The 144,179-nt window shown below is 47.3% G+C and overlaps 1 protein-coding gene and 1 non-coding gene across 2 annotated transcripts; one reads left to right on the top strand and one right to left on the bottom strand.

Moving 5' to 3' along the window:
* Positions 1–23,238: 23,238 nt before the first annotated feature.
* Positions 23,239–140,513, bottom strand: pcp4b (Purkinje cell protein 4b). Its single transcript, XM_078232058.1, has 3 exons — positions 140,245–140,513; positions 33,212–33,263; positions 23,239–23,583 (listed from the first exon to the last, which is right to left on the bottom strand). The coding sequence occupies exons 1-3, from the start codon at positions 140,251–140,253 to the stop codon at positions 23,450–23,452; spliced, it is 195 nt and encodes a 64-aa protein (XP_078088184.1). The 5' UTR covers positions 140,254–140,513; the 3' UTR covers positions 23,239–23,449.
* Positions 121,450–121,522, top strand: trnak-cuu (transfer RNA lysine (anticodon CUU)). The gene has a single exon. It is a non-coding gene; the product is annotated as a tRNA-Lys (tRNA).
* Positions 140,514–144,179: the final 3,666 nt, after the last annotated feature.

The following is a 144,179-nucleotide window of genomic DNA, read 5'->3' as shown; positions in this document are numbered from 1 at the left end:
TGGTCCTGAGGTTAAATCATCACCTATCAGCTCTCTCTCAAAGGAGAGAACAGCCTATAGTCATCTGGGACAATGGTGACTTTCATTTCATTTTGCTTTTGTAAAAATATGTTAATAAATAGAAAGCAGATGCATCATTTTGTGTTGGCAGGTTATAACTAGTCAGTTGCTGCAAGAATCCATGCTTGGGCCTTAGCTATTTACAACCTATATCAATGACGGAGGTGATTCTGACAATAGAACCATGGATGATAGGAGCAGGAGGAGGCCATTTGGCCCTTCGAGCCTGCTCCGCAATTCATTAAGATCACGGCTGATCATCCAACTCAATAGCCTAATCCTGCTTTTTCCCATAACCTTTGATCCCATTCGCCCCAAGTGCTATATCCAGCCGTCTCTTGAATGCATTCAATGTTTTGGCCTCAACTACTTCCTCTAGTAATGAATTCCACAGGCTCACCACTCTTTGGATGAAGAAATGTCTTCTCATCTCCGTCCTAAATGGTCTCCCCTGAATCCTCAGATTGTGACCCCTGGTTCTGGGCTCCCCCAACATTAGGAACATCCTCTCTGCATCTATCCTGTCCAGACCTGTTAGAATTTTATAAGTCTCTATGAGATCTCCCCTCATTCATCTGAACTCCAGCAAAAACAATCCTAACCTAGTCAATCTCTCCTCATACATCAGTCCCGCCAGCCCTGGAATCAGCCTGGTAAACCTTCGCTGCGTTCCCTCGAGAGCAAGAACATCCTTCCTCAGAAAAGGAGACCAAAATTGCACACAATACTCTAGGGGTGGCCTCACCAAAGCCCTGTATAATTGCAACAACACATCCCTGCTCCTGTACTCAAAACCTCTCACAATGAAGGCCAATATGCCATTTGCCTTCTTTACCACCTGCTGCACCTGCATGCTTACCTTCAGTGACAGGTGCACAAGGACACCCAGGTCCCGCTGCACACTCCCCTTTCAAAGTTAGGTGGAGTACAAAGTTAGGTAGAAAGGTAAACTGTGAGGAGGACACAAAGAAACTGCAAAGGTACAGGTTAAGTGAGTGGGAATGAGAGGCTTAGAAAGGGTGGAGAGTCAGAAACTTTTTCCCAAAATGCATGTGTCAATTACAAGGGGACACAGGATCAAGATAAGAGGGAGAAAGTTTAAGGGAGATGTGTCGGGGAAGTTTTTCCCACAGAGAGTGGTGAGTGCCTGGAACGCGCTGCCAGAGGAGGTGGTGGAGCCAGGCACATTAGCAACATTTAAGAGGCATCTGGATGGGTACATGAATAGGGAGGGAATAGAGGGATACAGACCGAGTAAGGGCAGAAGGTTTTTTTTTAGTTTAGTTAGAGCATCACGATCGGCACATGTTTGGAGGGCCGAACAGTCTGTTCCTGTGCGGTACCTTTCTTTGTTATTTGTTCAAATGGAGGAGAACGTTGGGAATTGCGAAATTATCTACTTAGGTAGGAAGAGTAGTAAAGCAGAAAATGATGTGAGACTGGTAAAAGCGAAGTGATTTGAGTGCCCTTGTGCGTGACTCATAGAAACTTAACATGCACTTAAGCCAACGATTAGGAAGTCAAGTGGTAGGCTCAACTTTACTGAGAGGGAATCAGAGTATAACAAAGTCTTTCTGGAATAAAGGAGGGCTTTGATGAGACCGCACCTGGATTATTGTGTACCTTTTGATCTAATTCCCTGAAGAAGGATGTACTAAGGGGGATAATAAAATTTCACTACAAGGGTTGATGACAGAATGTCCTAGGAAGAGAGATTGAATAGAATGGACTTAAATTCTTTGTAGTTTGGAAGAACGAACAGCTAGCTCATTTAAACTTTTGAAATTCTTAAATGGATTGAAGAATAGATATTGAGTTGAGTGACTGTTTCTCCTAAACCAGGGCTCTTAGTCTCAAATTAAAGGTCAACCTCTTGGGCAGATGAAAACAAAATGCTTCAGTCACCTTTGGATCTTTGAGGTTCTGTGCTCAGGCATTGAGAACATTCAAACAAGAGATCAATAGATAGTTAGAAGTCTCACAACACCAGGTTGAAATCCAACAGGTTTATTTGGTATCACTAGCTTTCGGAGCGCTGCTCCTTCATCGAGTGAGTGGAGAATTGGGTTCACAAACAGGGCACATGTAGACAGAGACTCAATTACAAGATAATGGTTGGAATGCGAGTCTTTACAGGCGATCAAGTCTTTACAGATACAGACAATGTGAGTGGAGAGAGGGATAATCACAGGTTAAAGAGGTGTGAATTGTCTCAAGCCAGGACAGTAAGTAGGCATGGTACATTGACGAGACCATGCAGATGCTATGACAACGGATGAATGGACACCGTGCGACAATCACCAGGCAAGAGTGTTCCCTCCCAGTTGGGGAACAATTCAGCAGTCAAGGGCATTCAGCCTCCGATCTTTGAGTGAGCGTTCTCCAAGGCAGCCTTCAAGACACACGATAACTCAGAATAGCTCAGCAAAAACTGATTGCCAAGTTCCGCACGCATGAGGACGGCCTCAACCGGGATTTTGGGTTCATGTCGCACTACATGTAACCCCCATCATTTGGCCTGGGCTTGCAAAGTCCTACTGAGTGCCCTGGCTTGACACGATTCACAACTCTTTAACTTGTGATTATCCCTCACTCCACTCGCATTGTCTGTACCTGTAAAGACTTGATTATCTGTAAAGGCTCACATTGGGGCGGCACGGTAGCACAGTGGTTAGCACTGCTGCTTCACAGCTCCAGGGTCCCGGGTTCGATTCCCGGCTCGGGTCACTGTCTGTGTGGAGTTTGCACATTCTCCTCGTGTCCGCGTGGGTTTCCTCCGGGTGCTCCGGTTTCCTCCCACAGTCCAAAGATGTGCGGGTTAGGTTGATTGGCCAGATTAAAAATTGCCCCTTAGAGTCCTGAGATGCGTAGGTTAGAGGGATTAGTGGGTAAATGTGTGGGGGTAGGGCCTGGGTGGGATTGTGGTCGGTGCAGACTCGATGGGCCGAATGGCCTCCTTCTGCACTGTAGGGTTTCTATGATTTCTATGATTCCAACCATTATCTTGCAATTGAGTGTCTATATATGCCATGTTTGTGAACCCAACACCTCATTCACCTGATGAAGGAGCAGCACTCTGAAAGCTCATGATACCAAATAAACCTGTTGGACTTTAACCTGGTGTTGTGAGACTTCCTACTGTGCCCACCCCAATCCAACACCAGCATCTCCACATCATGGATAGATATTTTGATTTGATTTGATTTGATTTATTATTGTCACATGTATTAACATACAGTGAAAAGTATTGTTTCTTGTGCACTATATAGACAAAGCATACCGTTCATAGAGAAGGAAACGAGAGAGTGCAGAATGTAATGTTACAGTCATAGCTAGGGTGTAGAGAAAGATCAACTTACTGCGAGGCAGGTCCATTCAAAAGTCTGACAGCAGCAGGGAAGAAGCTGTCCTTGAGTCGGTTGGTACGTGACCTCAGACTTTTGTATCTTTTTCCCGACGAAAGAAGGTGGAAGAGAGAATGTCCAGGATGCGTGGGATCCTTAATTATGCTGGCTGCTTTGCTGAGGCAGTGGGAAGTGTAAACAGAGTCAATGGATTGGAGGCTGGTTTGCGTGATGGTTAGGCAGGAAGAGAATTAAGGAATATAGGGATAAGTAAGGAAAGTGGAGTTGATAGAGAAAATCAGCTATGATTTTATTGAATGGCAGGGCAGGTTCAAGGAGCCATACAGCCTATTCCAGCTGCTCTTATTTCTAACACTCTCAAGTTAATTTTGTGGAAAAGCACAATGAAATAATAATCACGAATGTCATCAGATTATTGTAAAAATGCATCCAGGTCGATGATGTCCTTCAGGGAAGGAAATCTATTCCTCCTACCAGCTCTGGTCTATGTGAACCCCTGGCCCAAACTATGTCGTTGACTCCTAGAGCCCTCCAGTCTGTGCCTACATTTCATTTTTAAATATCACTGTTGCAGTTCAAGTGAATCCACAGTGCAAATATCTGGTTGCTCCAGGAAATCAATATACCTCATAGGATGGGTTAAAAAAGGCTCTTTGATGTAGAATTGTATTCCGGTACAGACTGAGGATATTTGAACTGGACTGCATCTCAAATTTTAGTAGGCTGGTAAAAGGTAGAAATTACATATTACATATTACATAGAACAGTACAGCACAGAACAGGCCCTTCGGCCCTCGACGTTGTGCCGAGCTTTGTCCGAAACCAAGATCAAGCTATCCCACTCCCTATCATTCTGGTGTGCTCCATGTGCCTATCCAATAACCGCTTGAAAGTTCCTAAAGTGTCCGACTCCACTATCACAGCAGGCAGTCCATTCCACACCCCAACCACTCTCTGAGTAAAGAATCTACCTCGGACATCCCTCCTATATCTCCCATCATGAACCTTATAGTCATGCCCTCTAGTAACAGCTACATCCACCCGAGGAAATAGTCTCTGAACGTCCACTCTATCCCCCTCATCATCTTATAAACCTCTATTAAGTCGCCTCTCATCCTCCTCTGCTCTAAAGAGAAAAGCCCTAGCTCCCTCAACCTTTCCTCATAAGACCTACCCTCCAAACCAGGCATGTATATTCCACATAGTAAAGGGATTGGGTTTTCGTGAAGACTCACCCACTCGTCCAATGCAACTTGACAAGAACTCAAGACAAAATGATGCTGACAATATAACACCAATGATCTTATCTGTCCTTTCTATCCAGAATTTGGAGGATATTAAAATCCAAGCTTGGCGATAGCTAATGATTACTTCCTGATTGATCTCAGGGTCATAGTTTAAGCCCTGTCCCAGAGCACAAAGAATGAGTCTGGTACCCCACTGCGGTGTTGAAGGAATGTTGCGCCATTGGATGCGGTGTATTTTCGATGACATATTAAGCCCTGTCTGTTCTCTCAGGTGGTTGGAAAAGATCTTGTGGCATAACGTTGAAGAAGATCTGGGGGTGAGGGGGAAGGTCTGGGATGGGGGCAATGGGTGTGGTAGGTGCTGAAGCCAATGTTTACCTCTCAATCTATATCACAAAAATCTCTGGTCATTATCAATTTTTTGTTTAATTAATTTGTGGGACATTGGCATCACTGGCTGGTCATCACTGATTGCCCATCCCTAGCTACCCAAGGGCAATGCCACATTGCTGTCGCTTTGGAGTCATATGTAGGCCAGACCAGCAGATTTCCTTCCCTAAAGGATACTAGTGAACCAGATGGATTTTTCTGACACTGGTTTCACGGTCATCAGTAGATCCTTAATTCCAGATTTTTCTTTATTGAATTCCAATTCCACCATCTGCCGTGGCGGGATTCGAACCCGGGTCCCCAGAACATGAGTTTCTGGATTAATAGTCTGGTGGTAATACTGCTGTTTGTGTGATCTTGTTTGTGTGCAAATTAGCTGCTGTAGTTCTTATATCACAATGATGATTATGTTTCAGCTATGAAGAGAGGCTGTTTAGACTGTGGTTGTTTTCCTTAGAGCAGAGAGGCTGAGGGGGAACCTGGTTAAGGGGCATGGATGGGGGAGATAAGAAGGACCTTTTCCCCTTGGTTAGAGGGGGCATAGATTTAAGGTAAGGGGCAAGAGATTTAGAAGAGATTTGAAGAAAATCTTTTTCACCCAGTGGATGGTGGGAATCTGGAACTCACTACCTGAAAGGGTGGGAGAGGCAGCAACCCTCACAACATTTAAGAAGCATTTAGGTGAGCACTTGAAACACCACAGCATGCAAGGCTACAGAGAAAGTGCTGGAAAATGAGATTGGAATAGGTGGATGTTTGACGGTCAGCGCAGACACGATGGGCCAAAGGGCGGCATGGTGGCACAGTGATTAGCACTGCTGCCTCACAACGCCAGGGACCCGGGTTCGAAATCCAGCTTGCGTCCCTGGCTATGTGGAGTCTACACATTCTCCCCATGGGTTTCCTCCGGGTGCTCTGGTTTCCTCCCACACTCCAAAGATGTTCGGGTTAGGTTGATTGGCCATGCTAAATTGACCCTTAGTGTCAGGGAGGTTAGTAGGGTAAATAAGTGGGGTTATGGGGATGGGGCCTGGGTGGGATTGTGGTCGCAGGGTAGGGATTCTATAGATTCTATGATTTTCTGTGCTGTAATGACACTGGGCAGAATTTTCCTGTCCCGCTCGCCACAGGAATTGCAGCGACCGGGACACAGACCATACAAAGGTCCGTTGACCTCGGGCGGGTTCTTCCCTCCTTGGAGCGAGCGTGGCCGGAAAATCCTGCCCTCTGTCTCTATAATCCTAAACTTCTTGGTTGCTGCGAGCTTTGCGACGTGCTCTGCTTGTGAAAGATGCTACAGAAATGCAAGTTCTTTCATGCCTTTCTTATTTTACTCTGTTTTCTGATCAGCCTTGAAGTCATCCTATTAGCACTGGGACTTGATCATAGTTTCTCAGTTAAAATGCAGTCTTTGTCTTTACATTCTAATGCGTGTTCTGATATTTCAGTGCATACTGCATTGCACATCTTTATACGGAGCGTGTGACAATCTATTCATTCATCTGGGCTGCCTGCAGTATCAGATGACCTTCCCTATCACTTTGTGTACTTTCTCTCAGAACGAGGTGATTGCTTTTTGCTGCTATCTGCTGACTGGCAGGAATTGTAATTGGGTTGCTGTTAATAACTGATAGAAGTGGTAGCGACTGCAAGGGAGTCCCTGCTGTGGCCTACAACCAACGCTCGCAATTTTTCTTGGGCCAACTCAAGCGTGGCAGCTGCGGAGATTTGTTGTGGCTCTTACTTTAACACTGTGGTTCGACCCAAGTGGTTTTACTTGTGCTAAGGAGTGTGACGAACAATTTCCGCCATTTGAACACATGGCAGTGCTCCAACAAAAACGTGTTGATGACTGAACGGGGACTGAAGTGTAATTCTGAGGAGTGTGAACCAAGTCAGACAAGGGATGGCACGGTGGCATACTGGATAGCACTGCTGCCTCACAGCACCAGGGACCCGGGTCCAATTCCATGTCTGCATGGGTTTCCACCGGGTGCTCCGGTTTCCTCCCACACTCCAAAGATGTGCAGGTTAGGTGGATTGGCCATGCTAAATTACCCCTTAGTGTCCCAAGATACATAGAAACTAGGAGCAGGAGGAGGCCATTCGGCCCTTCGAGCCTGCTCCACCATTCATCATGATCATGGGTGATCATCAAATTCAATATCCTGATCTCCCCATAGAAATGTAGACATGTAGGTTAGGGGGATTAGCGGGGTAAATATGTGGGGTTACAGGAAAGGGCCTGGGTGGGATCCTCTGTCGGAGAATTGGCCCAATTGATGGGCCGAATGGCCTCCCTCTGCACTGTATGTATTCTATGACTCTAATTTGCAGTAAGCAACTGCACAGATGAAGGAGGCCAGAGAAATCGCACGCTGAATTGAAAATCCGATGGGATAAATTAGGATCTTCGCACACCCATTTTCTGAATGGAAACCGAGGATGAAGAAGTCCAATTTAGAGGGCCTACCACCTTTGGCCAGACAGCTGGAAATATGCCCAATGCTCTATTGGTTCAGGCACTGGAGTGATGTATAAAGCAGTCACTATACACTTTGAACGTGCTAATACAGAGCCTTCCACCCGTGGTTTCCTCTATACTGGAGAGACCAATCGCAGACTAACTGCTTTGCAGAACACATCTGTTCAGTGCATAAGCATGACCCTAAACTTTCTTCTGCTGACCTTTTCAATCTTCCATCTTGCTCCCAGTCTGACATTTCTGTCCTCAGTCTGCAACGGTGTTCCAATAAAGCTCAGTGGAAGATCTGCAACTTACCTTTCAACTGGGCACTCTATAGCCTTCTGGTACCTGACGTGACTTCCAACAAGCTTAGATCCTAACTTCTATCTTCATCTTGTTTTGTGCATTTTCCTTTTGGATTGTTAGTTTCTGCCTTTTTTTTGCATATGGGCCATTGCTATTCAACCGTTAACACCTCATCAGCACTCATGCTTTCGTCATTACCACACCCTTTGACAGTTTGAGATCCTAGTCAACCTGAGGGCTAAGTGGCGGAAAAAGGGTATACTCAGGCTGAAGCGTAAAAGGCAAAAGATGAGGCAGAGGTCCAGGTGAATGACTGCTAAAGTACTGATCAGGCTTTGTTGAAGGCAATGGCCTAATGGTATTATCACAAGGCTTTTAACTCAGAGACTCAGCTAATGTTCTAGGAACCCAGGTTCGAATCCCGCCACAGCAAATGGTGCAATTTGAATTTAATATAAAAAATATCTGGAATTAAGAATCTGCTGATGACATGAAACCATTGTCAACTGTCGGAAAAACCCATCTGGTTCACTAATGTCCTTTAGGGAAGGAAATCTGCCGTCCTTACCCAGTCTGGTCTACATGTGACTCTAGAGCCACAGCAATGTTCATAAGATATAGGAGCAGAATTAGGCCATTTGGCCCATCGAGTCTGCTCCGCCATTCGATCATGGCTGATATGCTCCTCATCTTCATTTTCCCGCCTTCTCCCCATAACCCTTCAACCCATTATCAATTAAAAATCTGTCGAACTCCTCCTTAAATTTACTCACTGTCCCAGCGTCCACCGCACTTGGGGGTAGCGAATTCCACAGATTCACAACCCTTTGGGAGAAGTAGTTTCTCCTCAACTCTGTTTTAAATTTGCTACCCCTTCTCCTAAGACTATGACCTCCCGTCCTAGAATGCCCCACAACTCTCAACTGCCCTAGTGCAACTAGGGATGGGCAATAAATGCTGGCCAGCCAGTGACGCCCATGTCCCATAAATGAATTTTTAAAAATGAATAGAAAACATGGCAGATAGATTCCGACGCTCCTGTTCTTCTAAGACGAACAATTTGGAGGCACCTCAGATGCTGATCATGAGATAAACCTTTAGGTTGCTCTTTTGTGGTTCTGTGCCTTCACGTACAAGAGTTGCCAAATGAAATGAAACATTTTGTTGATTAATTGCCCCGACAGCAGTGGATTTACTATGAAGCACATCTTGCCCGAGGACGGGTTCCCCAGATTACAGGGAGGCCCCCAAAATGCAGGAGAGTCTATACACTTGAAATTAAGTTTAATAAACCAAACACAAAGCCGAAGGCAATGCTAATTTCCTGACACAATATGTGGATAGGCCGACAAGAGGTGGGGCCACATTGGACTTGGTACTGGGTAATGAACCAGGCCAAGTATTAGATTTGGTTGTGGGAGAGCACTTTGGAGATAGTGACCACAATTTGATGTCTTTCATTATTGCAATGGAGGTGGATAGGGCCATACGGCAGGGCAAGGTTTATAATTGGGGGAGGAGTAATTATGATGCGATTAGGCAAGAATTAGGGAACATAAGATGAGAACAGAAACTGTCAGGGAAAGGCACAAGTGAAAAGTGGAGCTTGTTCAAGGAACAAATACTGCATGTCCTTGATAGGTATGTCCCCGTCAGGCAGGGAGGAAATGGCCGAGTGAGGGAAGCATGGTTCACAAAAGAGGTTGAATGTCTTGTCAAGAGGAAAAAGGAAGCGTATGTAAGGATGAGAAAACAAGGTTCAGTTGGGTCGCTTGAGGGTTACAAGGTAGCAAGGAATGAGCTAAAAAAAAGGGCTTAGGAGAGCTAGGAGGGGGCATGAGGAGTCCTTGGCGGGTCAGATCAAGGAAAACCCCAAGGCTTTTTACTCTTATGTGAGGAATAAAAGAATGACAAGGGTGAGGTTGGGGCTGGTCAAGGATAGTAGTGGGAACTTGTGCATGGAGTCAGAAGAAATAGGAGAGGCGATGAATGAATACTTTTCTTCAGTGTTCACCAAGGAGACGGGCCATGTTTTTGAGGATGAGAGTGTGATACAGGCTGATAGGCTGGAGGAGGTGGATGTTCTGAGGGAAGATGTATTAGCAATTTTGAAAAACCTGAGGGTCGATAAGTCCCCTGGGCCAGATGGGATATATCCTAGGATTCTTTGGGAGGCAAGGGATGTGATTGCAGAGCCTTTGGCTTTGATCTTTGGGTCCTCACTGTCTGCAGGGATAGTGTCAGAGGACTGGAGAGTGGCGAATGTTGTTCCTCTGTTCAAGAAAGGAAATAGGAATGACCTGGTAATTATAGGCCAGTTAGTCTTACTTCGGTGGTCAGTAAGTTAACGGAAAAGGTCCTGAGGGATAGGATTTATGACCATTTGGAAAGATGCAGCTTAATCCGGGATAGTCAACACGGATTCGTGAAGGGTAAGTCTTGCCTAACAAATTTGATTGAATTTTTTGAGGAGGTAACTAAGTGCGTAGATGAAGGTAGAGCAGTTGATGTCGTATACATGGATTTTAGTAAGGCGTTTGATAAGGTTCCCCATGGTCGGCTCATGAAGAAAGTAAGGAGGTGTGGGATAGAGGGAAATTTGGCCGATTGGATAAGTAACTGGCTATCTCATAGAAGACAGAGGGTGGTGGTGGATGGAAAATTTTCAGACTGGAGACCAGTTACCAGCGGTGTACCACAGGGATCAGTGTTGGGTCCTCTGCTATTTGTGATTTTTATCAATGATTTGGCGGAGGGGGCTGAAGGGTGGGTCAGTAAATTTGCTGATGACACCAAGATTGGTGGAGTAGTGGATGAGGTGGAGGGCTGTTGTAGGCTGCAAAGAGACATTGATAGGATGCAGAGCTGGGCTGAAAAATGGCAGATGGAGTTTAACCCTGATAAGTGCGAGGTGATTCATTTTGGTAGGACAAATTTGAAAGCGGATTACAGGGTCAACGGCAGGGTTCTGAGGAATGTGGAGGAACAGAGAGATCTTGGGGTTCATATCCACAGATCTCTGAAGGTTGCCACTCAAGTGAAGAAGGCCTATTGTGTGTTAGCGTTTATTAACAGGGGGTTTGAGTTTAAGAGCCGTGGGGTTATGCTGCAACTGTACAGGACCTTGGTGAGACCACATTTGGAATATTGTGTGCAGTTCTGGTCACCTCACTATAAAAAGGATGTGGAAGCATTGGAGTGAGTGCCGAGGAGATTTACCAGGATGCTGCCTGGTTTGGAGGGTAGGTCTTATAAGGAAAGGTTGAGGGAGCTAGGGCTTTTCTCTTTAGAGTGGAGGAGGATGAGAGGCGACTTAATAGAGGTTTATAACATGATGAGGGGGATAGATAGAGTGGACGTTCAGAGACTATTTCCTCATGTGGATGTAGCTGTTATGAGGGGGCATAACTATAAGGTTCATGGTGGGAGATATAGGAGGGATGTCCGAGGTAGGTTCTTTATTCAGAGAGTGGTTGGGGTGTGGAATGGGCTGCCTGCTGTGATAGTGGAGTCAGACACTTTCGGAACTTTCAAGCGGTTATTGGATAGGCACATGGAGCACACCAGAATGATAGGGAGTGGGATAGCTTGATCTTGGTTTCGGACAAAGCTCGGCACAACATCGAGAGCTGAAGGGCCTGTACTGTGCTGTACTGTTCTATGCAAAAGCAGAAAGGGGTGAAACTTAAACACTGAATAAATTTAAATTAAAATACAAGCGCTGGGCTGCTCCATGGTGCTGGGATGAACCAGCCCCCCACCCCACAGTTCCTAACCCCCCCCCCCTCCCCCCACCCCCTCCCCCCCGGCAAGAGCCACAGGGTCAAAAGGTCCCACAAACTGTAAATCCACCACTGTACTCCTGCCCTCTACCCTCACAAACCATAAAAAAGTTACAGCACAGAGGAGGCTATTTGGACCATCTTGTCCATGCCAGCCCAAGGACACCCTGGTGCCCTTTCTAATCCCACCTTCCTGCACCCAGCCCATAGCCCTGTAGCTTACAGCACCTAAGGTGCGGATCCAGGTACTTTTAAAAAAAGTTTAGGGTCTCTGCCTCCACCACCAACTCAGGCAGTGAATTCCAGACACCCGCCGCCCTCTGCGTAAAAGAAGTTCCTCCTCATGAACCCTCTACACCTACTGCCACTTATCTTGAAACACTGGATGGGATCTTACGACCTCACTTGTCACGAAACCGTAAAATCCTGCCCGAGGTCAACAGGCTTTCCCATTGTCCGCCCTTCGCCTGCTCTGGTTCCCATGACGGGCGGGGCTGTAAAATTCTGATGACTGTCTTCAGTCTGGAGTACAAACATCTTCCAGCTAGCCTACAGCCAAACGGAAAGCGAACCCTTGGATTTCTCTGTGGAGGAACCACCTGACCTTGACCTGTCAATCAGCCTTCCCTTGACAATTCAAAAAGGTTGTAAAGCTCCAGGACATCGCAATAAGCCCAAGTGAAAACTAAACAAGATGCCCATTCTGATTCCTTCAACAGGCATCACAGCAATGATACAAAAAAAGACCCGGCCTGCTTCAAAAAAAACTTCAGAGGAACAGGATTAAAATACCTTTCTTAAAGGGACAGGAGCGTCACAGGAGCAGGTACACTTCACTTGCTCTATATGCGGCAATCCTCAAAGGAACTGCAGGAGTCCGTCACTATAAAGGTAAATATTTCACTTACCTTAATAAGTAGCAAGGGAAAGCAAGGGATATTTTTATATGCAAACATACAAATTAGGAACAGTTGTAGACTATTCGGCCCCCCAGAGCCTACACCACCATTCAACAAGACCATGGCGGATCTAATTTTAACATCAACTCCACATTCCAGCCTATTCCCTCCCTCCCCCCCCCCCCCCCCCCCCCCCCCGCCCCTGCCCCACCCCCCGGCTCCCCTCATAACCTTTCACCCACTTGCTTATCAAAAATCCATCTTACTTTGCCTTTAAGATACTCAAACACTCTGGGTGGGATTTTCCCGCCCTTCTCGCCAGCGGGATTGTCTGGTCTGGCTGAAGGCGTCCCTCCCGCGGCAGGTTCTCTGGCGGTGGGGCAGACAATTCATGCAAAACAGCATAGACCTCGGAGCGCGACCGGAAGATTCCAGTGACATCCAACGGCCAGCCACTTTTGCCACCGGAACGCATACAGCAATGGTGGGGGTGGGGGGGGAGGGGTGTGTGAGGCGGGGGAGCTGGAAAATTCCCGCTACCTTTTCCGACCCTGATTACCTCAACATCTCCCTGGTGCCTGAACCTGGATTTTAACTTTACTGGCCTAAGTGGGAACAGGACAGACTCACATCAGGTGCTAGTTTTTCACTCTCCTCGATTTTACCCTCAGAATCAGAATCACAGGATTGTCGAGTCTGCACTGGCTCTCGAAACGAGCATCATCACTTAGTGCTATTCCCCTGCCTTCCTCCCCCCCCCCACCCCCCCACCCCCCCACCTGCCCCCCACCGCCCTCCCCCCCAACTCCCTCCCCATACCCCTGCACATTGTTTCTATTCAAATAATCATCTAGTATCCAATTGAATGCCTCGATTGAAGCTGCCTCCATCACACTGCCAGGCAGTGCGGTCCAGACCCCAACCGAAAGATGTGCTGGTTAGGTGCATTGGCCATGCTAAATTTTCCCTCAGTGTATCCGAACAGGCGCCAGAGTGTGGCAACTAGGGAATTTTCACAGTAACTTCATTGCGGTGTTAATGTAAGCCTGCCTGTGACACAAATAAACTTAAACTTAACCACTCTTTGTGTGAAAAAGTTACAAAAGCCCATTTCAAACTGACTGACGTTAGGGCAGGAACACACTGCCGGCAGTCTGAACAAACAAAGTGTGGGACTTCAGCCCCTTCAGTATCCCAAGAGTGCTGCCGACCAACCTGTTTGGCTGGCAGCTCGAGCAATGCAACAGGGGCGGCACGGTGACACAGTGGTTAGCACTGCTGCCTCACAGCGCCAGGGACCCGGGTTTGATTCCCGGCTTGGGTCACTGTCTGTGCGGAGTCTGCCCGTTCTCCCCGCATCTGCATGGGTTTCCTCCGGGTGCTCCGGTTTCCTCCTCCCTCAGTCCAAAGATGTGCGGGTTAGGTGGATTGGCCATGCTAAATTGAGCCTAGTGTCAGGAGGATGAGCAGGGTAACTATGTGGGGGTTACGGGAATAGAGCCTGGGTGGGATTGTGGTCGGTGCAAGCTCGATGGGCTGAATGGCCTCATTCTGCACTGTGGGCACTCTATGCTGAAGTTAAAACTAGTTTTATTCCTTTCAGAGGGTATAATTGGCAGAATTATCTGAAGTTAGCGATTTAACTCACTTTGTGGGATGGTTGACTGTGCAGTGTAATTGTCCAGGGGAACTTATCATTTCTGGACAACTTCCATGTAAACCCTTAGGTGGAAATTTCCAACCAGAATTCCCCCGTGCACTGTTGGGGAGCCAGGCGCTAGGCTTCCCAATGGTAGTGTGAATCTGACACCGAGTCATGAGGATTTCCAGGTGCACAGCGACAATGATATCAGCAAGCAGCTTAAGCAGCCAAACACATTCTCACAGACAGCAAACTCAGCTTGGAAGGGACTGCGAACTTTGTTTCACTGACAGAACCATGAGCTTGCAATAAGTTTATCTTTCATTGAAACGTTGTTTTCAATTCCCCTTTTGTTTATTTTGACAAAATTAGGAGGTTTTGAGGGGATTAAAGACCTCTCTGAAGTGGCTTCAACTCTTCCTGTGATTGATTGACAGTTTTATGAGAATGTAAAAGGGTGGTTTTTTTCCAAAGGAATTGTTGAATAGATGCTTTTGTTTTACTTCATGAACATTTTAAAGACTGGCCAGTGTTTTTATTTGGCTCATTGGTTCTGTACCTCGTACATGCTGGAAGAGTGCCTCAAAGGCTCAGCAGGTGTGAAGACATTCGTCAGAATTCTACCACCCCACCCGCCACAGGAATCTACCACAGGAATCGGAGCGGGTGAGGGGCGGACAATGGGAAGATCCATTGACGTCAAATGGGGTTTTCCGGTCTTGGGTCGAGCGAGGCCGTAAACTCCCGCCCATTAAATCAGTGTGAAAATCAAACCACAGTCTCCCCTACATACATTTGTATCTGCTTCTCCATGCCCCAGAATGAAGAAGAGGACTTTATTCACTGGAGAAAGGACCATAAAGCAACTGAACTCTTACACAATGCTGATCGATTTAATGCATTCTTACCTTTAAAGGAAGGATCCTTATGCTCAATTACTGCATTAAAAGCATGCTTAAATCACCAAATGCATTATAGTAGTTGAAACTGACAAGGGCCGGGATTTCTAACCTTGTCCACAGCTGGGATTCTCCAGTTCTGCTGCTGTGAATGGAGATTCGGCCGAACCCAGCAATGACGGCAGGACGTACAGCAGCGGTGAATTCCGACCAAGACCTTTTGAACTTACCTGCCAGAGGGTCTTCCACTCTGCAGCAGGTTTCATCCAAGATCCATGAACAGACTTACCTGCCATGGTACCCTTCAGGAACCCACCTGCCTGGACAAAAATAACAATGGCAGGTAAAAGTGAATTTGCCGCAGACATTTAAATGGTGAACTTGACGTCACTTTAAGTGAGCGTCGGGTTGCGACCTGCCATGTTTTGCGACCCAGTGAAAATGGTGGGGGCAGGTAGAAATCGGAAGGCAAGTATTAGTCTGTGGCCTCGCCTTCCTCCCGTTTCGTTCTCCCGACATGGGTTTGCTTAACATCAGGAGATGTAAATTCTGCCCGGAACCTTCAGCTGAAAAGTTACCTGACAGTTAACTAATTACTTATTATGCAGCAGCTTTTCACCACCTGCTATACAAAACTGAAGGCGGGGGAGGGGGGCATGAATTAATAGGCAGGAGAGAAATAAGCTGTTTGATTGCAGGATTATAAATATAAAAATACATTAGTCCACTCACATCCCATCTAAATCACCTTCAGTCTGTTTTGATTTAAAGAAAAGGGAGCATCATCTGATTGATTTTCAACTCCGAGGGCACCTCCAATTCAAACTCACAATTACTTGCTGTGGGAAGAGACTTAGCTACCTGGCTGTTCATTTTATTGACTCTTCCTTTACCCCCCTGTGCTGAACAAACAGCAAAGTCATTCAGCGCAACGCTCCCTAAGCCGGCATCCATGTTCCACTCAAGCCCCCTCCCACCCTTCCCCAACAAAACCAATCAGGCTCACCCTCGATTCCCTTCTGCCTCATGTCCTTATCCAGATTTCCATTCAATTTATGGGAGTTTATGGAAATTGACCTGGGCCCAGGATTCTCCAGTCTTGTATGACCCCGCTGCCGGCAAGAACAGAGAATTTGGCGCTCAGCCAAATCTCCATTCACTGCAGCGGGACTGGAGAATCCCAGCCGCGGGTGGAGGTCGGCGAATTCCGGCCCTGGTATCTTTGTTGTCATAGAAGTTATCATCATCATAGAATCTCTGCAGTGCCAAAGGAAACCATTTGGCCCATCGAGTCTACACCGACTCTCCGACAGAGCACCTTTACCCAGGCCCTATCCCTGTAATCCCATGTATTTACCCCATTAATCCCCCTAACCTACACATCTCGGGATACTAAGGGACAATTTAGCATCGCCAATCCACCTAACCCATACATAAGACCATAAGACATAGGAGCAGAATTAGGCCACTCGGCCCATTGAGTCTGCTCCGCCATTCAATCATGGCTGATATTTTTCTCATCCCCATTCTCCTGCCTTTTCCCCATAACCCCTGATCCCCTCATTAATCAAGGACCTATCTATCTCTGTCTTAAAGACACTCAATGACCTGAACTCCACAGCCTTCTGCGGCAAAGAGTTCCACAGATTCCCCACTCTCTGGCTGAAGAAATTCCTCCTCATCTCTGTTTTAAAGCATCCGCCCTTTAGCCTGAGGTTGTGCCCTCTGGTTCTAGTTTTTCTTACTAGTGGAAACATTTTTGGACTGTGGGAGGAAACTGGAGCACCCAGAGGAAACCCACGCAGACACGGGGAGAATGTGCAAACTCCACACAGACAGTGACCCAACCCGGGAATCGAACCTTGGTCCCTGGTGCTGTGAAGCAGTAGTGCTAACCACTGCGCCACTGTGCCACCCCCGTGCATCTCCATAATCCTCTCTGTAACTTCTTGGATGGTTTGTGTGATTGACTTAGCGCTTACGGATTTTGAATGCATATTTTCAGCAGCTTTACCAAGCTCAAAGACACTCTTGGCCCATTTTGAATGTCCAACACACTTAGTTGGAGTTAAACCATTTGAAGATTTCAGTACAGACTGGAGTGAGAGAGAGAGAGCGAGGACATCTAATTGAAGTGCTCCAGATTATCACAGGGAAACCAAATAGCTTACAACCTCACAACGCTGAGCCCAAAAGCAGCCTGTAGCATAAGCTGAAGACACATGAGAACAAGCACAGTTACAGCATAAATTCAGCGGGTCATGGGCTTATTGTAAGATCTACACTCTGCGTTGCATCACACACAGGAGTGTGGGAGAAATGAAGCACAACATATATATACAAAACCCCTTTAATGTAGGAAAACGTTGTAGCAATGATAGATTTAAAGAGGAGTGTGCGGTGCATTTTCTGAAGGGGGTGGAGGGTTCTGGTGCCCCAGAGATTATCTATTTTTTGCCACTCTATCTGGTGCGTTTCCAGGCTTTTGAAGTCTGCTGTCGTTCTGCCTTTCAAGTTAACATATTTTATCCTGGAAAGGTGCATGTTATTTTAAATGAAATATCTTCAAAGCAACTCTGCAGGATCCATTTCCTTTCATTGCAAATTAAGTCAAAGCACATAGTGTTGACTCTGAATTCAAAGATTTCTTTTAACAATGGGTACCGAACAATAGACGCCGGGCTTTGTGTGCTCAATAAACCAGGCGAGGCAGCAGGAGACTGCCCAAGGCACGCTGTTCCTCTACATGTATCTGCAGGGGTGAGGAACTCAACTCACAATCACCCAATTCACCAGCCCAAAAGTATTCGGAATTACGTGCTATGATTTGAAGTGGCGTAGTGGTATTGTCACTGGACTTGTAATCCTCTGACCCAGGGTAATGCTCTGGGGACCCGGGTTCAAATCCCAGCATGGCAGGTGGTGAAATTTGAATTCAATAAAACTCTGGATTTAAATGTCTGATGATGGCCATGAAATCATTATCAATTGTCGGAAAAGCCCTTCTGATTCACTAGTGTCCTTTAGGGAAGGAAATCTGCCGTCCTTACCTGGTCTGGCCTACATGTGACACCAGCGTCACAGCAATGTGGTTGACTCTCAACTGTCCTCTGAAATAGCCTAACAAGCCACTCAGTTCAAGGCCAACCAGGGTGGGCACTAAATGTGGCCCAGCCCACGATATCCACAAGCCATGAAAGAATTACAAACAAGTCCCCTCTGTGCCTGAATTGTGCTATTCTTCAGATTAGTGGTGGCACCTTGGAGTTATCTAAGGCACCAAATTAAATGCCAAACTCCTTAAATGTGCAAATCAGGACTTTAACTTGGATCTCTACAGTGCAGAAGGAGACCATGGCCCAGCAAATCTGCATCTCCGACAGAGCATCCCACCCAGGCCCTTTCCAACCCCACATAATTACTTCGCTGATCCTCCTAACCCACAAATCTTGGGTCCAGAAGACTGGACACTAAGGGGCAATTAGGCATGGCCAATCCACCTAACCTGTACATCTTTGGAGTGTGGGAGGAAGCCGGAGCACCGGAGGAAACCCATGCAGGCACGGGGAGACTGTGCAGACTCCACACAGACAGTCACCCAAGCCGGGAATCAAACCCAGGTCCCTGGTGCTGTGAGGTAGCAGTGCTAACCACTTTGCCACCATGTTGCTGGTTTGTTGACAGTAGGCCCCTGAATGTGAGCTTCAGATAAGTGGCAGAGTTTACGCCGCACATATTCCATCTAGCTAAAGCACGCACTCTGCAGCCTAAAGAGCGATCCTTAAAGGATCCACCAGAGGCCACTCAAAACATGTCCCTCATAGGGGTCGATTGCCCTATGGTTGGCTGACCATAGGAGTTGGCAGCTCTCCCAGCTGCTTTGTGGCAGCAGCATGTTGGTAACATTTAAACAAGATGCCCAGTTTGGTTTCAGCCTCAGGGGGCACGGATTAGCAAGTGGAACTATCGATCTGCCGACTTGAGTTCCTTGGTTTGTGCAAACGATATTAAAGTGACCACGGCAAGAGATGTTGCAGTGATTTTATTTTATAGAAACGCAGTAGGAGATGTGTACATTCATGTAGCCGCACAGACTTAAATTGATGTCCGGGGGCCAAGTGTGTTCTGGAAGACAACCCGTACGACCCATTGGGGGGAGGTCTATCATCGTTGCAAAGTTTGTGTCCTCCAACACTATTTCCCTCAGGAGAATTGATATTGAGTCTGCGTAGCACTGCTTGAATTTTTCTTACATTGTGGGTGGGATTTTCCAGCCCTTCCCGCCAGCAGAACCTTCCGGAAGGCACGCCACAGAGGTGGGGTGGGGTGGGGGGAGGGGCTGTGGTTGTATGGTCAGAAAACCTGACCTATGTTTGCAGATTATTTAGTCGGAAGGCAATTTGTTTGGGACTTTGTGTCTCAGTTGGTGGCCTGTGCGTCAGAAGGCTGTGAGTTCGAGTCCCCCTCCAGGAGTTAAGCTCAACAATCACGGCTGACACTCAGAGACCTGCTGGGATTTTAAACCCGAGTCCTATCTACCCTCTCAGGATGATGCAAAATATTCTATGGCGGTTTAGAGAATAAGAACAGAGACAAATAACCTGGGCCTTATTACATTAGTAATTGAGGGAGTTTGCTGTGCGCAAATTGGTTGCCATGGGTGCCAAATTGCACACAAGAAAGTACCTCATTGGCTGTAAAGCGCTTGGCGACAACCCATGGTCGTGGTTGATGTTATATAAACACAAGGGTGGCACGGTGGCACAATGGCTAGCACTGCTGCCTCACAGCGCCAGGCTCCCGGGTTCAATTCCGGCCTCAGGTGACTGTGTGGAGTTTGCACATTCTCCCCATGTCTGCGTGGGTTTCCTCCGGGTGCTCCGGTTTCCTTCCACAGTCCAAAGATGCGCGGGTTAGATGGATTGGCCATGCTAAATTGCCCCCTAGTGTCAGGGGGATTAGCAGGGTAAATATGGGGGGGTTACGGGAATAAGGCTTGAATGGGATTGTGGTTGGTGCAGACTTGATGGGCCGAATGGCTTCATCCTGCATTGTAGGGATTCTATGGATTCTATACACAAGTACTGGTTTTCTTGTTTCTTTCTTGGAAAAACGGAGAGCATATAAAGTTGTCAACTCTGATTGGAAATTTGAAAGCAGAATATTGCGAGTGTTGGAAATGAGAGAAAAAGCGTTAACGTTTCAAGTCCTGAAGAAGAGTCTTATTGGACTGGAAACATTGGCTCTATTCTCTCTCCACAGATGCTGCCAGACCTGCTGGTTTTTCCAGAATTTTGTGCTTTTGTATCTGATTGGAGATTTTCCTGGAGGTTTTGTCACGTGACCTCCCCCCAATCCCCAACCCAGCTCTCCAATCAAATCTTTAGTTCCTGAAGACTGGAGGGCAGTCCTGGAGGGATGGCAACACCAAATTTATTTAAAGTTTATTTATTAGTGCCACAAGCAGGTTTACATTAACACTGCAATGAAGTTGCTGTGAAAATCCCCTCGTCGCCACACTCCGGCGCCTGTTCGGGTACACTGAGGGAGAAGTTAGCACGGCCAATGCACCCAACCAGCACGTCTTTTAGACTGTGGGAGGAAACCCCCCCCCGGAGCTCCCAGAGGAAACCCACGCAGACACGGGGAGAACATGCAGACTCCGCACAGACAGTGACCCAAGCCGGGAATGGAACCCGGGTCCCTGGAGCCATGAGGCAGCAGCGCTAACCACTGCGAGTGAAAGTATCGGTATAAATCTCAGAAAGCCGTGTTTTTGAAGTGCTATTTTGACATATTCAGTCACTATAAATCAGTGTCCTTGCTAATTAACAGTGCCATTCATGCTGGTCTCGCCCAGTAATTTTCTGCTAAGTTAGGCGGTACGGAGGTTATCCAGTCAGTTCGAGGTGAACCACGAGCACTCCCGTCACAGTTCATTGTGCTGATTAGAACCTTAAAATTTAAACTCCTACTAATGTCTCACGGTCACTTTGGGCTGGTTATTTCCACACTCACTCTGATGACACCCCCTATTTCCCCATCCCGACCATTGTGAACATAAGCAGTATTTAAAAAATATATAATTGCCTCCTTTCAGCGTCAACTTGACATGGAATGAAATTAGCTGGTAATTAACCTCAATAAGCATATTACGAAAGAAAAACAGTTTAAACGTGGAAAAGGACAAGTACTTAATGGAAGAGGCATGAAAGTATGTTATTGGGGAAATTTCGACCGCCATTGTGTGGAAGCAGGAATCCGTTTATAGGTGAACTTTGACTCTTTAAGCACGAATAGATTTCTGTGAAATTAAATTATGCAAAATCTGAAAGAGCTTTTTGTTTTAGAATAATCTAGAAGGGTGTACGTGGTCAGAGGGCAGATGTAGGCACCATTTTTAAAGTTTATTTATCAGTTAGAAGTAAGGCTTACATTAACACTGCAATGAAGTTACTGCGAAATTCCCCGAGTCGCCACAGTCCAGCGCCTGTTCATGTCAATGCACCTAACCAGCGGGTCTTTCAGACTGTGGGAGGAAACCGCAGCACCCGGAGGAAACCCACGCAGACATGGGGAGAATGTGCAGACTCTGCACAAGCAGTGACCCAAGAGAACCCGGGTCTCTGGCGCTGTGAGACAGCAGTGCTTACCACTGTACTACCGTGCCACCTCGTGCCACCCCATGTGGCAATGCCAGCAGGTCGCAGAGCCAGGGAGTTATAGTCAAAAGAGAAAATGCTGGAAAATCTCAGCAGGTCTGGCAGCATCTGTAAGGAGAGGAAAGAGCTGACGTTTCGAGTCCAGGTGACCCTTTGTCAAAGCCGGGTAGTCGGAGTTATTGAGAGGTGAAAGAGGTCAGAATTTAACAGGTTACCCCTTCGGTCTCTCCTTTCCAGAGAGAAGAATGTTGATGCTTTGTTAGTTATGTTGCTGGGATACACAGGTTAAGGGAATTGTTTAATTCAGTACAGGGAGCACCGTGGTTGGGCACCTGGTGTGGAGAAGGAAGACCACCTTGTTGGAACTGCCCCTGGGCCTGGCCAAGCTGTCAATCAATAGGTCCAATCGGCGGGCTGTCGGGGGGTGGGGTTGGGGGGGGGAGTCGTCCGACCTAACTGCCTGTGTCTCTTCCTCAGCTATGTTCACAGCCGGGTATCCTTAGAGAGGGAGCACGCAGTATCCACCGGCACAGCTGAGGCCTCCATGACCAGCGGGCATCACAGGGAGTTCAATGCATCATTGGTTCCCAAAGCAACAGTTTGACCTTATTTTGATGAGTTTTCTTTTTGTTACAGTATCACTTTAATTTGTGAATTTGATTGGACTGAAATGAGTATAAATAGGGGGCAGCTGGGACGTGAAGTGGGTGGGCAGTATGAGGGGAGACTGAATAATGTCAGTAAACTCTCTCAGTAAAGAACACTTCCACGTCTTCACCAACTGGCTTGTATCTCCTAATAATTATATCCCTTTAGCTCTGCTTCCATGGATGAGCACTTGGCGCGTCATAACATTCAAGGCTATGGGCCAAGTGCTGATAAATGGGATTAGGTGGGAGGTCAGGAGTGTCTCGCATGTTGGTACAGACATGATGGGCCGAAGGGCCTCTTCTCCACTCTATGATTCATCCCTTTCTGCACTATCCGTGGGAGCTATATATCCCTTTTTGTGATAGGGAGATCGGAACTATGCACAGTACTCCAAGCGTGGTCTAATCAAGGTTGGGTACAAATTTCCATACCATCTCCGCTTTTTAATACTACGTTTCTAGAAATGAATTTTCATGTTAGCCAGAGCTGTCATTACTACTTCCTGAGCTCTCTCTGCAACGAGCCCTGGACCACGCAGATGGTGATGCAGCCGGTTCCGAAGCTGTTTTCGATTAATCATTGGCAGCTGGAAGAGGAAGGCAGGAAGCCTGAAGCCAATGATTCTCTCCCCATAGCCACCCGTTGAGTGTTTCCAGAATGTTCTGTTTTTCCTTTCAGATTCCCAGCATCTCACAGTGACTGACGCATGAGGCTTGCACCCCTGCTCTGAGGCAGCAGGCCCACGTGGGAGCCCCACTCCCGGCACTAGTTGGCACCTCCAGGAGAGGGACAAGATTGGCAATCGCATTTGCCGTGCCACCTGCTGCTTCTACTCGTAGCTCTGAGAAGGAAGATCACTGCAAATGTGTCAGGTACAACGCTGACTTTATTAATGTATGGATAATAATAGGAGTAGGTTACAAGTGAATGACTAAGGGTAGTATTACAGAAGAGTTTTCAGGAGTTTATTCAATACACACACACCGACAGTGTTTTTTATTTACTGCATGCACCAACAGAAGTGAGCTATGAGGGAGTCGCCTGGTTACGTGCTGTCTGCTCAGCACCCGAAGGAAAGCCTAAGAAGGATCCTGTTTCTTCTTCTGGAATTTTCTGAACTGACTCTGTATGGCGACAGCAGCCTTCTCTGTCTCCGGGGCATCCAGATCGATGTCAAATTCCTCGGCATCCTCCTTCGAAGCTCTGGCTGTGTCTACAAGACAAGGAAAATGCCGCATCAGTCTTGGCTGCAGGTGGGTTTATCACTCCCGCTATGGCCCCATACCAATCTAGTCCTCCTCCAGATACCAAGCCACAATGGAGACCCCTCCAGAGTTAGCCGACCTTTTGACTGGGAGATGGAAGGCAGATGAGGGGTAGCATATAATCCTACAGTGCAGAAGGAGGCCATTCAGCCCATCAAGTCTGCACTGACCACAACCCCACCCAGTCCCTATTCCTGCAACCCCACATATTTACCCTGCTAATCCCTCTGGCACTAGGGTCAATGGCCAATCAACCTAACCTGCACATCTTTGGAGTGTGGAAGGAAACTGGAGCACCCGGAGGAAACCCACGCAGACACGGGGAGAACGTGCAAACTCCACACAGACAGTGACCCGAGGTTGGAATTGAACCAGTGTCCCTGGCATTGCAAGGCAGCAGGGCTAACCACTGTGCCACTGTGTCGCCCCAGGGAGGCGGGGGTGGAGGGGAGGTGAAGCTTGTCCTGTGTTTACTGGGCATGATGCACATCCCCCTCCCCAGTTTACTGGGACTATAAAGAACTAGTTTCCTCTTTTGGCCTGAGACCAGTGCTGTGGTTCCCTCACTACATGGGGCTGGTGAGCTGAAATCACCTGCTGGGTAGCTGTCTGGCCAAGAGGATTTTCAAACTGGGCCACTGCAACATCAATGGAGTCCCTCGGCAAGGTCCAGGAAGAAGTGTGGGGCTAAACGATCGAGAGGAAGGGTGATGGTGATCGAGAGAGAACAACTGGGGCGGGATTCTCCCAGAACATTTCTACATGTTGTCCCCAGCGGGAAAACTGGTGAGATTCCCACTGGTTAGTTTGGGCCCATTCAGTTCGCAATTCAACAACCCTTGGGCATTTTCTCGGAATCTGGGGAGATTCTCACTGAATTCTCCCACAATTGGAATTTTTATCTGCAGCGGGAACCTAAAGACTGCAGCAAGACTGGCTCCTTGGAGATCGGAGCGTCCTTTTTAAAGGACATCGTGATCCCCGCAGTCATAGGGAACACCCCAACGCTTGACCCCAGAGGGGCAGCCTCTCCTCCCTCACCAAATGTCCCAGTCACATCCCCATCCCCATCCCCCCCATACACGCACAGGCAGGAGAGCAACATTCAAGCCCCCTCCCCCATCCATCTTCGCCAGCATTAGGGCATCGGGGTATTGGGCTCCAACCCCCGAGTGAGCAAGACCCCGCTACCGGGTTGCCTAAGGCCCCATCCCCTTCAGGTACCCCCTTCAGGCCCAGCCCCTTGCCAGTTCCATCCTGGGAGTGCCAGCCTTGCAGTTCCAAGGTTGGCACTGCCAGAGTGCTAGGGGGCAATGCCAGGGCACTGCTCAGCCGTGTGTCCCTCCCCCACCCCATGTGGCCATCAGGACTTGTAATTCGCCTGGGTTCCTATCGCACCCTAGGGTTGGTGAATTGCAGGAACGCTTTCTGTGGCACATCCGGGGGCGTGAGGATCCGAAAGGGGGTTCTCCCCTGGCACTAAGTGTGATGTGGCCCCTCCCGGCGATTCTCCGGTCCCGGCGCAATCTGCACATGAGTGCGCGGGGCTGGGGAATCATGGCCCTGGAGTGGGAGATAAGCAATTGGGAAGTAGGGCTGCGAACAAGAGGGAGGAAGATGGAGAGTGGGCAGTCATGAGGAGGGGGGTGGGCAGTGATGGGGAGGGAGGTGGGCAGTGATGGGGAGGAAGAGAGGGTGGGGGCTGGGCAGTCATGGGGAGGAAGGGTGGGTGGGCAGTGATGGGGAGGAGGGGAGGGTGGGGGGTGGGCAGTCATGGGGAGGAGGGTGGGCAGTGATGGGGAGGGGGGTGTGAGGGGTGATGGGGAGGGGGGTGGGGGTGGTGGGGAGGGGGAGTGGGGGTTGGGCAGTGATGGGGAGGGCGATGAGGGGTGATGGGGAGGGGGGTAGGTGGTGATGGGGGGGATGGGGGGTGATGGGGAGATGGGTGGGGAGTGATGGGGAAGGGGTTTGGGGGGTGATGGGAAGAGGAGGTGGATGGTGATGGGTAGGGGGGATGGCAAGGGAGTGGGGGGTGATGGGGAGGGGGGATGGGGGTGATGGGGAGGGGGATGGGGGTGATGGGGAGGGGGTGAGGGTGATGGGGGTGGAAGGTAATGGGGAGGGGTTGATGGGAAGAGGGGGTGAGTGGTGATGGGGAGGGGGTTTGGGGGTGATGGGGGGTTGGGGCGGATGGGGAGGGGGGAGGGGGGTGATGGGGAACGGGCTTGGGGGTGATGGGAAGAGGGGGTGGATGGTGATGGGGAGGGGGTTGGGGGTGATGGGGAGGGGGGAGGTGATGGGGAGTCGGGTGGGGGGATGATGGGGAGGGGGGTTGGGGTGTGATGGGGAACGGGTTTGGGGGGTGATGTGAAGAGGGGGTGGATGGTGATGGGGAGGGGGATGGGGATGATGGGTAGGGGGATGAGGAGGGAGTGGGGGGTGATGGGGAGGGGGTGGGGGTTATGGGTAGGGGGGATGGGGGTGATGGGGAGGGGGTGATGGGAAGAGGGGGTGGGTGGTGATGGGGAGGGGGTTTGGGGGTGATGGGGAGGAGGGGCTGGGGGGATGGGGAGGGGGGTGGGGAGTGATGGGGCGGGGCGTAGGGGATGATGGGGAGGAGGGGTTGGGGGGTGATTTGGGGGGTGATGGGGAGGGGGATGGGGGTGTTGGGGAGGGGGGGAGGTGATGGGGAGGGGAGTGGGGAGTGATGGGGCGGGGGGTGGGGGGTGATGGGGAGGAGGGGTTGGGGGTGATGGGGAGGGGGTGGAGGTGATGGGAAGGGGGGGAGGTGATGGGGAGGGGTGGTTGGGGGTAATGGGGAGGGAGTGGGGGGTAATGGGGAGAGGGGGTGGGGGGTGATGGGGAAGGGTGTGAGGGGTAATGGGGAGAGGGGGTGGGGGGTGATGGGGAGGGAGACCATGAAGGGGGTCAGCAATGGGGAGAGGGAGAGGGACTGTAATTGGGAAAGGGAACGGGAGTGATTGAGAAAAGGTCACGGCGATAGTCACAGCTTTCACAGCTGACGGCTAGGTCTCGTGCAGATGACATTTTCATGAACCTCCCTGTCCCTGTGACAGCTATATTCACGGCAATCCAACTTTACAAAGGAGCCTGAAAGTGGCGTTATGTTCCCTGTTTGCATATTGCTAACCCAGGAGCAGCTTCTGACCAGCATTTTTATTTCCATCATCAATATGTAAGAAGTCTCACAACACCAGGTTAAAATCCAATAAGTTTATTTGGAATCACGAGCTTTCGGAGCGCTGCTCCTTCATCAGGTGAGTCCTGACTTTAACCTGGTGTTATGAGATTTCTTGCTGTGCCCACCCCAGTCCAACGCCAGCAACTCCACACCATGATCATCAATATGGCAAGGAGGCTACATCTGCCAGCTTGGAGCCCCATCGTTTTCCATGCTTCGGACTAGTTTTGCACTTCAACATTTTCGGGTGATGGAGGTCAGAAAAATCATTCCCCGAATTGTTTCTAAGCAAGATGCAAATACGTAACCAATCTCCAGTGTCTGATTATTGAACAGTGGCAGGCACAGCCTGTATACTCATCAACTGGCTTTGCTGAAAGTGCTGATTCAGTGAATGAATTTCCATGAGTTGAATATTGATCTACTTGCACTGAGAAATATTGTATTACTGCTCTGGAATGAAGGGCATGTGGCATTCCTGTGACACAGAATATTACAGCTCCCACTAAAATCATTCTACTCATGCTGGCAATGAATTTTCAGTCATGGGAATCATAGTTTCCTTTACCTTTTCCCCTTCCTAACTCTCAACAGAATCCAGAAAGTCAGCTAGTGCTCTGGAGACCTGGGTCCGAATCCCACCACGGCAGATGGTGGAATTTGAATTCAATAAAAAAAATCTGGAATTAAGAATCTACTGATGACCATGAAACAATTGCCGACTGTCGGAAAAATCCATCTGGTTCATTAATGTCCTTTAAGGAAGGAAATCTGCCGTCCTTACCTGGTTTGGTCTACATGTGACTCCAGAGCCACAGCAATGTGGTTGACTCTCAGCTGCCCTTGACCAGCTGGGGATGGGCAATAAATGCTGGCCAGCCAGCGACGCCCATGTCCCACAAATGAATTTTAGAAAAGTTCCAATGATTGTAACCATTAAACCTCATGTCTAAAGGTTACCGCAATAGCTCTCTCCTCCTCATCTTCCAGTCACTGGAGAACATTCCTCCATGGGGCACATGTTTCTATTAATAGGATGGAGGGTTATGGGTAGGTCTAGAAGGTAGGGATGTGTTCGGCACAACTTGTAGGCCGAAGGGCCTGTTTGTGCTGTAGTTTTTCTATGTTTCTAAATAGTCCCACCTACCTCACCTGTATCCCATTCTGCACCCTCATATACTCTCCTCTATAGTAAACCATTCTTACCCAGAATCTCAAACCTGTCCATCTCGCAAAATTTCTCACTCCCCACAAGCTATGGTCACCTCACAAGACATTATTACATTCCCATAATTCATACCATTGGATAATTTAGATCTTTTTGTGAAAACACTGACTTATCAGAGTGACTGCACCAGCTACTGGATGAGGTGGACATGGGGTGGCGATCCATGGGGTTAGAACAAAGAAGAATAAAGAACAAAGAACAGTACAGCACAGGAAACAGGCCCTTCGGCCCTCCAAGCCTGTGCCGCTCCTTGGTCCAACTAGACCAAAGGGTTGGGTGGGAAGGTCATAGAGTCATAGATTCATGGAGGTTTACAGCATGGAAACAGGCTCTACGACCCAACTTGTCAATGCTGCCCCTTTTTAAACCACTAAATTAGTCCCAATTGCCTGCGTTTGGCCCATATCCCTTAATAGCCATCTTACCCATGTAACTGCCTTAATGGTTTTTAAAGGACAAAATTGTACCCGCCTCTACTACTGCCTCTGGCAGCTTGCTCCAGGCACTCACCACCCTCTGTATGAAAAAATTGCCCCTCTGGACCCTTTTGTATCTCTCCCCTCTCACCATAAACCTATGCCCTTCAGTTTTAGACTCCCCTACCTTTGGAAAAAGATGTTGACTAGATCTATGCCCCTCATTATTTTATAGACTTCTATAAGATCACCCCTTCGCTCCAGGGAAAGAAGTCCCAGTCTATCCAACCTCTTCTTATATCTCAAATCATCAAGTTCCCGTAGCATCCTAGTAAATCTTCTCTGCACTCTTTCTAGTTGAATAATATCCTTGGTGACAAAGGACAAGATGTTGAATTTTATCCTTGAATTGTGTTCCATTCACTTCTTCTCGAACATCAAGTCCAAACGAGCACTGCGCAGTGAGAGCAGTGTTCAGGAACTGTGGTCTCACTGAGGGACAGTCAATGAACCAAAGGAAACTAGGAACCCTACTGCTTGATCCCTGCTGGAAGTGCATGTGTACAGATGTTGGGGTTGCGGGGGAGGGGAGGGTGCGGGGGTGGGAGTGACGAGGGCACTCCATGACACTTTCCCATTGACATCCTACTGTTGGATTGAGTGCCTGGGATTGATTCTCCGTTCAGTAATGGATGACTCCAAGGGCCAGAATGCCAAACCCTAGCAAGACGTCAACATCCTTTAGGGAGAAGATGAGAGGCACAAAACTGACAGAAAAACAAAAGAAAATCCACTGCTCCAAGTTTCCCTTTAGGGTGAGTGGTTGATTATATGCTAAGCAGAGTTTGCTTCTTTTTAATGAAGGTAATAACCAGTTAAATAATGGGTTTTAATGTTGATAAATATAAGGTTCTTCACAATGGAGCAGGAAGATGAAGGTGGGGAAGGAAAGGCGGGAGTGGGAGAGTCAAGATGAAGCTGTTATCAACAAGTCTGCTCCTGCACTGGAGAGCGTATGGGACAACACTCTGAAGTCGTAACGTGATCTTCTGACCTCGAGCTCATTGCCCAATCCACAAGTGGAACACAGGGGAGATTTTCAAGCTCACTGGAGGAGGAACTTCACAAATATCCCATCCTCAATGATGGAGGAGCCCAGCACAGCAGTGCCAAAGATAAGGCTGAAAAATTCACAGCAATCTTCAGCCAGAAGTGCCAAGTGGATGATCTATCTCAGCTTCCTCCTGAGGTCCTCAGCATCCAGTCAATTCGATTCCCTCCACGTGATAGCAATGGGTACTGAAGGCACTGGGTACTGAAGAGGCTATGGGTCCTGACCATGTTCCAACAACAGTACTGAAGACTTGTGCCCCAGAACGTGCCAGGCCCCCTAGCCAAGCTGTTCCAGTACAGCTACAACACCTCTGGCACTGAATGCCAGAGGTGAGAGTGACTGCCCTTGACATCAAGGCAGCATTTACCGAGTATTGCAGCAAGAGATCAAGGGGGTTCAGGAAGCAAACCCTCTGCTGGTTGGAGTCATACTTGGCACAAAGGAAGATGGTTGTGGTGGTTTGAGGTCAATCACCTCAGTTCCAGGATCTCATTGCCAGGGTTCCTCAGGGTTAGTGTCCGAGGCCCAACCTTCTTCAGCTGCTTCATCAATGACCTTCCTTCCATCATAAGGTCAGAAGTGGGGATGTTCACTGATGACTGCACAGTGTTTAGCACCATTCATGATTCCTCCGATGCTGAAGCATTTCATTCAATATCTCTTCCCAAAAGTAATGGAGTCTAAAACTAGAGGGCCCAGGTTTAAGGCGAGAGGGGAGAGATACAAAAGGGTCCAGAGGGGCAATTGTTTTCAGACAGAGGGTGCTGAGTGTCCGGAACTACCAGAGGCAGTAGTAGAGGCAGGTACAATTTTGTCTTTTAAAAAGCATTTAGACAGTTACATGGATAAGATGGGTATAGAGGGATATGGGCCAAATGCGGGCAACTGGGACTAGCTTAGTGGTTAACAAAAAGGGCGGCATGGACAAGTTGGACCAAAGGGCCTGTTTCCATGCTGTAGACCTCTATGACTCTATGACTCTATGTCCAAATACAGCAAAACCTGGTCAATATCCAGGCTTGTGCTGAGAAGTGGAAAGTAACATTTATGTCACACAGTGCCAGGCAATGACCATCCCCAACAAGGGAACCCTTGACATGTTAGTGACTTGTATATTAGTTGCTTTTAAGGGGCACCTTGTCAGATACATGAATAGGATGGGAATAGAGGGATATGATCCCCGGAAGGATAGGGGGTTTTAGTTCAGATGGGCAGCATGGTCGGTGCAGGCTTGGAGGGCTGAAGGGCCTGTTCCTGTGCTGGAATTTTCTTTGTTCTTTGCTCTTTAAGGGAGAATCGAACTATCACCCCTTGACATTCAAGTCAGCGTTAAATCCTCCACTATTAACAGCTTGGGGACTACCATTGATCAGAAACTGAACCGGACTAACCTTACCTGGTCTGATCTACATGTGATTCCACAGCCACCAGCAATGTGTTTTACTCTCAACTGCCCTTGGGCAACTAGGCATGGGCAATAAAATGCTGCCAGCCTGCGCCGCCCATGTCCTACAAATGAACAAAAAAAATCCCCAGTTGCCCTTGAGAAGGTGATGGTGAGCTGCCTTCTCGAACTGCTGTCTGCAACCACTATGCTGTTAGGCAGACTCAAGCCTGGCATCTCTGATGGCGTGGATCTCAGGAAGATGCCCAGATGGATAATTCATCTGACATTCCAGGGTGAAGATGGTTGTGGAAACTTCAGCCTTGTCTTTTTTCCATGCTGGGATCTGTACTCACTGGAGGTGGGGATGTTAATGGAGCTTCCTCCTCTGGTGGGATCATTGGGTTTAGTGCAGGGAAGTGGAGTTAGGGTAGCAGATCAGCCAGGAACTTACTGAATGACAGAGCAGACTTGAGGGGCCGAATGGCTTCTCCTTTTTATGTTCTCCTGCTAGTGGTTGAATTGTCCACCACCATTCATGACTTGACGTGGCAGGATGACAGAGTTTTGATCTGATCCATTGGTTGGGGGATCTGGCCAGTTGGGATTGGGTGGGTTTGGTGACGGGAGCGGAAAATATCATGAGGAGGCCAAAATAGTGTTTCATAATGATGTGAAAGCATGACACCTCTCCATCCCCCTCCTCCCATCAATGACAGACTATGTTTCCAGGTGTTCAACATCAGGCACCTCACTATAATAAATTATCAAATCGTTATCAGCCCATTCACCGGAATCATCCTCCCACATCCACCCACGGTGGCAGGACAGTGTGAAACGCAACTGGTCTCAGAAGGTGTGCACCTGGCGAGCAGTAATCCCAGGGGAGCTCGGAGGTGAGTGCAGCACTCAGGAGGGAAAAGTTTGTGCCCAGGGTAGTGCCCATGTAGAGGTGGGCAGATTGATGCCGGGGTAGTGACAGGGGGTACCGGGGAGGGGGGGGGGGTGAGGGGGGGGGGTACAAGGGTGGTGAAAGGGTAAGTGTGAGGGGTGGCGGGGGGTAGGTTGGGGTGGTGCACCTGGAGGAACTGGTTCGCTTGCTGTGCGCTCGGCCAATCTTTGAAAATGGCGCACTGGATCACTGAGTGTCAGAGCTGTTGGCGGGACGGACCAGGCAAATCAAAGGCCTTCCCACCAGCGTTATGTCGTGGAACCCGTGACTTCAAGTTTTCTTTTTAAATCCCGCACTACATGGCACAAGCCGATATCGGAGAAAATCCCGACCTTTGTCTAAAGCACGCTGCTTTCACTGTTTAGCATATCTGAAGCTCTGTGTTATAGCTTCACTAGGCTGGCACCTCGTTTTTAGGTACGTTTAGTGCTGACCTCTGCACACCTTACTGAACCTGGGCTTGATGGTCATGGTAGTGTGGGGGATATGCCAGGTGATAAGGCTAAAGATTATTTTAAATATAAATCTGCTGTTGATGGCTCACAGTGCCCTAGGGATGCCCAGTTTTGAGTTAAATCTGTTCTGAATTCATCCCATTTAGAACAGTGATTGTGTCACATGATGGACAATATCAGAATTTTGCCTCTACAAGGACTATACTGTGGTCACTCCTCCCAATACCATCTTGGACAGATGCATCTGTGACCAATAGATTGGTGACCAATAGATTGGTGAGGGTGAGGTCTAGTAGGTTTCTCCTTCACCACCTGCCTAGGCACAGTATGGCAGGTAGGTCCTTTTGAACTCGGTCAGTGGTGCTACATTGAAGTCCTCCACCCAGACTACTACATTCTGTGCCATTGCTACCCTATTGGTCCAGTTATACAACTAATATGCTACCGTACTGTACCCCACTTAGGTACCACTCCAATAACATAACCACTGTGCTACCTCTATGTACGCCACAAGTACTTTCTTTGCCAAGATCTCAAGGTATATGTATCTCGTCTTGAGTCTTCAATCGATTCTTCACAAACTGATTGGGCGCAATCTTACCTCCCGCTACAGCGAGGTCGGAGAATTTGGCAGCCAGCCCAAATCTCCGTTCACTGCGGCAGGATGGGAAAATCCTGCCGGAATGAACAGTGATTACATTCCAGCCATTGTTTCCCAGGAATTGCACCAGGAAAATCTCAATTGATGAAGAGCTTTGAGTTTCATTCATTACTATTCTCTATTATCTGAGTGTGGATGGGAAAATAACACTGGAAAATATTTACCTTTGCCGTCAGATGTCTTCTCTTTCCCATATTTTGCTCCAGTGTTTTTTCTCTGGAAAAGAAAGGGAAAGGTTAATTGAGTTTTGTGTGCAGTCTCCTTGCACTGGTCAGATCCCATTTTATCCATTGGAAAACCCTGCTAATTGCTCATGTCTTCCGACATCCATTGTAACACCTTTAGTGAGGATAGTTGGACACACCAGCCTTGGCACATCTCTGCGGATGTTGTCAATTCCATTATTTAGTTGTCCCATTACCAACTGCCCCAAGGGAAATTCAAAGAGATTTGCACCGACTGAGACCAGAGGGATGATTATTTCTCCCAAGTCAGGAATGAAAGTGGGTTCAGTTAGGGAAGCAAGTGATCAGGATGCAAAGTCATACATTCTGTGCTTATTATTACTCTGTTCTGAAGTCCATATTTACAATAGAAGTTGTCAAGGTAAACCTGCCACACTACAGCACGCCTCCCCTTCAGTGGTGGCAGTGGAGCATGTAATTAGAGTGTGACAGGTTTACACAAACATTCTCCTTTCTGTTCGTGATCACTGTGCTCTGAAGCCTGCTGAGGCGTGTTTGCAACTGGAAGTCAGATATCGAGAAAGTTGCCCTTGCCACACGGTCAAATAGCTTGCCGACATTACACTGCAAGTTCCAATTCTATCAGTGTGCATGAATCAGATTCTGAATCGCCACAGCAATGACTACCTGCCTTTATTTCCTGATTCTTCCATTGATGGTGGCACAGTGGTTAGCACTGCTGCCTCACAGCGCCAGGGACCCAGGTTCAATTCAGGCCTCGGGTGTCTGCCTGTGCGGAGCCTGCACGTTCTCCCTGTATTGGCTGGGTTTCCTTCGGGTGCTCCGGTTTCCTCCCACACTCCAAAGAAGTCCGGGTTAGGTTGATTGGCCATGCTAAATTGCCTCTTAGTGTCAGGGGGATTAGCAGGATAAAGAGTGTGGTTGCAGGGTTAGGGCCTGGGTGGGATTGTTGTCGATGCAGGCTCGATCGGCCGAATGGCCTCCTTCTGCACTGTAGGGATTCTATGATTCACTACAGGTTGAGTATCCTTAACAGTAAACATATCCATAAACCACAATTCTTTTTAACCTCACCGACCTGTAGAGTGGGAAGTCTAATTGTTTGTCTTCACTGTTTATGGTGAACATGTCAAAAAGAAACTGATTTCAGGCATCCTGTAGTTATTATTCAGTGATACAATTTACTTTGCTTGCCATTTTCTTTAGGAACATGGGGCAGGAGGAGTAGGCCATTCGGCCCCTCCAGCCTGCTTCTCCATTTGATAAAATCATGATTGATCTGATAGTTATCCCAAATCTGCATCCCGCCTACCCCCATTAACCTGTCACCCCGTTGGTTACCAAGAATCTATCCACCTCTGCCTTAAAGATATCCAAGGACTCTACCGCCATTTAGAAAGAGAGTTCCGAAGACTCAGAACCCTCTGAGAGAAACAAGTTTCACCTCATCTCCGTTTTAAATGGGCGACTGCTTATTTTTAAGCGGTGACCCCTAGTTCTAGATTCTCCCACAGGAGGAAGCATCTTGCCCACATTCACCCTGTCCATACCCTCAGGATCTTCGATGTTTCAATTAAGTCGCCTCTTACCCTTCTGAATTCCAGCAGATACAAACTTAGCCTGTCAAACCTTTCTTCATAAAACCTTCTCTGCACTGCTCCACATTCTTCCTTAAGTAAGGTACCAATGCTCCAAATGCGGTTTGACTAGTGCCCTGTGTAACTGAAGCATAATCTCCCTACCTATTCAAGTCCCCTCACAATAAATGATAACAGTCTATGAAATTTCCTAATTACTTGCTGCATCTTCATACTAAGAACAAAGAACAGTACAGCACAGGAAACAGGCCCTTTGGCCCTCCAAGCCTGTGCCGCTCCTTGGTCCAACTAGACCAATCGTTTGTATCCCTCCATTCCCAGGCTGCTCATTGTGATTGTGATTCATGTACTAAGACACCCAGATCCCTCTGCACCTCAAAGCTCTGCAATCTTTCACCATTTAGATAATATGCTTCTTTTTTATTCTTCCTGCTCCAGGAAGGTCCAATAAATCCTAATCGATTTAGTCTCTCCTCATATGACAGACCTGCTGTCCCAGGGATTAGTACCTTTCTCTGAATCCTGTAAATTCCCTGAGTTTCTCCCTCCCTTCCACTTCCTGGTTTATAGCTGCTTCTGGGATGTTACTTGTGTCCTCCACACTGAGCATTGATACAAAATACCGGGCAGCACGGTGGCACAGTGGTTAGCACTGCTGCTTCACAGCACCAGGGGCCCAGGTTCGATTCCCGGCTTGGGTCACTGTCTGTGTGGAGTTTGTTCATTCTCCCCGTGTCTGCGTGGGTTTCCTCCGGGTGCTCCAGTTTCCTCCCACATTCTGAAAGACGTGCTGGTTAGGTTCATTGACCCGAACAGGCGCTGAACTGTGGCGACTAGGGGAATTTCACAGTAACTTTATTGCTGTGTTAATGTCAGCCTTGCTTGTGACTAATAAATAACATAAACTAAAATATCTGTTCAGTTCATCTACCATCTCCACGTTTTCCATTATCAATTCTCCAGACTCACTTTCTACAGGACCAATGCTTACTTTGTTATTTCTTTTTAAAAAATATCTATAGAATCTTACAATCTGTTTTTTGTATTTCTGGCTAGATGTCTCTCCTGCTCTGATTTTTCCCTCCTTATCCTTTTAGTATCCTGTTAGTTATCCTTTGCTGCTCCTTATATTCTATCCACTCTACTGACCTTCCACCTGTCTTTGCATAATTATATGCTTTTTCTTTACATTTGATACTACCTTGAACCTTTCTACTTAACCATGGATGATGTGTCTGTCAATGGAACCACAGAATCCCTACAGTGCAGAAAGAGGCCACCTGGCCCATCGGGTCTGCGCCAACTCTCTGAAAGAGCATCCCACCCAGGCACTCCCCTCCACCCTATCTCTGTAACCCTCCACATTTACCATGGCCACTCCAGCATGGCCAATCCACCTAACCTGCACATCATTGGATTGTGGGAGGAAACTGGAACATCTGGAGGAAATCCAGGCAGACACAGGGAGAACGTGCAAACTCCACACAGTGACCCAAGGCTATAATTGAAGCCGGGTCCTGATGCTGTGAGACAGCAGTGCTAACCACTGTGCCACCCTCGAGCTTTTTCTTACTTTAGACTGCAGCTAGACTAAGCTTAGTCTCTTGTAATGTAGTTTAGATACGGCATCTGAAAACTGAAGTGATCTGAAATCCAAAATCCAATCCGCCCTGAGTGTTTTGGATAATGGATACTTGACCTGCAATGCATTATGAGGTACCCTGGAGTATAATTACTAATGGCTTAAGGGCGCTATCTGGTGATCAGTTGCACGTGCCGTAGTACGTCATAGGGTCTTATAGTCTCATGGTCTCAAAGGGGACAAATTAGATAAGGCCTGAGAATGGGTGTGGGGATCATGATGGGCAATGTGTGATTAACTCACATCCATTCCTTCCTACGTCAGCTGCACACAGACTTTGTGTTATCGAGCTGCTAAGTTGCTTGATACTAGCGTGCAGCCCAACACTAATCATGCTGCTGAATAGTTCAGTAAGGGGCCCAGGCTAGCACCATTGGAGCTAGACAGTACTGCTTAAAGCCACGTCTTAACACCAGCAGGTCCATCCTCTGGGCAAGAGTTGTCCAAGCATGAAGAACTCAGAATAATGTCTCAACAGGGCAGACAGCATGTGTCTCAGATGACTCGCACTGAAGACTTTGGTGTAGGAGGTGGATAGATGGAGACCAGGAGACCATTCAGATAGACATTAAGAAGGCACTAGGACAAATCATTGATACTGTCATTGGGTGAGATTCTCCGGCCTCCCAGCCACGAGATTCCCGCGGGAGGGAGATGCTGTGTTGTGTGCTAGCGGTGGGATTCTCTGGTCTCGCTACTGTCAATGAGAGTTCCCACTGACATTACCCCACACCAGCGGGAGACCCGTGGGCAGGGATGCGCTGTTGAAGGAACCAGATAATCCCGCCGGCATGAACGGCCGGAGCATTCTGACCAATACCTTTGATTTTGATTTGATTTGATTTGATTTATTATTGTCACGTGTATTAACATACAGTGAAAAGTATTGTTTCTTGCGCGCTACATAGACAAGGCATACGATTCATAGAGAAGGAAAGGAGAGAGTGCAGAATGTAGTGTTACAGTCATAGCTAGGGTGTAGAGAAAGATCAACTTAATGCAAGGTAAATCCATTCAAAAGTCTGACAGCAGCAGGGAAGAAGCTGTTCTTGAATCGGTTGGTACGTGACCTCAGACTTTTATATCTTTTTCCCGGAGAAAGAAGGTGGAAGAGAGAATGTTCGGGGTGCGTGGGGTCCTTAATTATGCTGGCTGCTTTGCCGAGGCAGCGGGAAATGTAGGCAGAGCCAATGGATGGGAGGCTGGTTTATATCAGCCGTGGAGTTCGATGTAATGTTGCAAGACTTTCTCCCTGTGTCTGTGCGCTCAAGGTTATGAATACATCTTCAATGCCATCTCTTTCCAAACCATATACTAGCCTCATGCATTGATCCATTCAACGCCACCCCCTCACTTCACTCACCTGCCAACAGTCTCTATCAACCAGGACTGATATTTCCGGACTTCGCCTCACCCGCATACACGTCTCACAGCTGCAAGTCTCACACGTACATCTCACAGCCTACACACTATCAATAACCATCCATCAGCCTAACACACTGCACCACACACACTTCCCTCTCATTTGCAGCAGCCGGTTACTGCAGGCAGCAGGCAGGGAGTTTTTGTAAAGTTTTAAATTTATTTATTAGTGTCACAAGTAGACTTGCATTAACACTGCAAGGAAGTTACTGTGAAAGTCCCCCAGTCGCCACACTCCAGCACCTGTTTGGGTACACTGAGGGAGAATTTAAGCATGGCCAATGCGCCTAACCAGCAAGTCTTTCGGACTGTGGGAGGAAACCGGAGCACCCGGAGGAAACCCATGCAGACACGGGGAGAACATGCAAACTCCACACAGACAGTGACCCAAGCCGGGAATCGAACCCGGGCACCTGTCCCTGTGAGGCGGCAGTGCTAGCCACTGTGCCACCGTGCCGCCCCAGGATCAGTCATGGCTGCACTTCCTCATTCCAGTGGAGGAGACAGTGTTCACCAGCATTGGTCAGAATTGCTACAGACTGATGGTGATGAAATACCGTCACTCCATCCCAAACTCAGGGCCACCAGCACAGATACTGACACAGCGCTTATTTCCCAGGGGCAACATAGAGGCAGCATCTGCACATGGCGAGTGTCGAACAGCCAGAGAAGGGGGAAAGGGTTGCACAGTGCCAGCTCTCTGCAGGGCAAGGTTACCCATGGGTTCTTCCACTGAGGACTCTGCTGAGGGCCCTGATGGGGTGGTGAACCAAAGAATACTGTGCGGCACGGTAGCACAGTGGTTAGCACTGCTGCTTCACAGCTCCAGGGACCTGGGTTCGATTCCCGGCTTGGGTCACTGTCTGTGTGGAGTTTGCACATTCTCCTCGTGTCTGTGTGGGTTTTCTCTGGGTGCTCCGGTTTCCTCCCACAGTCCAAAGATGTGCGGGTTAGGTTGATTGGCCATGCTAAAATTGCCCTTAGTGTCCTGAGATGCGTAGGTTAGAGGGATTAGTGGGTAAAATATGTAGGGATATGGGGGTAGAGCCTGAGTGGGATTGTGGTCGGTGCAGACTCGGTGGGCCGAATGGCCTCTTGCTGTGCTGTAGGGTTTCTATGATTCTATGATTAATACTGATGCGCGTACACAATGAAATCACAATGGACTCGTTGGCATGCAAAGCTTTCTGTCAAGGAGCACGATAGAATCCAGCTCACACCTAGCACAAGGCTTTAGCAGAGTTTGAAGCCCTTACTTTCCAACACTGAAGTCCATTTGCACACTTCTGAAGCAGCAGTACTGCAGCATCGAATGACAGGTGCCTCTGGCTCCATTGAAACACAGGCTGAATGCTGCAGTGGAATCCAGGATGACATCACACAAGAGCATCCTGGTTGCTCATTCTGGTGTTCAAAGGGGCATGCATGGTCCCACAGCAGTCCAGCAATCTGTCCTCCATGGAGCCAGTTCACCTGTTCTGACTGCCAGCCGGTCAGTCCAGATTGTTCCCACCTATGTCAATTTCATGTTTTAAGACTTTTACTGTAACAAACTACTCAAATCAACATTGACAAAACATTACTCAGAAGGCAAATAATACACTAAAGTTTATTTATTTATTAGTCACAAGTAGGCTTACATTAACACTGCAATGAAGTTACTGTGAAAATCCCCTAGTCGCCACGGGATGAAGCCGGGCCTTCCAGGGCTGGAGCTGCTCGAGGTTATCCTGCAAGACCACCTGCACTCTACCCCCGCACCCCCCCAACTGAAATTCAACAGCCTTCCGCCAACCAAACTGGTATAACAATGAGAAGAAAACCTGTTGGAGCCGAAAGGAGTTTGAAACTTGAATCAAAAGTCTACATGACTTCTGAGAGGGTTATGATTTATCTGGTGTGGAATTTTCAGTTGTGTTAATTAGTTAATGAGGAAAGTATCTTTTCTGTGGTTAGCACTGCTGCCTCCCAGCCACAGGGACCCGGGTTCAATTCGCGGCTTGGGTCACTGGCTGTGTGGAGTCGGCACGTTCGCCCCGTGTCTGCATGGGTTTCCTCCGGGTGCTCCAGTTTCTTCCCACAGTCCAAAAGACATGCTGGTTAGGTGCATTGATAAGGTCCCCCATGGTCGGCTTATGATGAAAGTGAGGAGGTGTGGGATAGAGGGAAAGTTGGCCGATTGGATAGGTAACTGGCTGTCTGACCGAAGACAGAGGGTGGTGGTCGATGGAAAATTTTCGGATTGGAGGCAGGTTGCTAGCGGTGTGCCGCAGGGATCAGTGCTTGCTCCTCTGCTCTTTGTGATTTTTATTAATGACTTAGAGGAGGGGGCTGAAGGGTGGATCAGTAAATTTGCTGATGACACCAAGATTGGTGGAGTAGTGGATGAGGTGGAGGGCTGTTGTAGGCTGCAAAGAGACATAGATAGGATGCAAAGCTGGGCTGAAAAATGGCAAATGGAGTTTAACCCTGATAAATGTGAGGTGATTCATTTTGGTAGGACAAATTTAAATGTGGATTACAGGGTCAAAGGTAGGGTTCTGAAGACTGTGGAGGAACAGAGAGATCTTGGGGTCCATGTCCACAGATCTCTAAAGGTTGCCAGTCAAGTGGATAGAGCTGTGAAGAAGGCCTATAGTGTGTTAGCTTTTATTAACAGGGGGTTGGAGTTTAAGAGCCGTGGGGTTATGCTGCAACTGTACAGGACCTTGGTGAGGCCACATTTGGAATATTGTGTGCAGTTCTGGTCACCTCACTATAAGAAGGATGTGGAAGCGCTGGAAAGAGTGCAGAGGAGATTTACCAGGATGCTGCCTGGTTTGGAGGGTAGGTCATATGAGGAAAGGTTGAGGGAGCTAGGGCTGTTCTCGCTGGAGCGGAGGAGGCTGAGGGGAGACTTAATAGAGGTGTATAAAATGATGAAGGGGATAGATAGAGTGAACGTTCAAAGACTATTTCCTCGGGTGGATGGAGCTATTACAAGGGGGCATAACTATAGGGTTCGTGGTGGGAGATACAGGATGGATATCAGAGGTAGGTTCTTTACGCAGAGAGTGGTTGGGGTGTGGAATGGACTGCCTGCAGTGATAGTGGAGTCAGACACTTTAGAAACATTTAAGCGGTTATTGGATAGGCACATGGAGCACACCAGGATGATAGGGAGTGGGATAGCTTGATCTTGGTTTCAGATAAAGCTCAGCACAACATCGTGGGCCGAAGGGCCTGTTCTGTGCTGTACTGTTCTATGTTCTATGTTCTATTGGCCATGCTAAATTCTCCCTCAGTGTACCCGAACAGGCGCCGGAGTGTGGCGACTGGGGGACTTTCACAGTCACTTCATTACAGTGTTAATGTAAGCTTACTTGTGACTAATAAATAAATAAACTTTAGCGTATTATTTGCCTTCTGAGTGATGTTATGTCAATGTTGATTTGAGTAGTTTGTTACAGTAAAAGTCTAAAAACATGAAATCCTATCATGCGATTCCTTTTATCCGTCACTGGAAAGTTTATATCTCTTTCCAAAAGTTATCAGTCTCTACGGGGATTGTAACAATAGTCTGAAAAATCATTTTTCTGCTTTCAAGCTATCTTGTTGCATTAAAACAGAACCAGGATTGTTAATGAAAAAGTGACATAATGTGTTAGGCTCCAGTGAACTGAGATGAGAATTTGAGAGTCTGGTCTCCCATGACAGGCCATACTCTGGAAACGAGAGAAAACTGCACAGGGCAAGAGTTATTCAGAGCAAAACTTTGGAAGTGTCCAAGCGGGGATGCATAATAGTACAGGAAGGGACCGAAACGACTTGTCCTGGGACAATAGTCAGCTCTCGACGAACGTGAGTAAAACAAATGAGCTGATTGCTGCTTGTGGGAGCTTGCACTGCGCAAACTGGCTGCTGTTTTTCCCTACAATAAAACAGTGAGTATGCTTCAAATGCACTTCATTGCCTGCACAACTCTTTGTGACAGCCCGACATTGTGACAGGAGCAATATAAATGCAAGTTTTTTTTCTTTCTTTCGAAAGGATAATGCAACGGTACGTCAGCTCAACAAGCAAGAGGCTTTCATCTTCCTGAAAGAGTAATTGAACACAAAACGTTGAGTGATGGGACCAAAATCAGCAATTTCTGCTCCCCCTGTCTATGATTAACTTCACTACCTATAGTTCATTTCATGGGAAACTACAGATAAGCTGCCTCCGTAATTCACAATTGATAAGGGTTTAATGAGTTATGGCTGTAATAATGGAAGATTGGTGCAAACAGGCACTTTCAAGTCTTTTTTCCATTAACATGTGTAGAATTTGAATGCTTTCTCCCCTGCTGTTAAAAATGTATCTAAGTATAGAAATGTTCCATGGTTCAAACCTCTTATTAGTGAGAGCGAGTGATAATATACTGCCATGTGTTTCTATAGAGATAGGAGTTCCTACCCAATACACTGAATTTGTCATGCCTACTAAAGCCTTTTAACCCTTATATTACTCACTAGCCGTGGCTAGTAAAGGGAGGTGGTGGTGGTGTAGGGTGTGGTGGTAATGTCTGTCACCAGTCTAGTAATCTGGGGGCACAAGTTCAAATCCCACCACCGCAGCAGCTGGTGGGATTTAAATTCAAATCAATGAATCTGGAATTTAAATCTGGTGACTATGAAACCATGGACGACACAGTGGTTAGCACTGCTGCCTCACAGCGTGAGGTACCCGGGTTCAATTCCAGCCTCAGGTCACTGTCTGTGTGGAGTTTGCACGTTCTCCCCGTGTCTGCGTGGGTTTCCTCTGAGTGCTGCGGTTTCCTCCCGCAGTCTAAAGATGTGCGGGTTAGATTGATTGGCCATGCTAAATTGACCCTAGTGTCAGGGGGATTAGCAGGGTAAATATATGGGGTTACAGGAATAGGGGGGTTATGGTTGGTTCAGACTCGATGGGCCAAATGGCCTCCTTCGGCACTGTATGGATTCTATGAAACCATTGTAGAAAAAACACGTCTGCTTCGCTGACCCTTCGCTCCCCCTCCTGCAGGGAAGAAAATCTGCCATCTTGACCTGGTCTGGTCTACTTGTGACTCCAGACCCATATCAATGTGGTTAACTCTGCCTCATTCAGTTGTACCATGAAAGTCAAAGAGGAATAAATCTGGACAAACCATCTGGCATTGACGTAGGCACCAAAAGTGACAATGGCACATGCTGTCCTGTCGACTCTCCAAGTTCTCCTTACTAACATCTGGAGGCTTTGGCTAAAATTGGGAGAGATGACTCACAGACTAGTCAAGCAATAGTCTGATGTAGAACATAGAACATAGAACATTACAGCGCAGAACAGGCCCTTCGGCCCACGATGTTGCACCGACCAGTTAAAAAAAAAAACTGTGACCCTCCAACCTAAACCAATTTCTTTTCGTCCATGAACCTATCTACGGATCTCTTAAACGCCCCCAAACTAGGCGCATTTACTACTGATGCTGGCAGGGCATTCCAATCCCTCACCACCCTCTGGGTAAAGAACCTACCCCTGACATCGGTTCTATAACTACCCCCCCTCAATTTAAAGCCATGCCCCCTCGTGCTGGATTTCTCCATCAGAGGAAAAAGGCTATCACTATCCACCCTATCTAAACCTCTAATCATCTTATATGTTTCAATAAGATCCCCTCTTAGCCGCCGCCTTTCCAGCGAAAACAATCCCAAATCCCTCAGCCTCTCCTCATAGGATCTCCCCTCCATACCAGGCAACATCCTGGTAAACCTCCTCTGCACCCTCTCCAAAGCCTCCACATCCTTCCTGTAATGTGGGGACCAGAACTGCACACAGTACTCCAAGTGCGGCCGCACCAGAGTTGTGTACAGTTGCAACATAACGCTACGACTCCTAAATTCAATCCCCCTACCAATAAACGCCAAGACACCATATGCCTTCTTAACAACCTTATCTACTTGATTCCCAACTTTCAGGGATCTATGCACACATACACCTAGATCCCTCTGCTCCTCCACACTATTCAAAGTCCTCCCGTTAGCCCTATACTCAACACATCTGTTATTCCTACCAAAGTGAATTACCTCACACTTCTCCGCATTAAACTCCATCCGCCACCTCTCGGCCCAACTTTGCAACCTGTCTAAGTCTTCCTGCAAACTACGACACCCTTCCTCACTGTCTACCACACCACCGACTTTGGTGTCATCAGCAAATTTGCTAATCCACCCAACTATACCCTCATCCAGATCATTAATAAATATTACAAACAGCAGTGGCCCCAAAACAGATCCCTGAGGTACACCACTTGTAACCGCACTCCATGATGAATATTTACTATCAACCACCACCCTCTGTTTCCTATCCGCTAGCCAATTCCTGATCCAATTTCCTAGATCACCCCCAATCCCATACATCTGCATTTTCTGCAGAAGCCTACCATGGTGAACCTTATCAAACGCCTTACTAAAATCCATATATACCACGTCCACTGCCTTGCCCCCATCCACCTCCTTGGTCACTTTCTCAAAAAACTCAATAAGGTTAGTAAGGCACGACCTACCTGCCACAAAACCATGCTGACTATCACCTATCAATTCATTACTCTCCAAATAACTATAAATCCTATCCCTTATAATTTTTTCCAACATCTTGCCGACAACAGAAGTGAGACTCACCGGTCTATAATTCCCGGGGAAGTCTCTGTTCCCCTTCTTAAACAATGGGACAACATTCGCTAACCTCCAATCTTCTGGTACTATACCAGAGGCCAACGACGACCTGAAGATCAGAGCCAGAGGCTCTGCAATCACTTCTCTTGCCTCCCAGAGAATCCTTGGATAAATCCCATCCGGACCAGGGGATTTATCTATTTTCAGACCCTCCAGAATATCCTGCACATCCTCCTTATCAACTGTAATACTGTCTATTCTACTCCCCTGCAACCCAGTGTCCTCCTCAGCTATATTCATGTCCCCTTGCGTGAACACCGAAGAGAAATATTGGTTCAATGTAATCATACTCAGAATCAAAGAATCCCTACAGTGAAGGAAGAGACCATTCAGCCCAGTGAGCCTGCACCAACCATAATTTCACCCAGGCCCTATCCGCATAACCCCAAGTATTTATCCTGCTGGGGCGGCACGGTGGCACAGTGGTTAGCATTGCTGCCTCACAGCGCCAGGGACACGGGTTCGATTCCCGGCTTGGGTCACTGTCTGTGTGGAGTCTGCATGTTCTCCCCGTGTCTGCGTGGGTTTCCTCTGGTTCCTCTGGTTTCATAGAAACACAGAAAATAGGTGCAGGAGTAGGCTTGCACCACCATCGAGCCTGCACCACCATCCAATGTGATCATGGTTGATTATGCACTTTCAGTCTCCCACTCCCACTTTCTCTCCAAACTCCTTGACCCCTATTAGCCACTAGGGCCATGTCCAGCTCCCTCTTGAATATATCTAATGAACTGGCCCCAACAGCTTTCTGTGGTAGAGAATTCCACAGGTTCACAACTGTCTGAGTGAAGAGGTTCTTCCTCATCTCAGTCCTGAATGGCTTACCCCTTATTTCCTCCCATAGTCCAAAAGACATGCTGGTTAGGTGCATTGGCCAAGCTAAATTCTCCTTCAGTGTACCCGAACAGGTGCCGGAGTGTGGCGACTAGGGAATTTTCACAGTAACTTCATTGTAGTATTAATGTAAGCCTACTTGTGACACTAATAAATAAACTTTAAAACGTCAAATTAATCCTCCTGACGCTAAGGAGCAATTTAGCATGGCCAGTCCACCTCGCCTGCACATCTTTGGAATGTGGAAAGAAACAGGAGCACCCGGAGGAAACCCACGCAGATACGGGGAGAATGTGCAGACTCCACACAGACAGTGACCCGAGGCAGGAATTGAACCCGGGTCACTGGCACTGTGCGGCAGCAGTGCTAAACACTGGGCCGCCATGCCGAATCATTCAGTATATCACCATCCCAGGAAATGTCTCACACCCAGCAGGGGTGACAGCATAGCAGTATACAGTCAAGAGGAAGTTGCCTTGGGAGTCCTCATCATCAACCCATGAAGTCTCATGGCACCAAAGCAAGGAACCTCCTGCTAGTTGTACACTGCTCCCCTTCATGTTGGACATCACTTGGAGGAATCACTGAGGGTTAAGGGTGCAAAATGTACTCTCAGTGGGGGACTTCAATGTCCATCAACAAGCATCATTCATCAATACCAGTATTGAACAAGCTGGCTGAGTCCTGAAGGACATGGCTGCTGAACTGGGTCTTCGGTAGGCAATGAGGGAACCAACATGAGGGAAAAACTTACCTCATCCTCACCAACCTTCCTATCACAGCTGCATCTGTCTGTTTTGGTAGAAGTGACCACTGCACATCCTTGTGGAGATGAAGCCCCATCTTCACATTGAGGACAAATATCCCCTTCTTCAATGATGGGTGAGCCTAGAATATCACTGCAAAAGGCAAGGGTGAAGCATTTGCAGCCATCTTCAAACAAACATGCCGAGTGGATGATTCACTGGGCCTGCCCCAGATGTTCCCGGCATCACGAATGTTAGTCTTCAGCTCATTCGATTTGTTCCATGGCTGAATGCACTGGACACTGCAAATGTTATTGGCCCTGACAACATTCCGGCAATAGCACTGAAGAGTGGTACTGAAGGTTCCAGAGCTAGTTGCACCTCTAGCTAAGCTATTCCAATACAGCTACAACTGGACGGCATGGTGGCACAATGGTTAGCACTGCTGCCTCACAGCGCCGGGGACCCGGGTTCAATTCCAGCCTCGAGTGACTGTCTGTGTGGAGGTTGCACATTCTCCCCGTGTCTGCATGGGTTTCATCCAGGTGCTCCTGTTTCCCCCCCCATACTCCAAAGATGTGCGGGTTACATTGATTGGCCATGCTAAATTGCCCCTGAGTATCAGGAGGATTAGCAGGGTAAATATGTGGCGTTATAGCGATAGGGTCTGGGTGGAATTGTTGTCGGTGCAGGCTCAATGGCCGAATGGCTTCTTTCTGCACCGTAGGGTTTCTATGAACACTGGCATCGACCCGCCAATGTGGACAATTGCCCAAGTGTGTCCTGTCCACAAAAAAACAGGACAAATCCAACCCGGCCATTTACTGTCCCATCAGTCTACTCAAAACCATCAGCAAAGTGACAGAAGGGGTCGTCATCAATGAAATCAAGTGGCACTTACTCAGCAATAACCTGCTCACCAACACTCAGTTTGGGGTCCGCCAGGATTTCTCAGCTGCTAACCTCATTACATCCTTGGTCCAAACATGAACAAAAGAGCTGAATTCCAGAGGTGAGGTGAGAGCGATTGCCCTTGACATCAAGGCGGCATTTGACCAAGTGTGCCACAAAAGGTTCCTAGCAAAACTGGAGTCAATGAGAATCAGGGGGAAAACTCTCCGCTGGTTGGAGTCATACCTGGCACAAAGGAAGATGCTCGTGGTGGTTGGAGGTCAATCATCTCAGCTCCAGGACATCTTTGCAGGAGTTTCTCAGGGTGTGTCCCAGGCCCAAACATCTTCAGCTGTTTCATCAGTGACTGCCCTTATATATAAGGTCAGAAGTGGTGGTGTTTGGGGAAGATTGCACATTGTACAGCATCATTCGTGACTCCTCAGGTGCTGAAGCAGTTCATGTCCATATGCAATAAGACCTGAAGAACATTCTGGTTTGGGCTGATAAGTGACAGGTTACATACACACCACACAAGTGACCATCTTCAACAAGAGGAGGATGTGCTGATTAGCTGCAATGGCCATGCTAAATTCACCCTCCGTGTGCCCGAACACAGAGGTGCTGGATTGTGGCAACTAGGGGATTTTCACTGTAACTTCCTTGCACTGTTGATGTAGGCCTACTCGTGACACTAATAAATAAATAACCATCTCCCCTTGAAATTCAATGGCATTACCACCACTGAATCGCCATTATCAATATCCTTTGGTTTACCATTGACCAGAAATGGAACTGGAGCAGCCACATCAATATTGTGGCTAAAACAGCTTGGAATTCTGTGGTGAATTACTCACTTCCTGTCCACAGTCCACCATCTACAAGCCACAAGTCAGGAGTGTGATGGGATGCTCTCCTCTTGCCTGGATGTGTGCAGATCCAACAGCACTCAAGAAGCTCGGTACCATCCAGGGCAAAGCAGCCCGCTTTAATGGCACCCTAGCCATCACAATAAATGTTCACTCCCTCCACCGCCGACACACAGTGGCACCTACAAGATGCACTGCTGCAACTCACCAAGGCTCCTTCGGCAGCATCTTCTAAACCTATGACCACTTCCACCTAGATGGACAAGGACAGCAGATGCATGGTGTTATGGTTCAGGTCAGAAACTCCAAAGTGTTTTATGAAGCCTGCCTGGATCATAAGTTTTGCACCTTGAATTTGGCTCGGATAAGCATGATATATTTCACTTCAGGTATGATTCAAATGAGCCACTAGGGAGCTTTTACCAAACAAAGTTTATTTAAGAATATAGTTCACAAGTATGGAAAGAAAATTAGCAATAACCTTTTATCAATTACAAACAGAAACAAAACAACCACAACAATGTATAACCCCTAACAAATATATCTAAGATGTTCCAATCAAACAAAAACTTCCTTTAGACATAAAACCCCCCCTTTTCACAGGTTTAACTCAGCAAAGACTAATGCTCACGTGATACTGGAACTAAGTCCTTTAGTTGGCAAATTGAAAACCCCAACGTCTCAGCTTGTAACTTCTAGCAGTTCTCTGGATAGACTCAGAACAGTTTGAAGTCAGAACAGCTTCCCACAACACCAGGGAGAGACTCTGGTCAAACCACAAATAACAGATTTTCGACTCCAGGAAGGCTTTCAGCTAACCAGCAGAATTTCCCAAAGCCAGGGAGAGCGAGAGAGAGAGAGACACTGCTTTCCAGCTTGATGTCCCTTCTAAAACCAAAACCTGCAGCTCAGAACTGAAAATGTAGGAACTCCTGTCACCTGACCTGCAAACATTCTTCCTCCTGGCAATGCAGGGTCATAAAACTAACTCCCAAAGTAAAAATGAACAACCCCAATTTAAGCCCCTTAAGGAGAAATAAAAGGACTTCGAGTAGACAGCTCAGCAACGATGGCATCAGCTAAGGCTGTGAGCTACAGAGAACATGATTTATAAAAGATTTATTCTCCTTGGAAAGACGGAGAATGAGGGGAGATCTAATAGAGGTATACAAGATTATGAAGGGTATAGATAGGGTGAACAGTGGGAAGCTTTTTCCCAGGTCAGAGGTGACGATCACGAGGGGTCACGGGCTCAAGCTGAGAGGGGCGAAGTATAACTCAGACATCAGAGGGACGTTTTTTACACAGAGGGTGGTGGGGGCCTGGAATGCGCTGCCAAGTAGGGTGGTGGAGGCAGGCACGCTGACATCGTTTAAGACTTACCTGGATAGTCACATGAGCAGCCTGGGAATGGAGGGATACAAACGATTGGTCTAGTTGGACCAAGGAGCGGCACAGGCTTGGAGGGCCGAAGGGCCTGTTTCCTGTGCTGTACTATTCTTTGTTCTTTGTTCTTGTTCTTTATTAAAGTTACACTAATGCCACAATAAGAACACCACTACCTGCAAGTTCCCCTCCAAGTCACTTACCAGGGATACACACAATGCTCTGGAAATTACACGCAACCCAGGGAAATAGGTTAGGCTTACAGGAAAATTGGAGTGATATGTGTGAGGGCAATTGGACAGAGGTTCCACCTCACTGTAACTGTGACTTTAAATGCAGTCCTTACATGTCAAGACGTTATGGATCACCTACATGATTCTAATCCCTGGTGAATCCCTGATCTTTTTAGTGGGGGAGAGAGCCATGAACAACGTTCTAACCATCCACTCAAGGACAAACTGGAAGGAGATCTAAAAGTAAGAAATACAACACAGCAAGTGCAGGCTATCTGTTACTGGAAAGAAAGCAAAGGGGAGAAATCAAAGGCATACGTACACTTCAAACAGAAATCCACATTGTAGTCCATTATTATTTGATTCAACTCCAATTCTAACACAGCACAGAATCCTAATGCTCTAAATTGCTTCCTATTGTCAAGAAATCTGGATTCAACTACAAAATCACACGGACAATTTCTGGAGTGCATTATCCCAATGGGGAGCACATTACCCTCTGAGACCAGGAACCTGTGGGAGAATTTCCTGTTACAATCCATGGATGGAAAAGTGCAGGAAGTGTACCTGTGATTATGGGTTTCTGGTGGCCAGGAGAGCACACGTTATTATTGTTGTATGTTTGGAGAATGACACTCAGGAATACTCGATAAATGGATGCAACTTCATTGTGGTGTACTCTCTTATATCTACTGCTTCTCTGTTTCCCACTCGGCAAAGCAGCCAGCATAATTAAGAACCCCACGCATCCCAGACATTCTCTCTTCCACCTTCTTCCGTCGGGAAAAAGATACAAAAGTCTGAGGTCATGTACCAACCGACTCAAAAACAGCTTCTTCTCTGCTGCTGTCAGACTTTTGAATGGACCTACCTTGCATTAAGTTGATCTTTCTCTACACCCTAGCTATGACTGTAACAATACAGACTGCATCGTCTCCTTTCCTTCTCTATGAACGGTATGTTTTGTCTGTATAGCGCGCAAGAAACAATACTTTTCACTGTATGCTAATACATGTGACAATAATAAATCAAATCAAATCAAATTAAATCTACATCGCATTGCATCACTTCCTTGCATATATTACTACAACAGGGCTCTATTGTAAGCCAAAAGGGACAAATATATAACATTTCCTCGCCCCTTAATTTGAACATCCCCAAAGCACGTTCAGCATGAACAATAATCAATGGATTAGTCACTGCTATAAATTCAGGCAGTCTGGAGGTTGTTGCTCTCAGAACAGTTGACGGCAAACCTTTGGCGTTTTCATAGAAATAGAATCATAGAAACCCTACAGTGCAGAAAGAGGCCATTTGACCCATCGAGTCTGCACCGACCACAATCCCACCCAGGCCCTACTCCCATACATATTTTACCCGCTAATCTCTCTAATCTACACATCTCAGGACACTAAGGGACAATTTTAGCATGACCAATCAACCTAACCCACACATCTTAGGACTGTGGGAGGAAACCGGAGCACCCGGAGGAAACCCACGCAGACACGAGGAGAATGTGCAAACTCCACACAGACAGTGACCCAAGCCAGGAATCAAACCCAGGTCCCTGGAGCTGTGAAGCAGCAGTGCTAACCACTGTGCTACCGTGCCACCCCTTTCATGCTGACATCAGCGGTAGCCGGTTTGACAGCCATTACAGAGATTGAATCTGCCATCCTGCATCAAACTCTGGCCATCTGAGCTAAACAGTCCCCACATCTATCTATGAAATATGAAAAACCTCTCCCTCGTCAGAGGGCTTCCGAAGAAAAACAAAAGGAAAAAAAAATACAGATTAGCCAGGGTTATTGCTCCTACCCCTGCTGGAAAGATCACCTCTGTGAACATTAGGTGACAAACGTAAAATGTAAAGTTTCCTCTTCCTGCTATTTTCACCACTGCTACCTCACAGCGCCAGGGACCCGGGTTCAATCCCAGCCTTGGGTCATTGTCTGTGTGGAGTCTGCACCTTCTCCCTGTGTCTGCGTGGGTTTCCTCCGGGTGCTCCGGTTTCCTCCCACAGTCCAAAGATGTGTGGGTTCAGTCGATTGGCCATGCTCCATTGCCCCTTAGTGTCAGGGTGATTAGCAAGGTAAATACGTGGGGTTACAGAGGATAGGGCCTGGGTGGGATTGTTTTTGGGTCAGGTTCGATGGGCCGAATGGCTTCTTTGTGCACTGTAGGGATTCTATGATTCTTTTCAAATTGTATACGCCCCCTCAACCCTGTAAACCATCTAAAACTTGAAGACTGCCTGGTTAGTTGGTGAAAATTGCTGGCAGCCCTCATGGAACTATGTTCCTACCACAGAAAGTAGCTGAGGCCAAAACGTTGCATGATTTCAAGAAGAAATTAGATATAACGCTTGGGGGCTAAAGAGATCAAGGGATATGTGGGAGAGGTGGGGGGGGGGACAAGGATATTGAATTTGATGATCAGCCATGATCAAAATGAATGATGGAGAAGAGTTGAAGGGTTGAATAGCCGACTTCTGTCCCTAGTTTCTATGTTTCTAGGAGTGCAATCGGAGGGGGATTGGGGGGGAACAGGAACTGGAGAGAGAGGAAATAAAGGACAAAAATATGAGACCCTAAGACCATAAGACATAGGAGCAGAATTAGGCCACTCGGCCCATCGAGTCTGCTCTGCCATTCAATCATGGCTGATATTTTTCTCATCCCCATTTTCCTGCCTTTTCCCCATAACCCCTGATCCCCTCATTAATCAAGAACCTATCTATCTCTGTCTTAAAGACACTCAATGACCTGGCTTCCACAGCCTTCTGCGGCAAAGAGTTCCATAGATTCACCACTCTCTGGCTGAAGAAATTCCTCCTCATCTCTGTTTTAAAAGATCGTCCCTTCAGCCTGAGGTTGTGCCCTATTCCCATTCAAAGTTGTCCAATTTCTTCTTTGAATAAATCACGCCCTAACTCCCCTCTGTGGAACGCAGGGTGAAGCCACCAGCTCCTCTTCTGAAGACATCACTTTCGTTGAAAGAAAATGTATTCGCCCAGGCAGAGCGATGTGAAGATTTGCAAAGTCTCTGCTGATACCTACAACTGATGCAGCTGAGCCCCGATCCAGGTACAGCACTCCCTGGAAAATCCAATTATGTGTTTATCAGCATCTCACTGGGCCAGGAACAGCAGTGCAAGGTAGCCTAATCGGCAAGGCAATGTTAATATGCTGGAGAAGTCCCACCAATCAGTGCAAACAAATTAATATTAAGCCTAGCAAAATTGCAGCAACTTCAGGCATTTACTCCACGCTGCCTCAGTTTTATGCATGTGAGTTTTGACATCAAAATCCAGGCTGGATCGCAACACCGGTGCAAAACAACATTCTCGTCTTTGAGAAATAGAATCCCTACAGTACGGAAGGAGGCCATTCAGCCCATCGCGTCTGTACTGACCACAATCCCATCCTGCCCTATTCCCATAACCCCACACATTTATTCTGCTAATGCCACTGACACTAGGGTCAATTTAGCATGGTCAATCAACCTAACCCACACATCTTTGGACTGTGGGAGGAAACTGGAGCACCCACAGGAAACCCACACAGATACGGGGAGAATGTGCAAACTCCACATAGACAGTGACCCGAGGCCGGAATTGAACCTGGGACTCTGGCGCTGTGAGGCAGCAGTGCTAAGCACTGTGCCACCCAGTGAGATGATCACCTCAGCTCCAAAAGTTGCTGATATGTTGCAATCCAGTCTGTATTTATGGAGAAAAATAATCACACAAGTTATGTGGAATTACCTGTACTATGAATCCTGTACTATTTGTGCGGCATGCGGCACAGTGGTTAGCACTGCTGCCTCACAGCTCCAGGCACAAAGGTTCAATTGCCGGCTTGGGTCACTGTCTGTGTGGAGTTTGCACATTGTCTGTGTGGATTTCCTCCGGGTGCTCCGGTTTCCTCCCACAGTCCGAAAGACGTGCTGGTTAGGTGCATTGGCCATGCTAAATTCTCCCTCAATGTACCCGAACAGAAGTGTGGCGACGAGGGGATTTTCACAGTAACTTAATTGCAGTGTTAATGTAAGCCTACTTGTGATACTAATAAATAAACTTAAACTTTTTAAGGCCTGGGTAAGGTATTTTGTCAGAGTTGGTGCAGGCTCGATGGGCCAAATGGCCTCTTCTGCACTGTAGGGATTTTAAGATGATTCGACGATGAAAATACCCCAAATGATAAAATTGCAGTTTTTTGGGGGTTAATTTTTTTGAATAAATGAGCATATTTTTAAAGTACTGTTGCCAGATCCCTGCCTCACCAAAGCATCATACAACGTCACTCACATTGCCAAGAACCATGTTCCTAATATTCAAATTGCTAAGAAAAGACATTGCTAAAATGTTGCCACATGTGATATCACACTATTCGTGGAAAAGAAAAAATAAACCAGTATTTATATCGTGCTTTTCACTATCTCAAGATGTGCCAGAGGACTTCACAGCCAATTAAATATTTTTGATGTGTAGTCACGGTTTATTCCTTTACATTAACACTGCAGTGAAGTTACTGTGAAAATACCCCAGTCGCCACACTCTGGCTCCTGTTCAGCTACACTAAGGGAGAATTTAGCATGGCCAATGCACTTAACCCGCACGTCTTTCGGAGCACCCAGAGGAAACCCACGCCAACACGGGGAGAACGTGCAGACTCCACACAGACAGTGACCCAAGCTGGGAATCGAACCTGGGTCCCTGGTGCTGTGAGGCAGCAGTGCTAACCACTGTGCCTTCACGCCGCTTCTCTAATAACACGTAAGGCATTTTGCACACAGCAAGATCCCTCACAGACAGCAATCAGCTAATGACCAATTAATCTGCTTCAGTCCTGTGGCTTAAGGGATAAATATTTGCCAGTTTAATGGGGAGAATTCCCTGCTGCTCTCTGCAATAATAGTGTTACGTCCACCTGTGAAAAATCTCCTCGTCGCCACACTCTGGCGCCTGTTCGGGTACATTGAGGGAGAATTCAGCGTGGGCAATGTAATGCACCTAACCCGCATGTTTTCGGACTGTGGGAGGGAAGCGGAGTACCCAGAGGAAACCCACGCAGACACGGGGAGAACGTGCAGACTCCACACACACAGTGGCCCAAGCTGGGAATCGAACCTGCGTCCCTGGCATTGTGAGGCTGCAGTGCTAACCACTGTGCCACTGTGCTGCCTTGGGTAGGATACTATTAGGTTCGTAAGGAGAGCGTGGGAGTCATAAATGACTCTGGAATGTTACAATATTTATTTGAGGTTGAAAAAATCCCTCTATAGATTCCATAGTTTTCCAGAGGATCTTGTTAACAAATGAAATCTGATGAGTCCATTGGCCCATCCAGTTTTAATTTGTGACACTGCAGAGCATACTGGCGGATAAGGATGGAAGTGTTTCCTTTTCAGCGCATCAAATGGAGGGATGTCAGTGCTCTGAAACGGAACATTTTAACTGTCAGCATCAAGCTTCTCTGAGTCAGATGCAGCCTAGCTAAATGCTGAATAATGCTCTCCCTGCAGTAACCGCTTTCTTCAGCCTCAACCCTAGAACTGCATCGCCTATCCCAGGAGGAAAAACAAGGAAAATTTGGGAGGTGGCTGGTGGTGGTCTGTACAGGAATTCCATTTTAAGGTATGCACGACCAGTTCAGACCAGCACCAGTCATTTCCCAAGTTTTCCATTTTTCCCTTCCGGGATATGTACCGGTGTCTTAGGAACATAGGAATTAGGAGCGAGATTCGGCAATTCAGCCCTTCGAGTCCATTCCGCCGCTCTATATGATCATGGCTGATCGCCATCTCATCCCAACTCCACTTCCCTGCCTTTTCCCCATAGCCCTTTATCCATTTCCCTCATTAACCAGACCCTGAATGGTTATTTGTGGGCAGTTGTGTGCGGTGGATTTGCCTCATTGGGAACTGAGGGCAAGACACTGACCAGATGTTATATTGGCAGCAGCGAAGAGGCTTTAGTTGAATTGGTCTGTACTAATCTCACACATGGGCAGTACGATGGCACAGTGGTTAGCACTGCGGCCTCACAGCGCCAGGGACCCAGGTTTGATTCCCGGATTGGACCACTGTCTGTGTGGAGTTTGCACGTTCTCCCCGTCTCTGCGTGGGTTTCCTCCGGGTGCTCCGGTTTCTTCCCACAATCCAAGGACGTGCTGGTCCGGTGCACCGGCCATGCTAAATTCTCCCTCAGTGTAGCTGAACAAGCACCGGAGTGTAGCGACGAGGGGATTTTCACAGTAACTTCATTGCAGTGTTAATGTCAGTCTACTTGTGACTAATAAATAAATAAACTTTACCTGGGTCCCAGATAGGGAAAGGAAATGGACCAATCCATTGCACCATCCAGTTTAAGATGATAAAAGGGTGGCAGTAGGTTGAAGCAGTTTGTTCCCAGTGGTTGAGGAATCGAGAATGTGGGAACATAGATACAAGATTAAACAAAGGGTGATTTAGAATGGAGGGAAAAAGAATCTTCAGTTCACAGAGAGGAGTGGTAGGGCTGTGGACCTCATTTCTAGGGGGTAGTATGGTGCTCCACATTATCTTGTAGGATATTGAGGCAAAAGCAATGTTAATTTTCAAGATTTGAGAAAAATGGATAAATGAAGGATTAAAATGATATGGAAACAGGGTCGGCAAATGTGATTCAGACTAATTGTTTGCATCAAGAGTAAACATCGGTTATTTGCGCCAAATAGTTTATTTTCCATGTTGTAACTCCCATGTGTTACGTATGCGGGGCATAGCCCCTTTAAGAGGATGGGTCAAGTGACCCGGGGCGAGAGCTGACTTGCCCTACAGCCAGTTGAGGGCTGGTGTGCGAGAAGGACAGTTCGTCAATAAACCCCTATTTGTTCCTGTGACTTGCCTCTGTGTGCGTTCTTTGGAGCTCCCACCCCCCCGCCCCCGCTTTGTAGCCTCAGACTCAACACCATGTATTATCCAGAATCCAGGTGGATCCTCTTTGCAGTAGGGAGAGTCCCGGAAGAACAGCCAGGAGTGATTAACTTGGCCGATTTTGGTCCTCTTGGCCAGCCTAGAGGGACACTAGTCAATTAGAGCGCACAAGAACATAGCAACAAAAGTAGGCCATGCCAGCCCCCTGAGCCTCTTCCAGTTAGACTTGCTGGAGCATAACTCCAATCGTTTTAGCAACAGCCGAGACAGGCACATGGAAACCATATCAGCAATTCAGCCTCTGGTTTGAGGAGGTGATGAGGTCTGCTGCACCACAAGTATCACCATCACTCTGTCGAGTGGCGCCACTCTTTTTCAAAGCGAGCTCGTCTTATCACCAAGTGAGGGGAAAATAGCCAGCCATGTTTCTTTCTCTCCAGTCTGTGAAATAAAGCCTCTGTACTGGATTGAAATGATGACAAGCCTGTCAGCTCGTTATCTCCGTTAGTTGCCATGGAGACTAAGTATTTGGTAGAAAGGAAACAACTTGCATTTATGTAACACCTTTTAGGACCTCAGGATGTCCCAAAGCACTCTGATATTCAGCAGAAAATGAGTCGAATGCTACTGTTCAAAGCATCTCATCATCAAGCTCACTTTAATCTGACAGATCCACTTCCTTTCTGCCTTCCCCTTCCTATTTCTGGAATCCTGGACAACATTGATGTCCAACATTATTTATGACCAATAATTACAAATGATCTGCATGTTTTCACAATTCTGTGTGTCTCCCTAAACTGCACTCCCATTCCACCCCTCCCCCCATCACCCCTCCCTCCATTACCCTGTCACCCCTCCCCCATCACCCCAACCCCCCCCGTCACCCTTCCCCCGTCACCCCACCCCATCACTCCTCCCCCATCACCCCTCCCCCACCACCCCACCCCATCACCCCTCCCCCGTCACTCCTCCCCCGTTACCCCTCCCCTGGTCACCCCTCCCCCCGTCACCCCTCCCCCCGTTACCCTGACCCCGCCACCCCTCCCCCCACTATTCCCCCACCCCCCAATGTCACCCCCAATCCGTGCCTATCAGCTCCCCACCGTTAACAACTGTTAATCTCCAAAATAAATATTGCTGGAGATCTGAAATAGAATACTTACAGCACGGAAAGAGGCTATTCGGCCCATCGTGCCTGCACCAACTCTCTGACAGAACATCTTACCCAGGCCCTCTCCCCTGCCCTAGTCCCGTAATCCCACACATTTACCATGGCTAAGCCACCTCACCTACTCTTTATACACTAAGGGGGCAATTTAGCATGGACAATCCAGCTAACCCGCACATCTTTGGATTGTGGGAGGAAACCGGAGCACCCGAAGGAAACCCACGCAGGCACGGGGAGAATGTGCAAACTCCACACAGGCAGAGACCCGAGGCCAGAATTGAACCCGGGTCCCTGGCGCTGTGAGGCAGCAGCGCGAACCACTGTGCCACCGTGCCACCCCAATAAAACTGAGAGTGCTGAATAAAATTCAGCAGGTCTGGCAGCATCTGTGGAGTTAACATTTAGAGTCCAGACAGACTCTTTGTTGCGTTCCAAAGGAGAGTTGCTGAGTTTTTCCAGCACTTTCTGTTTTTATCACAGTTAAACTCCACCTTACTACAACACTGCTGACCTTTTGTTCCTCTCTTTAGTCCTTGCTTCCAATTCTGACTTAGCGCACCTACCCAGTCACTGCCTCATTAATGGTACGATAAAGAAAAACATTTGGATTTATACAGCAGCTTCCCTGACCTCAGGATGTGTCAAAATGCTTTGCAGTGAATGAGGTGCTTGCTGTAAAACCATTGCAATGTACAACAGGCAGAGGCCTACTCCCATATAGCAGTGTTTCGGAAAAAAAGACAAGAACTCGAGGGCACAACCTCAGGCTAAAGGGACAGACACTCCTTTAGAACTGAGATGAGGAGGAATTTCTTCAGCCAGAGGGTGGTGAATCTGGCACTCATGACCCCAGAGGAGGCCAAGTCATTGAGTGTCTTTAAGACAGAGATGGATAGGTTCTTGATTAATAAGGGGATCAAGGGTTATGGGAGAAGGCAGGAGAATGGGGATGAGAAAAGTATCAGCCATGATTGAATGGCAGAGCAGATTCGATGGGCTGAGTGGCCTAATTCTGCTCCTATATCTTATGATCTTATGGAATAAAGAGCAGGGCCAGATTTAGCGACAGCGCTAACCATGGCACGAATCCCATAATGGTCACTAAATATCATGAGGGGCTAAAAATGGGACTTACGCTGGTGCAAATGAAAGGCGTGGACCTGATAAACATATTTTATAATAAATTTAACTGTGATTAGCAGACTTAACATCAATACTTTTGGCCTCACCGCATGTTACCACCCACCTGCCGTGACATGTTTTCAAAAGGTTCAAAAACAAAAAACAGTCACGATGCCCACTCCGGGGCACACAGTGAAGTATGACCCCTGGGTGCAGGACATGGCCATACGGTGCCCTAGCACTGCCCGCTGGCAGTGTCAACTTGGCAGTGCCAACCTTACAGTGCCAGAGTGGCAGTGCCAAGGTCACACCTTCTGGGGAGCCTTATTGGGGGAGGTTTCCCTTATATGCCCACCGTGGGCGGCACGGTGGCACAGCGGTTAGCACTGCTGCCTCACAGCGCCAGGGACCCGGGTTCGATTCCTGGCTTGGGTCACTGTCTGTATAACGGCAAAATACTGCGGATGCTGGAATCTGAAACAAAAACAGAAAATGCTGGAAAAACTCAGCAGGTCCGACAGCATCTGTGGAGAGAGAATAGAGCTAACGTTTCGAGTCTGGATGACCCTTCCACAGATGCTGTCAGACCTGCTGAGTTTTTCCAGCATTTTCTGTATATGTTTGTATCTATGTATAAATGTATATATGTGCAAACTACCATCAAATGCAGTGCTTTCAGAATCACCTCGTATTAGAGGTAGGTACATCTGAAATCAAAGGAGAACATTCTGGAAAATCTCAGCAGCTCTGGCAGCATCTGTAAAAAGAGAAAAGAGCTGACGTTTCGAGTCCAGATGACCCTTTGTTTACAAAGGGTCATCTGGACTCGAAACGTCAGCTCTTTTCTCTCCTCACAGTTGCTGCCAGACCTGCTGAGATTTTCCAGAATATTCTCCTTTGATTTCAGACTCCAGCATCCGCAGTAATTTGCTTTTTATTCAGTAAATCTGGAACTGCTCCAGGGTACAGGAAATAACAACCCGAGTTATATATTTAAAACACACCAAACATACTCCATAGTTTAATCCTGGGCCATTTCTTTGACCAAAGCTGGAAGTACTGGTGATAAATCACTGAAGGTGATTGGCATTTTTAACTTCCGCTGTATGACCTGGTAAAGAGTGTAAATGCTTTTTGGCAATGCAGGAACACTGGGTTTTAATCTACCGCGTCCACAGAGTGGGTGCTATTTTATCATCTTGTCATGAAGCATGAAGCTATGAACACTGAACAAACAGAACTCAGCCGCGAAAACATGCCAGGAGGTTGTTTTATTTTATATATCGAAAGGTGTGAATCAGGGCATTGGGCTTTAATGAAAACCCATTAAATGCACCATCGGCACCCAGTTCATTTCATGCCCCATCGATAGGTTGGACTGTTATTAGAGTCATAGAGGTTTACAGCATGGAAACAGGTCCTTCGGCCCAACTTGTCCATGCCGCCCTTTTGTTTAAAAACCCCTAAACTAATCCCAATTGCCCACATTTGGCCCATATCCCTCTATACCCATCGTACCCATGTAACTATCTAAATGCTTTTTAAAAGATAAAATTGTACCCGCCTCTACTACTACTTCTGGCAGCTTGTTCCAGACACTCACTGCCCTCTGTGTGAAAAAATTGCCCCTCTGGACACTTTTGTATCTCTCCCCTCACACCTTAAACCTATGCCCTCTAGTTTTAGACTCCCCTACCTTTGGGAAAAAATATTGACTATCTACCTTGTCTATGCCCCTCATTATTTTATAGACCTCTATAAGGTCACCCCTCAACCTCCTACGCTCCAGAGAAAAAAGTACTAGTCTATTCAGCCTCTCCTTATAGCCCAATCCATCAAGTCCTGGTAGCATCCTAGTAAATCTTTTCTGCACTCTTTCTAGTTTAATAATATCCTTTCTATAATAGGGTGACCAGAATTGCACACAGTGTTCCAAGTGTGGCCTTACCAATGTCTTGTACAACTTTAACAAGACGTCCCAACTCCTGTATTCAATGTTCTGACCGATGAAACCAAGCATGCCGAATGCCTTCTTCACCACTCTGTCCACCTGTGACTCCACTTTCAAGGAGCTATGAACATGTACCCCTAGATCTCTTTGTTATGTAACTCTATTGGGGATGTATTTATCTGAGGGGCTTGTTTGAGGTGTGGTACATGTAATGTATCATTGCTCTCCGTGCAATCATACCAAGATATTTAGGTATATTAGAACATAGAACATAGAACACTACAGCGCAGTACCGGCCCTTCGGCCCTCGATGTTGCGCCGACCAGTGGAACCAATCTAAAGCCCCTCTAATCTACACTATTCCAATATCATCCATATGTTTATCCAATAACCAGTTGAATGCTCTTAATGTTGACGAGTGGGGCGGCACGGTAGCACAGTGGTTAGCACTGTTGCTTCACAGCTCCAGGGACCTGGGTTCGATTCCCGGCTCGGGTCACTGTCTGTGTGGAGTTTGCACATTCTCCTCGTGTCTGCGTGGGTTTTCTCCGGGTGCTCCGGTTTCCTCCCACAGTCCAAAGATGTGCGGGTTAGGTTGATTGGCTATGCTAAAATTGCCCTTAGTTTCCTGAGATGCGTAGGTTAGAGGGATTAGTGGATGGATATGGGGGTAGGGCCTGGGTGGGATTGTGGTCGGTGCAGACTCGATGGGCCGAGTGGCCTCTTTCTGTACTGTAGGGTTTCTATGATACTATGATACTACTGCTGCAGGCAGGGCATTCCACGTCCTTACTACTCTCTGTGAGTAAAGAACCTACCTCTAACATCTGTCCTATATCTCTCACCCCTCAATTTGAAGCTATGTCCCCTCATGTTAGCCATCACCATCCGAGGAAAAAGGCTCTCGCTATCCACCCTATCTAATCCTCTGATCATCTTGTATGCCTCTACTAAGTCACCTCTTAACCTTCTTCTCTCTAACGAAAACAACCTCAAGTCCCTCAGCCTTTCCTCATACGATTTTCCCACCATACCAGGCAACATCCTGGTAAATCTCCTCTGCACCCTTTCCAACACTTCCACATCTTTCCTGTAATGCGGCGACCAGAACTGTACGCAATACTCCAAGTGCGGCCGCACCAGAGTTTTGTACAGTTGCAGCATGACCTCATGGCCCCGAAACTCAATCCCTTTACCAATAAAAGCTAACACACCGTACGCCTTCTTAACAACCCTATCAACCTGGGTGCCAACTTTCAGGGATCTATGCACCCAGATTCATAGAACATAGAACATAGAACATTACAGCGCAGAACAGGCCCTTCGGCCCACGATGTTGCACCGACCAGTAAAAAAAAAAAACTGTGACCCTCCAACCTAAACCAATTTCTTTTCGTCCATGAACCTATCTACGGATCTCTTAAACGCCCCCAAACTAGGCGCATTTACTACTGATGCTGGCAGGGCATTCCAATCCCTCACCACCCTCTGGGTAAAGAACCTACCCCTGACATCGGTTCTATAACTACCCCCCCTCAATTTAAAGCCATGCCCCCTCGTGCTGGATTTCTCCATCAGAGGAAAAAGGCTATCACTATCCACCCTATCTAAACCTCTAATCATCTTATATGTTTCAATAAGATCCCCTCTTAGCCGCCGCCTTTCCAGCGAAAACAATCCCAAATCCCTCAGCCTCTCCTCATAGGATCTCCCCTCCATACCAGGCAACATCCTGGTAAACCTCCTCTGCACCCTCTCCAAAGCCTCCACATCCTTCCTGTAATGTGGGGACCAGAACTGCACACAGTACTCCAAGTGCGGCCGCACCAGAGTTGTGTACAGTTGCAACATAACGCTACGACTCCTAAATTCAATCCCCCTACCAATAAACGCCAAGACACCATATGCCTTCTTAACAACCTTATCTACTTGATTCCCAACTTTCAGGGATCTATGCACACATACACCTAGATTCCTCTGTTCATCCACACTACCAAGTATCTTACCATTAGCCCAGTACTCTGTATTCCTGTTACTCCTTCCAAAGTGAATCACCTCACACTTTTCCGCATTGAACTCCATTTGCCACCTCTCAGCCCAGCTCTGCAGCTTATTAATGCACTCTTCCTCCATACACTCTTCGGGTCAATTGTACAATGGGGACGTTAACTGTTTATAAATGGCCAGCAACATTCCCCAGGGTTAACTGTTAGATGGATTTTTTAAATACACACAAGAGAGAGATTTGCATTTATAAAGCACCTTTCAAAACTTCAGGATGTCCCAAAGTGTTTTCCAGGAAAGGAAATACATTTTTTGAAGTGTAGTCACTGCTGTAATGCAACAGTCAATTTCTGCACAGCAAGATCCCATAAACAGTAATCTGATAATGACCAAATAATGAATCAGTCGTGGAATAAATATTGGTCCCGGGACAATTCCCTCGCTCTATAAAATATTGCCATGGAGTCTTTTACGCCCACCTGAATAAGCAGACAGAGCTTTTATTTAACATCACATTAAATAGGCAGCACAGTGGCACAGTTGTTAGCACTGCTGCCTCACAGCGACAGAGACCCAGGTTCAGTTCCGGCCTCAGGTGACTGTCCATGTGGAGTTTGCACATTCTCCCCGTGTCTGTTTGGGTTTCCTCCGGGTGCTCAGGTTTCCTCCCACAGTCCAAAGATATGCAGATTAGGTTGATTGGCCATGCTAAATTGCCCCTTCGTGTCAGGGGGACTAGCAGGGTAAACACGTGGGGTTATGGGGATAGGGCAGGATGGGATTGTTGTCAGTGGAGGCTCGATGGGCTGAATAGCCTCCTTCTGCACTGTAGGGAATCTATGATATCTTTGATGGTGCAGCACTCTCTCAATATTCCACTGGGGTGTTAACCATATAAATCATTAGGGGTGGAATCTTGTTGAGGCATCAGGGTTCTGTCCTGCTGGCTGGAGAGCCAGTACGAAAGGAGCACTGCCTTTTGTTGGGAAGGCCTGCCAATCAGGCAGTGGCGAGGCCACCAGTGGGCCTTCCCCAGGAATCAAGACCCTCGGGGCAGAGGCGGAAAGTTCGCCTAGTCAATAAGAGGCTGGCAGCTCATGTGGTCAGCAGCGCCAGTGGGGAGGTTGTGGCTCAGACACCGGAGTCCCTGGATCACAGGGCAACCCATGTCACAGGTAAGTAATGTTGGGGGCGGAAGGGCCGAGGTGTGGGGAGGTGGAAAGGGGCTTTATGGCCGGGGTGGGGTGGGAGATGTCCTGGGCTCATTGGGAAAAAGATACATGGGAGTCTGGGAGTTGGCTGCAAGAGGCGTAGGATGGGGTGGGATGGGACCACCTCTTTCCAATGTCAAATGACTCAATGTACTTCTGAGGCTGTATAAGGCTCTGGTCAGACCCCATTTGGAGTATTGTGAGCGGTTTTGGCCCCATATCTAAGGAAGGATGTGCTGGCCTTGGAAAGGGTCCAGAGGATGTTCACAAGAATGATCCCTGGAATGAAGAGCTTGTCGTATGAGGAACGGTTGAGGACTCTGGGTCTGTACTCGTTGGAGTTTAGAAGGATGAGGGGGGATCTTATTGAAACTTACAGGATACTGCGAGGCCTGGATAGAGTGGACATGGAGATGATGTTTCCACTAGCAGGAAATACTAGAACCAGAGGGCACAACCTCAGGCTAAAGGGACGATCCTTTAAAACAGAGATGAGGAGGAATCTCTTCAGCCAGAGAGTGGTGAATCTGTGGAACTTTTTGTCACAGAAGGCTGTGGAGGCCAGGTGTCTCTAAGACAGAGATAGATAGGTTCTTGATTAATAAAGGGGTCAGGGGTTATGGGGAAAAGGCAGGAGAATGGGGATGAGAAAAATATCAGCCACGATTGAATGGCGGAACAGACCCGATGGGCCGAGTGGCCTAATTCTGCTCCTATGTCTTATGGTCTTTATGACCTTGAGCAACTTCAGGTCTAGGAGCTTGGTTCTCCACATGAACTGAGCTGGCTGTGAGTTAACAGCAAGGGCAGCGACAGGGGGGGCGGGGGGCTGACTGCTGTGTTCCTAAGAGAGGACAGCAGGGCTGTGCTCTGTGAGGCCACGCTGACACCACCACTGGGAAGCACATCGACAATCTTAATAAGTTGCAGAAGGACAGACTGTGAGAATGCTGTGAGACACTGTATGATGGTAGCTGCCTAAGCGTGGCAGCAAGATGAGCTCGTGTAACCTCACAGCCTGCGTTTAATTTCTCCACAGCACTCAGAAAGCCGCAGGTATTGCGAAGGAACTCGAGGTATCACCCATCAGATTCTGCAGTGTTGACAAAGTCCACAAGTGTGTGAATTTAGGTGGCCACATGTTACTAAATGATGGGGGGGGAGGAACAACGCAGCAGCTTGCCTTTTACCTCCAACAAGTTTATTCTGCTCCCCAGCTCCACAGAGACATTCAAGTCCTCTGCAGCAAACCCATGTGCAAACCGTCCTCTGATGAGGTGACATCTACGTTATCCTTGCCCCCTGCCCTGGCTGCAGGATCCTAGTGCCCATACATGCCCCTACCAGAAAATATTAACATCATTTAGATTCAAAAACATTCAAGAGGTATAATTTGAGCTAATTTTTGATCATCTGCATTCAACGCTGATTGCTTAGACATCATTTGACAGCCCGATAGTGATCAATTGACTTTATTTGTCATCAATTAACATTAAATGAAATCACCCAATGCTTAAAAAGATCATTTGTAACCATTGAGCATCATTGATTGCCTTCAAAATGCTCAGAAGCACTCAACTGACATCAAAAGTGATCACTGAGCTTGTTTGTGAGGAATAATTCTAAGTTCCACAGGTCACGACAAAATTTGTCTATGTTTCAGACGTCAGTTGACATTGACAATGTTGTGTCATGGATTTAATAGCTGATGTAGTATGTTATGCATTCTTTGTATAGATTGTTTAATATAGGGTCAATGCACGCATTACTACTGAGTGAAGCCATCATCCACTGGGCTGTTGATTAAACCATTCACTCCCCTCCTTTCCACAAACTGATGAGGTCGCACTGTGTCTAAGATACATCAAAGCAGAAGCATCAAAGGCATAATTAAGGTTTATGGAGGGGACTCTCTGCGTGGAAGTGAGACATCTCTCCTCGTTTCCACCTGCTCCACCTCAGCCTTCAGTGCAGCATCCAGAAACCTTGGAGTTTGTTCCCTCTTATCTTCAGCCATTCTTCAAATTTCCCCATGTCCAATCAACTTCCAGAAAGATTACCACATCTGCTCCAACCATGATTATAGAATCCCTACAGTGCAGAAGGAGGCCATTTGGCCCATCAATTCTGCACCAACTCTCCAAAGAGTGTCTTACCCAGGCCCACTCCCTCACTCTTTTCCCACAACCACGTGCAGTTACCATGGCTAAGCCACCTAACCTACACATCTTTAGACACTAGGGGTCAACTTAGCATGGCTAATCCACCTAACCTGTACATCTTTGGACTGTGGGAGGAAACCGGAGCACCCGGAGGAAACCCACGCAGACACGGGGAGAATGTGCAAACTCCACACAGTCGCCCGAGGCAAGAATTGAACGCGGGTCCCTGGCGCTATGAGTGCTAACCACTGTGCTGCCGAGCTCACCTTTTAGAGTCCAATAAACAATATGGTTGGAGCCGGCTGCTGAAGTCACTCAGCTGAAAGGGCAGCACAAGGTTGTCTGCGTCACAGTGAATGGGTGGGGAAAATAATCAGACTTCATGATCCCAGTGCCCATATCCAATTCTGCCCCCGAGGTTTCTGATTACATTGCTGGCTTCAGGTCTATCACAATAGTGGAGCACTTTGCAAATTAAATGGATGCAATCCAACAAACCGCTTTGCTAATATTAAAAGAAAAGTAATTATGGGTAATTAGAAAACATTCAAAGGCAACTTAGAACAACCAGAAGACCAGGTTGCACATGCTAGTCTTGTACTCTCTAGGGTATAGAAGATTATGCACTCATCAGATTGAAGTCTTTAAGATGATTAAGGGCGTTGAGAGAAATCGTTTGCTGTGGTGTGGAGAGAGGTTAAGGATAAACAAACGAGACCCAGAAATTAGAGCTCTCTCATTTGAGAAAGACATCAGGAAGCTGTTTGTCACACACAGGGCAATGTTAAACAGGAAAGTCCTACTGCCAGCTCTCTGCTGAGGCTGGAAGTGATTTCCAAAACGTGATGAGTAGGATATACTTCGACAAAGACATTCTCTGACCTCAACTGCGGCTGGGATTCTCCGTTCCCGCCGCTGTGAATGGAAGCTTGGCTGAGCGCCAAATTCTCCATTCTCGCTGGCAGCTGTAGCGGGGCATGTGAGACCGGAGGATTCCGGCCATTATTACAGAATTGAGGTGAGGTAAATGGAGTTAGACAGGTTGGCCCTGACCTAATTGAAGATGAAGTAGGCTCAAGATGCTGAAAAATCTGCACTTCATTGTTCTAATCTCCCCCCTCCAAAATTCCAACTGAGTGCAACCTAGATTGATCTTTTGGGCGCTGGATCAAGGTCCGACCCGCAACCACCCCAAGGCATGACTCACCCCTCCCCCCCCCCCAATGCCCCCATAGGCCCAACTCAACCTAATCGGCCCTCACTCTCTCCAAGGCCTAATCTGAGCGCCCAACCAGGGCCCGACCTTACACAACTTTCCTAAGGGCTCGCTCCAAACCCAACCTCCCAAGGCCTGACCCAACCCACCCCTTGCAACCGTACGACCCCCACACTCGCACCGAATCCCACTCACTTACCTTATACAATTACCTCATCAAAGACCTTTAAACCTGAACAGGATCTTTAAACTTACCTGGGTATGGCAGCTGGTGAAGTTAAGAAGATGTGGCTTCCTTACCTGTGATGCTACAGCCCTTGGTGCTTGGTCCCAGTGAGGCACTGCACCATACAGATCTCACTCGGTCTGAGTTGGAATGTCACGCAAGATAGCATTGCTTGGATTTTTTGATTTGAATTGAGTTATTATTGTCACATGTATTGGTATACAGTGAAAAGTATTGTTCCTTGTACAGTCTGCAGACAAAACATACTGTTCATAGAGTGCATAAGGGAGAAGGAAAGGAGAGGTTGCAGAATGTAGTGTTACAGTCATAGCTAGGGTGTAGAGAAAGATCAACTTAATATAAGGTAGGTCCATTCAAGAGTCTGATGGCCGGAAGAAGCTGTTCTTGTGTCGGTTGGCATGTGATCTCAGACTTTTGCATTTTTTTCCTGACGGAAGAAGGTGGAAGAGAGAATGGCCAGGGGGCACGGAGTCCTTGATTATGCTGACTGCCTTGGAAAAGCAGCCAGCATAATCAAGAACCCCACGCACCCCGAACATACTCTCTTCCACCTTCTTCCATTCACACCTTTGTAGTTTCTTGCGATCTTGGACAGGGCAGAAGTCATAACAAGCTGTGATACAACCAGAAAGGATGCTTTCTATGTTGCATCTGTAAACATTTTCAGCTAAAACCTTCGAGCAGAGTGGCAGTCCGACTCATTTGCCACTCCAGTTATGCCCCAGAGGGTCTTTGGGCTTTATCAATAAGTAAGGCAGTTCAGGTTAAACCTATATAAATCACCAGCTAGGCCTAAGCTGGAGTGTTGCGTCCAGTTCTGGGCACCACATTTTAGGAAGGATGTTAAGGCCTTTGACAGGGCCTAGAAGTGATATGCCACAAAGTTACTTGGGATGGAGGACTTCAATATATGGAGAGAATCTGAAATTCTTTGCCCAAAACTGGGAATATTGATGGGAGATATGACAAAGGTGACCAAAATTCTCAAGAGTTTTGATAGAGTTAGTGTGGAGAAACTGTTTCCAATGACTGAAGGGTCAGTAACCAGGGTACACAGATTTCAGGGGAAAAACAGAGAGGGAGTAGAATTTTTTTATGCTTTGTGTTATTACCTCGACGGCTTGGTGAGGTGGTAGAAGCAGGTTCAAGAGTAACTAATAAATTGGATTTGAAATTGGATTTAATTATAATATAACCTTCCAAACCTATGACCTTGACCATGAGAAAGACAAGCTAGGGCAGCAGATACATGGGAATAGCACCACCAGCAAGTTCCCCTCCAAGACTGATAGCATCCTAGCTTAGAAATATATCTGCGTTCATTCACTGTGGCTGGGTCAAAATCCTGGAGCTCCCTCCCTAACAGCACTGTGAGTGTACCTACACCACAGGGACTGAAGCGGCTCAAGAGGGTAGCTCACCAGCACCTTCTCAAAGGCAATTGGAGATCAGCAATAAATGCTGGACTAGCCAGCGACATCCACACCCTGTGAAAGAATATAGAACATCTGAGAACAGGAAAAAACCTCCAGGGCCGCAGAGAGAGGGGTGTTGAAATAATGGATAGCTCCTTCAAAAAGCTAATATAGACACAATGGGCTCGAGTGCCTTCCTCCTGTATAATTCTACGGTCACTTGCAAGTATAAGCACTGAGTGGCATTGGTGCAAACTAAAGCTAGCTGTACCTGTACCTGTGGGTGGCACAATGGCACAGTGGTTAGCACTGCTGCCTCACAATGCCAGGGACCCAGATTTGATTCCCAGCTTGGGTCACTGTCTGTGCGGAATCTGCATGTTCTCTCCGTGTCTGCGTGCATTTCCTCAGGGTGCTCCAGTTTCCTCCCACAGCCTGAAAAACGTGCCGGTTAGGTGCATTGGCCATGCTAAATTCTCTCTCAGTGTAGCCGAACAGATGCTGGAATGTGGCAACTCGGAGATTTTCACAGTAACTTCATTGCAGTGTTAATGTAAGCTTACTTGTGACACTAATAAATAAACTTAAAAAACAATATCCCCTAACTCCCAAGGCAGTGAGGATGACTAACCTACCGTGAGTGGGGCTTAATGTGGACATAATTTAAATTAAATTTAGCTGCTTCACTGACATCAGAGAGCCTGTGACCTCCCTCACTGGTGATAATTGGGAAAGGAATAACGTTGAAAGAGCAATTATCCGTCTGACAATCGCCCAGAATCCATCACTACAAATGAATATTCCCCTTTGGAGGGTAACAAGCTCAAAAGTGGCAACCAGCTGAAGTCAGCAAGTCTGTTCAAACAGCATTACAATGAACGGTGGCACGGTAGCACAATGGTTAGCACTGCTGCCTCACAATGCCAGGGACCCGGGTTCAATTCCTGGCTTGGGTCACTGTCTGTGTGGAATTTGCACGTTCTCCCTGTGTCTGCGTGGGTTTCCTCCCACAGTCTGAAAGATGTGTTGGTTAGGTGCATTGACCCAAACAGGCGCTGGACTCCATTGCAGTGTTGATGTAAGCCTTACTTGTGACTAATAAACAAACTTTTTAAAAGAGATGTCAATAATCGGTAGGCGTTCTATTTATAGCACCTATCAAAGTACTTTATAAAGTGTTTGAAACCTGAGAAAGAATAAGCATCAGATAAACAAAGAACAGAGACATTTTGAGAATTTGGGGCATATACGCAGGTATTATTAACAGGAGATATTAATCCCTTCAGTTTCAATTAAAATCAGTGCCCAAGGAACAACTTCAATCTTAACCCTTCCTGGAAACTGGTATCATTTTGCACTATTATAATGAGTACTGGGCTTTCAGCATCCCCCTTTAGGAGAATGCTTACTACTTACTATACTAAATTAGGAATATTTCCCATTTTGTTATACGTTGATCATAGTGACACCATTGCTATCCTCAATTAACGAGATTAACTATTTAAAGAGGGCACACTCCCGGGGATTAGTGCCTTTCCTTAAAGGAATGGACTTCATTAACTCAAGCAAGGCAATGTTCTAATAGCAAAGGATTAATCTGCGTTATTGAAGAGGCGAGGAGTGTTGTAATCAGCAGATTTAGTGCCTTCGTTCTGCTGACAGGACTTCATTATGCATCAAGTTGGGCCTGAGTTATTCTGGCATGCTGATGTGCTCAGGGGTAACGCTACAGTGAAGAAAGGTCATGGAAGCAATCAATATTAACCTCATCGAGCAATGTTGCTTTCATCAGCATAGGAATAGCGGTAGTCTTGGAAGGTCATATTGAATTTTTGTTTGATGGCAATAGACAGTAAGAATACTATTGTCTGTCCATAATCAATATTCCAAACAATAATGGTATGCTGCATTCTAGGCAATCACAGGCACTTATGTGTGTTTAGTAGGGAAACACATTTATATTGGTTACATTGTCTGACATGGCAGGCCTCCCACTAACAAACATAATACTTTGTAAGTGACCCTCAATAATTTGTTACTCCATTACTTGTCAGATCACTCAAGGCTTAAAGCAATTCACCAAACTCCACACAAGAATAGAATCTCCATATTATCATTACAGTGCATAAGGAGGCTATTCGGCCATTCGAGTCTGCACCGACCTCAATCCCACATGTCCTCCTTTTACATATTTTCCACCCTTCAATTTGACCCATTCATAGAACCCCTACAGTGCAGAAGGAGGCCATTCGCCCCATCGAGCCTGCGCCAACACCAATCCCACCCAGGCCCCATCCCCGTAACCCCACGTATTTACCCTGCTAATCCCCCTGACGCAAAGGGGCAATTTAGCATGGCCAATCAACCCTAACCCACATATCTTTTGAGTGTGGGAGAAAACTGGAGCACCCAGAGGAAACCCACGTAAACACGGGGAGAATGTGCAACTCCACACAGACAGTCACCCGAGACTGGAATTGAACCTGGGTCCCTGGCACTGCAAGGCAGCAGTGCCAACCACTGTGCCACCGTGCTGTCCATTCTAATCTCACTCATGGCTAGATATGATTCCATGGTTGCCTAACCAGCAGCGACAATATAATCTACTGGTTGCATGGATGTCCCCACGCCACTCCTGCATCGGACCCTTCAGTCACTAAAGGATCTACAGAAGACGATGAAATTATTCATAGTTTGGACATTGTCTGAGCAAGGAGGACTCTCACCAAAATGGCTCCACTTTTGGTCTTAATTTTTCTTTATATCCGCCACTCAGCCCTCCATTTGGGTGTTAATCACTTTTGATCTTAAGTAGCTGGCAGGCTATACAACGCTTGGAGCCATTCTCACCCAACATGCATTCGTTCAACAGCTAGAATCCTGAGATAATTGGAGCACTCCTATTGCTACATCAAAGACATGGACAATCATAAAGCTCAAATCTCTTTTCTGTTTTCCTTTTATGCAGAGAAGCAATTTTACTCCACTATCCAGGGACTGCCAAAAAAAAAAGAATGTAGATCAGTTAACTCAGCAAGGATTTGTGTTTGAGCTTGGGGCGTTCTGATGTGTAATGTCTAATTGAATACTGGGCAATATTTTTTTGATGTATTGTAAATAGCTGTGGCTGGCTGCTCTATTTATCTCCAAGATTATGCTGTAAGCCTTTTTATTTCCTTCTTCATGTTGAAGCCGGTCATTGTGGCTCAGTGATCAAATTCTCAGTCTTCGAGCCTGAAGGTTGTGGGTTTAAATCCCATTCCAGGGACTTGACAGCATAAATTCTAGGGCTGGGATTTTCCAGCCCTGTTGTGGCGAGTGGAGCTGGAAAATCCCACCCTAGATGTTCCTGTGCAGCGCTGAGGGAGTACTCCACTGTCGTTTTCAGGTTGGGACGTTTTCTGAGGCTTTTGTCTCAGGAAGATGTCAAAGATCTCTGCTTGGAATCACACCAGGGGAATTCTCTTCAGTGTCCAAGGCCAATGTCTATTCTAGTAACAATTTCTAAAACAGTATGGGTTAGAAATTTGTGTTTGGGCACAGGGGTCACGATTCACAACATACCTCTGCTGGTTCTGACCGATGAGGGCAGCACGTAAATTTGATGCACCCACCTCATCTACACAATTGTAGAGTGCGGCCTGAGTGAGCCTTGAGCTGCTTCCTTCTCCTTCGCACTGCCGGCTGCCTCTACACTCAGAAGATCAAACAGCACGTCACAAACGAGGTACTGCCAATCTGCTCTTCTTAGAGGCAGTCTGTCCCTCTTGAAGGGAAGCTGCACCGAATAACATCTGGTCAAATATCAATGAAGAAAGTTGAACAGCAGTTCAGAGAGAAAGGAACCAGGGTGACAGATGCAGCCCTGGACACATTACTGATGGATCTGGGCAAGGGGAGAGATGTCAAGGTTCCATGGGGGTCTGAAGAGACCCTCAAGGACTTCCTTCAGAAGGAGATAGGAGCAGGTAACCAAGAAGGTCACCTCCTGGAGTCTGGATGCAAGGGCCTGGCAGTAGCACCACAAGACATTTAATTACCTCAATTGGGTGGTCAAGGTCAGTGAATGTTTTTTAGTTTTGCATCACCTATCCACCACGCCATCAAACTCTTACACTACTAAATACATCATCACACATTACTCACCCACCAATAATCCCTCAGACTCATATCTAACATACAGATAGCCTGCCTCACCCTCACACGCCTAGTAGCCTCACGCCCACCTTTCACTGCCTCCACATACCTCCAGCTCATCACCTATGGCAAGAACATCACCCAATCACATTGATACACTATGACCAACATTCTCACCTCTCTCTTGAAGGATGAGGAAACCTGCATCTCCCAAACAAATGGTTCCCATTCACCATGGTGTTGGCAGAGCCTGAGTCTGTGTCATGAGAACAATGAGGTTGATGGCCTTATTTCCCATCTCAAGGGGCGGCACGGTGGCACAGTGGTTCGCACTGCTGCCTCACAGTGCTTGGGACCCGGGTTCGATTCCCGGCTTGGGTCACTGTCTGTGCAGAGTCTGCACGTTCTCCCCGTATCTGCATGGGTTTCCTCCGAGTGCTCCGGTTTCCTCCCACAGTCCGAAAGACATGCTGGTTAGCTACATTGGCCATGCTAAATTCTCCCTCAGTGTACCTGAACAGGCGCCGGAGTGTGGCGACTGGAGGATTTTCACAGTAACTTCAATGCAGTGTTAATGTAAGCCTACTTGTGGCACTAATAAATAAACTGAAACTTGGACTTAGCTCCCAGATCACCGCATCCTGCCTCCCGCCCTGAGGAGCAAACTGCTGATGGTGTAACCTCCTGCTTCCACTCCACACCCCCCCACTTCCCTAAGCCCAACGTTCCCCCCTTGATTTCCTGCTTGCCGACAGCCAAGAGCCACCTGCCCAGTCAGAGCAGCCCAAGGAGGAAGAGAGAGAGAGATCACAGCACAGTACTCATTAGGAGGCCTTGTCACTTGTTGCCACCAGCCCAGATACTAGCCCTTGCGGGCAACTATACAATTCAGAGCAGCAAATGTTATGTCATTCAGTCAAGAATGGGTTGCGGCCAGTATGCCAATTGTCTAGAGACCAAGGTGACTGCGGGGTTCTGCTGCAGGGTACTCCAATGAGGACTCAATGAAGCAGCATATAGGAGAGCACTGATGGGCATACACAATGGGATGCTGAATGTATTGGTTGGCTTGCCAGCAGCCCCTTGTCAATGTCTATATGTAAAGAGGAGTTCGGCTCCAACCTGGCCCACTCTACAACCTCTGCCCCATCTCTTTGCTGTTCTGCAGACGCTGAGGTACTGCCACTGCGGTCCCCGTACCTGCTGTAACCCTGAGTGCGGACAGCTCTTCCACCATTCTGATGGGAATGCAGCAACACTCTCTGGTAAAATCAGCAACGTAGCATAGCACATCCAGGAAGAGTCCAGAGTACTTCCACACAGTTTGCATTAACAAAAGAGCCCAAATAAAACACTCCAGCTTCAACCTGGGTGTCTGTGCTCTAACTAGCACTGGTGCAGGGCCCACTTTGCAACTCCATGCTCACTATCTGCTGAGCGGCTGATGAATTTGTTGGCTGAAATTCCATGGTCAAGATTTGGTCGCATCAGCTGCTGTGCCATCAGGATAGCGTCAGGACACAGCCTTCCACAGCACACTCAGGGTACCCCCCCCCCATGTGTGTTTCTTTGCTGGCAAAATGCCACACAGTTCATACAGAAAGTGGCTGGTGGCACTTTGTGCCCCAGCAAAGTGGAACTAAGTCTCCGTAGCGCCACAGCAATGATTTTTCCATCCATTGTCTGGTCATATGCCTCATTGCTGTTTCGAGATCTTGCTGTGCGCAATTGGGGTGCTGTGTTTGCAGTGGTGACTACATTTCAAAGTATGTTCGGGATAGTTAGGACAGCACGTTCTGGAGCCAAACAGAGGGCAGGCTATACTGGACCTGGTATTGTGCAATGAGATAGGCTTAATTGATAAATTGATAGGCTGGGGAAAGCATTGGTGTGTGTAGGAATTGAAAGGTTGGATTTGAACTCACATCTTCCGATTATTAGTCCAGTCCTCTGACCACCACGCCTGAGATTCAGCTCCCACTGAATTAAAGGATGGTACAGCATGCATTTTTGAGAAAGTGAAGGGGCATTGGATACAAGGGGACGTTGCTTTGTGGATTCAGAACTGGCTTGCCCACAGAAGGGAAAGAGTGGTTGTAGATGGGTCTTTTTCAGAGTGGAGGTCGGTCACCAGTGGGGTGCCCCAGGAATCTGTTCTGGGACCCTTGCTCTTTGTGATTTTTATAAATGACCTGGATGAGGAAGTGGAAGGATGGGTTGGCAAATTTGCTGATGACACAAAGGTTGGTGGTGTTGTGGATAGTGTAGAGGGATGTCAGCAGTTGCAACGAGACATAGATAAGATGCAAGACTGGGCGGAGAAGCAGATGGACTTCAACCCAGATAAGTGTGTGGTGGTTCATTTTGGCTGTCGAATAGGATGGAAGAATATAATATTAAGGGTAAGACGCTTGGCAGTGTGGAAGAACAGAGGGATCTTGGGGTCCAGGTTCACAGGACGCTCAAAGTGGCGTCGCAGGTAGAGGCTGTGGTTAAGAAAGCGTGTAGAATACTGGCCTTCATCAATAGAGGAATTGAGTTTAGAAATCGGGAGATAATGCTGCAGCTGTATAGGACCCTGGTCAGACCCCACCTGGAGTACTGTGTCCAGTTCTGGTCGCCTCATTACAGAAAGGATGTGGAAGCCATAGAACGGGTGCAGAGGAGATTTACGAGGATGTTGCCGGGATTAAGTGGTATGCCTTATGAGGATAGGTTGAGAGAGCTAGGTCTATTCTCCTTGGAGAGGCGAAGGATGAGAGGTGACCTGATAGAGGTGTATAAGATGTTGAGAGGTATTGATAGAGTGGATTCTCAGAGGCTTTAACCAGGGCTGAAATGGTTGTCACGAGAGGTCACAGGTTTACGGTGTTGGGGAGTAGGTATAGAGGAGATGTTAGGGGTAAGTTTTTCACTCAGAGGGTGGTGGGTGCGTGGAATTGGCTGCCGGTAGTGGTCGTGGAAGCGGATTTGATTGAGTCTTTTAAGAGACTTTTGGATAGGTTCATGGAGGTTAGTAAGATAGAGGGTTATAGATAAGTCTAGAAGGTAAGAAAATTGTTCGGCGCAACTTGTGGGCCGAAGGGCCTGTTTGGGCTGTAGCTTTTCTATGTTCTATGTTCTATAACCTCATAGTGAAAGCATCCCGAGGTAGCAGTGGTCAAAGTATGACTGAATTTTATATTCAGTTTGAGGGGAGGAAGAGTGTGTTAAAGACTAGCATTTTTAAACTTAAATAATGGTAACAATGAGGGCATAAGTGATATAGGGTCAGAAGATGTAGAATCTATGTGGATAGAGTTGAGGAACCACAAAGGTAAAAAGACCCTGATGGGAGTTATGTACAGGCCTCCGAATAGTAGTCAGGATGGGCGGCACGGTAGCACAGTGGTTAGCACTGCTGCTTCACAGCTCCAGGGACCTGGGTTCGATTCCCAGCTGGGTCACTGTCCGTGTGGAGTTTGCACATTCTCCTCGTGTCTGCGTGGGTTTCCTCCGGGTGCTCCGGTTTCCTTCCACAGTCCAAAGATGTGCGGGTTAAGTTGATTGGCCATGCTAAAAAATTGCCCCTTAGTGTCCTGAGATGTGTAGGTTAGAAGGATTGGCAGGTGGTTATGGGGGTAGGGCCTGGGTGGGATTGTGGTCGGCGCAGACTCAATGGGCCAAATGGCCTCTTTCTGCACTGTAGGGTTTCTATTCTATGATGTGGGGGACAAAATACACCAGGAGATAGAAAAGGTGTGTAAGAAAGGCAATGTTACAGTGATCATGGGGGACTTCAATTTGCAGGTGGACTGGGAAAACCAGGTTGGTAGTAGATCCCAAGAAAAGGAATTTGTGGAATGTCTACGCGATGGCTTTCTGAAGCAGCTTGATCGGGAGAGGAGCCTAGCAGGGAAGACAGTGAAACAGCAATGGCAGGAGTTTCTGGGAGTAATTCGGGAAACACAGCAAAATTTTATCCCAAGGAAGAAGAAACATACCATGGGGAGGACGGGACAACCATGGCTGACAAGGGAAGTTAGGGACAGCATAAAAGTGAAAGAAAAAGCATACAATGTGGTAAAGATTAGTGGGAAGCCAGGGATTTGGCAAGCCTTTAAAAACCAACAGAGGACAACTAAAAAAGCAATAAGGTTGAGGGGGCGGGGGGGCGGGGGGGGGAGGTGGGTGGAATGGAGGAGAAGATGAAATATGAGGGTAAGTCAGCAATAGAAAAGAAGATTGCAAGAGGTTTTTTTAGATATATACAAAGTAAGAGAGAAGCAAGAGTAGCCATTGGACTACTGGAAAATGAGGCGAGAGAAGTAGTAGTGGGGAACAAAGAAATGGCAGAGGAAGATTTTAGAGTCCGTTATTAAGGTTGGGATTTCAGAGTACTTGAGGTGCATGACAAAATAGGGCAAAGTCAGCATGGTTTCGTCAAGGGGAGATCATGCCTGACAAATCTGTTAGAATTCTTTGAGGAGGTGACGAGCAGTTTAGACAAAGGAGAGCCAGTGGACGTTATCTACTTGGATTTCCGGAAGGCCGTTGAAAAGGTGGCTGCTGAATAAGGTACGAGCCCATGGTGTTAGAGGCAAGGCACTGGCATGGATAGAAGACTGGCTGACTGGCAGAAGGCAGGGAGTGAGGATAAAGGCGTTATTTTCAGGATGGCAGCCGGTGACTAGTGGATTTCTGCAGGACTCAGCGTTGGGACCACAACTTGTCACTTTATACTTCAATGATCCAGATGAAGGAACTGTGGGCATTGTGGCTCAGTTTGCAGATGATACAAAGACAGGTGGAGGGATAGGTAGAATTGGGGAGGCTGCAGAGTGACTTGGACAGGTTAGGAGAGTGGGCAACGAAACGGCAGATGGAATACAACGTGGGAAAATAACAAAGAACAAAGAACAAAGAACAATACAGCACAGGAACAGGCCCTTCGGCCCTCCAAGCCCGCGCCGCTCCCCGGTCCAGGATTGAATCCTGAATCCAGGATCCCCGCCCAATTTTCCAGCCTATCTACATACCAATATCCTATCCACCGAGCTGTCCCTCACAGCTACGATGCTTTGTTCATTACAACCTATTAACTTACCCCCACCCCCCCATTCCAGACCATGTGATCTCCAGGGAGAGGCGAAAACCCAGAGTGAAAAACCCCAGGGCCAATATGGGGAAAAAAAAATCTGGGAAATTCCTCTCCGACCCCCTGAGGCGATCAAAACGAGTCCAGGAGATCACAATGGCCCCGATCGGAAAATGCTTCCCAACCCGAGTCATTTCCACTTCCACGAACACCATATGAATCCCCTGCCCCCGAGACAGGTTCCCAACTATCCGCAGTCTCACTCTGTACTGGCACCAGCAAGATGATCGTAGAATGAAGCCTTGAAACGAGAAACCAGGAACAATTAGCCCGCGCCGCTCCCTGGTCCAAACTAGATCACTCTTTTGTATCCCTCCATTCCCACTCCGTTCATATAGCTGTCTAGATAAGTCTTAAACGTTCCCAGTGTGTCCGCCTCCACCACCTTGCCCGGCAACACATTCCAGGCCCCCACGACCCTCTGTGTGAAATATGTCCTTCTGATATCTGTGTTAAACCTCCCCCCCTTCACCTTGAACCTATGACCCCTCGTGAACGTCACCACCGACCCGGGGAAAAGCTTCCCACCGTTCACCCTATCTATGCCTTTCATAATTTTATACACCTCTATTAAGTCTCCCCTCATCCTCCGTCTTTCCAAGGAGAACAACCCCAGTTTCCCCAATCTCTCCTCATAACCAAGCCCCTCCATACCAGGCAACATCCTGGTAAACCTCCTCTGTACTCTCTCCAAAGCCTCCACGTCCTTCTGGTAGTGTGGCGACCAGAACTGGACGCAGTATTCCAAATGCGGCCGAACCAACGTTCTATACATCTGCAACATCAGACCCCAACTTTTATACTCTATGCCCCGTCCTATAAAGGCAAGCATGCCATATGCCTTCTTCACCACCTTCTCCACCTGTGACGTCACCTTCAAAGATCTGTGGACTTGCACACCCAGGTCCCTCTGCGTCTCTACACCCTTTATGGTTCTTCCATTTATCGTGTAGCTCCTCCCTACATTATTCCCACCAAAATGCATCACTTCGCATTTATCAGGATTGAACTCCATCTGCCATTTCCTTGCCCAAATTTCCAGCCTATCTATATCCTTCTGTAGCCTCTGACAATGTTCCTCACTATCTGCAAGTCCTGCCAGTTTTGTGTCGTCCGCAAACTTACTGATCACCCCAGTTACTCCTTCTTCCAGATGTGAAGTTATGCACAATGGTGGGAAGAATAGAGGTATAGACTATTTGTTAAATGGACAGAGAATTGAGAAATAGGAAGCGCAAAGGGATTTGGCAGTCCTAGCTCAGGATTCTCTTAAGGTTAACTTGCAGGTTGAGTTGGTTGTTCGAAAGGCAAATGCAATGTTAGCATTCATTTCAAGAGGACTAGAATACAAAAGCAGGATGCACTGCTGAGGCTGTATAAGGCTCTGGTCAGACCACATTTGGAATATTGTGAACAATTTTGGGCCCCATATCTAAGGACGGATGTGCTGGCCTTGAAGAAGGTCCAGAAGAGGTTCACGAGAGTGATCCCGGGAATGAAAGACATGATGTATGAGGAGAGTTTGAGAACTTTGGGCCTATACTCGATAGAGTTTAGAAGGATGAGGGGGGATCTCATTGAAACTTACAGAATGCTGAAAGGCCTGGATTGAGTGGACGCGGAGAAGATGCTTCCTTTAGTCAGAGAGGCTAGAATCCGAGGGCACAGCCTCAGAGTAAAGGAACAACCCTCTAGAACCGAGATGAGGAGGAGTTTCATCAGCCATAGGGTGAAGGATCTGTGGAACTCATTGCCACGGAAGCCTGTGGAGGCCAAGTCATTGAGTATATTTAAGACAGAGATAGATAGCTTCTTGATTGGTAAGGGGATCAATGGCTACAGGAAAAGGCCGGAGAATAGAGTTGAGAAACGTATCAGATGTGATTGAATGGCGGAGCAGACTCAATGGGCCGAATGGCCTAATTCTGCTCCTTATGGTCTTTTAAAATTGGAGCTAGCTAAATTGAACTGGCGGGTATGTTTAAAGGATAAATAAACTGATGTTCAGTGGCAGACATTTAAATGGATATTTCAGAATACGCAGAATAGATGCATTCCAATGAGACAGAAAAATTCCAAGAGGGAGAGCTGCCATCCATGGTTAACTAAAAAAGTTAAAGACTGTATTAAACTTAAAGAAAAATCAGAAATTTGCACAAGAATGAGTGGCAGGTCGGAAGATTGGAAGGAATGAAAAGAACATCAAAGAATGACAAAAAGATTGATAAGGATGGAAAAACTAGAATACGAGAGAAAGCTAGCTAGTAATACAAAGATGGATAGTAAGATATTCTGTAGATATTTAAATGAGTCAACAGCTAACAAAGTGAGCGGGTCCTATTGAAAGTGTGGCTGCGGGATTGATAATGGAAAGCAGGGCTATGACGGATGAATTAAACAGGTATTTTGCATCAGTCTTCACTATAGAGGACACAAGTAACATCCCAGAAATAGCTGTAATTAAGGAAATGTACTCGGGAAAATTACAATCACCAGGGTTATTATATTGACCAAATGGTTGGGGCTACAGGCTGACAAATCCCTGTGTCCGAATGGACTTCACCTTAATGTCTTGAAGGAAGTGGCTAGGGCATTAGTTGATGCATTGGTGCTGATTTCCCAAAATTCTTTTGATTTGGGGAAGGTTCCATGAGATTGGAATATAACACATTTAACTTCCTCATTCAAAAAGGGAGGGAGACTGAAAGCAGGGAGTTACAGGTCAGTTAGTCTAACATCTGTGAGAGGGAAAATGTTTGGAGCCATTATTAGAGATGTTGGGTGCGATTTTCCCACCCCGCTACACTACCCCATCAGCATAACGGGGCGGGAAATTTCAGCCGGATCCAAAAAAGCACATTTGCACCCAGCATCCGGCAGGTCGCAATCTTCCCAGGCCACTCTCTATGACATGATCAGCCTCACGCCAGGGAACGGCATGAAGCTGATTTAAATATTCATTAGCTCATTAGTTTAGTGAGCTCCGCATGCTATTGTCCAGGCTCACTTGGCTTTCCAAGCTTGTTGGTGGAGATCCACACCAGTGGGGATCACAGCTGGTCCCCAGCAACGGGGAGCGGAAGAGATGGCCTCTCTTGTGACTGGAGGCCGTTGAGGCCCTCCCAGAGGTCAGGGGTCAGGGGTAGGGGGGGCCAGCGATCAGGGCTGGCGATCGGGAGGCCAGTGATCGGAAGGGGTGCGAACAGGAGGCCGCGTGATATGCGGGGGAGGGGGGGGGGAGCGGGAGGGTAGCCATTCTGGAAAACCCACGCAGACACAGGTAGAACGTGCAAACTCCGCACAGACTTGACAATAACAGCAAAATGGACGATTATTTAAATGGTAAAAAATTGCAGCATGCTGCTGTGCAGAGGGACCTGACTGTCCTTGCACAAGAATCACAAGGAGTTGGTTTGCAAGTGCAGCAGATAATTAAGGCGGCAAATGGAATTTTGACCTTCATTGCTAGAGGGATGGAGTTTAAAAACAGCGAGGTTATGTTGCAGCTGTATAAGGTGCTGGTGAGGCCACACCTGGAGTACAGTTTTGGTCTCCTTACTTGAGAAAGGATATACTGGCACTGGAGGAGGTACAGAGGAGATTCACTCAGTTGATTCTGGAGTTGAGAGGGTTGGCTTATAAGAGACTGAGTAGACTGGGGCTATACTCATTGGAATTCAGAAGAATGAGGGGTGATCTTATAGAAACATATAAGATTATGAAGGGAATAGATAAGATAGAAGCAGGGAAATTGTTTCCACTGGCGGGTGAAACTAGAACTAGGGGGCATGACCTCAAAATAAGGGTGAGCATATTTAGGACTGAGTTGAGGAGGAACTTCTTCACACAAAGGGTTGTGAATCTGTGGAATTCCCTGCCCAGTGAAGCAGTTGAGGCTACCTCATTGAATGTTTTTAAGGCAAGGATAGATACATTTTTGAACAGTAAAGGAATTAAGGGTTATGGTGAGCGGGCGGGTAAGTGGAGCTGAGTCCACGAAAAGATCAGCCATGATCTTATTGAATGGCAGAGCAGGCTCGAGGGGCCAGATGGCCTACTCCTGCTCCTAGTTCTTATGACCCAAGCCAGGAATCGAACCCGGGTCACTGGCGCAGTGAGGCAGCAGTGCTAACCACTGTGCCACCGTGCTGCCCGGCTAACGAAGGTTAGCTTTGTATCCACTAGAGTTAAGACAAATTAAGTGGTGACTTGATCGAAACCTATATGATCCTGAGGAGTATTGATAGGGTGGATGTGGAGAGGGTGCATTATCTCGTCAGAGAATCTAGAACTAGGAGGTCACTGTTTAAAAATAAGGGCTCATTTAAGACAGAGATGAGGAGAAATTTTTTCATGCAGAGGATTGATAGTCTCTAGAACTTCCTTCCTCAAAAGGCAGTGAAGGCAGAGTCTTTGAATATTTTAAAGGCGGAGCTGGATAGGTTCTTGATTAACCAGGGGGGGCGGTGAAAGGTTATCAGGGGGGTAGGCAGGAATGTGTGAAGTTAAAATCAGATCAGCCACGATCTTATTGAATGGCGGAGCAAGCTCAAGGGGCCGAATGGCCTACTCCTGCTCCTAATTTGCATGTTGGTATGTAAAGTGGTTTGGGGTGTCCTGGGGGACGAAAGGCACTGTATAAATGCAAGGTATTTCCATTTTCCCTTCCAGTGTGACCTGCTAATTTGCTGGAAGGCGCAGAAATAGTCTGACCTGCCTTGGCGCCCGTTATTCAGCGTGATATAGGGCAGTGAATTTCCCTCCTGCACCGCAGTTATCCAGGAGATATTTAATGCCATTGAACAGCTCCAATCACTGAAGCTCATTTTTAAATGAATGGCAGGCACATCTTGCACAAGAAACACAAGCATTTACAGTAACATTAAACCCCAGTCAGCTGCTGCATTCATCTTGAAGAAAAATCACCGGCTTCTTAATAAAGCTGTTCTTCACCAATCCATGAAAAAATAACGTTTCATCTATCTTTAGATGATGGCATTTACTTTGTAGCTTATTAATTTAATTCTCAGCTGCAGTGATGCAGATATTCCAAAGCCTTTATCCACTGGTTCTGGTGCAGCTTCTGCAATAACCCTGCGATAAAGCCTCAGCTACAGTGCTAACCGCAGGGAAAACACATCCTACAGTGGTCGTTAAGTTGCCAATTCTGCGGAATTGGGAAGTATTAGGTTTTGAGAACAGGGTTGGAAGCCTGAGTTTGCTCTCAGCACTCAGTCGCACGCATCTCTACTTGTCACCCACAATCTCTCAATCCCTTCTCGTCCCAGAAGTACCTACAATTGTCCATTCAACTGAAATTAACTCCGGGGGGAGAGGCTGAAAGAGAACCGTGAGCAATAATAGGCCCAATGCTGGGAATATCCAGCACTACACCGCAGCAATCAGCAAAGCATCACTAAATCTGTGAGTATCTGTGTGAGAGAACCGCGCTGAAGCTACATAGACAGTCCCCCGCGAGGCCAGCCACTTCAGTCATTGCATTTGGTCGCAGGTCATCGAGGGGGGAAAAAAAATCATCCCAGAAACAGTGGGAAGGGTCAAAAGGACTGACCTCTCCCTCTCCACCTCCAGCCGCCCACCACCACCGGCCCCCACCCCCACCACCCCCCATCCCCCCACCCCAGCAAGATCCGATTACTGACTTCTGATGGAAGGTTGGAAAATCTAAGGGTGGGATTTTCCAGCCCTTCCCGCCAGTTTGGATCTTCCAGTCCCGCTGAAGGCGAGCCACTGCAATGGGATTCCCCGGCGGTGGGAGAAGGCGAACCACGCAAAATGGCCGTAGGCATCGGCAGTACCAGAAGATCCCGCCAGCTGCCAATAGCGAACCACCTTCGCCGCCGGAAAGCATGCCGTGGTGCAGGGGGTGAAAATAGGAGCAGGGGTGTAGTGATAAAAATGTTACAATTGAGGTCTAAAGCCACTATGTCCTAAGGGGTACAGGAGTAACCCCCCCCCGGTGGGTCATTTAGGCTGCGGGTACCCAAGCCCTAAGGTCCACGACCTAAGACGCTTCAGCCTTGAAAGGAATGAGATTGTCCTATTGTATTTTACCTGTTTTATTGGGTTCCCCCAAAACATTTCCATAACACTTTTTTTTAACAAGTAGGCTTACATCAACACTGCAATGAAGTTACTGTGAAAATCCTCTGGTCGCCACACTCCGGCGCCTTTTCGGGTACACTGAGGGAGAATTTAGCACGGTCAATGCACCCTAACCAGCACGTCTTTCAGACTGTGGGAGGAAACCGGAGCACCCGGAGGAAATCCACGCAGACACGGGGAGAACATGCAGGCTCCACACAGACCCAAGCCGGGAATTGAACCTGGCGCTGTGAGGCAGCAGTACTAACGACTGTACCGCCATGCCACCCTGCCGTTATTAAATCCCATGATCTGGGATTGATCGACATTGCATTAATTCTACAGTGGGCACCAATATGGCAAATACTTGCTCATTTCGTGTGGTTAATGCACCATGAGCCATATTGGTAAAGGCAGAAAAGGAGATATCCTGGGACCAGGCTAGACACAGCCATTAGCCCCCTTGCATATAAAGATTGAGGGGTCTCACACTTGTTTGAAACATTGAAAGGGAACAGAAGAAGGCTATTCGGCTCATCGTGGCTGTGCTACCTCTCCAAAGGAGTGATTTACTGAGTGCCATATCCTCACCATCTCCCCATAGCCCTGTGTATTTTTCTTTCCAGATAATAATCTGAATCCCTCTTGAATGCTTCAACTGAACCCACCTCCACTGCATGTTGAGACAGATCCCAATCACCCACTGCATAAAAAAGCTTTTCCCTCATGTTGCCTTTGCTGTTTATCTGTCAATTAGCTTAAATCTGCGCCCTCAATCCTTCCACCAATGGAAACAGTTTCTCTCTATCTGCTCTGTACAGATCCATTATGTTTTTGAATATCTCTATCGAAACTCCACTCAAACTTCTCTTCTTTAAATTCCAAGTTCCACATCATTACTGAGCCCAGGATAGCATCGTCCGGGCTCGCTAATATTCCGCTCCCCTCCCTCCCCCCGGCGGGAAAGGTTCCTGCCAGTGGGGATCACGTATAGTACCCATCAACAGGGGCCTGGCGTGATGGCTTTGCTGGTGGGGACAGAGGCCATTGAGGCCTCCCTAGGAGGTCAGGGCCAAGGAGGGGTGCATTGGTCATGCTAAATCCTCCCTTAGTGTACCCGAACAGGCACCATGGGACCTGTGGGGTGTGGCATATTGTGGCGGGGCCTATCAGTGGTGAGGGTAGGGGGACTGGCTGCCACTCTGCATTAGGGGTCAGTGGGATTGGAAGGAAAGAGGGCGATCAGGGCTGGCAGTCGGGGGGGGGGGGGGTGAGGGAAGGGAGGAGGGTGTCGGGGAAGCCGGCGATCGGGAGTGAGTGCCGGGGAAGCAATCAGGGAAGCCATCGGGAAGCCGGTGATGGTGAGGCCAGTGAAGGGGAGGCCGGCAATGGGCGGGGGGGGGAGTGCCCATACGCCAATCTCCAAAAACGGGCGGGAAAATCCCGCGTACTCCCGCCCACAGGGCACTGAATTTTTTTGCTTGGGAAAATCATCTCTGATGAAGGGTCATCCAGACTCAAAAGGTTGGCTCTATTCCCTCTCCACAGATGCTGTGAGACCTGCTGAGGTTTTCCAGCATTGTCTGTCTTTGTTACTCATGGGTTACTGGATTTAGCCTATTTGTAATGACACAAGCCCTCTCATGATCCAGATTTTGGAAGGTCATAAAATTAAAAACTCTATTAGATCGTGAATTGGGATATAAATTACAGAGCATGTCGATTAAAAATAACAGATCAGTAATGAAGTGCTTCACATTAATTTTAACAGTTAACTCACAATCCCTTCTGCAGTACAAAAATTAACAAAACGGTTTTGGACAAGAGATGCAGGATCGGTGGGAGAAAGAATTTTTTTTACGCAGCAGGTAGCAATGACCTGGAACCCATTGTTTATGAGCGTGATGGAAGTCAAGAATATTAATAATTTCAAAAGGAAACTGGATGGGCACTTGAGGGGAAGAATATATGTAGGGCTATGGGATAAAGTGCGGGAATGCAACTGAGTACATTGCTCCACAGAGAGCTGGTGTGCATTTGATGGGCTGAATAGCCTCCTTCTGTGCCATAACGACTCTATGGGTGGGATTTTACTGTTCCACACAAAAAGTTTGAATATTGTTGCGGGTGGGGGGTGGGGGTGGCGTTAAAAAAACTCCTTCCTGTCCATCTGACCTGTCTCCCATCATACAGTGGAGGCATCGGGAAACCCACCCACCCTTGGGTCGATTGAGATGGGGTGGCACAGTGGCACAGTGGTTCGCACTGCCGCCTCACAGCGCCAGGAACCTGGGAATGATTCCCGGCTTGGGTCACTGTCTGTGTGGAGTCTGTATGTTCTCCCCATGTTTGCGGGGGTTTCCTCCGGGTGCTCCGGTTTCCTGCCACAGTTCGAAAGACATGCTGGTTAGGTGGATTGGCCATGCTAAAATTCTCCCTTAGTGTACCCAAACAGGCACCGGAGTGTGGCGACGAGGGGATTTTCACAGTAACTTCTTTGCAGTGTTAATGTAAGCCTACTTGTGGCACTCATAAATAAACTAAAAAAAAACTAAAGTGGCCAATTAATTGACCTTCTTTGGGGGTCTCCTGTGTCCATCGGAGGCACGCCATACAAGGTCATACCCAGCTTTAACGCTCCCCATCGCCACCTTAACGCAATCCCCCCCATGCTTTTGCTGGGGCCTGCCAGTAGGCCGCCATCAATACCCTAAACTTACCTTTTCTCCATAACCTCCTCTTATTCACAGTCTGCCTGTAGTCCTAGCAGTGACCACCCCTTGAAATTGGCACTGCTGCCAGTCAATCAGATTGACTGGTAATTTTGTGAGGCGGGACTTCCTCCCCAAATGGGGAACAAGTCTCGGTCTTAGGCAATTAACATCTAGCCGAGCGGTAAGTGGCTGCGGGGCAGCCAGGAGAGGCTGAGATCCATTCTCCGTCGACTCTTTGGTGGGGAGAGTAGGAAACCCAACTATCAGAAAAATCCTGTCCAATGACTGTGAAAGATGTGACTCTTAGCTATCTCTGCTGACCATACTAAACTTGCACTATTGCCCGTCACTTCGAAAACAGATATACATCTTGCTCATTCAGCATTGCGACCTAATTTTGTTGAAAGTTGCCTGCTCACGTAGAAAAGTTAAAAGTTTATTTATTACTCACAGGGAAGGCTTACATTAACGCTATAATGAAGTTACTGTAAAATTCCCCTAGTCACTGCACTCCGATGCCTATTCAGGTCAATGCACCTAACCAGCACATCTCTCAGACTGTGGGAGGAAACCGGAACACCCAGAGGAAACCCATGCAGACACAGGGACAACGTGCAAACTCCACACAGATAGTGACCCAAGCCAGGAATCAAACCCAGGTCTCTGGCGCTGTGAGGCAGCAGTGCTAACCACTGTGCCACCGTGTCACATAGAATCATACAGTGCAGAAGAGGCCCTTTGGCCCATCGAGTCTGCACACCAACACATGTGAAACACCTGACCTCCCACTTAATTCCATTTACCAGCACTTGGCCCATAGCATGTTACGAGATGCCAAGTGCTCATCCAGGTACTTTTTAAAGGTTGTGAGGCAACCCACCTCTATCACCCTCCCAGGCAACGCATTCCAGATTGAATACTCTAATTGGACATTATTCCTGGAGGTGTGATCACATGATTCCATCTCCTACTAGCATGCCCCCCATGCCCCTGCCATTGGTCACCCAATGTGCCCATTCTCACTGTGCCCTGCTTTCCAACATCAATTGGAAAATGAATAAACTATTTATTCTCTTGACTGTCGGTCAAATAACCTTGTCTCCCACGTCCAATCATTTTGATAATGAGCAAAAAAAAATATTGAAAGAAAAACGTGAAAACATTTTAAACAATCTTGATGAACTCTCCATTCAATAGATTTTCTATTCAAAAAGAATAGCCAATGTTGTTCCCTTGTTTAAAGAAGGAAACAGATGAACCTGGCGTCAGTAGTGGGGAAGCCTTTGGAGAAGATACTGAGGAAAAGGATATATGCACATTTGGACAAAAATGGACGAGTTAGTGACCGGCAGCATGGTTTTATACGGGGAAGCTCATGTCTGACCAACTTGATTGAGTTTTCTGAAGGGGTGACAAAGAAAATTGATGAGGGAAGAGCTGTGGATGTAGCTTATATGAATTTTAGTAAGGCATTCAACACATGGCAGACTGATACTAAAACTAAAATCACATGGGATTCGGCGTGAGCTGGCTAGATGGATACAGAACTGGCTTGGTTATAGAAGACAGAGAGTACCGGTGGAAGGGTGTTTTTGAGAATGGAGATCTGTAGCTACTGGTGTTCCGCAGGGATCAGTGCTGGGGTTGTCTGTAGTATATATAAATGATCTGAAAGAAAATGTGGGTGGTCTAATTAGTACGTTTGTAGATGACACAAAGCGGAGTTGCTGATAGTGCTGGGGATTGTCAGAGGGTACAACAGGATATAGGTAGATTGGAGACTTAGACACAGAAATGGCAGATAGAGTTTAATCTGGACAAATGCGAGATGATGCATTTTGGAGGATCAAATTTAGGTGTGAATTATACTATAAATGGCAGAACCCTTAGGAACATTAACATACAGAGGGATCTGGGCAGGCAGGTCCACAGTTCCATAAAAGTGGCGATATAGGTGGTGAAGGTGATTAAGAGAGCATATGGCACGCTTGTCTTCATCAGCCGAGGTACTGAGTACAAGAGTTGGGAAATCATGTTGCAGCTATATAAAACCTTGGTTATGCCGCATTTGGAGTATTGTGTGCAGTTCTGGTCACCACACTACCAGAAGGATGTGGAAGCTTTGGAGAGAGTGCAAAGAAGGTTCACCAGGATGTTGCCTGGTCTTGAGGGTGTCGGCTATGAGGAGAGGGCGAATAAATTGGATTGTTTTCACTGGAAAGATGGAGGCTGAGGGAGACGTGATAGAGGTCTACAAAATTATGAGAGGCATAGGCATGGTGGATAGTCAGAGGCTTTTTCGTGGGGCAAAAGTGTCAATTACAAGGGGGCACAGATTCAAGGTGAGAGCGGGAAAGTTTAAGGGAGCTGTGAGGGGGAAGTTTTTCACACAGAAGGTGGTTGGTGTCTGGATCGCAATGCCAGAGGAGGTGGTGGAAGCAGGCTCATGAGCAACATTTAGGAGGCATCTGGATGGTACATGAATAGGGAGGGAATAGAGGGATATGGACCGAGTAAAGGCAGAAGGTTCTTTTTAGTTTAGTTAGGGCATCATGATCGACACCGGCTTGGAGGGCTGAAGGGCCTGTTCCTGTGCTGTACTTTTCTTTGTTCTTTGTTTGTGTTGAGTTATAGAAGGTGAGAATAAATCTTACTCCAGAGCACTGTTTCAAGTTAACCTCAGCTGTAGGGCACAGGGACCTGGACAGAGTTACTGTTTCATGCAAAGGAGTGGTCAATACCTGGTCTTCTGGTTGGGGAGACACATTTTTAATCAGTAAGGGAATCCAGAGTTATGGGGATAAGGTGGGAAAGTGAAGTTGAGGGTTATCACATCAGATCAGTCATAATCTCATTGAATGGCAGAGCAGACTTGATGGGCCAAATGGCCTACTTCCTCTCCTACATCTTATTGTCTTGTGGGAGGAATAAAACACTCAACTCACTCAAGGGTAGTTTGGCGCGTGAACTGGGGTAATCAATGGAAGGATGAGCTAAATGCCCCTCTCTCATCTCTCCTTACACTGAGGTAGCTTTAGCAGAATGTTGATGCCTCATATAACAATTACACCCTCATCATGATTTGCCGATGGTGCTGTTGTGAAGCAGCCCCTACCGCGGGGCCTGAAGCTCCACTTGAGGACTTGATGACCGAGGAAGGTGCGTTTGTACTGTAGCCAAACAGGATTATCAGCCTGTGAGTCCTTCCAATAGGCCTGATGGCGGATGGTAAGACTGGCACACAGCAAAAGGCAATGGCAAACCACTGCTGTACTTTCCATCAAATGGAAGTCCATGGTCACCAATGTTCTTTGAGGACATGATACCTGAAAAGGGGGGTGGGGGGTTGCGGGGGTGGGGGAGCGATTTGTCAAGTAATCTCTGAAAGACATTGAGACCCTGTCCGCTTATAAACCCGTGCTCCATTCCCCAGACCCCTGAACGCTCGACTGCTGATTAGGACATAACAAAATATTTGCCTCTTCTGATTGATGAGACAGTCAAAGGTGCGACTGAGCAGAGAGGCGATGTGACAGCAATGGGAGAAATAATATGGTTACCACACTGACACTATTTCACATCACACAAAATTGAGAATCTCATATTATTGGGCTACCACGGTTCTCCACAAAGATATTGATATTCTCAGTGACTGTGCTAAGCTGTGCTGTGCAAATAGCACAATAAATCATTGCTGTATGTGTTGTCTTGCCAGCTACTACATCACGGTTTAATTTTGAAGTGTAAAAAAGGGAATCACTAAATGTCAGTGATATATACCTGCCATATTACACCTATATACTTGACATGGTTCATGATATTCATCAATATCTGCTGGAAGAGACACATTCAGCAAGATGGAGCACCCAGGGTTTAATAAAACTGCCTGATGCTGTTTGCAATATATTTTCCAAAATTTAATGATAGTCACCTTGATTGCAAGGCTCTAATCTGACTGGGAATTTGTGATTCAGTTTTATTGTGCTTTCTGAATTCTTCGATAATTATTATTGGAATACAGTTACTCAAGACCAACTATTGCTTACATATATAAACTACCTGAACATGACAAACATATTAGAGTCTTTGGGTGGGATTTTCTGGCCACGCTTGCCCCAAGAGCAGAAAGTCCCATCCGACCTCAACGGGTCTTTGCTTGGTTCATGTCCCACCCGCTACGATTCCCATGGTGGGTGGGTCAGGAAGATTCTGCCCTTTATCTTCATCACAGGTATTAATTTCTTTATACACAGTTTCCATAAGTCAACCTCTCCATTAGTGTTCAATCTATAACTCACTCACTCTGCTTAAGCCATCCAAAAGACGCAGGGGCAGAAGTAGACCATTCAGCCCATTGAGTCTGCTCCATCATTCAATGATACCATGACTGGTCTGATATGATAATTTCCCGCCTTATCCCCATAACACCTGATTTCCGTTCTGATCATCATTATGATGGAAGTGATGGAAGGGGTCATCAACAGTGCTATCAAGCAGCACTTACCTTGCTCACGGATGCTCAGTTTGGGTTCTGCCAGAGACACTCAGCTCCTGACCTCATTACAGCCTTGGTTCAAACGTGGACAAAAGAGCTGAACACCAGAGGTGAGGTGAGAGGTGAGAGACCTTGACGCCAAGGCAGCATTTGACTGAGTCTGGCATCTAAGAGTGCAAAACAGGAGTGAATGGAAACCAGAGGAAAATTCGCTGCTGGTTGGAGTCATAACTGACACAAAGGAAGAAGGTTGTTGTTGGAGATCAATTGTCTCAGCTCCAGGACATCAGTAGTGTCTGAGGCCCAACCATCTTCAGCTGCTTCATTATAGCTACTTTTCCCTCATAAAGTCATAAGTGGCGGTGTTCGCTGATGACTGCACAATGTTCAGCAGCATTCCTCGCTTTCAGATACTGAAACAGTCCATGTTCAAATGCAGCAAGACCTGGATAATACCCAGGCTTGGGCTGACAAGTGGCAAGTAACATTCATGCCACACAAGTGCCAGACGATTACCATCGCCAACAAAAGAAGATCTAACAATTGCCCCTTGAAATTCAATTGCATTACCGTTGCTGAATCCCCCACTATCAATATCTTAGGGGTTAGCATTGACCAGAAACTCAACTGCACTAGCTATATAAGTACAGTGCTTACAAGAGCAGGTCAGAGCTAGGAATTCTGTGGTGTGTAACTCAGTTCCTGACTCCCCAAAGCCTCCACCATCTACAAGGCACAAGTCAGGAGTATGATGGAATACTCTCCACTTCCCTGGATGAGTGTAGCTCCAACAACACTCAAGAAGCTCAACACCATCCAGGACACAGCAACCCACTTGATTGCTAGCCCTTTCACAAACATTCACTCCCTCCACCACCAATGAACAGTGGCAGCGTGTGTACCATCTATATATTCATATACCAGGAACTCACCAAGGTTCCTTAGGCAGCACCTTCCAAACCACTGACCACACCATCTAGAGAGACAAGAGCAGCAGATACCTGTGAACACCACCATCCTGACTTGGAACTATATCGCCGTTCCTTCACTGTTGCTGGGTCAAACAGCAACAGTAACAGGTGTGCCTATACCTCAGGAACTGCAGAAGTCAATCACATTGTTGCAGCTCTGGAGTCACATGTAGTCCAGACCAGGTAAAAACAGTAGATTTCCGTCCCTAAAGAACATGAACCAAATGAGTTTTTAGGGCAATTGACAATTCCATGGTCATCATTAGACTTTTAAATACAGACTTTTATTCAATTCAATGTCACCATCTGCCATGGTGGGATTTGAACCCAGGTCCCTGGAGCATTACCCTAAGTCACTGGAACATTAGTCCAGTGACAATACCAATGCACCACTGCCTCCCGTTATAACCATTCCAGAGCCCAGAAGGTTATCAACAGGCTAAACACTGGGACTATTGGAAGAAGAGGTCTCCAGATACAGAACAAAGATCACAAGGATCAGGACAGTACTTTATATGGTAGAGGCCATAGCTACCAATGTTATTGCGAGACAGGGCTGTGAGGAGACTTTGAGCTCATATGAGGAAGTCCTCCAGACATTTGATTTGTACTTCAGTGTGTGAAAAAGTGTGACCACTGAACGAGAGAAATTTAAAAAGAGGAAGCAAAAACTGGGTGAATCCATGGATTCATTTATAACTGACCTGTTACAGACTTGCTGAGACGTATCGGCTTAAGATCAGCCGATAGGGTTACATGATATTCCATCTTCAGCTTTCCTAAGCCTGAAAGTAGGGAAGGAAATTCATTTCTGGATACAAGACTGAACTGCTCATCTGTAATTTCAACCTTGTACATGAGCCTTAGCTTCAAGCATGCTTTTCTGCTCAATAATGACTTCTGGTTCTTTTTGCAAGTATAGGGGCTGCATAATTTATTTTACCTTATATATTAATCTTGCCAAGTGTTGGTCCATTACTTCCACTGTTGTCGCTCTTGCACCTTGCAACTAGATAGAGGATGGCTCTAATGTGATATTTTAAAGCTATTTTATATCACCAGATAATGCTGAAACACTTGCATCAGTGTCTACCTTGAATTCTGTGCGGTGACCAGCAACCTCTAATGCTCCAATAGTTATTTTCTCTTTCATTAAGGTCCCTCATCCCCCAATCTTAGACAAAGCGAGGTTGAACACATGTTACAACAAAGGGTCATTTCTCCAGTAACAATACCGACAAAGTGGGGTTTTGGAATGGTCACAGTATCAAATCTAATGGTTCAGTTCGAATCTGTGTGGACTTCATACAATTAAACAAGCCAATGGGGCACAAGGTCACCCAACAGTATCAGTGGATGAAAATCTCTCCAAATACGCAAAAAGAATCCCTAGAATCCCAACATTGCAGAAGGAGGCCATTCGGCCCATTGAGTCTGCACCAACAACAATCCCACCTAGGCCCTATCCCCATGACCCCACAAATGTACCCCGCTAATCCCTCTAACCTATGCATCCCGGGACACTAAGGGGCAATTTAGGATGGCCAATGCACCTAACCTGCACGTCTTTGGACTGTGGGAGGAAACCGGATCACCCAGAGGAAACCCATGCAGACACGGGGATAATGTGCAGATTCTGCACAGATAGCCACCCAAGCTGGGAATTGAACCTGGGTCCCTGGTGATGTGAGGCAGCAATGCTAACCACTGCGCCACCGTGCCAGCCACCCCAGTTGGTCTACAAAAAACCTTGGTCATTAGCGAGTTCCCATTGCCTAAAAATATCACAGAACTACAAAGATTCCTTGGGGTGGTCAATCCAATGGGCAATCTCTTTCCAAACTTGACATAAATCAATGAGCTGTTACGACAGCTGTTGAGACAGCTGTTGGTGCTAGAAGGTAGACCAACAAATTGCTTTTGACAGGATCAAAATCTCCTAATTTCACCCAAAATTCTTGTGCATTATAATCCAGAGTTGACAACAAGTGAAGCAGCAGACGTAACATCTACAGGCTTGGGCTATTTCAAGTTCAAAAAGTTGGACAAAAAAGACCAGTTAATAACACCTCAAGATCTCTCACGAACACAGAGATGAGGTATGCAACCATAGGGAAAGACGGTAGCACTCCTTCAGTACTGCACTGGAGCTTCGGCCTAAGTAACACTCACAAGTCAGTGGATTGAGGCTTCAGCCAATGGCTTAGGCCGATGTTCCAGTGCAGTACTGAGGGAGTGCTGCACTGTCGGAGGTGCTGTCTTTCAGGTGAAGCATTACACTGTGGCCCCACCTGCCCCTTAAGAGGGCAGCAAAACTCTTTTTGTGATTCAAATGAGCACAGAATCCCGGAGCAGAGAAGGAAGCCATTCAGTTTCTATGTCTCTGAGAGAACCCAGGTCCCTAGTCATGTACATCCTAGCACACACTTGTGGTGTAATATCATTCGTTTTCCAAAGACCAACTCCAGTGCTGTGGGGGCCTCAATTTCCTTCGCCTACCAGGGGAGGCCTTGCCTTCAGCTGCAGAGTCTCAAATCTCCGGAATTCCATCGCTGACGATCTTCACCTCTCCAGCTCTCTCTCTGCTCCTTTGAGATGCTTTTTCTTATTAATTCATAGGACAATGATATCACTGACCAACATTTATTGCCCATCCCTAGTTGCCCGAGGGCAGTTGAGAGTTAACCACGTTGCTGTGGGTCTGGAGTCACATGTAGGCCAAACCAGGTAAGGACGACAGATTTCCTTCCCTAAAGGACATTAGTGAACCAGATGGGTTTTTCTGACAATCAACAATGGTTTCATGGTCATCAGTAGATTCTTAATTCCAGATATCTTTTGTTGAATTCAAATTCCACCATCTGCCTTGGCGGGATTCGAACCCAGGTTCCCGGAACATTAGCTAAGTTTCTGGATTAATAGTCTAGTGATAATACCACTCGGCCATTGCCACCCCACATGCTACCCTTTGACCTCTCCTCATGCCTATTTTCATTTGATGATGGTGCTGTGAAACACCTTGGAATGTTTTACAATGTTAAAGACACCTTTTGAATGCAAGTTGAGGTGCATAACCTGAGTGTTGTTTAAACATCCTGGAAGCACACAGTGGGTCAAAGGTCCCAATCCATTCCATGTAGACCATATGTCATCGATAAGACACTGAGGCAGCAAGATATTGCTTCAGTGTTGACCTTACATTATTAAATCGGTGCAACACCTCCATCTTATTTTCTGAAGTCTTAGAATTATTGATTTTTAATCTTCGTCAGTGGCTGAGCTGTGTCTGGTGTTTAAATTAATGAAAGGAGAGAGGAACGAGAAGCAAATGGAGACAAAGGGAAAAGTGCAGCAGCAAAATTCAATTTTCAGAGGATGGATTGAATTACTTTACTTTGTGTAGCTGTTTTCACAACGTTAAACTTATTCCAACACATCTGTTATGCTTTAGGGAAAGCTCTTGCCTTCCATCCGATAAAGTTTGTGTTATATAATGAAGATAAGCCCTTTGTTTAGTCACTGCAGCTAATGGAAAGCCTCTCCATTTACAAACCAATTATCCCCTACTATTCATATGCCTTTTTCCTATAAAGCATTGCCCTTTCATGACCTCCTCGTGCGTGCGTGTAACACCCATTAGATGCTACATGACTTGTAGATTGAAAAGGGAACATTCATCAATTTTGAATGTTTTTCTCCATGTTATTCTTGCTGGCTATATCCATATATATTTATTTTGGCACTTTCTTTCATTTCCCCCCTCCCCTCCTCAACTGAAAGCATTGCCGAGTGCTTGAGTACAATTCTGGCAGGATGCACAACCCTCTTTTACATACCACGAGCCCCCACTCCACCCAACTGAGGCCAAACGGTGGACAATCGCAGGAATGTTGGACTGTGGTAGGCACCATTGCAGAATCCGATCTTGCCCTCATACAATGGTCATATACGTGTACATGCAAACACATGTGGGCACACATACGCATATGGGGGAGGGGGCAATGGCCTAGTGGTATTATCGCTGGACTAGTAATCCAGATGGCTAGGGTCATGCTCTGGGGACCTGGGTTCGAATCCCACCACCGCAGATGGTGGTATTTGAATTCAATCAAAATCTGGAATTAAAAGTCTACTGATGACCATGAAACCATTGCCGATTGTTGTAAAAACCTATCTAGTTCGCGAATGTCCTTTAGGGAAGAAGATTTGCTATCCTTATCTGGTCTGGCCTACATGTGACTCCAGAGCCACAGCAATGTGGTTGACTCTTACAATGCCCTCAGGGGTGGGCAATAAATGCTAGCCAGCCAACGACCCGTGAACAAAAAATAGACACATCCCCACAGCACTTAGACTGGTTTTCTACAGGGTGGCCTTTTCTAGGACTCCCCTGTCAGGATTCTACATCATTGGGTAATTAACTGCCTGCCACCGGGGCTCCAGATTCTTTATGGGTTGGGGTTCTGCCTCCAGGAGCTACTGGCCAATCGCATGGCCAAGAGTTCTCAGAGCTCAGCAGTGCCACTGGGACTGGTGGTCATTGCTGGGACTGCACCGGGCTGCTACAGCAGCATGGATGTTGAGGTTACTGGGGCTGTGCGGGTGGTGGGTGATTGGTGAGGGCAAGGGGGAATGTTTCCACTGGCCCTTCCATGAGCCACAGGGTGCCCAATCAGGAGCCCCTCCCCACACTCCCCTGCTCCCATACCCCAAAGCTGGCAAGGAGAGTCCCAGTGTAATACCAAGTGGTATACCTCCACGTGGCGGAGGTCTCACCTGGTCGAATGTCAGTTGGGGCAGGAAGAGGCCCTTAAGTGAGCTCTAATGGGCCACTTATGAGCCTCGGTTAAGCTTTGGGTGGTAGGGCCACCCACCACCTATTCTGCTGCCGTTGAAATGCCAGCAGCAATCAGTGGGTGACGAACACACCGCTGATCAACCTCCCACCCCATTTTCTGGCCTCACCCATCTCCCAGCCCGCTCCCTCAGGCTCTGTAAAATCTCAACCACACGAACTTACCACCAGAGGTATCTCAAAAGTTGATTATTAATAAGGTCTGAATGGGTAGACCCTCTCCCGGGACTGGGACAGTCTCCTCTCAGCTACGCATACCCCAGCACTCAATACACGAATGTAGCATGCTGGCCTAGCTGGAGAAACCTAATGGTGCTCTCTGCTGGTAACTCACGGTACAGCAAGGGAGATGATTGGGCCCAGGACCTGGATCTGACTCCTTGAACAATAACTATCCAACTAGGCTACCCCATCGCCTTGAAATTTTAAAAAAAAACCTATCAAGTATTTGTCCAAGTCCTTTTTGGAGGTAACAACTGAACTTCCACCACTGGAAGTTCCTCAGAAGTTTGGTGGGGGGATGTTTAAACTTGACGATGGGCGCCAACTATTCGCATGAATGTTCTTGCATCCTTTTGCTATTTTGGATATGAATATAAATAGCCAATTCATTTCCAGCTTTCAAATCAAGGGCAAACGTGCATGGGCAGCACAAAACCAGTCTCTCGTGCAGGCATGTATCGATTCAGTTAAAATAATGTCCACTTTCATTTGATTGTCTTTGGCTACTGAAGCTTTGTTCTGTTTACTTGGATTTAAATCCAATCGCATATTCCCATTCATTGTGTGACCCCCTTGCGAACTGGCTTTTCAAGGGATAAATCACCAGGGTAAAGAATCTAATTTGTGCTGATCACTTGTTTGATTTTTTAGGAGGTCCAAATACCTCTGTGATTTGAGCTTTAGGATTTAGTATCTCAATTTAACTGTGCGATAGGTTTCCTTTCTATGAGCGCTACAATACAGGGTGGCACGGTGGTTAGCACTGCTGCCTCACAGCGCCAGGGACCTGGGTTCGATTCTTGGCTTGGGTCACTGTCTGTGCAGAGTCTGCACGTTCTCCCCGTGTCTGCGTGGGTTTCTTCCTGGGGCTCCAGTTTCCTCCCACAGTCTGAAAGACGTGCTGGTTAGGTGCATTGGCCATGCTAAACTCTCCTTCGGTGTACTCAAACAGGTGCCAGAGTGTGGCAATTAGCAGATTTTCACAGTAACTTCATTGCATTGTTGATGTAAGCCTACTTGTGTCAATAATAAATAAACATTTTTTTTTTAAATTAGCAACAGCTATGATAGCTCCAGCTAAAAACTATTAATATTTCTAATGAGTGCACTCATCCTGCCCGTTAAGGTCACTTCCGGATGTCACAGTTTTGGCCATGCATTTCCTATTCAATTTCACTGTGTAAACTGACACAATCCTGTTACGGACCATGGCGGTAAGTGGTGCTGTGGAGTGGTGTTTGGGCCGCCAGAGCTTCCAGGCGGATTTGGGGGTGAGGGGAAGCCCAAAGATGCGCTGGGGACTCCCCCTTGGTAAGCATTTGTATGGCAATTGTATGGCATGGAAGTGCTTATTTCCTCTGGGCATTCGTACTGTGCTGGGAATCATCCGAAAATGTGATGTAAATGGCTAACTTTGGATGGTTCCGCCAGGGTTATCCCAATAGTTACTCCCAAAACGTTAGAAGAATTAAAACCCCTTCTAACTTGTGCCTAACTATTCTAAATATGCAGACCAACTACCCCCCCCCAACCCCACCAAAAGGGATCCCCCACATCTCTGATACACCAGGGGTCACCCCTACCTGATCTGGCTGGGCCACCCCATCCCAACCCTCACCCCCTCATTGACCGAACCCTACCCCCTGACCTGACTGAAAACAGTGCCCGAAGCCTCAACCCTCCCCCTATCTGATCAGCCACTGATAACCGACCAACCCCCCCAACTCCCCCAATGTCTAAGACCCCCCACTCCCCCTGACCTCCAATCCCCCACACCCCCAGACCTTCACCCCCCCTCAACACCCCCCTCCCAGGCTCAATGTTCAACCCCCCCACATCCCTCTCTTATTTCTGAAGCCCCCTTCCCGACCTCCAATCCCCCTCACAACCCCCAATTTCTATCCACTTACTTTACTTCTCCCTGGCCTGTCAACTTCACGCGGTGAAAGTCCATACAATAAGAAAGGGGGCCGTAACCTCTTTCAGTCCAACTGTCTCAGACTTTGACTGTAGGCTTCGGGGACAGCTGCGCTGCCTGGATCCAGTCTGGCCTGAGTTGGAAGGTCAGACATAGGAGAAACTTGGTGCAGGTAAATGAGCATTGAGTAACAACTCGATGCTGATTGACAATCCAAGGAAGTTATGGCCCATTGTGTTTTACCGGTTTTGAGTTTATGACCCCTCGGGGCAGAATATTCTGGCCACGCTCACCCCAAGACCAGAAAATCCCGCTGCGCTCAATGGACCTTTGCATGATCCGTGTCCCGCCCACTACGATTCCCGTGGTGGGCGGGACAATAAAATTCCACCCCTTGTCTCAGTGGTAGCACACTCTCTGCTTAGTCAGGAGATCTTGGGTTCAATCTCACCCCAGGGACTTCAGCATACAATCTATGCTGCCAGTCCAATGCGTTACAGAGGGAGCGCTGCACTGTCGGAAGTGTCGCCTTACAGATGCGATGTTAGTCTGAGGGACTCATCTGTCCACTCAGTGTGAATGAAATCCATCCTGGGTGTTCATGTTTGATCAAGCTTTCAGTCAGCTGTCCTGATATCCCCTCACATGGCTCAGTGTCACATTTTGTTTTGATAATGCACCCCCCCCCCCAACCCAACCCCTAACCGAATCCCTACCCCCCCCAAACAAGCTGAAACCCCCCTCTCCACAACCCAACTCAACCTGACCCGCAGCACCCTCCCCAGACCTGACCCACCTACTGATATCCAACTCCCACAACCCCTCTGATGTCCGCGTCCCTCCCTCCACTATTGAAACTTTGCCCTCCACATACACGAAGTTCTCACTTCTGGCCTGTTGTATCAGCTGGAGAATGGCTTACTGGCAAGCCTCAATGGCAATGGGGAGGCGATGGCCGAGTGGTATTATCACTAGATTGAAAATCCAGATATTCAGCTAATGTTCTGGGGACCTGGGTTCGAATCCCGCCACGGCAGATGATGGAACTGAAATTCAATTAAAATATCTGGAATTAAGAATCTACTGATGATCATGAAACCATTGTTGGAAAAAGCCATCTGGTTCACTAATGTCATTTAGGGAAGGAAATCTGCCGTCCTTACCTGGTCTGGCCTACATGTGACTCCAGAGCCACAGCAATGTGGTTGACTCTCAACTGTTCTTGGGTAACTAGAGATGGGCAATAAATGCTGGCCAGCCAGCGACACCCAGGTCCCACCAATGAATTAAAAAAAACAAGAGTCTCTCATTATGCAGGTCCCTGACTTTCCAACAGGGCCAATAAGTGAGCTGTTATCCAATTCCCTTAGCCAGGTAGCTGAGAGAACGGCAGAAGTCCTCCAGGTGGCACGGTGGCAGAATGGTTAGCACTGCTGCCTCACAGCTCCAGGGACCTGGGTTCGATTCCCGGCTTGGGTCACTGTCTGTGTGGAGTCTGCACATTCTCCCCCACGTCTGCGTGGGTTTCCTCCGGGTGCTCCGGTTTCTCCCCACAGTCCAAAGATGTGCGGGTTAGGCGCATTGGCCATGCTAAATTGCCCGGGGATGTGTAGGTTAGAGGGATTAGTGGGGTAAATATGTGGGATTATGGGGATGAGATCTCGGTGGGGTTGTTATTGGTGCAGACTGGATGGGCCACATGGCCTCCTTCTGCACTGGAGGGCTTCTATGATTCTGTGATTCTAAGTAGCATGTATTCGAGAGAGCATCTATCAACCAGCTCAGGTATCCAGGCACTAGCAGTAGAAGCAGGGACATTGCGTGGCCTGGCTGAAGAACATTTACAGCATGCAACCCAGGGTCTTTTGTTTTTGAGGAGTAACAGCTGACACCACACCTGGTTCCAAATAAAAGCCTAAACAATGAGGAAGTTGATGAAGTACAACTGATACAGTTACCAAGGACACTGCACTGGAAAATGTTAATGTCCTGACATGGTTGAGATGTAACCTGCCCATGCCCCCTTTGAAATTTTTGCCGGTGATTTAATTCCCATAAAAGGAACATATAACTGTTGGTGTGTTTGAGGGATGTGTAAAGTATTCAGTAATTTGAAGGAATATTTATGTTGAGGCTCCGGTGCTGCTTTGGTCTAAAATCAGGTTAATTGCCGCTAATTGCATATTAATCGTGTTAAATTATAAGTAGGTGGTGAAAATTGAAGAGGGACTGACTTGTGTTCCTATAAAAAGGAACAGGTAGAAACTGTGGTGCTTGAGTTAGAAGGTGCATGCTTGTAGTGTGCACCTTTGCAAATAAATGCTTAGAAAAGTGATGGTTCCAGTTCTGGCTTTCTGACCTAACATCAGCACCGACCACTTTTCCTTCCACTTCTTCTTCGACTTCCCCACCTCTGCAGGAAAAAAGTGCAAGGCTTCCCCTCTTCTGATGATAAAGTTTGGGCGACATAGCAAACTGTCTTTCCCACTGTCTCAGATTACTCCAGATGTAGGAAGCAATTCCAGCAACATGGCCAATGCAGATTTGGGTTGGAGGCAACAGTGCCATTATATTTTCTTTTGGCCTCTGTGTAGGAGTTTCCGATTGCTGTCCATATAGCCATGGCAGCAAGAGACATCCCTCTCCCCTCAGTGGATCATCTGTCCAATTCTCCTGCTCCTTCCAATGTCCGGCAGTTAACGAACAGGGTATGATACGTCAATGTACTTGTGAAGACTGAATGGTGCAATCAGATGGGGCTTTAATATATTTCCTTCTGTGGTGGCGGAATCCAAAACTAGATTGGATAAGTAGTTAAGATAATAACTCCAACAGGGAATTCAGGGGAAATGCCTTTCCTAAGAGAATGTGGAACTCACTGCCACATGAAACAGTGAGCTGAATCACATTGGTGCATTTAAAGGGAACTTGGACAAACTTGTGAGGGAGAAAGGAGAAGGTTAGTTTAAAGTTCATTTATTAGGGTCACAAGTAGGCTTACATTCACACCACAATGAAGTTACTGTGAAAATGCCCTAGTCGCCACACTCCAGCGCCTATTCGGGTACACTGAGGGAGAATTTAGCAGGGCCAATGTACCTAAGCAGCACGTTTTTCGGACTGTGGGAGGAAACCAGAGCACCTGGAGCAAACACACACAGGCACAGGGAGAACGTGCAGACTCCGTACAGACAGTGACCCAAGCTGAGAATTGAACCCGGTCCCTGGCGCTGTGAGGCAGCAGTGCTAACCAGTGTGCTATCATTCCACCAGGACTGCATGTTGGGGCGATATGAAGTAGGGTGGAAGAAGGCTAGTGTGGACTACAATCATTCGTATAGACCAGCTGGTCCAAATGGTCTGCTTCTGTGCTGTAAGTTCTGTGTAAAAGCCCAGGTTAAGGTCACTATGCAACAAGCGGCATGAGAACTGATATTAATTTTTGACAGTGGCAGGAAATATTAGCAAGTGCGATGGAATACTCTCCACTTGCCTGGATGAGTGCAGCTTCAAAAACACTCAATAAGCTCAGCACCATCTAGGACTAAGCTGCCCCATTTACCAGCTGAAACATTCACTCCCTCCACCACCGATGCACAGCAGCAGTGTGTACCGTCTGCCAGATGCGCTGCAGGACCTCGCCAAAGCTCAGTGGACAGCACCTTCCAAATCCCACAACCTCAACTACCCAGAAGGACAAGGGCAGCAGATACATGGGAACACCATCACCTGGAAGCTTCTCTCAAAGCCACTCACCATCCTGACTTGGAAATATGTTGCCGTTGTTCCACTATCACTGAGTTCCCTCCCTAACGGTGGCACAGTGGTTAGCACTGCTGCCTCACAGCGTCAGGGACATGGGTTCAATTCCGGCCTGGGGTGGCTGTGTGGAGTTTGCACATTCTCCCCGTGTCTGCGTGGGTTTCCTCCGGGTGCTCCGGTTTCCTCCCACAGTCCAAAGATGTGCGGGTTAGGTGGATTGGCCATGCTAAATTACCCCTTAGTATCCGGGGGGGGGGGGGGGGGGTTAGGAGGGTAAATGTGCAGGGTTATGGGAATAGGGCCTGGGTGGGATTGTGGTCAGTACAGACTTGATGGGCCGAATGGCCTCCTTCTGCACTGTAGGGATTCTATGATTCTAACAGCACTGTAGATGTGCCTACACCACATGACCTTACCAATGACAACCACATTCCAAGAAAGAATAAAAGAAAACTGGCCAGTCTACCACCTGACATTCCCTTCCACAGGGAGCTGTAAGAAACATTGGGAGGGATGTATAGCTTGTCCACGATGACTGCTTTAACTATCGGCGGGAGTTAAAATCAACCCGATGATCCTTACACTGAGGCCAAGAATCAAACCCACAAACAGCCGCACGCAAATAGCCACTACTGCGCAGAGCTGCCTCAAGGTTTGTGTCCCCATCATTCGGGTCTCAGAGAACCTGATTCTGCGTTGCTGGTTCCAAGTGGAGTTGACCCTTTTTGTTATTTTATTTCATCCTTTTCATCAGCATGGTTTCTGGCTCGCTGCCAAATTTATTTACATTATAAATTCATAAGGCATAAAATGGATTTTTCATGCGGGGACATGAAGTGCTATTTTGAACCGCTAACTGAATAATGATGAGCTGATTTGACTGAGGTTTTCCCACATCCTTCCTGACCTGTGATCGCAAACCGTATCGCGGTGGCAGGAAAGAGACAGTATCATGCGCTGTAGTTAAAATAATGAGCCCATTTCCTCCTTAACTTGGCTGTGTCAGTCATTAAGTCAAATTATATTGTATAGCTGTGCCAACGACATGCCGTTTAAACCTAACACGAAGAACAATGTGGGATCTGGACTTGCTGCACTCCCAGTTAATCAGTGAAATTGTCACAGCAATTTCTCACTGTATCAACACTGCCCAATTAGGGTTGCCCACTCGGATTGGATACGTTCCTGGAAATGTTATCACCAAGACCTCTTCAACACTGCATAGTCAAATAGCATCTTTCCCCCATTTTCAATAGTTCTCCGATTAATATACCAATGTTAATGGAAAAAGATACAAGGGGGGAAGCATTGCATAAGATACAAAAATGGGGGGTATTGATTAACACAAACACCCATTTGTTCCGATGCAGGCAACACTCAAACGTTCTGCTTCTAACTTGTTTATATGATTGCACCCTGAAGGCCTGCTGTTGAGTAGGCTTGGGGTGGGATTCTCCGATCTCGTCCATGCCCGTCCCGTTGCAAGAGGATGGCACGGTGGCACAGTGGTTAGCACTGCTGCCTCAAAGCACCAGGGACCTGGGTTCGATTCCCGGCTTGGGTCACTGTCTGCGTGGAGTCTGCACATTCTCCCCATGTCTGCGTGGGTTTCCTCCGGGCGCTCCGGTTCCCTCCCACAGTCCGAAAGATGTGCGGGTTAGGTGGATTGACAATGCTAAATTGCCCCTTAGTGTCAGGGAGATTAGCAGGGTAAATATATGGGGTTACGGGGGTAGGGCTTGAGTGGGATTGTGGTCGGTGCAGACTCGATGGGCCGAACAGCCTCCTTTTGCGCTGTAGATTTTATGATTCTAAGTAAGAATGGAGAATTTGGCATTCCACCCAAAACCCCATTCACTCTCAGCGGCACCGGAGAATCCCAGCCGCGAACGAGGACGGAGGGTTTCGCCATATATCACAAGTTCAAACGTGACCATAAGACGGAGGAGCAGAAGGTGAGCGGCACGGTGGCATAGTGGGTTAGCACTGCTGCCTCACAGCGCCAGGGACACGGGTTCGATTCCCGGCTTGGGTCACTGTCTGTGCAGAGTCTGCACATTCTCCCCGCGTCTGCGTGGGTTTCCTCCGGGTGCACCGGTTTCCTCCCACAGTCTGAAAGCTGTGCTGCTTAGGTGCATTGGCCATGCTAAATTCTCCCTCAATGTACCCGAACAGGCGCCGGAGTGTGACAACTAGGGGATTTTCACAGTAACTTCATTGCAGTGTGAATGTAAGCTGACACTAATAAATAAACTTAAACTTAAAAATCAGCTAGTGCAGCAGGCAACTACAACCTTCCTGATCCATTGCCATCGGGAGCACATTGGGTGGAGCAAATAGCTAACTGAACCACCTTAAACTGCTTCCTGTTTGATAACAAATATCATTCGTGTTTGTGGAAACAGTGTTAATGTAAGCCTACTTGTGACACTAATAAATAAACTTAAAAACCTTAAGTAGGCCATTCGGCCCATCCTCCACCATTCAAAGGGGATCATAACTGATCTGATATGATAATCCCACTTTCCCACCTTATCCCCATAATCCTCGATTCCCCTACTGATTAACATCTGTCCATCTCAGCCTTAACAACCCAGCCTCTACAGCACTCTGTGATAAAGGATTCCCACAGATTCACTATCCTCTGAGAGAAGAAATTCCTCCTCATCTCTGTCTTAAATGAGTTTACTTACACTGAGGTGATGCCCTCTGAACCTAGACTCTCCCACACGAGGAAGCAACCTCTCAGCATCTACCCTGTCAAGCCCCCTGAGAAACCAACTGTCTCGTTCTTCTAAACTCCAATGAGTACAGGCCCAACTTACTCAACCTCTCCTCATAAGAAAATCCCTCCATACACGGGATCAACCTAGTGAATTTCCTCTGGAGCGCCTCCAATGCCAGTATATCTTTCCTCAGATAACGGGACCAAAACTGCTCACAGTATTCCAGGTGTGATATAACTAGAGCCTTGCATAGTTTTAGCAAGACTTCCCTATTTTTATATTCCATTCGCTTTGAAATAAAGGCCAACATTTCCTTTGCCTTCCCAATTATCTACTGAACTTGCATGCTAGCTTTTTGTGAGGTATGCATGACATTTTGGCTGGAGAAGATCTCGGAATTCATTGCACAAGTAACATCAGCCTGAGAAAGTCAGAGGGATGGAGTAACATGGCAGTGAATGGGTTCCAAGGTTCTCCGCCACAGCACCATAGAGGCCTTGGTGCAAGAGATGGCAGGAGGAGAGAAGCCTTCCATCCACTGGGGACCAAGCAACCCTCCAGACAAACTCTAAGCAGGTATGGGAGCAGATAGCCATACAAGTCAATGCAGGCAATGCAGCCCCGCTGACTTGGGTGCAGTCCCCGAAAGGAGATCAATGACTTCACATGAGTGGTCAAGGTCACTGAGTTCATCTTTGGGGTGGCACGGTGGCACAGTGGTTAGCACTGCTGCCTCACAGCACCAGGGACCCGGGTTTGATTCTGGCTTTGGGTCACTGGCTGTGTGGAGTTTGCACATTCGCCCCGTGTCTGCATGGGTTTCCTCCGGGTGCTCCGGTTTCCTCCCACAGTCCAAAGACGCACAGGCTGGGTGGATTGGCCATGCAAAATTGCCTTTAGTGTCCAAAGATGTGTCGGTTAGAGAGATTAGTGGGGTAAATACGTGGGGTCACAAGGACAGGGTGAGAGGTGGGACTGGGTAGGATGCTCTATCAGAGAGTCGGTGCAAATTTGATGTTCCGAATGGCCTCCTTCTGCACTATAGAGATTCTATGAGCTGCAAATCCCACATTCCACCAATTGCACCACCCACTCTGCTCAATGAACCATACCCTCAGTGCTCACCTGCTATCATGGATCATACTGAAGATTTATAGCTTCATTTCATCCTCACATGCTGAACACTGCTGTAAGCCTCCGAGCTACATCTTACCACTTTTCAACCAGCTATTCAACCATGACAGGCTCATCAACCAAACACATTAGACCACAATCACTAACACACTTGCTGCTGTCTTGGAAGACCGTGTACCGCTGAGGGAAGGCACAGCCACCTATCCTCATTCCAATGGGGGAGATGGTGCTTGCCAATATTTGAGCAGCTTTGACTAAGGCCATGGCCAGCAGTGGAGCTGAAAGTATCAAAGGTAATGGTATACTCCTCCATAATCCTTCTCACATCCATCTCTCGCATAATCTCCTCCGATTGCCAAGCTGCATCTGGTCTATATTTCTAATAAAAAAGGGAAAAAGGGATGTGGGCAACAGGTGGGGAGCTGGATTTAAGACCAGGGAGAGATATGCCATGATCCGATTGAATGGTGGAGCAGGCTCAAAGGGCTGAATTGCCTCCTTCTGCTCCTAATTCCTGTGTTCCTATGTTCACATCTATAAGATTACTACCTCATGTTTGAGGAAATCTTGAATCCATAGCTGTTGCCTGATTCACTGAATATCTCCAGGATTTTCTGGTTGTCTTTCAGATTTTCAGCGTTGCAGTATTTCACTTTTACAGAATCTCCAGATATACCAGCACACTTCAGACAGTGAAGTGCTGCCCCTGTTATAATGTACCAACAGTTTGAATCACAAACCCCTGTCCCACCGCACTTTCACTGTAATTCCTTGCTTTGTGAAGTCGGAACCTATTTAATTTGATTTGATTTATTATTGTCACATGCATTGGGATACAGTGAAAAGTATTGTTTCTTGCGCACTATACAGACAAACCATACTATTCACAGAGTACATGGGGAGAAGGAAAGGAGAGGGTGCAGAATGTAGTGTTAGAGTCATAATGAGGGTGTAGAGAAAGATCAACTTAATATAAGGTGGGTTCATTCAAAAGTCTGATGGCAGCAGGGAAGAAGCTGTTCTTGAGTCAGTTGGCATATGATCTCAGATTTATGTATCTTTCGTATCAGACAAAGCATACCATTCATAGAGCACATAGGGGAGAAGGAAAGGAGAGGGTGCAGAATGTAGTGTTACAGTCATAGCTAGGGTGTAGAGAAAGATAAGCTTAATATAAGGTGGGTCCATTCAAAAGTCTGATGGCAGCAGGGAAGAAGCTGTTCTTGAGTCAGTTGGCATATGATTTCAGACTTATGTGTCTTTCGTATCAAAGCATACCATTCATAGAGTACATAGGGGAGAAGGAAAGAAGCGGATGCAGAATGTAGTGTTATAGTCATAGCTAGGGTGTAGAGAAAGATAAGCTTAATATAAGGTTGGTCCATTCAAAAGTCTGACAGCAGCAGGGAAGGAGCTGTTCTTGAGTCGGTTGGTACATGACCTCAGACCTTTGTATCCTTTTCCTGATGGAAGAAGATGGAAGAGAGAATGTCTGGAGTGCGTGGGGTCCTTAATTATGCTGGCTGCTTTTCCGAGGCAGCGGGAAATGTAGACCGAGTCAATGGTTGGGAGGCTGGTTTGTGTGATGGACTGAGCTTCGTTCACAACCCTTTGTAGTTTCTGGTGGTCTTGGGCAGAGCAGGAGCCAGACCAAGCCCTGATACAACCAGAAAGAATGCTTTCTATGGCGCATCTGTAAAAATTGGTGAGAGTCATAGCGGACATGCTGAATTTGCTTAGCTTCCTGAGAAAGTAGAGGTGTTGGTGGGCTTTTCTGTTACTTTTCAAGTTATTGGCATTTACGATTTCTCAGGGGAAAACTGGAGTGATTTGAAGTTTGAGGTGAAGCTGGACAATTTTCTGTTGTAAGAAGTTTAACAACACCAGGTTAAAGTCCAACGGGTTTATTTGGTAGCAAAAGCCACACAAGCTTTCGGAGCTGCAAGCCCCTTCTTCAGGTGAGTGGGAATTCTGTTCACAAACAGAGCATATAAAGACACAGACTCAATTTACATGAATAATGGTTGGAATGCGAATACTTACAACTAATCAAGTCTTTAAGAAACAAAACAATGTGAGTGGAGAGAGCATCAAGACAGGCTAAAAAGATGTGTATTGTCTCCAGACAAGACAGCCAGTGAAACTCTGTGGGGGTTACAGATAGTGTGACATGAACCCAATATCCCGGTTGAGGCCGTCCATTTTCTGTTGACAATGGATGATGAAGTACATCAGGCGGACCTGCTCGTTCTTCAGCATTCCCAACACAAGCGAGGTAGGCAGCATGTCACAGAAGATAGCGGGAAGATTCAGCATGACATGCAAAGCGTCCCTCCCTCTCTTCTGAGAGCCAGAAATGAAAGCTTGTTGTTGGGCAGACCAGAAGGAGTGTTGCTCTGCGGTTCTAACCCATATAATTGCCTAAGTTGAATATAACCTCCAAGGTTATAATTATCTATATAAGGAGGAAAGTCAAGACTCGGTAACTGCCTTCATACATCAGAAAGTGCCAGGAATTTATTCAGAACACAACCCTCCCCCTTTTATCATGCTGTCTCTGAGAACCAAACAATATAGTAAAGAGAATGGCAAGTGCCTTATAAAGAGAATGATTTATATGAGTAACTGTGTTTGTGAGACATATAAACTGTGTATATATTGGAAAGCTTTATAAAGAATCTCTCCATTTTTTCCCTGTATATTATTTCTGTCTGCTTTCTATCCCTGTGCAATGTTCATTGCAAATATTAATACGCCCAGGCTTTTGTCAAACTCAGGTCATTTATTTATCATATTTTATCTTAATTAAAGATCAGATGAAGAATTAGGCTATTAAAGCCAAGGTGAGAGTGGTTGGATTTTATTTATGCCCGATTAGTAATTAGTAGATATATCAGCAATTCCCAGGTCCCGAGAAATGACAGGTAAAATCAAAGACACACATTTGCTGATTCCCATTTTGCAATGCTCCATAAACAGGACAAATGCTCAGGAATGAATCCGGCTATATTAAGTCAGGGCATTTTTTCATGTAAACACATTAGATGTAAGTGGACAATGTTATTTCTATTCTTCTATTTTTGGTTTTGGCACAAGCCAGTGGGTGGAGGTGGAAAAAGCATGTTTTCCATTTTGCAGCTTGTCACATTATATAGTGTTATATATCTCACTTGTAACATCAAAGCAAAGTCAACTAACACTGCTTCTTTGATTCCCTCTGATTCAGATTCATCGTGTATACAAAAATGTACAAAACTGTTCAGCTCATCCCCTTCTTCTTCCCGATACTTTTATCTGCGGTGCGATGGGCAGCACTCTTGCCTCTGAATCATGAGGTTGCAGATTCAGATCCTGAGTGCGGATGTCTAGGCTGACGCTCCAGTTCAGTATTGAGGGGGTGTGCACTGCCGGAGGTACCATCTATTGGATTAGACTTTAAACCGAGACCCGCTCTGGTGTCTCAGCTGAATCATAGAATCCCTACAGTGCAGGAGAAGGCCATTTGGCCCATCGAGTCTGCATCAACAATAATCCCACCGAGATCCTATCTCCGGAACCCCACATATTTACCTTGCTAATCCCCCTGCAACGAAGAGACAATTTAGCATGGCTAATCCATCTAAAATGCACATCATAGAAACATAGAATCCCAACAGTGCAGAAGGAGGCCATTCGGCCCATCAAATCTGTACCAATCACAACCCCACCCTGGCCCTATCCCCATAACCCTACATATTTACCCTGCTATTCCCCCTGACAGCAAGGGGCAATTTAGCATGGCCAATCAACCTAACTCGCACATCTTTGGACTGTGGGAGGAAACCGGATCACCTGGAGGAAACCCACGCAGACACGAGGAGAATGTGCAGGCTCCGCACAGTCACCCATGGCCGGAATTGAACCCGGGTCCCTGATGCTGTGAGGCAGCAGTGCTAACCACTGTGCCACCGTGCTGCCCTTTGCCGTTGTGCCACCCTAATGTAAGGAACAGGTATCACCTGGTGACCTTGTTGATATCTATCCCTCAAACAGAATTAACATGGGCCTGTATTTTTAGGATGGCAGAGGTTTGGCCCACATCATCCAAAGAGACAGTGGGAAACATATCACGCTGAACACCAGCGGCTCCGATGCCATATTGTGCTCAAATGAGCATTGATTGGCATTAGGCCGGGATTCTGTCCTCACTTAGGAGGAAGGCCGGTCTTGGAGAGTAGCTGGCTAATCAGGTTGGATGACAGCTCTCCAGCCCCTCCAGACAGAGCGCTTGCAGTGGCCGGAAGAGACACTGCATGGACTGCCTGGCAATAAGTCACAGGACCCGGAGAACTGGTAATTGGCAGGGGTTCCAGGGTAAGGGGGGTAGGGAATGTCTGGAGGAGTCACAAGGCTGGCAATTGGGTTCTCAGGAGATAAGCTGGCAGGGAACGGGGGTTCAGAGGTCTCAGTCAGAAGGGGCCTTCTTGCCTGAGCTCGAACTTTGTTTTTTCTACATTGTGGCAGTGATGATACAAATGCAAGTTTCTTCTTGGTGGGAATCTCCATCCTGGAACGGATTACGATATTATCTGGACCCTATTTACCTCACGGCTCTCTAATTTGCATTGAATAGTGAACTGTCCACTAGAGTCTTTCACACTGTTCAGCCACAGCCAAAACTAATGGTGGTGAAACGGTGAGGCAAATGTTACCATCCCGCCCACCACGGGAATCAGAGTGGGCGAGGAGCGGACCATGGAAAAGTCCATTGACCTCGGGTGGGATTTTTCCGGTTTCGGGGCGAGCGAGGCCAGAAAACTCCGACTGGTGAATGAAAAGAAAAAGAGTGAAAAACGGAATCACTCCATTTTAACAGCTCCCCGATTCCTTTCTCACCAAACTGCAGAGTTAAAATTCCACCTGGAGTACCTGCAGATCGACTGCAATATCCAGCTGGGTTCACTAGATGGCAGTGTGGAGAAGGATCCCGGTTGGTTACTTGACACACTCAAGCCTTGTGGCATCCTGTCACCATCTTGACTAAAACCAAACACAACGCGGAGACCAAACTTGAGGGTGTCCACAGAGTTACACCAAGTAGTGTTTTGTTTATTCTTTCATGGGATGTGGGCGTCTCTGGCTAAAGCCAGCCTTTATTGCCTATCCCCAACTCCCTTTGAGAAGGTGGTGGTGAGTTGCCTTCCTGAACCGTTGCAGTCTATGTGGTGTAGGTGCACCCACAGTGCTGTGAAGGAGGGGGTTCCAGGGTTTTGACCCAGCGACAGTGAAGGAATGGCAATATGTTTCCAAGTCAGGGTGGTGTGCAGATTGGAGGGAAACTTGCAGTTGGTGGTGTTCCCAGGTATCTGCTGCCCGTGTCCTTCTAGCTGGTTGAGGTCATGGGTTTGGAAGGTGCTGTCAAAGGAGCCGCGGTCGTGCATTTGAATCATTGAGAATTCCCAAATCAATACCAAAATCAGTTCGAGAATTAAAGAACATTTTTCAGAAGTTACACTTTGATTTTATGCACCAATGCTCTATATCATCTTTATAATCCCACAAATAGCAAAACAAAAACACCCTGATTAGTGCAGTATACATTCAGAATAATAATTTGGTATGTAATAATGATTGAGAGATTCAGCCTTTCTCCATTTAGCATTCTTAAACTAGAAGTCCCAGTTGTGTAGTATTAATATGTCCAGTATTAATGTTCTGCTCCAAGGTGTATTAATGCTTAAAGCATAAGATTGATTCTGCAACTACTAGTGGAAAGCGACACTCCTGAGAAGCTTATTGCAGAATATTGCCTGTAATTTTCCATTCATTAATATGAGAAATATCATTCTTTCTACACTTGAGATTTCACAGTAAGTTCATTCTACAAGCTCCGTTCCCAATCGGGGAAACTGAGGTCCAATATTAACCCCCCCGATAGACAGTAAAGAGTTAAAAAGACGTTAAACCTTATGAATTGGGCAACCCAATCCCAACTGACCTCCATTTCCTGCTTCTTTCATTTTGTGGGCAGCACGGTGGCACAGTGGTTAGCACTGCTGCCTCACAGCGCCAGGGGACTGGGTTCAATTCCAGCCTTGGTCACTGTCTGTGCAGAGTCTGCATGTTCTCCCTGTGGCGGCGTGGGTTTCCTCCGGGTGCTCCGGTTTCCTCCCACAGTTCGAAGATTTGCAGGTCAGGTGGATTGGCCGTGCTAAATTGCCCCTTAGTGTCCCAAAATATATAGGTTAGAATAATTAGCCATGGAAAATGTATAGTGTTACAGGGATAGGGCAGTAGGAGAGGGCTTAGGTGAGATACTCTGTCAGAGAGTCAGTGCAGACTCAATGAACCGAATGGCCTCCTTTTGCACTGTAGGGATTCTACGATTCTATGAAGTACAGAATTCAGGATGCGTAGGAGCCTCACTCACAAGGGGGCGGGGAAGGGGAGGGGGGGGGGGGTTGGTCATTGCCGTACCACCATCTAGGCGTAATGACATCATAGGCCGGTCAGCTGAAGTTTAACAGAAAGTGGGGGTGGGTGAGGCATCCGGGGAGGTGGGATTCCCAGCAGCTGAACCAAGGTGGGAGCTTCCGGCTCCTGGGGATAAATAAAAACAAAATACTGTAGCTGCTGGTTATCAGAAATGAAAACAGAAAACTGCTGGAAAAACTCAGCAGGTCTGGTAGCATGTGCGGAGAGGGAAACAGAGCTGGCGTTTCGAGTCCGCATGACTCTTCTTCAGAGTTAAAGAGAGGGAGACATGTGATGGATCTCATACTGTGTAAGAGAAGGTGGGGCAGGTCAAGCCATGGAGGGCCAACGATTGGTGGGAACTAGGAGAGATTGCAACAAAGATGTGTGGGGCACCAGACAAAACAAGTGTTAATGGCAGTGTGAAGGACTATAGAAGGTGCTGATTGTGGCATTAAGGTAAGATGGCAGAATGTGTTACTGGGAGAAGAAACATCAATGATCAGTGAAAGCAAAACTTAACTCAATCTTCCATCTTCAACAAGTCCTCTCTCTGTCTCCACAACACATCACCCCTCTCTCTTCTCCCATTCGCCCACCCTTTGGCAGTATCTACAGCTGATTCCTCCCTACCCACCACCCACAGGAGATCTCTCTATCTACCCTGCCAATTGGAGCTCTGTTAGTTTCTCTTTTCCTGTCCCGTAAGTGTTTTCCTCTCAATCCCTCCCTTCACCCAACAGCATTTTTTTCACTCTTTTTCACACACACTGCACTCCTCTTCCCGTTTTCTAGATTGCAGCACAGCTGAAAGAGATGAAATTGGGATCCTGGTCAACAGTGCTGGTTATCACTGTGAGTTCCTGGCTCATTCCTCCGATTATGGGCTTGGTGCTGTATGTCCAATTGGGAACTTAAGCTTGTGCGAGGTTAGCGCCACTCAAGGCTAGCCTGTGCTAATTAAAACACCTCCTAAACACTAATCAACTCAGATCGAATTCGATGGGGGAATAGGCTACTCTTGTTCCTACGTTCCTGCCTCATGTGTCAAAGAACAAAAAAATTACAGCACAGGAACAGGCCTTTCGGCCCTCCAAGCCTGCACCCACCATGCTGCCTGACTGAACTAAAACCCCCTACCCTTCCGGGGACCATATCCCTCTATTCCCATCCTATTCATGTATTTGTCAAGATGCCCCTTAAAAGTCACTATCGTATCTGCTTCCACTACCTCCGCTGGCAGCGAGTTCCAGGCACCCACCACCTCTGTGCAAAAAACTTGCCTCGTACATCTCCTTTAAACCTTGTCCCCTCGCACCTTAAACCTGTGCCCCCTAGTAATTGACTCTTCCACCCTGGGAAAAAGCTTCTGACTATCCATTCTATCCGTGCCCTTCATAATCTTGAAGTCTTCTATCAGGTCGCCCCCTCAACCTCCGTCGTTCCAGTGAGAACAAACCAAGTTTCTCCAAGCTCTCCTCATAGCTGTCATTCATGAACAGAATTATCTACCAATTTCTTCCAACAGCAGCATCACTTCAAAGGTGCAAAGGACACCTTGAAAACATGATGAAGCATATTACACATGGAAGTCGGTTTAAAATCCTGGAATGCTCTCCCTCACTGCCCTGTGGGTGGACCCACACCGCATGGGCTGCAGTGATTCAGGAAGGCACATCACCGACATCTTCTCAAGGGCAATTAGGAATGGGTAACAAGTGCTGATATTGCCAACAGCGCTCAAATCCCACGAGCGACTAAGAAAAACCCTTCTTTCCAAAGGATTAAAAATAATCTCATGCTACCCTAAATTGCATTATTTTTCCACATTAATTTATTTGTAAAATTCAATCTTTGCTCTCCGTGTAATTGCTTTGCAATTCTGCATTTGCTTTTTTTTGCACTCAAAACATAATTATCCTTTCTGTGTGTTTCGTTCTGCTGGTTGGTGCAAATTCACATTAATTCTTGTATTTAGTGTAAGTGTCTGCCTTGGCTCAGTTGGTAGCTCTCTCGCCTCTGAATCAGATGGTTGTTGGCTCGAGTTCCACTCCAGGCACCGAAGAGCACACTCCAGACTGACACTTCAGCGCTGCACTGTTGGACGTGCCAACCTTTGGATGAGGTGTTAAACCAAGGCTCCATCTGCCTTTTCAGCTGGATTGTAGGGGAATGGCGGGGGCGAAGGGGTGGGGGGGAGCGGGGAAGGAGCAGGAGGTAGTGGGGGGGGAGCAAGTCACTTCTCCCATGGCACAGAGATGTAGTGGGCAGCATTGAAACCTCATTGACATTTTTGCCCCAGTGTTTGAAATAAAAAGCAGCACCTCATGTAATATTGCAAATGATATTACCCATTCAGTGGTGTAGGGCCTGAGAGTATACTGGATTGTGATGTAGTATCAGAAAGCGAATTAGGTTTAGTGCAGCACTTTGGAGTTTTACCGGATTACATTTTAATAGTGAATTACGCTAACCTGTGTGTGTGTGTGTGTGTAACTGTGTGTATGTGTGAGTGTGTGTGTGTGTCTGTGCGTGTGTGTGAGTGTGAGTGTGTGTGTGTGTGTGTGTGAGTGAGTGTGTGTGAGCGAGTGTGTGAGTGTGTGTGTGAGTGTGTTTGTGTGTGTGTGTGAGTGTGTGTTTGTGTGTGTGTTGTGTGACTGTGTGTGAGTGTGTGTGTGTGTGTGTGTTGTGTGACTGTGTGTGAGTGTGAATGAGTGTGTGTGTGTGACTGTGTGTGAGTGTGTGTTTGTGTGTGTGTGTTGTGTGACTGTGTGTGTGAGTGTGTGTGTGTGAGTGTGACTGTGTGTGTGAGTGTGTGTGTGACTGTGTGTGTAAGTGTGACTGTGTGTGTGTGTGTGACTGTGTGTGTGAGTGTGTGTGTGTGTGTGTGAGTGTGACTGTGTGTGTGAGTGTGACTGTGTGTGTAAGTGTGACTGTGTGTGTGTGTGTGACTGTGTGTGTGACTGTGACTGTGTGTGTGTGTGTGTGTGTGTGTGAGTGTGTGTGTGTGTGTGTGTGACTGTGTGTGTGTGTGTGACTGTGTGTGTGTGTGTGAGTGTGTGTGTGTGTGTGTGTTATACTGCAGTCTCTGCCACATGAGCACAAATGTCCTTCAGGTCTTCCTTCAATGTCATTATCTTTCTCAATGCTACCTGGTAACATAGTTAGTTTCATTCCTCTGTGCACTTCCTCCAGACTGTCTTTATTACATTCTTATGACTGCAGTCACCTCTCCAGACAGCTTTTATTTAATTTTTTTACAGCTTAAAAAAAATTTCCCAGCTGGATGTTTGCGAAATGATGCCAGCTTCCACAGGATTCTCCTGGGTGCTTTCCGACGGCATTTACTGGTATCCATGGAATTTGCTTCTCCTGTTGTTTGTTTGGCAGACTGCTCATTTGAATCGTTACTTTGCTTAACATAGAAACTAGAAGCAGGAGGAGGCCATTCGGCCCTTTGAGCCTGCTTCGCCGTTCATCTTGATCATGCTGATCATCAAATTCAATATCCTGATCCCCCCTTCCTCCCATATGCCTTGATCCCTTTAGCCCCAAGAGCTGTGGGTGGCATGGTGTCATAGTGGTTAGCACTGTTGCCTTAAAGCGCCAGGGACCCGGGTTCGATTCCTGGCTTGGGTCACTGTCTATGCGGAGTCTGCACATTCTCCCCGTGTCTGTGTGGGTTTCCTCCAAGTACTCCGGTTTCCTCCCACAGTCCAAAAGATGAGCTGGTTAGGTGCACTGGCCATGCAAAATTCTCCCTCAATGTACCCGAACAGGGCCCGGGGTGTGGCGACTAGGGGATTTTCACAGTAACTTCATTGCAGTATTAACGTAAGTCTACTTGTGACACTAATAAATAAGCTTTAAAATTATATCTAATTTCTTCTTGAAATCAGACAACATTTTGGCCTCAACTACATTCTGTGGTAGTGAATTCCACACATTCACCACTCTCTGGATGAAGAAATTTCTCCTTCCCTCAGTTCTAAAATGTTTACCCATTATCCTCAAACTATGACCCCTAGTTCTGGACAACCCACCATCAGAAACATTCTTTCTAAATCTACCTTATCTAACCCTGTTAGACTTTTATAAGTTTCTATGAGATCCCCTCTCACTCTTCTAAACTTCAGTGAATACAATCCTAACCCGCTTAACTTCTCCTCATATGACAGAGGCCAGGTTCCGTGCACTAAATCAGTGCTCTTTTCTAGGGTAGAAAAGTCAAGTACTCGGGGACAAAGGTTTACGGTGCGTGGGGAAAAGTTAAGAGGAGATGTGCGAGGCAAGTTTTTTACGCAGAGGGTGGTGAGTGTCTGCAACGTGCTGCCCAGGGAGGTGGTGGGAGCAGGTACGATAGCGGCATTTAAGGGGCAACTAGACGAATACATGAATAGGATGGGAATGGAAGGATACGGGCTCTGTAAGTGCTCATGGTTTTAGTTTCGGCAGGCATCATGATTGGCACAAGCTTGGAGGGCCGAAGGGCCTGTTCCTGTGCTGTCCTGTTCTTTGTGCCACCTCAGTCTTTGGGTGGTTTCCGAGCCACCTGAGCAAGCAGAGAGGAACCGCCATTTCTGTGACACCCATTATGTGCATCAGGGGTCTGGGCACTGTTGCCATGTAGAAAGCATGGCAGCAAATTTGTACCCAGTCAGATCACGCAGACATGAATTAAATAAATGAATAGATTGTCTGCGTAGGATGTGGCTTGTCAGATAAGTGTCTGTCTGGAGAATCTCCACGCCGCCCCCTCGCCTAGCCCCGAACTTTCTTAAAACAGTGTTGTGGAATTCTTTTACATTCACCTGGGAGAGCAGGTAAATAGTGCGAGATTCCCCAGCTTCCCCGCCTCGTGTTTCCCGCCAGCGGGAGGTGACACCTTGTTTGCGAGCCGCGGGATTCTCTGATCCCACCCCTGTCAATGTGAATTCCCACTGATGTCACCCCACGCTGGCGGGAAACCCGCAGGCGGGGGTGTGCTGCCGGCAGGACCGGAGAATCCCGCCGGTATAAATGGCTGGAAAATTCCGGCCATATTTTGTTATTTGATAGACAGTGGGGGTGATTTTCCCATTTTGTACCCAGTGAGTGGTTAGAACCTGAAATGCATTATCGCTAGACTATTAATCCAGAAAACTCAGCTAATGTTCTGGGGACCTGGGTTCGAATCCCGTCACGGCAGACGGTGGAATTTGAATTCAATAAAAATTATCTGGAATTAAGAATCTACCGATGACCATGAAACCATTGTCGATTGTCAGAAAAAAACCATCTGGTTCACTAATGTCACTTTAGGGAAGGAAATCTGCCATTCTTAGCTAGTCTGGCCGATGCACGGTAGCACAGTGGTTAGCACTGCTGCCTCACAGCGCCAGGGACCCAGGTTCGATTCCCGGCTTGGGTCACTGTCTGTGTGGAGTTTGCACATTCTCCCCTTGTCTGCGTGGATTTTCTCCGGGTGCCCCGGTTTCCTCCCACAGTCTTAAAGACGTGCTGGTTAGGTGTATTGACCCAAACGGGCGCTGGAGTGTGGCGACAAGGGGAATTTCATAGGAATTTAATTGCAGTGTTAATGTAAACCTTACTTGTGACTAATAAATAAACTTTACTTTATGTGACTCCCGAACCACAGCAATGTTGTTGACTCTCAACTATCCTCCAGGGACAACAAGGGATGGGCAATAAATGCTGGCCAGCCAGTGACGCCCAAGTCCCAGAAATGAATAAAAAAAAGTGTGGCAGAGGCAAATTTACTTGTGGCATTTAAAAGGGAATTAGAGGAATGACTAAAGAGGAAAGCTGTGTAGGACTGGTGGCATGGTGGCACAGTGGTTAGTACTGCTGCCTCACAGTGGTAGGGACCTGGATTCAATTCCAGCCTGGGGTGACTGCGCGGAGTTTGCATGTTCTCCTCGTGTCTGCGTGGGTTTCCTCCGGGTGCTCTGGTTTCCTCCCACAGTCCAAAGATGTGCGGGTAGGATGAATGGACATGAAAAATTGTCCTTAATGTCACAAGATATATAGGTTCGGGGGATTAGTGGGGTAAATATAAGGGGATTACGGGGTAAGTCTGGGTAAGAGTTGGTGTAGACTCGATGGGCCGAATGGCCTCCTTCTGCACTGTAGGAATTCTATGACTGCAGTGAATAGACAGGGAAGTGGGACTAGCTGAATTGCTCTTGCAGAGAGATGGAGCGGTACAATGGCCTCCTCCTGCACTGTAACCGTTCTATGATCACCAACACTTATAATGTTTATAAATCCAGTGCTGACTGAATGGATTGAGGTTTACTCTCTGTCACTCTGCTGCAAAACAAGTCTGGGTATTTTCAATCCAGGAGCATGAGGGTGTGAGTCCACATCACAAACCCGACCATTGCTGCCCATCTTATTACCAAATTTCTGAGTCTAGATCAGCACGGATACTAAATGGCTTGGTGTGGGAAATGGAAATCTTGCTGCAACAGGTAGTATCTTCTGAAGTCATAAGATTAAATCACAGGGAATAATGACACCATTTGTATCTTGGCTATATTAAACCACAAGTGCCAGGCAATAATCATTTCAAACAAGATAAGATCTGGGAGTTAACATTGACCACACACTGAACTGGATTAGCAATATGACCAGAGCAGGTCAAAGACTAGAAATCCTGCAAGTAACTCACCTCCTGAGCCCCCAGAGCCTCTTCACCATCTATAAGGCACAAGTCAGGAGTGTAATGGAATATTCTTCTCTTGCCTAGGTGAGCGCAGCTTCAACTCGAGAGGTTTGACACCATCCAGGACAAAACAGCACCACTTGATTGTCACCCCTTCCACAAACATTCACTCCCTCCACCACTGAAGAACAGTGGCAGTCATGTGTACCATCTACAAGATGCACTGCAGGAACTCCCCAAGTTCCTTCGGCAGCACCTTCCAAACCCACGACCACTGCCATCTAGAAAGACAAGGGCAGCAGACACCTAGGAACCCCACCACCTGGAAGTTCCCCTCCAAGTCACTCACCATCCTGACTTGGAAATATATCGTCGTCCCTTCACTGTCGCTGGGTCAAAGTCTTGGAGCTCCCTCCTGAACAGCACTGTGGGTGTAACTAGACCTCAAGGACTGCAGTGGTTCAAGAAGACAGCTTACCACAACCTTCTCAAGGGCAATTAGAGCAATAAATGCTGGTCTCGTCAGCGATGCCCACATGCAACAAAAGAATGTTTAAAAATCATTTGATCTTTCTGAGCATGTGTACGATTTTGATTTGTTCAGCTCATGGAGAAAACCTTTCCTCATTACTGGGAAAAAGGTGAGACAAAGTGTACCTGCCTGAGCTAGGAGTGACTGTGAAGAGTTGGACGTTGACACAGAACTGAGCCCAGCGATGGTCGTGATATTAGGGGGATGGACACCTCATGATTTTGCATGACATATTCTTCTTCTGTTATTTTAATGGTTGCAAATGGGTCACATGTTTGTCTGCTAATATTTCCAAATCATTTCTAGGCTAAAGAGAGTAAAATTATTTCATTTTAGCACTGGGACCCACATGAGTAAAATAAATTAATCTAAAATAAGATCAATTAGACATATCTGGGAATACAAACCAGAATGTGAGTTCAGACGATGATTTTGCAGCATGTATTGTTACCTGAACATCTTGCTAGGTCACAATCTGATCACAAAAGTTAGGCAGATACTCCATTGAGGGAGTACTGAACTGCCAAAGGTGCCGTCCATTGGATGTGAGATTAATACAAGATCCTGTCTGCTCTCCCATTTCAACTTAAAACAACCCCCAGCATGAATCCCAAGAAACAGCCCAGCTGGCTCAGTCGGTAGAGCCTGAGACTCTTAGTCTCAAGGTCGTGCGTTTGAACCCCACGTTGGGCGAACATTTCCTTTGGGTGGCATGGGGGTCAGCACTGCTGCCTCACAGCGCCAGGGGCCCAGGTTCGATTCCCGGCTCGGGTCACTGTCTGTGTGGACTTTGCACATTCTCCCCGTGTCTGCGTGGGTTTCCTCCGGGTGCTCCGGTTTCCTCCCACAGTCCGAAAGATGTGCTGGTTAGGGTGCATTGGCCATGCTAAATTCTCCCTCAGTGTATCCGAACAGGCGCCTGAGTGTGGCGACTATATAAAAGTTATAACGGGATTTTCACAATAACTGCAGTGTTAATGTAAGCCTACTTGCGACTAATAAATAAGCTTAATCTTATAAATTGGCAGAGAGCCCTCTTCTTGAACCACCGCAATCAATTGGCTGTCACAGTTATTAACACAGCAGCTGCACTTGATTGGTTATTAGGACAGGCTGAAGTTGTGAAAGGGGCTATATAAATGCAGATTCTTTCTTCTTCCCATTTATGAACTTTATTTTTCACTTGAAAAATCCTCCTTCAGATGCACTTTTCCTCTCTTGCAGACCCCACTCCTCTGCTAAACTCCTTCCCTTCCTCAGGGTAGTCCCACAGATGTCAGTCACTTACCCCAGAAACATATAAACATAGAACCTAGGAACAGGAGTAAGCCATTCCAGCCTTCTCTGCCATTCCAAATGATAATGACTAATCCTTGACCTCAAAGCTATATTCCCGCTTTCTCCTCCAATACCCGCTAACGCCACTAAAACCAAAAAAAAATCTATCTCTTTCTTGAATTAAAAAAGTTGATGGCCACAGAAGGTGGCCATTTGGTCCATCATACCCATGCGAGCCGACAAAGAGCTATCCATCGTAATCTCGCTTACCGATTCTTCGTCTGTACCCACAAAGGTTACGGCTGTTCAAGTGCATAGCCAAATGTTTTTCAAATGTTATGAGGGGTTCTCTCTCTATCGCACTTTCTGGCAGCGAGTTCCAGACCCCCACCACTCTCTGGGTGAAAAGATTCCTCCTCAAGAAATAACAAGACAAGGGAGTATTTAACGAATGGCAGGACACTACAAAGCTCAGAGGAACAGATGGATCTTGAGATACTTATTCACAGACCCTAAAGGCAGCATAGCAGGTGAATCGGATAGTTAAGAAGGCATATAGGACACTTGCTTTTATCAGTCATGGCAAAGAGTATAAGAGCAAGGATGTTATGTTGGAGCTGTACAGAACGTTGGTTCGGCCAAAGCTAAGTCCTCTGTGCAGTTCTGGTCACCTTGCTGTAGGAAGGATGTGATTTCACGAGAGGGGGTGCAGAGGAGATTCACCAGAAGGTTGCCTGGGAGGAACATTTGAGTTATAAGGCTTGGATAGGCTTGGATTGTTTTCTCCAGAGCAGAAAAGGCTGAGGGGGGACATGATTGAGGTGTACAAGATTATGAGGTTTATGGACAGGGTGAGTAGGGAGCAGCTGTTCCCTTTGGTTGATGGGTCAGTGACGAGGGGGCATAGCTTTAGGGTAAGGAGCAGGAGATTCCAGCTGACGGGGGAGGGGTGGTGGGCAAAAGACAGGCCATAGTGCCAAATTCTGATGGGTGCTTTTCTGCTGGGGTGCCAAGTGGGTCCAATCAGGGAGAAAGGGTCAAAAGGCCAGGAAGATCCACTCATTAAAATAACTTATTGGAATCCTAGAATCCCTACAGTGCAGAAGGAGGCCATTCGGTCCATTGAGCCTGCACCGACAACAATCCCACCTAGGCCCTATCCCTGTAATCCCACGTGTTTATCCTAGCTAATCCCCCTGACACTAAGGCGCAATTTAGCATGGCCAATCAACCTAATGCCCATCTTTGGACTGTGCGAGGAAACCCAAGCACCTGGAGGAAACCCACGCAGACACGGGGAAGAATGTGCAAACTCTACACGGACATCTCTACACTGTCTGTTTATTCATTCCCTTTCCTAACACAGAGTTGTGGAGTTGCTGCACCCTCAGTGCTGCTCCTTGCTTAGATCAGCTAATTGAAGAAAAACTGAGGGTCAAACCTGGGGCTTTTGTGTGACTCAAATTCTCCCATGTAGAAACCATTACTCGGACATGTTTTATGTATCTTACGATACAGCACTGGCAATGGCATCATGGTCACCCTTTCTGTATTCCACCATCATTATCAAGATTCTCCCCACACGCACGGCAAGACTTTTAAAAATTTGCTCAGGGGCCAACTGGCTGGGTCAACATTTATTACCCATCCTTAATTGCTCTTGAACTGAGGGGCTTAGAAATCATAGAAGAAATCATAGAAACCCTACAGTGCAGAAGGAGGCCATTCGGCCCATCGAGTCTGCACCGACCACAATCCCACCCAGGCCCAACCCCCACATATTTTACCCGCTAATCCCTCTAACCTACGCATCCCAGGACTCTAAGGGGCAATTTTTTTTTAACCTGGCCAATCAACCTAACCCGCACATCTTTGGACTGTGGGAGGAAACCGGAGCACCCGGAGGAAACCCACGCAGACACGAGGAGAATGTGCAAACTCCACACAGACAGTGACCCGAGCCGGGAATCGAACCCGGGACCCTGGAGCTGTGAAGCAGCAGTGCTAACCACTGTGCTACCGTGCCGCACGGTAGGCTTACTAGACCATTTCAGAGGGCAGTCAACAGTCAGAGTGGGTCTGGAGTCACATATAGGCCAAACCAGGTAAGGGGTGGCAGATTTCCTTCCCTCAAGGACGTTAGTGAACCAAATAAGTCTGTGCTCAATGGAGTTTAGAAGGATGAGGGGGAATCTCATTAAAGCTGACAGAATACTGAAAGGCCTAGATAGAGCGGGCGTGGGGAAGATGGTTCCATTAGGAGAGACTACCATCTGAGGGCATAGACTCAGAGTAAAAGGATGACCCTTTAGAACCGAGATGAGGAGGAATTTCTTCAGCCAGAGAGTGGTGAATTTATGGAATTCATTGCCACAGAAGGCTGTGGAGGCCAGGTCATTGAGTGTATTTTATAGGATCTTAATTGGTAAGGGGATCAAAGGTTACAGGAAAAAGGTGGGGAAATGGGGTTGAGAAACTTCTCAGCCTTGATCGAATGTCGGTGCTGACCTGCTGGGCTAAATGGCCTAATTCTGCTCCTGTATCTCATGGTCTAAGTGGTTTTTTACAACAATCAACAATGGTTTCATGATCATCCTTAGACTTTAATTCCAAATTTTTATGTTTTGACAGATTTGCCTGTGTTAGGCTACAGACCTCCATCAATAAAGCACAGAAATAATAGGCTGAATGTTCCTACCCCTGTGGAGATAGGGTTGGACGAAAACCTGTTGGACTTTAACCTGGTGTTGTAAGACTTCTTACTGAGATAGGGTTGGAGACAGGGAAGGCTGGGGGTAGCAGCAGATACCCTCGGGAAGGCCCACAATGCAGTCCTGCCTCCAGGATGGAAGTGGGCGCGCAGGAAATGAAGTCACTGAATCACGGGCCACTCTCCCCCAGCGCTGCAAACTTTCCCACTGGCCGCCCGCTGTGTCAGGAGCCTGGCAGCGCTGCAGGAGCGGCCTACCTCTGGCAGGAGATAGGTGCTTGAATTAATTAGCAGCATTATGGGGGCCCCAAAGCTCGCTGGAGTTGAGGGGCGGCCATGGGACCGCCCCTAGAGTAAGGGACCAACCTACACCCGAGGCTCCTCACACTACTTTGTCATCATTCTTGCCGCTGAAGCGTGGGGCCCTCGTGAGTGCCCCCATTTTGAGCCTCATTCTTCCACTGCAACGCTCACCTTGCCTGGTGGATCAACCATCCAGACGCTGCTGCTGGGCCCCTTGCTTCACTGCCCACCTGCCATCCTTAATTGGATGGTGGATGCGGAGGTATCCAATCAGAAGGAGTAAGAGCAAAATACCACTGATGGTGAAAATCTGAAATCAGAACAGAACGTGCTGGAAAAACTCAGCGGGTCTCCCTGCAGATGCAGGGTTAAAGTTTCAAGTCGGTTATGTTGCAGTGAGCAGCTGGCGCCACGCCAAGTCTCGGGACCCGACTGCGTTCCCGAGGCCAGGGTCCTGACACCCATAGAATCACAGAATCCTACAGCGCAGAAGGAGGCCATTCGGCCCATCGAGTCTGCACCGACCACAATCTCACCCAGGCCTCATCTCCACAACCCCATGCATCCACCCTAGCTAGGCCCCCTGACTCTAAGGGGCAATTTAGCATGCCCAATCCACCTAACCCGCACATCTTTGGACTGTGGAAGGAAACCGGAGCACCCGGAGGAAACCCACGCAGACACGAGGGAGAACATGCAGACTCCGCACAGACAGTGACCCAAGCCGGGAACCGAACCCGGGTCCCTGGCGCTGTGAGACAGCAGTGCTAACCACGGTGCCACCGTGCCACCCCATGGGAAGGTTCAGCCCAATATCTGCTTAATTGGTTTTCCTTTTTATTAAACAAAAAAGGAATGCAATCTGCCAGGACTATTTGAAAGTGAAGGAGAGTCTGGAGGGGAAACGTTTTTAATCAAGGCACTTCCCTTGACATGGAGCTTGGCCCATTTGGAGGTAACCTTACTGAGCCATGATACTGAGCCTGCGCAGCAGGAATATGAGTAGATAACGACACTCCAGCGCCATACTGAGGCAGTGCTGAATTGGCGGAAGTCCCTCAAATATTACGTTAAACCATCTGTTCTGATGCTTCAGGCCATTAAAAAACAATTCTATTCTTCAAAGCAAAACAGGTTTTTTTTTTGGCTAACATTTCATGAACAGCGCCATTGACTAAATCGTCATTCAGTCCATGGCTGTTTGTGGGATGTTGCTGCGGGCATAATGGCCGCTGTGTTTTATCTGCACAACAATGGCACTTTAAAATAAATCACCATTGAGAGCTTTGAGATGCTTCCAAATGAGGTGAAATGGTGCTAGCTTTCATGCAAGTCTTTAATTCCCCTCGTGTGTGATTCGATGATTCTTCTCGGCCATTATTAAAGAATTTAACAAAAGAAGACATGACAGCTCATTTATTTTCTTATGATAAATGTTTCATTTCCTGTATGAAACACAACTACACAAAATTATCTTATTGTTTTTGGCTATTTACATTGTTGGCATTTTACTCTTCCATGAGATGGAGGTGTTTCCAGCACAGTGTCCATTGTCCATTCCAAATTGCCCTTTAGGAGCTGCCTTCTTGAACCATGGCTGTCCACTTGATGTTGGTACATTCACAGTGCTGTTAGGGACAGAAGTCAAGGACTTTCACTCAGCAACAGTAATATACTTCCAAGCCAGGAAGGTGTGCATCTTGGAAGGGAACTTGAAGCTGGTAGTATTCCCATGCAACCGTAGCTCTCATTCTTCTAGATGATAGATGTTGTGGAGTGGGAGGTGCTGTTAAATGAGCCTTGGCGAATGGCTTTTTAAAATTCATTCGTGGGACATGGGTGTCACTGGCTGGCCGGCATTTATTGCCCATCCCTAGTTGCTCTTGAACTGAGTGTCTCGCTCGGCCATTTCAGAGGGCAGTTGAGAGTCAACCACATTGCTGTGGCTCTGAGTCACATGTAGGCCAGACCAGGTAAGGACAGCAAATATCCTTCCGTAAAGGACATTCGTGAACCAGATGGGTTTTTCTGACAATCGATAATGGTTTCAAGGTCATCAGTAGATTCTTAATTCCAGGTATTTTTTATTGAATTCAAATTCCACCGTCAGCCGTGGTGGGATTCGAACCCGGGTCCCCAGACATTAGCTGATTAATAGTCTAGCGATAATACAATTAGGCCGTCAACTCCCCATGAAGTGGAGTTTTTAATATGAGGCATTTGGTTATAGAAACTTGTGACCTAATGCGAGGGAATCCAACTGCATGATAACATCGACTCCACCACAGATGGAATAGCCCCTCTGGTATGAAATGGGCTGTTAAATCTGGTCTATTGGTCACATTAACATTCAGCTGGCCCAATACCAGCTGCTGCTGTTACAGCATCTTGCAGAAAAAAAGCACTTATATTTTTTTTACAGGATGTCCCAAAGTGCCTCAAGGCCAATGAAGTATGTTTGGAGTGCAACGATTGGTGGGAACACGCAGCAGCTAGTTTGCACAGAGTAAGGTCCCACAGACAGCAAGGGAGATAAACGATCAAATAAATCATTTCAGCAAGGTTGTTCGCCAAGTCCACAGGCAGAAGGACTGATATTATAAGCTCTTCAATTGGTTAATTCAGTTTGGATTTTTGGGATTTGTGCAGAACTTGCATTTAGACCAGAAACAAAAGATTACCATCATCGCACCACTGTTACCAGATATCAATTGGAACCAGAGAATTTACTCCTAAGTGCTGAAGCAATGATCCAGAGTACAATCAGTATTCAGCATGAAGTCTGCAAGTGAGCAGTGAGCTGCTATATGTAGCTGTATGTAAAGCTACTTTCAGTCTTATACATCAGTTATTCCTTTGTTATTAACCATCAAAATAATCCTAACCATTGAACCATAGAAACCCTACTGTGCAAAAAGAGGCAATCTGGCCAATCGAGTCTGCACCAACTCTCCAAAAGAGCATCACACTTAGGCCCTCTCCTCCGCCCTATCCTCTGTAACCCTGTGCATTCAGCATGGTTAATCCACCTAACCTAAAGTAAAGTTTATTTATTAGTCACAAGTAAGGCTTACATTTACACTGCAATGAAGTTACTGTGAAATTCCCCTAGTTGCCACACTCCAGCGCCTGTTTGGGTCAATACACCCTAACCAGCACGTCTTTGGAGTGTGGGAGGAAACCAGAGCACCCGGAGGAAACCCACGCAGACACGGGGAGAACATGCAAACTCCACATAGACAGTGACCCAAGCCAGGAATCGAACCCGGGTCCCTGGTGCTGTGAGGCAGCAGTGCTAATCATTGTGCCACTGTGCCAACCTACACATTTTTGGACACTAAGGGGCAATTTAGCATGGCCGATCCACCTAACTGGACTGTAGGAAGAAACCGTAGCACTTGGCGAAAACCCACGCAGACACGGGGAGAAGGTGCAAACTCCACACAAACAATCACACTGGGCTGCAATCGAATCCAGGTCCCTGCCGCTGTGAGGCAGTGATGCCAACCACTGTGCCACCGTGCTGGCCATAATTTCCAATTAGCTTTTTTCAATTCTTTCATGGGATTTATTGCCTGTCCCTAATTGCCCTTGAACTGAGTGGCTTACATTTCCTTCCCTAAAGGACATTTGTGAACCAGATGGGTTTTTATGACAATTATATCATGGTCATCGTTAGACTTTTAATTCCAGATTCCTATTGAGTACCATGGTGGGATTTGAACCCATTACACTGAGTTTCTGGGTTATCAGTCCAGTGATGATACCACTGTGCCACCACCTCCCCTTATCATTGGTTAATTAATCCTAACATTAGGACCATCCAACTTTCCCACCTCTACTCCAATTAAGTCTGTGGCGGGTGAGCCTGGGGATGGCCTTGCTGTCCCACCTCCAATTGAGACCCTCAAGTGGGCAATTAATGCAGCACCTCTGGGTGTGCATCATGGCAGGGAGAAGGATCAGAAGTTGCAGTGGGGGTATATTCTGCACAGTGGTGGTGGCAGGTGTGCTCCTTCTCTCTCCACGGGAGGTATTTGCTATGTCCCCTGCAGCTGCCTGGCACGAGGTTGAGTTGTAGAATTGAGGGCCATGGTGAGCTTGATGGCCACTGGCGAGGCTGTTCTCACGCTAGTGTGAGGCTGTTGAAGGAGATGCCAAAACCTGTGGCCTCCTTGTTAAATCTGAAGTGCCTCCAGGCTGTGCTGGAGGTGGAGAATGCCCCTGGGATTTTGTATCATGAGGCAGAAACATACCCACTATCCTCAATGCTCTCAGTAACACTGGAGGCTACAGCCTCTGTCGCAGCTGGCCCCATGATGCAGAAAACCAACTCTGCTGACAAGCAACTGGTTCTGCTCTGCTCCCTCCCATTGTGCACCGTCTGATCCTGCAATTGAGAGGGATGAACATCAGTGGGCAATGTGATTGCAATGACTGAATAACTGTGCAAGGGATGGGTGTGAAACTGGTATCAATGGAGGGTAAGTAAGGGTGAGGGTGGAGCACCTAAATATTAGGTCTGGGTCCTGGGTGCAATGGAGTGCTGCTGTGTGACTGATAAGAGGTGAGAAACCAGAGGAGGTTGGTGGTGTGGTGGGTAGGAATGTCATACATTCACTGATCTTGACCACCTGAATAGGCCTATTGGACTATACCATGTCCTCAGAGCCAGACTCCTTTTTTTTATTTCTCTGGCCACCTTACTCCCATTCCCTTTGGGGAAGGGGGTAGGGGGGGTGGGCGGTGGGTAGGTATATGGAGGGCCTCTTGCCATTCATGGAAACCTGGCCTCTCTCTTCCTGTTGAGATCCAACACTAAGGCCTTTAGTGCTGCTGTATCCATGAACCTGAGATCACTCTTCCTTCCCTGGTGTTTCATTTGCTTTCTTTCTTTTCACAGTACCATCTTCCTTTCAGTAAGTGCAGCAGCCTTCTCAGATGGACAGACCGCCTTTAAGAGCAGGAGGCTAGGTGGAACACGTGATAGCCTCGAATGCTGTTTAACCCCATACTGAGCAAGCAGCCAGCCAGCATTGTAGAGAGCAGCACAAATGTTGCATGCTCGCTGCCTTAATAAGACCAGGTCCAGGCTGTAACTTGTGACCCCCATGTCTGAAAATAATAATGAGATGAATTTTTAGCCTAAGTTTCTCCTTGGATCCTTCCCTGCAGCAGCAGGACAGAAATCAGGAATTCATTACATGAAAAGTCTACAGTACAAGTCAACGGGTTTCAAATGAGAACTATCACACGATGTCGCAGTGGTCAGCACTGTTGCCTCACAGCGCCAGGGGACCTGGCCTCAGGTCACTGTCTGTGTGGAGTTTGCACATTCTCCCTGTGTCTGCATGGGTTTCCTCCGGGTGCTCCGGTTTCCTCCCACACTTCAAAGCTGTGCAGGTGAGGTGGATTGGCAATGCTAAATTGACCATTAGTGTCAGGGGGATTAGCAGTGTAAATACATGGGGTTACGGGGGTAAGGTCTGGGTGGGATTGTGGTCAGTGTAGACTCGATGGGCCGAATGGCCTCCTTCTGCACTGTAGGATTTCTGTGAGTCTTTTATCATTTCTTTCTATCTCTCTCCGTTAATTTTTTCCACTCCAATTTTCCCCCTTCTCTCCTCAAAGCATTCCTTTCTCATTGTGATTTTGTACCGGGTTATCAGGTCTCATCTGGTATTTACACCAAATGGTTAACTTGAATCTGATCACCATCAGTAGCATCTGAGCCTTGTTCAAGCCTGCCCTTACCCCATGACCACAACTGCAGTTCCCCCTGGATGAGGTCAGGGTAGGGGGCTGACAACCGGCCATTCAAAAGCAGCAATTTCCTCTAATTAGATATAAAAATAGAAAAGGTTTGAAATACTCAGCAGGTCAGGCAGCATCTGTGGACAGAGAAACAGTTAATGTTTCAAGTTGATGACCTTGCATCAGAATTTCCACCTGAAATGTTAATACTCACTATTGATCTCACCCCTAAAGGATGGCCATTGTCTGAGGCTGAATCTTTTCGACTCCAGGGTGCTGTAAACCCCACATTCCCACTTCGACAAAATCACCTGACTCTGCTCCATGCTGCTGCCTCCACTATTCTGTGAGCTCCTTACCTACCTCTCATCTTCCACGCATCATAAACCTGAGCTCATCCAAAACTCAGCTGCCCATAACCAAGTACTCGCTGAACCACAATGACAGCTGGTTCCCCAACATCTCAACAGTGACATTCTCATCCTCTTGCAAGATCCCTCCCTGATCTCACTCCTCCATGTTCCATAACCTCTTCCAATGCTACAATCCACCAATAACTCTACCTTCCTCCAATTCAGGACTTGTGCGTCTCTCGCAATAACTGTGAACCACCATTGGAGCCATCCCTTCAATCATCTTAGCCTTAAGCTCTGGAATTCCCTCCCTAAACCTCTCTTGACCATTCTCTCATCCTTAATCGATCATAGAAACCCGACAGTGCAAGAGGAGGCCATTCTGCCCATTGAGTCTGCACCGACATCAATCCCACCCAGGCCCCATCCCCGTAACCTCACATATTTACCCTACTAATCCCCCTGACATCCCCCTAACATTAAAGGAGCAAGTTAGCATGGCCAATCAACCTAACCCGCACATTTTTGGACTGTGGGAGGAAACCGGAGCATCCGGAGGAAACTCACACAGGCAGGGGGAGAATGTGCAAATTCCACACAGTGACCCAAGCCGGGAATCAAACCTGGGTTCATGGCGCCGTGAGGCAGCAGTGCTAACCACTGTGCCGCCTTTTCTGATCAGCCCACCTACTCCTCCTTCCTCTTGGTGTCTTGATGGGTACACTCCCGTGAAGTGCCTTGGGGCATACTCCAATGCAACAGGTGCTATATAAATGCAAGTCATTGTTCTTGAACCTCAGCTTCCTTAATGGTATGTATCCGTTCCAATCTGATTTAGCTACAGTATTCATGTACTTGCTAGGAAAAAGCCTAAGCTCGCAAATCTGACACTAATGCAACTCTGGCAGATAAGGAAATCGATGGTCACTCAAGTAAAAATAAGATAGGCACCAGTTTTTGTTTTCCCTTTTCTTGCCATCAACTCTGATTTAGCAAATAGCACTTCAGAAGGCAATGCAGGGAGCTAGTTAAACACTGACAAGGTCCAACTCATTAGGGTGCTTTAAATCAACCTCATTGCCCACCACTCTCCAGTCTAAAACCAGTGGCCAGTAAATCAAGAGAATGCTTTTTCCCTTTTAAAGGTCTGTGCTGAATGTGCATGTCAGTTACATAAAAGATTCCTGATTTGTGTGTAACTGTTAATGGCTGTCAGAGAATTATAGCGCAATAGTCTCCTCTTTAATTAAACTTCCAACCACCACCCCCGTACTCCCTCCCTCCGATGGGTCTATTTCAGATCCATATCTTACTTGGCCTCACTGTTGGTGTTCAGGGAAACTGACTGGCTCGGCATAAACTCAGCAGTAAACCTCGGACACTTTCGTTAGACCAAAATATCTCGGGTGCTGGGGATTGGAGATTAAAACTGACAGTGCTGGGAAAACCCAGCAGATCTGACAGCATCTGTGGGGAGTTAACGTTTCGAGTCCACTACACTCCTCTTCAGAACTGGATTCTGTTCCTTTATAGCTGAAAATTGTTCTTTTTTTTTCTGATCTGATCTCACTGCCGAAGCCCCGAATTCTGGAGTTCCTTCCCCATCCCTCTCTCTCTCTGGTCCTTTTAGATGCAATGATAAACCTACTTCTTTGACTCGGCTTATGGTTAGCTGTCCTCATATCTCCTTGTGTGGCTCAATTTTGATAACCCTCCAGTTAAGGGAGGCACGGTGGCACAGTGGTTAGCACTGCTGCCTCACAGCGCCAGGGACCCAGGTTCAATTCTGACGTTGATGACTGTCTGTGCAGAGTCCACACGTTCTCCTCGTGTCTACATGGGTTTCCCCTGGGTGCTCCGGTTTCCTCCCAGAGTCCTAAACTGTGCAGGTGAGGTGGATTGGCCATGCTAAATTGCCCCTTAGTGTCTAAAGATGTGCAGGTTAGGTGGATTGGTCCTGCTAATTTGCCCCTTAGTGTCCAAAAATATGCAGGTTAGGGAGGTTAGCCATGCTAAATTGCCCCTTAGTGTCCCACGATGTGCAGGTTAGGTGGATTGGCCATGCTAAATTGTCCCTGAGCATCCAAAGATTTGTTGGTTCAGTGGCTTAGCCATGGTAAATGTATGGGGTTACGGGGAAAGGCTGGGGTCTTGGGAAATGTGCTCTTTCAGAGAGTTGGTGCAGGTGCAATGGGCCTTCTACACTCTCGGGATTATATGGAGTATTAAGCGTCTTAACTATACTATGTTAAAGGAATGAGATGAATGCAAGTTGTTATTGCTGCATTTATCATCAAGGAATGGGTAAGAGAGTGGACAGGTTTCATCCAGTCAGTATGGGAATCACAGTTCAGGACTGCTTCTAATTTAATACAAGAGGAATTTACATTTATATAGTGCCAGTATCTTCATAGAAACATCCACAGGCACTTCACAGCGATATTATCAGACAAAGTGACACAGGTCACCCACGGAGATGCTAAACAAAAAGGTTGATTTTAAGGAGCGGTTTAAAGATGGTGAGAGAGATAGAAAGACTGAGAGGTTTAAGAGAGGAAATTCCAGATCTTGAGACGTAGGCAGCTGAAGCTGTGGCCAGTCATGGGTGGAGCCAGTACTGGACCTTGAGAAGGTGTAAGGGTGGCAGAGTGCAGCCCTTTCTATCCATGCCTGTAAAGATGAAACTCTTCACAGATTACAAGGACAGCTTCAATGGGAACATCATTGCTGCAGAGCTCATCCACATCTGCCCTCAGTTGGAGTCACACTATCTAATGATCCTGGAGGTGATTTTCCAGCCTTGCCATGCCTGGAGCAGATTGCGCCAATCATAGAAAATTGTGCGCGGGTCTAAAAATGGGTTTTGTGCCCAGCGTCAAATCATTTGTATTAATCCCAGTCCCTTGCTACCGGAGCAAACCAGATGTCGCCCAGAAAGGGCACGGGATGGATCAGTATATCTATCGGGTGCGGCACAAACCCGATGGGAACCGCTACTGGTCTTCACTAGCGGAGACCAGATGCAATGGCCATGCCAGGGGGCTCGGAGGCCACTGAAGCCGCCCGGTGGTCAGGGACATGGCTGGGCAGTGCCCATCTGGCACTGCCAATCTGGCACACTGGCAGTGCCCACCTGGCACATGAGGAAGGAACCTTTCACCCTGCCTTCCTAGATTCCAGAAATTTCATCTTCCAATTCCATGACTGAGTATTTCATCTCATCTCATACATACTCCACAATCTGGAGGCCAATTTGATTTGTCCTGAAGTTCTTTGCTGAGCCACAAGAGAGACACTAATCCCATATCCACCCTCTTAATTAGGTTTTATCAATACCATCCAGACTCCTGTGGTATATTATTGCCTTGAACCAAACCTTGAGGCAGAGTTTGGAATATCAGAGCAGCAACAAACCAAACTGTGCATCAGCAGCAAGAGTAACACAGCAGTGACCTCAAGCATTCTTTGTTTTTTTAAAATTCATTGAATGTGGGCTTCACTGGCTGGCCATCATTTAGTGTCCATTGCCCTTGAACTGAGTGGCTTTTCAGAGTCAACCGCATTGCTGTGGATCTGGAGTAGGCCAGACAAGAACAGCAGATTTCCTCCTCTAAAGCAGAAGGGTCTTTAAGACAATGGTTCCATGGCCATCCTTACACGTTTAATTCCAGATTTTTACTCAAATTCAAAATACACCATCTGCCGTGCTGGGGTTTGTACCAGAATCCCCAGAGCATTGCCCTGGATTACTCCTGACAATACCATTGTGCCACCACCTTCCCGGTGATTTGGTGGCTTGCTATCAAAAAGTGCCATTCTTTTCTTAATACTAAGCTCAATCTCGTCCTCTCAGGAAATAAGATGACAATAATGGAGATCCCATCATGTTATCCAGGTCGCTTCACAATCAAACTTCATACTGTGTCTTGAACATTCGATTCCCATCAGTCTCTCACTGCTGCATATTCCTGTCCATCATGGGCAACCTCTCCATGCCAATATCGGTGGGACTGCCTGGCTGGTGTGTCTGAGCTGCCCGACACGAGGAATTGCAATGAGGTCCACAGCTCCTTGGATGCCGGCAACTGGCACAGTGGTTGGCACTGCTGCCTCACAGCACCAGGGACGCAGGTTCGATTCCCAGCTTGGGTCACTGTCTCTGCAGAGTCTGCATGTCCTTCCCTTGTCTGTGTGGGTTTCCTCCGGGTGCTCCGGTTTCCTCCCACAGCCCGAAAGATGTGCTGGTTAGGTGCATTGGCAAGGTGAAATTCTCCCTCAGTGCACCCGAACAGGCGCCGGAGTGTGGCGATTCGGGGATTTTCACAGTAACTTCATTGCAGTGTTAATGTAAGCCTACTTGTGACACTAATAAATAAACTTATTTATTTATTGTTATCATGGAACTGGTGAGGATTATAACGCTGATATTCTGTCAGCCAATGCACCTAACCAGCACATCTTTCGGGCTGTGGGAGGAAACCGGAGCACCCGGAGGAAACCCACACAGACACGGGAAGGACATCAGTTCAGGTCCTGATGTGCCCAATATGTTACATCCTTCAAGAAAAAGGACTTAATAATGTCAGAAGTAGACCCTCAAAGTTAAACACGGATTCCCTGAATCAGATAGTTCATAAAATGGCTGGCCCATTTTAGAACAGGACCAATCATCCTTTCCTTTCAGGAACATTCTACGAGACTTATTGGGTAAACATGAAGCAACTGGCCACTGCCGCACATCCTTGTGACCTTGTGGACAAACCCATCCCGCCCAGGAGCTGTGACAAAGGGTCATCCAGACTCGAAATGTTGGCTCTGTTCTTTCTCCACAGATGCTGTCAGACCAGCTGGGATTTTCCACATTTTCTGTTTCTGTTCCAGTCTGCCAGTGTTGGCTCAGGTGTCTGGCATCATAAATTCCAATGGGATTAGGCAGCAAGCCCACTGTGCAGATAAAGGCCGACATTGCCTGACCTGTGGTGGCAAGGTGCCATTGTGGGTTTTCCGAAACCCCTCCCCTCCACCCAAGTGTGAGAAAAGAGTTCAACTATGGGAGGCATCACGGCTGAGCAAATCTTTTCACGACTATCATGCATGCGTTCATTCCAACATGAGAAGCAGGAACTGGGCATGGTGGGCGAGCTTCCTCTATCTGAGGGGTAGTGAACTCTGCACAGGCCGGGTGTCCAAACCTGCAGAGGTAGCCTGCCTGGCTGAATGTTTTACTGGGTGGGGGAGGGCACTTTGACCCTGCCAGCCACTGCAGGAGCTCCCGGGTTCAAAGCTTCAAACTACTTTGTCCCTAAAAGCACCAAATTGCCAAGTTTGAAGGCAGTTTCAGGGCTCAGGGTTTCATTTCCAATATTTGTTTCACCCCTGAGTTCCTTGATTGCTTCCCAGTTCCCTTCTCATAATTCCCAGAATCCTGCCCTCCCCTTCCACCTTCCCTTCTTTCCTGTTCTTTACTGTGCGACGATAATTAAGCAACAATTTCTCTGATATCCTGCGGTGTCTCACTACAACTGAAATATTTACAGATTATAAATGTTTAATTTCTGTGACCATCTGTTGGACTCACTCTGGATTGCTGCTGTGTCTCACACTGCTTTGTGCACGCCTCGGCTCTGCAACACTCTATTTCTTTTCCTTTCCCATTCTTTCCTCTTCTCACTTTCCCTCTCAGTCAATTCCGGCTTCGGGTGACTGTCTGCGTTGAGTCTGCACATACTCACCATGCCTGCATGGGTTTCCTCCGGGTGCTGCGGTTTCCTCCCACAGTCCAAAGATGTGCGGGTTAGATTGATTGGCCGTGATAAATTGACCCTTAGTGTCAGGGGGATTAACAGGGTAAATACAGTGGGTTACGGGGATAGGGCCTGGGTGGGATTGTCGTTGGTGCAGGCTCGATAGGCTGAATGGCCTTTTTCTGCACTGTGGGGATTCTATTCTACGATTGTATGATTCTGTGACTCCTTCAGCTTCTCATTGCCCTTTCATCCTCATCCCTCCTCCCTCACATCATTTTCCCTCTCCCTCTACTCTTTTCGCTCTCCACCGCACCCCCCTTCACCCTTTATTTTCCTTGGCCTCTCCTTTCTTCCCCCTCACCAGAATGCGCTGGCTCGTACTCACTCTCCACTCAAGAAGCCAAACGTTATGTGTTAAGTCTTGACGGAGAGAGCTCGTGGGTTGCAGCTTTGACAGTTCACACCCTCGTTTTTAGACAGCAATCACTGGCTCATGAAAGGGACAACTCCTAACAGGTTGTTTCCTTCCTCTTGTCCAGTGTAAATTTCCAAGGTTTTTACTTTCTGGGATTTGCATGGCTCTTCCCTCAGAGTTAACAGTGGGAGAATCCAGGCAATGACTCACCCACCACCAACCATCCCCCGCCGCCGTCCCCATTTATTTCAGTTCCGAACTGAAGCTGTAGCTACAACACACAAGTGCACAAAAATCATGGTGTGGCTACATTCCACTCTTCAACTCTCACGTATCCTAAGTATTGGTGTCCTAGGGCCCAAAATGCTGAAACTCCCACACTATCAACACAGTGGCACAGTGGTTAGCACTGCTGCCTCACAGTGCCAGGGACCCGCCTTCAATTCCCAGCTTGGGTCACTGTCTGTGCAGAGTCTGCACGTTCTCCTTGTGTCTGTGTGGGTTTCCTCTGGGAGCTCTGGTTTCCTCCCACAGTCCGAAAGACGTGCTGGTTAGGTGCATTGGCCGTGCTACATTCTCCCTTAGTGAAAATGAACAGGCGCCAGAGTGTGGCGACTAGGGGATTTTCACAGTAATTTCACTGCAGTGTTAATGTAAGCCTACTTGTGACGCTAATAAATAAACTTTAAACCTCTCTAACTAACTCTCCTTCATTAAGTTGCTCCTTCACATCTATCTCTTTGACCAAACCTCTGGTCATCTTCTTGTGTACCAAAATTGTGCCTGATAATACTCCCGTGCAATGCCTTGGGACCCTTTCCACGATGTAAAAACGTGCTATATAAATGCAAGTTGTTGTCAACCTTCCCCTACCTCCCCCCCCCACCCCCCCACTCACCCACCGCACTTTCCCCATCTACACCTGCCAACCCCCTCCCACTCCCAAACCACTCTCCGCCCCAGTCACACAATCTCTTCCGTAAGAAAAAGCAATTCAAGAACCTTTATGTCAATAATAAGGAAGGGGAGGCTTGGAGTATTGGCTTGTCTGAAAGTGGATCCCCCCTTTCTCTAGCTCACATCCTAACTGCTTGGATCGCAGCTGACGCAAGGGCGAGGACACTGTGCACACACACCTCACGAGTGTTTCCTCTGATGCAGATTGACTTGAGAAGGCTGGTACGAAAAGAAGGAAAAGCCTCTGACAATCTAGGCTAGAGCAATCTATTATTCATTACAGATAGCCCGGCAAAGCATTAGCTCCATTGCTTCATCTCTGAGCACAACCTGTCAATTACACAGCGCCAACAGAATGCACATCAACGAGAGAAAGTGTAAATCAAGCAACCGGAATTCAAAATTGCACACAGGTTTTTTTTTAATGAACCGTGGTCAAGTCACGAAAAGCCTTTCTTTCACCAGGCTGCGTCTTACTGAAGCTTGTGTTCAAATCTTCAGCAGATTGTTTCACCCAGAAATGGAATGGTGGAGGGAGGGAGGGGAACCCGTTATAAGAGCAGCATTCTTAAAACTGTAAGCAGCTAGATTCTGGCAAATTTCCAGCAGAGGAGCGCTCACTGGGTCTTCGGTTAAAAAGATTAACGCGCATTTGATTCTCTATGCATCATGACTTTCAATCACATTCTGCTGTTTAGGATTTTTCAAAAAACATTTTAATGCTTCTGTGGTTTCATTGCCTGCATTTCTGTCCTCGTCCTGCCTTGACTTCATGTTGTTCAAGCATGTTCATGTTTGTTTTTACCCTTGTTTCGAACTTGTTTGTGTCTCTGTGCGTTTCTCCTTCACTCTATTAGCCTCTCCCACCCATTTTCTTCCGACTATCAGTTTATCGCCCTCTCAAATATTCTTCCTGTCTCTCTCTCTCTCTTGCTTTCATCTCTCTCGCTCGTGTGCTGGTTAGGTGTATTAGCCAGGCTAAATTCTCCCTCAGTGCTACCCGAATAGGCGCCGGAGTGTGGCGACTAGGGGATTTTCACGGTAACTTCATTGCAGTGTGAATGTAAGCCTGCTTGTGACTAATAAATAAACTTTTAGTCTTGCTTTCCCTTTAACGCACTCCCTTGTAAACTCTTACTTTCATTCACTCTACCTATCTCTCTTTCTCCTGTCTATCTCAACCTCTCTACTTGCTTGGTCACACTGTGGCTCGCTTTAATTTTCAGATCCCCCCACCCCCTTGTAGCTCACTCTTATGTATCACCAGACTCCCTTCACAGTTTCACTGCACATTTGTTCCCTTGTTCCCCCCGTATATTACTGCATGCACCGTAAACTACCTATTTGGAGAAAGTGCCCTCAGAGAACAGTAAGAAGTTATGCATGAGAACACAGAATAGTTAACATAAAATGCTTTAGTAAAGTGGAATAAAAATCCATGCAACATACCGAATTTATGGGGAGGGGGGAACGCACACTTGCAAATTAAAATTGAAACAGGTCAGAAAGTGGTCACACAGTACACAAGTCTGCGAACATCCAACAAGAGATTAAATCAATTCATGCTTTCTCGAACCATTGAGGTCTCTGAACCCCAAATGATAACCTTTTTTAAAAAAAATACTATTTTACGATGTGACTGACTTCCTTGGGAATATATTTAATGTTCTTTTTTTTAATCCCTTTTTTTTCAAAAAGAACTTACTTATTCATAGCTCTGGAAATCACATGCAGAATACATCAGTGAAAATACCAGTGAGTTTGAACAGAATCGCACAGCCTGAACTTGGGACCAGCATGTAGACACTTAGCACAGCGTACTGGGTTGAAGACAGATTAAGTATGCCTTACATGCACAGATAGAAACATCCTCCAGTCATTTTACTCAGAAGCCTCACCTCGCTCATGGTTAGATTGCAAATCTCTCTCTCTCTCTCTTTCTCTCTGTGTGGGCGATTTTATTTGTCGTTTTCTTTCTTCAAGGTACTTGAGGCTTTGCACTCTTGCAGGTGTTCAGAGCTCGGCAGCCAGCCCTCTGCGATGCCCGGCTCTGCAAAGCAGATCCTTTTAAACTCAGGCGAAACCTAGTGTCATCACACCTTCGGGGGAGCCAATGGAAATCGCCGTTCTAAACTTCAGCAACCCCAGTCTGACACACTCTCATGCCACCCAGTGTTACAAATATTAATAGAACACTTCAAGGTACTAGCTCAAGCTCCTTGCTCTCCCCGCACTCACTGTGGTAAAAGAAGGCAAGCCCCATTGATCGCTTGAAAGACCCTTTTCTCTCTCTCTGCCTCTCCCCGGAGGCTACACTCTGACCTCTTGAGCACAGTAAACAGAATGGCAAGGAAGCTTTTCAATCCTCACACACTGCCCGCCCTGAGCAGTCCTCTACACTGTTTCCCCAAACACGAATGATATTTGTTATCAAACAGGAAGCAGTTTAAGGTGGTTTAGTTAGCTATCTGCACCACCCAATGTGCTCCTGATGGCAATGGATCAGGAAGGTTGTAGTTGCCTGCTACACTAGCTGATTTTAAAGTTTATTTATTAGTGTCAGCTTACATTTACACTGCAATGAAGTTACTGTGAAAATCCCCTCGTCGCCACACTCTGGCACCTGTGCGGGTACACTGAGAGAGGATTTAGCATGGCCAATGCATCTAACCAGCACATCTTTCGGACTGTGGTAGGAAACCCACCCGGACACGGGGAGAACGTTCAGATTCCGCACAGACAGTGACCCGAGCCGTGAATCGAACATGGATCCCTGGCGCTGTGAGGCAGCAGTGCTAACCACTGTGCCACTATGCCGATTTTGACCTGTGTTTCACAATTAGCTGTATCTATATAGTGTGCTATCACATCCTCTGGGTGACCCCCGTTCAAAGAGATATTTTTGGAATGAAGTCAACTCTTACTTTGCTGACATAGAGCCCCTACAGTGCAGAAGGAGGCCATTCAGCCCATTGAGTCTACACCGGCTCTCCGAAAGATCACCTTACCCAGGCCCTCCCCTCTTCCCTATTCCCGTATTCCCGTGCATTTCACCTAATCTACATTTCTTTGCATGCTAAGGACGCGATCTTACTGGCCATTCACGCCCCGCTGTCGCTGCAAGCGAGGGGGGAGAATTTGGCCCTTAGCCAAACCTCCGTTTACCGCAGTGGGACCTGAAAATCAAGAACAGCTGGAAAATTCCACCCGAAGGGACAATTTAACATGTCTAATCCACCTAACCTGCACTCCTTTGGAGTTTGGGAGGAAGCCGGAACACCCGGAGGAAACCCACGCAAACTCAGGGAGAAAGTGCAAACTCTACACAGACACTCAAGCCGGGAATCAAACCCCGGGTCCCTGGCACTGTGAAGCAGCAGTGCTAACCACTGTGCCACCTTTACATTTGAGTGAAGTACCATGGAATGTTTTACTTAATTAAAGGTGGTATGCAAATACAAGTTACCATTGTTGTACCTCTGGCCTAAGGAAAGGAATGATCGGACCAGATTTCTCACCCTCCATTGCGATCTGGTGACTCCTGCTGTAAAGCACATTAGCAAGGGCAGGATCAGTGCTGATCTATGGTCAATGTGTCGACACTTCCATATGCTGCTGATAGGTGAGGGATAAATAGGCTGACGGTCATTGGGAATTACAATCCAGTGGAGTTAACATGCTCTGGGGGGAAAATTATGCTAAACAGAACCATCTCTGGATGAGGTTCCCCAATCTTATCCTCCTGTTGATGTGACATTGTCAACAGCCATAGTCAAAGGCTGTTACATGTACAACCTGCAACCGGTAGCACTGTGTAATAAAGAGCTGGACAGGATCTATCCACTGTATATCCAGTAGCACCAACTGGAGCCACTTTTTCATGGGCCAAGAACAGTAGAAGGCAAAAATCCAACATCCATGAGTTGCCACCTACTGCCCAACATCCAAAATTAGGAGGGCATGTAAAAGAAATTACTGCATGTAATCTTAACTTATGGAGTCTACACTTATTTCAGTGCAGGCTTTTTGTCTTTTGCCGGGAGGGTGGGGGGGGGGGGGGGGGTGGTGCCTGATCCCTACATGTGCTCAGATGTGACAGAGGTAAATGTGGTGTCTTAGGCTCTTTACCAGTCCTTTGGTATTAACCTTTGTTCCTTGTGGCACAGTGGTTAGCACAGCAGCCTCATTGCACCAGGGACCCGGGTTCAATTCCCGGCTTGGGTGACTGTGTGGATTCTGCACGTTCCCCCTGTGCCTGAGCCGGGTTTCCTCCGGGTGCTCCGGTTTCCTCCCACAGTCCGAAAGACGTGCTGGTTAGGGTGCATTGACCGTGCTAAACTCTCCCTCAGTGTACCCGAACAGGCGCCGGAGTGTGGGGACCAGGGGATTTTCCACAGTAACTTCATTGCAGTGTTAAGGTAAGCCTTACTTGTGACGCAGATAAATAAACTTAAACCTTGTTGTGAGTTTCTGTGTATTTTTGGAACTCCTCTCCTGTCTCCCGATCTAATTTATTTGTTTAGCTCTTCCTCTTTCTCTCTGCTTTTTGTTTACATTTTTGTGACAGGGGCTGGCCAGAGGAATTGATTCTGCGGGCCCGGGATTTCACAGACTGAGGAACGACTCAGTCGGTCCCTACTTTGAGGTTTTGCTGCGAACCTCACTTTACCAGGGCAGAAAGGGTTGCCAAAAGAAACCAGGCAATCTCCGCAGGAAATCAGTCCCTCGCTGCATCAATTAAGATCAAAAATGAGCAGCGTGTATGCTGAAAAAAAATTTGGCAGGTAGGAACCCTGGCGTCCTTGATCTCGGAAATAATGAGTGCCAGATCTGGCATCAGCAGTTATATTCTTCCTTGACAGCATCTTCCAAACCCGTGACCTCCAGCAGCTCGGAGGACAAGGGCAGCAGGTGAACGGAAACATCACCAGCTCCAATAAGTTCCCCTGCAACCCACACACCAGCCCGACCAGCGCAGAAATCGCCGTCCCTTCATCATCGCTGGTTTCAAGTACCTCTCTACCTTGCAGCAGCTACTCTCGCTGCACAAACTGCAACAATTCAGGAAGAAAAACTACCCTCAAAGGCAACAAAGGGTGGGCATTTAATTGGGGGAGGCATCGTGGCACAGTGGTTAGCACTGCTGCCTCATAGTACCAGGGACCCGTGTTCAATTTTGGCCTCAGGTCACTGTTTAAAGTTTATTTATTAGTGTCGCAAATCGGCTTACATTAACACTGCAATGAAGTTACTGTGAAAATCCCCTTGTTGCCACACTCTGGCGCCTGTTCGGGTACACTGAGGGAGAATTTAGCTCAGCCAATGCACCTGACCAGCATGTCTTTCGGACTGTGGGAGGAAACCAGAGCACCCGGAGGAAACCCATGCAGACATGGCGAGAACATGCAAACTCCACACAGACAGTGACCCAAGCCAGGAATTGAACCCGGGTCCCTGGCACTGTGAGACAGTAGTGCTAACCACTGTGCCACTACTGTCCGTGCGGAATCTGCATCTTCTCCCCGTGTCTGTGTGGGTGTCCCCTAGATGCTCCGGTTTCCTCCCACAGTCCAACGATATGCAGGCTAGGTTGATTAATAATGCTAAATTGTCCCTTAGTGTCAGGGGAATTAGCAGGATAAATACATGGGATTGCGGGGATCGGGCATGGGTGGGATTGTTGTAGGTGCAGAATCGATGAGCCAAATGGCTTCCTTCTACACTGTACGATTCTATTCCATTATTGAATGAAACCTTACCAGCAAGGCCCATGTCTCAGGAATTAATACTTTAAAAAATATTTTCCGCTATTACTGAGTCTTCAGTGGTGTGC

Source organism: Mustelus asterias, chromosome 17, assembly GCF_964213995.1.
Source record: "Mustelus asterias chromosome 17, sMusAst1.hap1.1, whole genome shotgun sequence".
NCBI lineage: Eukaryota > Metazoa > Chordata > Chondrichthyes > Carcharhiniformes > Triakidae > Mustelus > Mustelus asterias.
The sequence above is the reverse complement of the archived record's forward strand: the minus strand, read 5'-3'. Positions and strand labels throughout refer to the sequence as shown.

Bases quoted from the DNA above. Each gene is read 5' to 3' on its own strand.
- pcp4b (XM_078232058.1), bottom strand. The intron at 23,584-33,211 runs GTAAATATTTTC...CTTGTCTTGTAG, and splicing joins GAAGACATCTGACGGCAAAG to ACACAGCCAGAGCTTCGAAG.